We start from the raw sequence: 135,599 nt of genomic DNA, 5'->3' as shown, positions 1-135,599 counted from the left end.
TGTTTTTTTAATGTTTGGTCAGGACTACTCTTATAAGGTAACAGTTTGTAAATGGTTACTTATCATTTTAGTCCATTTTTAGTAAAAATGTGAACAACCCAAATCTGTGTAACAATTTAATATGTTCTTGTTATTCACACTCTACTAAGATTCAGCCGTTTAGTTTTTCTTGCTGGCACACAAACAATGGGTTATGAACACATACCTCCCTCAGTCGGAGTTCTCACCTTAGTGAAAGATAAACCCAACAAAGTGCTGTGATAACCCAGGATGTAGCATCTCTCCTCAAATGTAGCTCCCCATGACGCTGCAAGCAGACAAGTGTGTATGCATAATGGATGTTCAGATGGCTGGAAATCTCTCAATCTGTGTTCATTCAAACTCAACCTGCCTCGTACTCGAGATGAGTGCTGTTTAGTTTTAGTTCCCAGGATACTGAATAATAGACCCAACAGCCCAGTTTCTTAAGAGAAAGGGTCGCACCCAAATGGGTCACAGTTCAGCTGGCGACGGGTCCTTTTAGGGTGAGAATGGTGGTGTGTTTTAATGAGCCTGGATCTCACGCTGAGGGGATTACAGTCCTGTCTCCTGGCCTGGAAAAGTCCTTCATGCTCAACTTACAGATATCAGACCAAGTCAATTTTATTGCTATTAATTACTAATACTGCCATAGCGTTTGCCATCCTGTGCATAATCTCAACATTAAACCTTTACAATGTTACTGTAATAATTCTGTAAAGACTTTTTAATTGGATAAAACAAGTGTTTCAGATTAAAATTACACTCCAAAACAAAAGTTTGGTTTTGTTTTTCTTTGGGTTTGGTTTTCATTTTCAGAAAACTTGTTTACATAACTGGATGCTCTGGGGGTTTACCTTAGTTGAAACAATAAAAAAGAATGCCATAATCTGTGTTCCTGTGATTAAAAAAAGATTTTAAGAAAAAAAATACAAAAAAATGTTGAGTAGCAACAAGATAATGAAAACAAAAAACAAAAAAAAAACAAAAACATATAAGTAACTTTTCAGAGAAACTTTCACACAAAATTCCTTCAAACTGATAAACTCAGTATAACCTTTAGTCACTGTTTGTTGTGAAACAAGCAGCAAAGTGTTTAAATGCCTAACAAAAACATTTTTAACACCTTAAACTGTACCAATGGCTCTCTGTAAGCAGCATCTAGACAGAAAGGTTGAATTTAATGCAAGGTAGAGGACAGGAACCACCTGGGTGAGGATCAGGCAAACAGCATGGAGCAGGAAGAGATCGGGGATTAGGGCTGATTTAACTCCAGAAGCAGCTAAAACAACAAAAACACCATCACACATGTGGATGGACCAAAAGTTTCCATCTTCTTATTCCATTTCATTGTCCACAAATATACATTGAAAGCAAAACAGTGAAAAAAAACACAACTTCCCCCTTGGAGGAATGGAGGCCAGCCTCTTTTGTTTTCTCTTTATGCACCTTCCTTCCTCACTTTTGTATCCCACATGCGTTGGCATATTTCTTCTTGCTTAAACACGCTTTCGTTTCAGTTTTCCCGAGTTCAGATTGCATGTATCAATTTTTTTTTGGCTGCTAAACCAACTATAAAAAGAAGAATAAAAAGCCCCTATTACATTATCCACCTGTGCAGCCAAGATAAATGAGTCACTGTGTTTTCATAATGGACTAAATGATAAGTTAATGGAAGGAGGCTTACAACCCTGTGTGCTCGCCACATAAACCTCCGTCTGGGCTTTTTGTCTATGCAAAATATAAACACAATAATTGAGTGACACATCCATTTTTCTGTTTATGGGCAGATTGCATAAGAACACAGATGGTGAAAGGCCTGTTGTGAAAGACCAGAATTAGAAACGGAAAGGTGAATGCAGAGGAAGTATAAGCAGCAAGTCTAAAAGATTTAGAGGATTAAGATCCACTTTCAAAAATGTTAAGAGTAACAAAGAAGCCCTGCTGGTTTTTGTTGTAGTCACTGTCGTTTTTGAGAATTTCCTTCATTTAGCTTGAATATCATGACATTTTGAAAAAAACTCAACTAAGAGGAGCAACTGAGAGGAGCTAATAGCATCTCACGCGTCCGGTGGGGGTGGTGCAGGTACATTGATGTATTCCTGAGAGTGTTTCCTCTCTTGTCTTGACATCTAAAAGTTGCTTGGTATGAGCATTAAACCAGATCATTCACACACTTCATCGTTTGTGCATGTGGATGGGATCCATGTCCGAAGGCGTCTCTTCAAATGTTTACGGGAACTTTTCAGTTATTTGATATTTCTTTTCCAAAACATGTAACTTGATGCTGAGAACAGCTGCCATCTTTGCTTGGAGACACCTTAGAGTTTTTGTATGTGTGTGTACTTGTGTAGGTGCCCACATTCACAAGAAAGTAATGAAGTTGTGAGTCACTTTTCACACATACCTGCTTAGCTCATCGGTTGAAAGACAATACTGAATACGATACATGAGCAATCCAGAAGAATAGTTCCCTTATTCTAAAAAGGCTACTTACAATCTCCCCAACCACTGAATGTTAAATCTGTAGAATCTGCTGGGCAGCTTCCCTGTGGAGTAAGTTAGAAGAACATTTTTTTTAAAATATTGTCTGCAACACCTTCAGCAAGGGGAAAGACCTTGCTGTTGAGAAGCAGCACTATAGTTTGCTATCAAAATAGTTAACGTTGTTGCTAGTTGCTGCTTTGAAAACAAAACAGAGGGGTCTGCTGGCATTCTGGTGTCCAAATTGCAACGCTGGCAATTTGGAAACAGATTTTTTCCAGTGAAAGGGAATGAGTGGTTTTAATGTGTAAAAATCGTGAACTGCATTAATCTCTCTCTATTGTTTAATTTAAAAGCACCAAGTCTTCTTCAAAACTGTAACAAGCTATTTTAGTGGCCAAACGCCCCTGTTGACAGAACAAACACCATGATTAAGTCCCTTAAAAGCTGCTTTTCTTATCAGTTACGGTATGGCCAGTAAGAAAGCCAATTAGCCCTAATGCTAGCTGTGAGCAAGAATTTTACAGAAAACAATGTTTAGAGGCATCTGCCAGATCAGCACTCAGAATGATGAGTATGGCGGAAGAATAAATGGATGGGAGGAAATGTGAGAGAGGATGAGAGGAAACAACCTTACAATTATATTTTTTCAGGAGAATGACAAAGTTAAATGAATGGGAAAAGAAACTAAACAGTGGTATTTATTTGTACTTTATGTTCAACACTTTAATTCTCACTTGCATTTTCCTACAAACTGCACGAGGAAATGTCTTGACTTTCACGGGTCATGGATTCAGTTTTTGGAGTGACATAAACACACAGTTCAAAAAGCACATTCATGTACGCGAGGATCTTGAGCTCCCTCTTTTTTTCAATCAACTTTACCAGAAAAGTGAGGAAAAAGAACAGCAATTTATGGAAACATGTACCAACATTATTGGTAATGCAGTATGTAACCCTTTCATGCATAGTGGCCCAATAGTAGGCACCTATTTACAAGCTTTTCTCTTACATATTCATGAATGAGGATGGTATTTTTGCAAATAAACCACTTCAGTGGATGTTAGTGAGTGTCCAATATGTCTCCACTCACTGGAGAATAAATAAATATTTGATATATTTGAACATAATGTAATTATGTAAGTTTGCCTTTGCAATAAATAAGGAAAAATGATATAGCTATATTTTATAGAAGATTTACATAATATAATTATGATTATATATTATTTTATAAATATTTTATAGAATACATTAAAAGAAATAATAAACCCTAATAAATTCGAAATATCACTAATCAACAAAAAAAGTATCATTGCATATGTTCGTAGAAGTAAAATACTGTATTTAAAATTATGTTGCATAGTTTTTTTATTATTATTTTTCATACATAAAAGGGATAAGGCAAAATCAGAATTTTTTCAATTTTTTATTCTTTTTAAGCTCTTTTTCTTTAAATAACTTTAAATACCATTTATTAATAGTTTTGCAGGTTTCTTGAGGGACTTTGCAACACTCTTCTTCAGAGGTTGGCTGCCTTTTGCTCTGTTTCCTGTCAAGATGATCCTCCATTGCTCTAAGAGCGTGAGGTCTGTGGAGATTTAAAGATCTGTGGAAGAGCTCCTTTCTTAGGAACATCACATTCAGATTCTTCAGTTTGCCATTGATAGCTTATTTTGAATGACCTTGTTGGTGCAAAAATACTGTTTTATGTCTTTCAAACTGAGTTGGCATTTTTTTTTATTGATGCAACAAAAGGAAAGCTATGAAACTGCTTCTCTCTATGATGAGTTGTTAGTACCAAGGAGGCTAAAGATACAACTTAAAGTCATTTTTATGCTTTAATTTAATTCAAAACCAAACCCAATGATCAGGTACAATGACTGCAGTGAAAATGAGTAAAAAAAAACAAAAAAAAAACAAACAACTAAAGAAACTGTAAAAGATCTTCCGAAAGCCTGAAGAAATGTTTCTCAAGACCACCATTACAATATCATGAAAAAAGTTTGGTTGCCTGAAAGCATGTCAGCAAATGAAGGATATCTGTGACTTTAATAAAATTCTGTACATGTATGGGTACAGTAATGCACATGAATTGTGCACGAGTCACGCGTCCTGTTTTACAGTTCCTCCCTCCCTCTTCACACCACATTCACCAACAACACATGCAAACATGCACACAAACACACATGCTTACCAAAACACAATATCACACTTTTAACTAAAGATTGTTGTTTGCTCATTTCAACTTTTTCCACTCTGACAAAGGTCAGTCCCCAAACACAAAGGCTGCTGGCAGCTGGTGGCCTCACTCACAATCAAACCTTCTGACCCTGCAGCTCGTCACACAATTTAACTTCGTCAAAAGACTTCTAAGCAAAACATTGTCTGAGACGCTAAATCTGTTTGATTCACAAAAACAAAAGCTGAATCATGTCATTCACCATGCTGGACGTATTTTTAGCACAACAAACTACTCATACGTGAGATGAGTGATGCCAGCAGGACATGGCAGATTAACTCTGTGTTATGTTGTCACAACTTTGTGGTTGGTTATTTTTCATACATTTCTGTGTTCAATACTTGTCCTTAAGGACAGATGAGACTTGTTTGCGTGCAGACGTTACATGTCATAGGCTGCACCCAGAGCTAATAGCATACCTCTTTTGATGCAGTTTCTCTGGTTCTTTTCCCATGCAGCCTCTAACTGCATTATCTACGGTGATATAGTTTCTCAGCATTTGATCTACTGACCAAAACCGGTTTTCCTGATGAGGTGTGCGAATGTGAGAGCTTGTTTTTGTTTTTGAAGAAGAATAAAAAGGAAAGCAAAAAGAGTGTGCTGCAAAAATACGCGATTGAAGCCACCGGAGTGATTTTAATGCACACTGTTTAAACAGATACGCATTGCGGAACCCCATGGGATACTATCTAAGCCAAGAACCAATGTTTAAATTTAAACCACTACTGATACTGATTTAATAAATGCAGAAATAGAAAATGCACAACATTCCTGTAGAGTTTTTACATACATTTAACAAGCCAACATGACAACACACAAATCTGTAAACGTGAAAATGATGTAAAACTCCATTTCCCCCCCAATGCATTTCAATGATTCTCTTATCTGCAGCTTAACTTGCAGAGGTAAAACAAGACTGTCTTTTCCTTTTAAAAACGGACAGCCTGGGATGTTGGGGTGGAGCTGGGAGTCTAAGCAATTTAGGAAAGAGCCAGTTGTAAAGTTAAACTAATTAGGTGGCCATTATTGAGAATCATAAACAAAAACTGGGGTCAGAAGGTCGACCTGCAACCCAAATGTGAAGTGAGCTAGATTCAAATCTGCCATTGTTGGCTTTGGACATTTTAAGTTTGTAGATGATTGCATTTTACTCTTAAAAAAGGTCATTTACTGAAGAACTGCATGAATCACGTCATTGTTCAGTTTTTTTGTTACTTGTTCATCGCTCTGCGAAATGAGCACAAGTTTGTAGAAGACAACAGCCTATTTAAACAAAGCTGTGGCTCAATGCTGACATGTTGAGGAAATACTATCACCAGCTTTGTGTGTTGGCTACACTGACAATGCTGACCAAGATTTTATTAAGCCTCTGGTCATGAAGCTGTTTTAACGGAGCAGTGGCTTTTTAATGGGGTTGAAATGATCTCTGGTCATCTTTATTTGCTTGTTTCTATAACTGCAAGAGGCTGTATTTTTGCCCAAAGACATTTGTCAGTGTTTTATTTGGCAACTCAAAGTGACTAAATGTGATTGACTCTGGAAGGAACTAACAAAGAACAATCATAAACACAAACAGATCTTCCAGGGATGGCATGCTATATTTAAAAAGAGAGGATCTGGTTGTAACATTGAGCACCATCATGATGTGAGGAAAAAAATATGTGTTGGTCAGACTACAACCAGACTTCGAAATGCATGTAAATAAACATCACGCTCAAACATCTCACCATTTACTGAAATCAGTGCTGTATTTTTTTAAAAAGCCTGATTAGTCACCTTTACAATCAGATATAACATGTAAGGATTGTATTTCTGTAGAATGAACAAAACCTCAACTACAACCCTCATAAATGTGCCAAAATCCCCTGAAACTTTCTCCCGTTGGCATTCACTATTGTGTTGAGTTGCTTTGTGGATTGTGTTGATTATGCTCTCCCAGAGTCACAAGGAAAACAAACATTACTTTAAATTGTATTCATACTTGTAGGGGACGTCAGTGGGATGTAAATGATCCATAAGCAGCCAGAACAACCTTGCACCTCCTCCTCATGCTGGTCACCATTCTGACTACATCTCTGCAGTAAAATCTGGCTTCAGATTTACCATAATCTCCCACAGACCAGCACAGTGTCTTGATCATTACTTTTACAAAGCCTACAGTTTTACTGTGCCATTGTGACCTTAAATAATTGATTCCCAATTTATATATGCAATCCAGAGAGAAGTGGTGATCCAACTGAATGGTACTCAGTTGCCAGGTCAAGGGCCAACCGCAGCTTGAATCAACGTAACTTTACTGTTGTTAGAGAAGAGGTTGAAATCATTCAGTTGAAATCCTTCACCAATCTTTGGTGACTTTGTGGTTATTTTATGGTTTTAAATGTTGATTTCAAATGTCTGTGTATGGAGAGTATTTTTATATTCTATTAGGGTGTAGGTATCAGCAAAGGCCAGTGGAATAGTGGTCAGGACTATGACCTCACTGCAAAACGTCACTGGTTTGAGTCTCAGCTAGATTCTTTTTGTCCAGAATTTGTATGTTCTCCCGAGGGTTTTCTCCAGGTACTCTGGCTTCCTCCCACCATCCAAAGACGTGTATGTTAGGTTGACTGATCAATCTAAATTCTCCCCAGCAATAAATGGTTGTAAATGGAATGGTTGTTTGTCCCTCAGTGGTGGATTGGTGACCTGTCCAGGATGTACCCTGCCTCTTGCCTTACAACAGGCTCCATCCTCCCAACAACCCTTAATTAGACTAAGCTGTGTCAAAAATCAATGAATGGATTTCAGAAACTTGAAAAATTGTTAGTGGGTTACCTCTTTGTGATGCGAATATGTATCAGTAAAATGTTTATGCCAATGTGTGGACAAGTCATTATTTTTACTCTATTCTTGTCAATAACAAAACGTCCTGCTCTTATGTAATATGTGTGGTTCACCTTTGAAACACCTTGTGGAAAATATAATACATTTAGTTTTACTTGCTCTGCCTGCTTTTCTTTCTTTCTCCTCTCTATTGTCTACCTCTTTTGCTACAGGAATGAATCACTCCAACGAGTGGAGCCAGAGAGGCACTTCAGTAAAAACAGGCGAGCTCTACCCTCCCTTTGGCATTTACTGAAATGCAGTTTGCAGCCCAGATACAGGTCACAAATTCATTTTGATAGATGAAAACCTCATGTCCCCTGTTGTTCTAATATTTGTGTGACAATTATTAAATCCATCCAAAGGATTACAGGCTTATCTAGCAACTGACGCCATCTTCAGTCTTATGAAATCAAGTTGGATAAACTCGGAGACGCTTGGCCGTCTGCCTGGAATTAAAGCTGTTTGTTTGAATTGCTGAAAACTTGACAGCTCCGGGATGTAATGTTTCCACCTGATACATACGATAAGTTACTATTTTACAACAACACACTCGGTCAAACTGGAAACTTGCCTAACCCACGAATATGTCTTTTCATACTGTATCAGTTATATAAGTCAACTGCAAACACCAGCAAAGCGTACTTCAAATGATCTTAATGATACATGATCAGTGATATAACTCTCTAAACTAGCTCAGATATAGATGTAAACAGTGAGAATACCCCTCCCACTGTGTCCCAAAACACATTAGGAGTCCAAAAATAAGTGGTAGGAATAACTGGACAACATGCAAAAGCAGACAGTCAGGAATGTTTGCTGTGACTCGTTAGTGACGCACTATTTGTTGTGCCGCGCTGCAGTGCACTTATTGTGGGAGAGGGGCACTTCTTGGACTTGTAGGGGGGAGGGGGCAGAGGGAGTGGGTTTTGTTATGAGACAGAGAGGGTGTTCTCCTTTCGTTTCCGTCCTTCCCTGAAAAGGCAAGCAAACCCTCTCGGCCTCCTGCTCTGTCTGCTGCCCTCTCCTCCCCCCCAGCGCTTCGGCTGCTCCTAATGTCTTTCCTGTACAAGGGAAGGATCTGTTCCCAGTATAGGTCATCCCTCACTGGCGCGCACAGCAAAAAACACATCTTGCACATACACCCCTGATGGATACTTTATTTTGAAAATTAGAGTGATCATTATATGGTTTCTCTTTGTTTATAATTGAGAAAACATGTAAGTTTCATCTGATCTTAAAGGGTTAAAATGCACATTTCTTATACCATAAATGCTCCAATTTGAAGAGGTGTTGGGCTGTAGACACAAAAGAACATTTTAGATCATTGTGAAGGGAGGTTTTAGAGAAGCACACATGCTTTTGCATCCTGCTTTTTTTTACTTGAACGGGAATGGTTTTCCAAAGAACTGGTCAATGCCCCCAAACATCATGAAGATTTGTGAGGTCACAAATCAACTCAAAGGAGGGCAGGAGTCAGACACAGTACAGCCTACTTGACTTAAAAAGACTATTTATTAGGAAGGGATTTGTCTTGCCAATAGCTATTTGAATTTGAGAGCCAATTCCTGACTTCCAGAGGCATTTTGCCCAGAACTCCTTTTAATCACTGACCCAAATCTTTTTCAGATATGTCTGGATGAAGTTCAAAATATGACTGAGATATTTTTTTTTTAAAATGTAAAAATGACCGAGGTGAATATAGCAAGTTAATATTTTTCCACCTGTGTCTGTTATGTAAGCTCCTGAAAAAGCCTGAAAGAACAGCTTGCACAAGGACAAACCCTTCGTGTGCACCACTGAGCAAGAGGGAACACAGAGCTTGTTTCCTGTTTGTGTCACATTCAAACCCCTCCCCTTCATTTCCTTCCCTGGGGCTTGATTGTGCACCTGCACCTTCAGGCCAGCACAAACACTTTGAGCGGCTCACCACTCCAATCTGTGCTGAATTCATGAGCTGCACAACAACATGTGTGAAGAAACAATGCAAAATAAGTTTGTTGCTCAATGATTCTCAACAGTAGACCATAGAAAGTCCAGGATGCCCTCACATTCTTCTGCATTCTTCTCAGCTGATGTTGTCAGTTTACATTAAGTCATAAGAATGAATATAGATGTTATATTCATCTTATTTTGTAGAGGAATGTCAGGAATGTGAGCAGCTGCAGCTGTTCTTGACTTGAAAGTTTCTGGGTCAGACGGGTGGAGGTGGTTAAATACAAAAAAAAAAAAAAAGCATTCTGAAAATGCAAACCCAAAAAACTGCTTTTGTGAATATTTCAATACTTACCATGTGCAGTATGATGACAAGCCATCCAATCAAAACAACCATAACAAAAAAAATGGGGAAATGTGTGTTTGGTGGATTATTTATTTAATATAATAATAATTCCTGACAATAAATCTTATACTGTTGGAAATCCTGTTTACTTCTCTTTTAAATGGTGCTAAAATTGTAAGTGAAATGCATTTCTGAAATGAGTAGCAGTCAAGTCGGTGGAGTGCGCCCAAGAAAAACAAACGGCTCATTCTGCTATAGACTCTTGTGTGGTGTTGTTTATTGGATTGGATGACTGACGATATATTGGCAATTTAGCTACTTTGCAGAGAACATTTGCCAAATTTTCATGGGTGCACTCCACATACTAGACTAAATATACAACTCCACATACCACAAACACAAATTTCCTTTCTTCCTTTGGTAACTATGGCAATGTCACTTTTAAGTTCTGTTAAATTAGTAACATGTCAAGATCTGACTAAAAAACAGTTTTTGTTTTTTTTGTGGTTAAGTTTAGGAATTTGCTTTACTTATTGAGGGTTAGAAAACTGTCATGGTTAAAGCTAAAATACGTTTCAGTGAGGGAGAGGACAAGCATCAGAGGGCCATAGGTAAGTAAGGTCAGGAAATTGGGCTGGCTACCTCCGTCTCTCTACATGGATGGAGGACATTTTCACTAAAAGTGTTGCAAAACCTTTTTGATTTCATAATTCAATCTAACTGTGCATCATCTAATGATAATTTGATGCATTTAAAGAAGCACGGAGATGCCCAATTTGGCCTCAAGTTGATATATAACTTGCACATGGTTCATTTTCATGAACTACAAGGAGCCAAATTAATCTGAACAAATCAAATTAAACCACAAATACTTCAACAGGGCATTACAAGTGTGCTAATCTTTCTAAATAAGAAATTCACATGGCAGCTCTGAGACAGGGCACATTCCTGACTGTGGCAATCATCACAAGCATTACTCAGAACACAGTCGACAACAGAAGTGTGCAGATCATGTGCAGTAATTAGTTTGTGACAGGCTTAACAGGTCCTTTACATAAGCAGTAGTCCAGCTGCAAAGTGCAGGTGCACTTGTGATGTGAGTTTTTACTGCAGCTCCAAGGTCTTCAGCAGTTGCTGTACCCTGGGTTGTGTCCAAATGGGCCTCAGATTTGATGATGTTTTTCTCCTTTTTAAAATCTAAAGGGCAACAATGAGAGTAATTCTTCAACTTATGACCAAGTTGGGCTTTCTCCTTTCTCCTGAAGCTGAACAAATTAGTTCTCACTGAAATAGCTAGCATGGGTCTTTATATTAGTTGCATTGCCAAAGTAGCACCGAACACTTTCGCAAGGTTGATTATACACAGTACTGCGATGGACTGGCGAGCTATCCAGGGTGTACCCTGCCTTTCACCCAAAGCCTGCTGGGATAGGCTCCAGCTTCCCTGTGACACTGAACTGGATTAAGCGGTTAGGAAAATGAATGAATGAATGAATTAGACACAGTATGCATGTCTCATCTAGTTTGCAACTCATAGTAGGTTCATAACATTACAGTGAGCCTAAATGTTTCTTCTGTTGTTCAACACATCACAGTAAGTGGAGTATCCAGCATAGGTTGAATAAAGTCTACTGGAGTGGGTTTAGTTTCTTGAAAATGATTCATATCTTCATGCTTGTCCAGTAGAGTTTCTTCAGTTCTGATGGAGATAGTGGAAGATTTCATGAATGCAGTCTGTGAAACCATTAATGTTTACAGTCTATGACTCTCACTGAGAATAATGACGCTCCTAAGGTCTTTATAAGGTTATGGTAATGATTGTCTAGTTTCACTCACATTTTAGGTGGTTATTGGGACCAGGAATTTGGTTAAAAGTCACAACCCTAAATCAATGGAACCAACATCATGATCTGTTTTCGTCTTTGTAAAATTTGCACCATGAATTCATTTCTCTGGGTCAGACTCTGAATTTCACAACAGCTATTTAAATTGTCCGAGGGTGAACATTTGGTGCAAACATGTGCTGTCATGACAAAGCACACCCCCTCACAGCTCTATAAAAATACACTTTTCAGCCGTACCAACACAACTGTTGCCGACCACCTAGCATGCTCTGTGAATTGGCAGCTTGTAAACTCTTTATCCTCATTAAAATTAAATTCAAGATGAAAGGTCAATGTTTTGACACAGTGTACGTCACAAATGCACTCTTGCAAGGGGTCAGAAATGGACCGGTTCCTAGCAGAACGGGAGTGTTGGAAGGGCTGTGCTACACAAGGGGTCTGCTTCAAAGAGAATGGTGATAAATATGATCAAATATGGCTTTGTTTTTTTATGGGAGTCATTTCTGATTGCTGTTGAAATCACATCAAATACGTTGGTTTAATTCAGTCTTATTGAGCTTTTGTTTCCCATGTCTACATCTTTTTAAGATAACATGTTTGTGGTGACGGTGTCTGGCTGAATGGGTCTCTCAGAACTGGTTAAAAGATTTGCAGGTTAACATTGGTGTTTGTGTGTGTATGTGTGTGTGTGTGTGTGTGTGTGTGTGTGTGTGATTGTGGTGGGAAAGGGGCTTGACTCTACCAAAAGAAAAAACTAATGAACAAATTGTACAAATGCAAGTTTGAAACATAAGTGCTGACAAAAATCTTCAGAAGGAATCCATTTTAGTTTGGACATGTTGCAGCGCACACACACACACATGCATAAACACACACACACACCCTACACACACACATGCATAAACACACACACACACACCCTACACACACACAATCCCTCCCATTTGATCCAAAGCCACATCTGCAGACAGTGTAGGAGTGGTTTACAGTAAAAACCACCAGAGCTCCAGTGAAATTACAGAAGTAAATCAAAACACTCACCGACTGCTCACTCCCTGATGAATCTTTACTTTTTGTTTTTAGTAAGAGTGTGGGTGGCTCACATCCCACCTCAGACCTAGGTTGAGTTAATGTTTTATTTGTAGGACATGGAGGCAGCTGAGTGGGCAATTTATACAATTAATGTGCTGGGGGGGGGGGAAAAAAGCAAGGTTGCCTACGTTGTGTCTTTAAAAGAAAAGGTTGCGTAGATATTTACTGACTCTGTAAATATTTACACTCTATGGGTCATCAGCTTCAATTAGAGCCTAAATAGGGATGTAAGAGGAGATATAATTGAGACCAAGAAGGCTGAAATGAAAAAATGAGATGACTGGAGGATTTGATATTTATATAACCAGTGCATTGTGCAGCCACATCTCAGGAGACACATTTTATTTCACCAAACAAGTGGTTGCTACCATACAGCAGGGTTAAATTCTCTGTTCAGTGATTCACATGTTTTTCATTTGCTTAAAGCCAGGTTGGATTTTTTGGCAGAACCTTTAGGCTGATTCTGAGTTAAATCAATGCCCACCTGCTTTTCCTGGGATTTTTTGTGAGGAGTTATCAAATTTTACAGTCTTACTGAAATGAAAGTAAGTCCATAGCTGCCAAGCACTTAAATTCCACATAGAGTAAAAGAAGAAAGTCTGTATCGTCAAACATTTTATCTTTACATGCTCAAAAAAGTATGTCATTACTACATCCATGACTTAAAAAAAGTTTGGATGCTGTGTAAGATATTTTATTTAAATGGAAATGAAGGTGTTTGGAAATCTCATAGCAAATATGTTGTTCAAAATATAATAGAAAAATATAGATATGTTGAAGGTGAAACATTTTAATATTTCAGAAGAAATTTTTTTGCTCATTTTAATTCGACGGCAAGAAGGCACACAGTAGCAAAAAAAAGAAAAGGCTGGAAAATAAGTAGAAACAGCAGGAGAAACATGTTGCAAATAATTAGGTTACCTGTCAACAGGTGGGTAACATGACTGGGTGTAAAAGGAGCAATTAGAGAGGAAGATTCTCTCAGAAATAAATACAGGGATATATTTAGCAACCTAATATAACAACATCATCAAACTGAAATGCATGTTCAGAATATTCTTCCTTTGTGTGAAACTGCAAAGGCTTTAAACTGATATCATGCAAATAGAGGTGGAGGTGGGTGTAGGGAAAGTTCATCTGCGTGTATGTGTGCTGCTTATATGTGAAACAAACCATTTAATACATATATACACATATACATGATTTTTTTTTTAGAATGTAAAGCACTTTGTGTTGCTCTATACATAAAAAGCTAATTAAAAATAAGTTTTGATGTGATTGGATGTGACTTCCAAAATCTGGAGACATTTCTGGGCACAATTAACATGAATTCAAACAAAAAATGTAAGTAATAATGTAATAAAAATGACTAAAGGAGCTGAGTACTTTCATAAATCAGGGTCTGTGAACACATCTCACCATTCAGGTTAAAGCAGCATGTTTTCCAGTCCTAGTCCTCAAGTAGCACTGCCCTGCATGTTTGAGGGGTAACCCTGCTTTAACACCTGAATTACATCAATGGCTCATTAATAGACTTGCAAAGAACTTGATGAGGAAGTTCATTAATCAGAATCAGGTATATTTGGAGTAGGAACATGTCTAAGACATGTAGGGCAGTGAAACTTGAGGACCAGGACTGGGAAAGACTGGCTTTGTCCGAATGTCCACACTAGTCCCTAACCCCACATTTACTACATATTGCTACACGAAAAAACACACTTAGTGCTCTCATTCTTGACACAAAACTAGCTATTTTCTCTCTTCGTAGGCGGTCACATGACTGTAGGTTGTCACACAGCAACCACAATTTTATTCTTTCTTTGTTACATATCTATTTAATAAATGAGCATTACAAAATGAATAAGGTGTAGTTTGTTTGGTTTTTTTTAACCTGTGTTGATGTTCGTGTCCGTTGCACCACTTTGAGCTCCTGCCCACAATGCATTGTGGTCTCTATTGACCCGTCTAGTATCAGTGGTCACTTCTTTTCAAGATGCATTGTAGGTCATTTTGAGTGCACTACTGTTTTCTCTAGAAAATGGCGTGACTACTATTTAAGGCAGTATGTCGGGAATAATGTGGACACTCCGACACAGCTACTTCATAAAGAAGAAGCCATGTGTGGACATGCCATCCTCTTAAGACAAAGCAATAAAAAGAGCCAAAGTTGTGTGTTTGCCTCTTTTTTTTTTCCCCAAATTCTGTTTGGAAATAATAAATTTCCAAAAGGAAGATGGACTCCTCAGCTTGTTATCAGTGCTCAGTTTAAGTCTGAATCACTGATGTCATAGGGTTGAATTAGTGTTTATGAAATTGCAACAGCTACAATATTTTCAACTGAAAACATCTGTCGCATTAGAAAATATAGCAAAGAGGACCCAGCACTATTGATCACTTATCAAACCAGACAGGATAACATTCCTCCGTAAAGGTTCAGCATCTGATATGCTTCTCTTGTAAATAGCTTATTGCTTCAAGAAATTTACAGTCCATTGGATCCCGTGTTAATAACATTTTTAACAGTGCCCCAATTTTGTTGGAACTGATGTCACACAATCATGGACATAGAGTTTTCTTTCTTTGTTTATGTCTCGCCTATAAGAGGATGATAGGTGAGTGTGTTTATATGTGTGTGAATGTGGGACATGTATGTCAGATTGTGTGTACCTCTCATCCTCAAAGGATATCTGCATGTGTGACATGGAAGTTAAGGGCACGTGCAGGAAACAGGCTGTCTGTCTTACTACCATCCATCACAGGAATCCCACACAGAAAGACAGACAGGTTAGAACAGAAGGAAGGAGAGGATGAGGAGCTGGGAGTCCAGATATTTTTGGCTTCACTCAGAGAACAGGCAAATTCTATGGTTTTTTTTTTTTTTTTCATTCTTTGTTTTAAATAGTTCTTAACATCTATTTTAAAATAACTTGAATCACTTGGAAAATGGATTTTCAATAAGGAAGGCGTTGAACTGTGGTTTCCTCTTTTAGTCAGTTACATAACTAGGTAACAACAGTGGTCCTCTTTCTCAGTAATCCACATTTGAGCTCCGTAGGAGTGAGAAGTCAATCTATGCCAAACAATGAATTTAGGAAATAAAGGGACAACTGTCTTCATCTAAAATATGACGCTTCCTCTCTGTTGGTTCGATGCCTGCTCATGCATTTGTAATTGGGCTTGACAGCAGGAGATAGCACACACAGATGACAACTGACGTTTGAACCTTCATCATCAATCAATTATATAATCAAACACCTGCATTTTAGCCGCTTCTTTCACTAAATAAAGACCACAACATGGATTACACAGTGAAAAAGAAGCATGTCACATACTGTAAAAGTTATGTCTTCTTCATGACTCATAAAGGAGCCTCTGATCAGACGGTCCTTTAATCACATGGGTTTTGTTGCCATGGGTGAAAATGATACTCTTTCTGTCAACTTAGTGCCGTTTTAGTAGCGCGATATTGAAGAAAAAAAGGATCACTTCAAAGAAAGCTCACAGAAAGCATGAAACAATGAGCACATGAATGAGAGGGGGGAGAAATGTGGTAAAGTATTTCTCCTGCTTTTTCCATTTCGGAGGAATGATCGAGGTAAATCGAGGTATGGATATACTCAAAAGCTCAACACACACTTTCCACGTTTATCAAGCACCCACGCGCAACCTTAGAAAAAGCTATTTAACATTCATGTTTTGTCACTGCAATCTTTTCCAGAACTTTACGACCTTTTCTTCTGCAAAGTGAAAAACACAAATTGTTGCCCACATATTGTCTCCAGACGGGGTCAGGGGGCTTCCAGAAGCTGAGTCAGACCACTTACTGGAAGCCCTGCGTCACCCGTCTTCCTCTCCCCCATTTCTTCCCCACAACTCCTGTTTTTTAAACCTGTATTCTCCTCTTTCTGGTCTTTTGCCTCAGAACTTCAATGCATTTAAGTACATTATGTAAAACCCCAGGGAGCACCTGTGGTGACAGACCCTGATTATTTCTTTCCTCACTTAATTCCTAAATGTTGGATTTTTCCAACATGCATTCCTCACAGAAAAGAATTCCACAACACAAAAGCCTCCCACCCTTTTACCCCAGAAGACTCATTATACCCCACTCCACTCTCCCAACTTTTACCCCCCTTCCCCGAACTGTAATGATCTCACCCAGCTGTCACTGTGTAATCCCATCCACACTCAATGCAGCACGCAGGTCTGCTGCTGCTGGTGGCAACTGACATCACTTGTTTTGTTCTTGTTGCCATTTCCCTGAAATCCAAAACACACTGCCAGCCAGCAATTTTTTTTTTTTTTTCAACCAAACGTTAAAAGCATTTTGGTTTCATTCTCAGCTCTTTGTACATTCAACTTGAAATCATTTAAAGTTTATATTGTGGAGTAAACAGGATTGTGCTGTAGGAAGAAATCCTGCACACTCAAACATAAAGTGAGGCTCAAATAGTTCTCATGTCATCTGTGGCTGTTCATTATTTATTTTTAAACTTCTGAATGATAACAGGTTTCCCAGTATATCTGAATCAGAGTAGCCAGCCAAGGGCACAACTTTGTGAATATGAATGAGTGGTTGAAATGATTACTATGAAAATGAGACCAATCTGTTACAGCCAAGTCTGCAAATAAAGCTAGCTACTGTATGTGGGTCCAGGATTGTGGAATCTTTTTCTTTTTGTTTAGATTTTTTTTGCTTTCACTTTCTGCTTCTGTCATTTTGTATTTCTACAGAATTGTCATTGGGTTTTTTTTTTCCAGATGGTAAAGACCGAAGAGGAGAGAGAGAGCTCGTGGTAGCTACAGTTCAGAACTTTCACCCTGCGGACTAAAGTTCAGCTTCCATCTGGTGCCATGTTTTTCCAGTTATTTTCTAACTGAGCTTAATTTCACTTTTAAACTTTGTTTCGATTTCAGTCACTGTCTAGCTCAGTTTGCACTCTGGCACAGAGACCAGGTCACAACACATTTATGAATCAAATAGACTTGTAATGTTAACCCGTGTTGGGAAACAAAATGAATCTGTTTCCTATTTGCTCTGATGCCCATTAAGCTGCTCATTTTACTGTGACCATTCTATCACTGGTGCAGAGTTTTCCACAAATACTAAAGAGCTTTAGAAATTACTACAGATTTTTGGCAAAAAATTGTCAGAATTGCTCTCTCATGGCAGCTAAATCAGCATCCATCTTGCATCCTGTCTCTTTTCTGAGTTTATTCCAGTCAGTAAAAGTCAGGCTACTGTTTACTCTTGTCCTATCGAATACTCTGTACCTTTTTCTCTTTCTTGTCCTCTCTTTTTATGATAAATTTAATTCATGGTGAACATTAAATATGGCCAGTGTGCGCTGGCCATATGTGCAGGCGCTGGCATGTGACGCTGTGTGTAAAGCAAAACTCTGCTGGAACAGTGATGTAGATTTCCCCCAATAATAAGTGGTGCCATGTGGTTTCTCAGCCTCTAGATGGGGAACAACATCTCCAAGAATTTACATAATAAATGTCAACAAGTCAGAAACACAATTTTTTTTTTTTATCAGAAACTTACATAGTGCTAATTAAGTGCTAATTAAATTGAATTCTAAATATTGAATATTGCCGAACTCCAAACAAGTTTTATGTCTAACTCAGCTCTGACATGGCAGTTCACAGTGCCACCATGGACCCAAACCTACTTTTATGGGAGATTTTGAACAAGTTGCAATTATGCACAATCACTGCTTATTTATTTTTTCTGTATTTAGTTAAATAGTTTTTCTATTTTTTATCTCTTCCATGATCTCAAACTTACCACCAATGTCAAAGAGAAGGAGTCCAATGTCATGATCAACACCAGACAGATTAGATGTGATACTTTTTGGCCAACATTTTTATTTACTGTGACAATGAGTTCTTGAAAACATCCTGACCAACAGTTGAAGTTATAATTATTTCCTGTAACATGTTTGATTTCATATGTCTCCAACAGGAAATCTTCATCAGCAACACTTTAGATGACCAGGGGCATGAAATAACTGGTCAAAAAGCCTTTATAGAGCACAACAAACGTCATGCGCCGCAGAGAAAGATGCATCTTAACGCATGTGTATGCGTGCATGGGTGTACTTTTGTGTCAGTACATTTACGAGCTATGAATAGATGAGCATAACCGGAATCTGTGTGCTGTGTTGGCTGGTGTGGGAGTTGGGTTATTGAAATGAGAAGACCCTGCAGCCTGAACGACTCAGAAACCAGTTATTCTCGCCTGAGTAGTGTTGTGTCAGAATGTAAGAGGCGTCAGTGATCAAAAACCAACCGCCGCCCACAACCTTAGACTGTGCTTCAAGTCTAAAGCAGTGTTTATGTAATTTGATGTTTATGCAAGGAAAAGGATTGGGTGAGGTGGACAGCAGCAGTGATGTAGTAACTGATGGGGTGGGTGTGTAGGCCCCCACCTTGATGTAATTGCCATATTTCAGGGAAAATTAGATTGTAAGAGGGAGTATTGTACATATATTTATAATATATTTTAAACATTTTAGATTGCAATGGTAAAAGTAAAAAAAAAAAAAAAAAAGGACAGCATTTCTGAATCTTGCCTCTCATTAGTTTCCCCCAAAGAGTGCATACAGTTAGATGAAACTTCATTTTATGGTGTCTTCCCATTGTTTTATGTGAATCTAAATAAAGTCCCGCTCTGGTTTTTACTATGCATTTTGAGTTAAGTAATGTCTCTGAATTTGTGGCATTGTGAAATCTTAGCAAAACCTTATTGTGTGGGATTATATGTCTGAGAGTTAACAACTGTGTTTATTTAAACAAATCTGGTATAATTTAATGGCTTAGCCAAGCTTCAAGTTTGGCTCCTGTATTAATGCTTTTATGAGATATTTTATGAACAAACATTTTTGAGAGGGAGCTCTTTTCTTTTTCTTTCTTTCTTTCTTTACTTTGTTTTTTTAAACTATATTTATCACAAAATTATCATGAAACACTTCAGAAAGGACAAAGATCAACACTAAAATCTTTTGAATTTGGGTTCAGGACATGAATAGAGCAAAATTCTTCCAATTTAAACACCATTATGTCATGATGACTACACACTTTTGATTATAGACTGTGAATCTCAGCTTTACAGTAATCTTGATGTCATTTGCAGCTCAGTAAAAGGTGGGTCAGAAGCCTATAAATTCAACCTAATTTACCTTTAACTCTCACGCTAACCTAACATCAGCTCATCACGTACTGCTTTACACTCATTTTTCTGTGTAAACATATGCCAACATTTATTTGTGTGGCAGTGTGTGGTTGTAAGAATTTGTAGTCAATAGTCAGAATCAGTTATCAATGCTAAAATGTGTAAGCTGCAACCATGTATGTAGGAACCCAGACATGCTCTTTAAATTTCTTACCTTCACCATTTGTTGGTGAGAGTTCAGTAGAAAAATAAGGAACCATTAGCAAAGGGGGACTATAGACACTGGTGTCCATGAAGGAGCTCAAATTTGCAATTTCTTGCCTAGTATAAATGCTCTTCTTCCATCCCCTCCTTCCTCATTATAGGTATTTGTGACAAATAGCCAAATGAACACTAGAGATGAGGAAAGTGTGATTATGTAGGAACATGCATTGAAACCCTAACACTTAATGAATGGGAAATATGTGAAAAGAAAAAAATATTAAGGGGAATATTGGGAAAAATAAAATTCTGTGTTTTCTGTTAACAGTGACAAAACATCTAATACTTTTATGTAGTTTATATACTCCAGATCAGATACAAGTTCAAACATCTACAGCTCAAATTTGGGTAAATTCAATAATATTAGCCACAATCTCCAGCTTGATTTTCCAAGAAAATATCACCAAATCCACCAAATTGAAATTCATAACAAATGATCCGGTCCAATGTAATGTTTTTCTTTTTTTTTTTGTTGTTAACTTCATTTCTGGGGCTTGGATTGAAGTTTATACCTATATCAAATGTGTTTTCTTCTCAGATTCCACTCTGCTAATGAGAAGGCTTCATCTTAAACCACCTAACCATAGGTTTACTTTCTATGCCTGAAACTAAAACAAACTTTAAGTGACCCAGTGATACTTGCAAAGAGGTTACATAAATCACAACCATCTCCTTGAAGATAGTAAATAAAACATCAACAACTAAATATTATATTTAAAAAATGAAATAAATAAAAAGAAAAGAAAAAAAAAACACCTCATATGTAGCATCTGAAGCAAATGATGAAGAAAAAGCAGTGTAAGATTATACGGAGCCATACGGAGAAGTATTTACATCCTTTAACAACAAACTTTGATTAATTGCATTTTTTCTTCAGTATGATCAAACATAAATAGTTGATATAATATAATTTAGCAAATAAAACTTTCTGTGCACAGAATAAAACAACGTAAAGGTTTTTTAATCTTACAGAGTCGCTACTTTTAAGTCACTGAGACCAACATACAACCACACACACAAACACATTCCGGGAGGAAACCCTACACCTTCCATATTTCAGCGCTCCTGCAAAAACTGTTTTTTTTTTCCCCTCTGAAAGCGCTGAAAAGAGAGAACAAGACCGATGGCGAGGCAACCAATCAAAACCTCTAGTGATTTCGATTTTTTTACTTCTTCTCTGCGATTGGTCAATGACTCCCCAGGGGCTTCCGCCCGCTTCCAACGATTGGTCAATTTTCCCGGCTCCATGGAAGTCATTTGAATACGCTTCGCTTTGTGGCTCAGTCATTACAGCTCTGCTGGTTCAAATAATTGACTCAAATAGACGGCGAGGAGGCACACAATGCGTCACGGACACAGTGCTGAGAGACTTATCTGATTTCCACCTGATAGTGAAAAATACATTACAAGTATTTTAGATAGTTTTTTGCTTGTTCCTTCCATGTTTTAAACGCCTTTTTCCCGGACAGCTTATATTCGGACACAACGGCACCGCTAAGGAGGTAAGTTGTTTTAGGTGTTTTTTCTGAAGCAATTAATTCAAGTGTTACTATAGATTTGCTGGATGGACATTTACAGCCACTAACATTGATTTTACAAAGTCTAATTTCAACATAGTTTTGGTATAAAGCATCACCAAATCGGTTAAAACATCAACTTTTCTCAAAACGAGCCATCAATGCTATTAAAATAATCTAATCCTGTGACATCTGAATTCAGCTGCCAACTTCACGCTCTCCAAATATCCCATTTCTCCCCTGTGCATTCAGTACTTTTTGTTTTTGTTATTGTTTACCACCCACATGAGTTTATAATTGGACTGGCAGTCAGACACAAGCAAACATTAGTCACCAGCACCTGTGATGGGACTGTGGTTGCACAGCATGGCTTCTTCACAGTCAGCCTTTACTTTTACTGTGTTATGACTCAGTCAGAAACCCATAATGTAGAACAGGCATGTGGTCCGGTGTGTGTACCAGTGTGGGAGAGAGACTTAACAGATTGTTTACTTGTGCGTGTGTGAGTTGGCTTGCAGAGAAAACAAGAAAGTATGAGAGACTGTGTGTGACTGAGGCTCTTGAAGGTTTGGTCAAAGAGACTTGAAAAAGCTTTATTCCCTGGACACACATATCTTCAGAAACCTGCAGTCCTTCCACTTGCAGTAAAGCGTGCCAGTTCCTACCACTTTCCAAGTTTGGTGCCAGGGGGGCTAAAATAAAACTCAAATCAAATGTTTGCTCATTTCTAATTACCACAGAAGCAGTTTGAGAGGATTTAACACACATATCTAATCTGAAAACAGTCATTTTAGTTTGTTTTACCTCTTAAACTTACCAGCTTTATGTGGGTGACAGGTTTGTGATGTGTTTAGATTTTATAAACAAGAGGAAATGTGTGTGTATGCGTGAGAGCAGGCAAGACCCCCCTCCTTTGGCAAGCTTAAGTTTATTATATCCTAGCAGCAGAGGAGATAATGTGCTTTTATCCTTTCTGGCTCTAGGTTAATACTGTACTAGCCTACCAGATGATGCAGGAGGCAGGTGTGTTTGTGTATGTGTGTGTGCCTAAGTACAAACCTGTGATTGTGTAGCGGGAGCACACAAGGAAATGCATGCTTGAGTGCGGTGTCAGGTGAACTATGTTCCCCATATCTGTGAGGTTGATCTGAGTCTGGTGTCTGTATCCGGCTCTTGGCTTGACTTTCAGATTTAGGTGCAGCTTTGAAAGTGGTCGCAGGGTCATCACCAGCTTGTGGTGTTTTTAACAGGCGCTGCATGCTTCGTCTGACCCGCACGCTTCCTCAGGCATTTGTTTTGGGCTTTGCTGTGTTTCCTCCTACTTTAGTGGGGTGCTTTGCTTGAGACGTGGATGACGTGGGATTTCTGGTGGTGATGAATTGGCTGGGAGAGCTAGGAAAGCCATTTAAGCAAAGTGCATGAAAACAACCCCCTTAACACAATGACGAATGAGGGGGGGAGGATGCAGCTTCTAAATGCTGGGCAGTTGAAAAAACAGCTCTAGTGATGCTGATTTGTTCATGTTTGACACATGCATGAAGATAAGATAATAGATCATTCTTTCAATACAACTAAATTCAGCCTCTTTTAGACCCTAATACGTAAAGCATTTCAGCTTTTTTTTTTTTTTTTTTTAATTTATTGGTTTCTGACTGTTTACAGCTACAAGCATTTAGCAGAAAAAAAAATCAGAGGTTTTCCTGCATTGAAAGCTGGATATAGGTACTGCCTTAGTCTTTAGAAAAGAAGTTGGATCAGGATGATTTTTTTTTGCCTGTATGAATTTTAAATGAACATCAGCAGCTTGGTTTCACTCAAGTCTTTATTAGATGTTCTGCTACTGCCAAATGCAATTTGAACAGCAGACTAAATGCAGGGTGGGGCTTTCTGGTGGCGTGGTGAGATTCAGCAAAGTTCATGGTAATTAAAGGTGAACTGACAAGAAACAAAATGTGGTAATTTATGCCTGATGATATTTAAAGTGTACTTTAAGCAGTGTTTATGCACGTCATCATAAATCATGTGCTCATCTTACGTCTCCTGATGTTTTGATGTCATTTAAAGATTGAGAAGAAAATCCTCCCAGCCAGCTTTCTTTCCTTCTCCTTATTGAAAAACATTAGCAGCTCCAATTTACGGTCGACTCTTACATATGTTAAAATTGTCTAGTAAGCAGCATGGATGAAACCACAAGTAAGTGATGTGAGCACAGGCTGAACTTTGGCCTCGTTTATTGAGACAAATAAGCCTGGCTGTGAGGAGTTTCCCTCAGACTAACAAGCATGTTTTGCTCACGCCCTTTTACCTGCTGGAGCTTATTAGTGTCAAAGTACATTACGTGCAAAGTACAGCAAAGATAGCAGTACATTACACTGGCATCTTCTCCACGCTGGCAAATAGTTTCAGGTCTTCTTATCAAATACAGGCTGTATCTTCAGTCCTGACAACTTTTAATGTGTCCACATAGCGTCAACATACGGTACATGCTGACCTTCACCTTTGTCATGAACATAAGAGCCTCTCTAAAGCTAATTAAATTGTTCTTTGTTCTTTGGTGACAGAATGTCCCATTCGTGCCAAGACTTTGCTGAGCTTCATAGCTACTGTAGATAGTTTCACAGCAACATGGTGCTTGTTTTCTACTTAGTGTAAATTTGATTATTTGCTACAAAGAGCAGGAGTCTTTACAAGTAAATCCTCTTTAGCTTCTGCCTTATATATCATAAGGCATTTGGTGCAGACTGTTGTGTGGTCAGCAAGTCCAGAGATGCACGCTGTAGTTAGTGTGCTTTGAATAAACATGATTTGGAATGACTAAGTTAGCCACAGACAGTTTTGCATGACTGCACTGTTTTGTCATTGTCCAATTTGTGCTGTGTTTGCATAAATGCCATCCATCCATCCATCCATCTTCTGCCGCTTATCCGGGGTCGGGTCGCGGGGGCAGCAGCCTAAGCAGGGAAGCCCAGACTTCCCTCTCCCCAGCCACATTTGCCAACTCTGCGGGGGGGATCCCGAGGCGTTCCCAGGCCAGCCGAGAGATGTAATCCCTCCAGCGTGTCCTGGGTCTTCCCCGGGGTCTCCTCCCAGAGGGACGTGCCTGGAACACCTCACCAGGGAGGCGTCCAGGAGGCATCCTGACCAGATGCCCGAGCCACCTCAACTGGTTCCTCTCGATGGGAAGGAGCAGCGGCTCTACTCTGAGCCCCTCCCGGATGACCGAGCTCCTCACCCTATCTCTAAGGGAGAGCCCGGCCACCCTGCGGAGGAAACTCATTTCAGCCGCCTGTATACGAGATCTCGTTCTTTCGGTCACGACCCACAGCTCATGACCATAGGCCATAGGCATAAATGCAATACCTCAAAATATGTTCTGCCCAAAATCGGAGTTGTTGTCCTTAAAACGTGCAAAGCAAACATATATCTGCTTAAGTCAAGGAGTTATTGTGGATATTCTCCCTATTCTGTGGCCACATATATAGATTCCCTTCTGCTTATTGCAACTACACATAAAAAGATCTGATTTAACACTTGACCCCACAGTAAATAACTGAGCATTCATACCTTCCAGAAGAACCAGAAAGTCTGCTTGGCTGGTTTCACTGATGTTGCAATGATCCCAGTCTGGGCTGATGTAGACAGCAGCAACTAGAAAAGTGTGTGAAAGCTGCTGTGTGTGTCCAATCTGCTCTGATCTCTTCCTGGGGGGGCTTTTGTGTTGTTGCTAATGCCATGACAGGAGAGATAATACCTCTATTGTTGGAGAACCCCCCAATCAGCCTGCTGGGCTACATGATGCTAGGTGTAACTTTAAAAAACACATTAAATGATTAAAAAGAAGGAGAGAAAAGACAGACAGCTTCAAAGGTTCTTTTGGAATGGAAACAAACAAAAAAAAAAAAATCTCAGACATGCCCAACACAGAAAGTTTGAGCAAAAGGCAGTCTAGAAGCTCTTACATAAAGTCTCAAAAGCACAGGTTTCATTGGTTTAAATCCATTAGCTCATGGCATTTACTTGCAGCATCATCAGAAGTTTAGTTAATTTGGACCTTTTGACAAACTGCGTGAGGATATTATAAACCCTCAACAGTCCTTGTTGTTTGTCAACACAGGAGATGCTGTTCTGTGTCACACACAACCTGATTCCCTTTAGTAGAAAACTGTACCAAAAGCAGGCGATGCTGCTTTAGTTTTTTAGTAGAAGAGCAAAGGGAGGTTTAGTTGCTACAACGTTCTTACAGAACTATACATATCTGCCTTTTCCTGTATGTTTATGACCACATCAAGCTACATCCTAAGGCTGCAATCTTCAAAGTTTACAAACAAGGGAATGTAAACAATCCTTTTAATATGATATTATGTGGCCAATACCATCATTAAGCTATCCACAGGGAGCCCAACCTATGATTTAGAAAGAGTACAATTTCAGCACTGCAGCAGGCGAAGCCACAACTATCCAAAGGGTCAACTTTTCAGGAAGTGAGTCTGGAAAAAACCAAGGCTGGTTTTGAGTTTTGTGTGTTTTCCTCTGCTTTCAGTGCAAACAGAAAACTTGAAGGAAGGGGAAAGCAAGCAGGAAATATTGCTCACTGAATTCTTATCTCAACCTAACTAGCTTCACGTTAAGGAAGGTAGAGACACTGGGATCTTTTAACCGAGTTGGGACAACAGCAGGCTGAGAGCACAGAGTTCAGAGCTGGGCTGGCTTACACAGGAATGATGCCAGGAGCTGTGGCACACGTGTGTGTGTTTGCATGCTTCTAGGGTCGCTCTAGCCATTGTGTGTTTACGTGTGACAAGTTGGATTATATTGGCATGGGGGCCAGGCGCCATGGTGGACGTGGGTGTGTGCCTGTGTGTGTGTGTAAGATGTTGGCCGAGGCAGACACTCCTCTGTCGGCGCTGTGATGGACAAACAAAAGTGCTGAATTCCTGCAGGGTTTTCTGGCACTGTATGCATGCATGTGTACATGTCACTGTGTGTGCGTGCATATGGCGCTTAGACAGACAACAGTAGCAGGATAAAGATGGCTCCAGAGTTAAAGCACGCCACGGTGGTGATCTGGGATCAGCTTACAGACCTCTGATCCAATTATCTTAACCATTAAGACAGAAAATCATTGCTGACTTCATCCATCTGTCGGCCGCCCCCCCGCCGTGTTTTGCAACGTTGCCAACAAGTTCGCTTGCAGAATGTGACAAAAGATGCAGTGAAGCGAGAGCAGTGGAAAAAATACGTGCTTAAGAGCTGATTTGTAAAAAATTCTGCCAACAAATAGGCTGTTTAGAGGAAAATGTTTCACAAGGAGATCAATTTGAAGTGTTGACAGCACAACATCATAAGCAGAGGAGGGGTAAAATTATGTGATCAAGTGAGATTACTTCCTCAGACAGAAGCCTCTGCTTTGTGCGACAGAGTTGCTCAAGCAGATATTTTCACAATACTCTGTAATACACCTTAAAGATCAACCAGGTTCCCATGAAGTGAAGTGAAGCGTGGTGTGATAGCAGGAAATCTGTGACGCCACCAGAGACATTTACAGTCTTGACTCTCTGACTTTATGTTGACTGAAGGACTCTTTATAACAGCAATTTCCACAGATGAAGCTGGATTAGCAAATTATGTCATGACACTTCATTTCCACCACTTAGCATCATGCTGAATGTTTTCACAGTTTTCCCATTGTTGAAACCAAACCTGCATCTGAAAAAGAGAGTAATTCATAGCTTTGTTTTTGGGGTTTTGGATGCCTACAGGCTTTTAAAAAGGTAATACTTGTTGGTAATTTGTAGTAAGAGCAAATCCAGCAGGTTGTGAATCACCGCATGAGTAAGCAAGCTGCGTTGTTATTGTGTAAACTTTGCATCAGTAGGATGAAATATAGTTATGTGAGATTCTATAAATGTTCGGATAGATCTTGTGGCTGCAGTTATACTCTTCATTAAGTGTTATGCAATTTCATTTAAAAACAGGGACAGGCTAAAATGGTTATTCTGTTATATTAGCTCTAAATAAGCATTTCAGACTGAATAAATAAAATAATTTGATTGCCAATTTTACTTTAGATAGTTTTATTTATCTTTTATCTTTGTAAAAGTGTACATATTCCAGATTTCTTTATGGATAGTACCTATTCTATTTTATTATTATTATTTACTTTTTTTTTTTCTTACCTACTATTGCTGTTCTATTTCTTCCTCTATTGTTGTTCTGAGCTACTGTGACAACAGAATTTCCCTTGTGGATGAATAAAGTCTGTCTAAGTCTAAGTCTAAGAAAAGATGGACCTCAGATGAACCCTTAAGTCCTGCTTTTAGGGCATCTGTTGACTTTGTAATGATGTGCGAGGTCATTTCACTGTCATGGATTGGGAAAAGTAATCATAGATCAGCTTGTGATTGAACTTCTCTGATCGGAGTCTTTAAGGCATTGCTGAACGATGCTAAGCATGAAAATGGGGGGTTAATGATGTCATGCCTTGGCCTAAAACTTTACCCAGGGCACTAAATGTTTGGCTATCCTTTAATTTGTCCTCTCTCTGTGAATTCACTCACATTCTCCAGCTCTAATTTCCTTCTCTTGATGTCTCTTGCAGAAGTCATCATGCCACCCACAACCCCGTATGCCGGAAAGTTCAACTCCTACAACAACAACAACCACGCTCAGCCTCAGAGCCCGTACCGCAGCGGCACCGCCCCGAAACCTTCAAGGGAGAACATGTACAATGGCGCCTACTCCGCAGCAGAAAACCCTTACGATGTACCACAGCCTCATGCTGCGTATCGTAGCGCTTCCGTCTCCTCTGCGAACGCGAAGGAGCACCACTACGGCAGCACCTGCGCGGTCGCAGAGAACCCGTACTCCTCACCGCAGCCTCGCAGCCCTCGCCAACACAGCACTTCCTGTCCAGGACGAGCGTACCGTCACACAAGCAGCAGCAGTAGCAGTGAGCAGTCCTGCTGCAACAACGCAGCCGCCACAAAAGCTCGACTTCATGGACACGGCATCACCGCTAGCTATGGGGAAATGTGTTACCATGACAACAGCTTGGTTTCAGCATCTCTTGAGGCACTGATCCAGCACCTGGTTCCCACTGTAGACTACTATCCCGATGTGAGTACCGGTAAACATCATTTTTCCAAAGTGTTTGTCCATTCTGGGGAAAGAAAACATCATCTTTGCTCTCTTCTGGGCTGCCATCTTTAGAGGTCGTATGTGTTCACTTTCCTGCTGAGTTCACGCCTCTTCCTGCACCCGTATGAGCTCATGACCAGGGTTTGCCACTTATGTGTGGAGCAGCAGCGGTCAGGAGATGCTCTGCTGGATAAGGTGGGTGGATCGCACACAAATGCACACAACACACACAGACACATGCAGGTTTAATTATTTCTCTCTCTCCCAAACATGTTCCCACACATCACTCACACTGATTAATCCTCAGAGCCTTGACAGAATCAAAAACAGAAAGGAAAAGGAAGATAAAAGCATACCAAATGACACCAATCATCCGAGCGAATTATAAGAAAATAACCGTCAGACTCGGAAATAAAACTGCTGCTGCCTTTTGTCATTTAGTCCAAAAGCAGATTTCCTCTTAAGAGCTCTTTAACCATACATGCATAGTGGCCATATAGTGGGCACCTGTTTACAAGCTTTTTTTCTTGTATATTCATGAATGAGGATGGTATTTTTGTAAATAAACCACTTCAGTGGATGTTAGTGAGTCATCTAATATGTTCCCACTCACTGGAGAATAAATAAATATATGATAAAATTGAACGTAATGTAATTACGCAAGTTTGCCTTTGCGATAAACAGGAAAAGGAAATGATACAGCCCTGTTTTATAGAAGATTATTTTATAAATATTTTATAGTATACATTAGAATAAATAATAAATCATGATAAATTCTCAATATCATTAATAAACAAATAAAAAGTATCATTGCAGATGTCTGTAGAGGTAAAATACTGTATTTAAAAAATGTTGGACTGTTTTTTTATTAATTCGTGCATGAAATGGTGGAAGGAACAACGTGATGTTAACATCCCTTAACGCTTCAGATCCGTTTCCGTGAGGTGGCGCCTAAACTGGTCCAGCTGCTTACTGAGTGGACGGAGACGTTTCCATACGACTTCAGGGACGAGAGAATGATGCGCTGCCTCAAAGACATGACGCACCATGTGGCCCGAGGGGATGAGGTTAGTCTGAAAGCTTTTAAAAATGGTAAAGAATAGTGAAACAACTAAATATGGCACCATCAGACCAGATATAGCCAGGTGAAGAAGAATGCGAAACCTTTTTGACCCAGTTTGAGCCAAGCTTTAGGGTTAGTTTAGGATACAGAGAAGCTCATGGTTGACCCAGTGAGTCCTGTACATGCAAAACAAGCCCAAATACTGTTCACACCTCCAGAATGCCTTTCCATTGCTTAGGATTTGTAGCAGTATATGTTTGTGTGTTTTGCGTGCAGTACTCTTGGCGAGCCATGCAACAGATGACCCAGCGTCTTATCAAGCGCCTGTCTGCGCTCGGCCAATACGAGGAGGCCGTGGCTGCCCTCAACGCCGTGGCGCAGGAGCGTCCTGCCTCGCTGAAAAACAAGCAGGCTTCAGCTCAGCGAAGCGACATCCTGAACATTTGCGACGACCCGTTCATCCTCGCCCAGCAGCTAACACACATCGAACTGGTAAAGAAAGTAGATGCCATACAGGTGTTTCTTTCTGAGGTTTGAAGCAGATTGGGCTCTTACTCTTTTTCCCTTCCCATCTCGTGCCGACAGGACAGATTGAGCTTCATCGGTCCTGAGGAGTTCATCCAGACATTCGCCATGAAGGATCCTCTGGAGAACCATAAGGTAAAATGAAGTTAGAGTGAGCGCATGGGATTCATTAGCTTTGCTTTTGTTTCTCACAGTATCTCGGTGAGGCATGTTCTGAATCTAATCCGGTCAGACTTTCACACATTACACAAGTTCACTTTGACTGTTAAAAGCTCATCCAGCAGCATATTGTTTGTCTATAAAAAGACATCAAAGGAACAAAGCAACATGACCTGTTTGTAATTATCAGCATCAAAGTGCTGACGAAGGAAAAACCATACTGTTTTGTTATTTTTAAGTCATTTGATATTATTTTGAATCGGAGTCTGCCTCGTGTCGTTTGTGGTCGGCTTCAGTTCAAGTGAATTTGCTTTGGAAACCACATGAAACAGTCTTATGGCATACAGGAGAAAAACTTGTTCAGCTTCATAAAATGTCTCAGAGATGGCGAAGAAGAACTTTGCTGTGTGTATCTGAGTGTGTCCACCCTGAGTGCTCCTGCAAGTCTGCCGAAAGGTCGGTCTCAGTCAGTGCTGCTGAGAACAAGCTTCACCTGTGTAAATGACTGGGCTCTCACCAGAGCCGCTGCAGTTATATAAGACCCACTTTGTGTAAAAGAGCGGTTGAGTCAGTGAAAAGGGGTCCTGAAGTGTAGAGGAGAAGTTTGGAGTGGAGTGGGCTGACGGTGTTGTGTAAGCTTTTAATAGAGCTACGAAACGCAGAGATTGCATCATCACCGTCGCAAAGCTGAGTTTATTTATACGGAGCTTCTATAATGTTTATTTATATAAAAAGGGCTCTGCAAACAAGTTCGCCACATGGAAACCACATGTCTTAGAGAAAAACGAAGGTCCTGAAAGCAGATGGAAGTGAGGAGAAAATAACAACAGACACATCAGAGGATCCAGTGTGCAGGCCAGAGGTTGTGTGGGTGTGAAGGCTGTCAAGATCCATTAGCAAAGGAAATTACAGAGTAGCAGCAGTCTGTTTCCTTAGATTATTATTGTTTTTTTTACATTAAGTGTTAGATAACCAGCAGAGATGTAGAAGATGTTGCATTTTATTTCACCTATAGATCCAGAAAAAGTCCACTTCCCTGTATGATCTCATGCAAGCTTGGTAAATGTATTGATGGGAACTCAGTAAACTCAGTTGCTGTGTTTGAAACAGTTGTTTGGATGAAGAATTTCTATACTTTGACATAAAGGTCTTAACAGACATTTTCATCCCATCCAGTGGCTGCATGGAAGGTGCTTTGTAAAATTTGTAAATTGTGGGATGTGTGAAACACAACTGTCTCACCACAAACATCTTAGCTTCCTCAGCATCGCAGCTCCGGCTCCCTGCAGGCATTTACACTTTAAAAGCATCTTTTTGCAGCCAACTTTTTAAAGTAGTAATGCCTTTTTTCCCCCGATGTTTTACTGACTGACCTCTGGAATAGATTTCTTAATTATAAAGGCCAGCACTAGAGTACCAAGGCAACTAGATAAGGTTTGAATTGGTTTGTAAAGTTAGTGTAAACTACAAAACATATTTTTTATTGTTTTTTTCTCTCTCTTTTTTGCTTTAGGGTTTCTTCCGTAAGCGTAAAACCAGCAACCTGGAGGCCTATGTCAACTGGTTCAACAGGCTGAGCTATCTGGTTGCCACTGAGATCTGTATGGTATGTAGTATTGAAATAAGAATTGTATCCTGAGCTTAATATTTTATAAACATATCGTCGCTGTCCAATGAAAAGCGTTTATATATTTGTTTTTTACATGAGCATGAAAAAGATTGTTTCTCACAAACTAACCAACAAAGGAAACCCATGTTTGTGTAAACAGATATTTTTAGGACACAGAATAAAACCCTGTTTGCAAATGTGTTAGTGACATGTTTAAATACTTTTAAAATGGACTAATGTGCTTTGTGACCAATAGTGGATGTACGTGTTTTATATGTGAGTCTGCATTCTCTTTTTAGGTCACACTAATAATAGTGGCTATTGAACAGAAAACTTTTAAGTAAAACACATTACAAAAATCTAAGGTTTTTCTCTTGTCATTTTATATTGAAATCAATGTAACTCCTACTTTTAATACTTTTCTACAGTCATTTAGCAGACTTTTCCAAAGCGACTTGCATACACACTCATTTCACGATAGGCACATCGGGGGCAACTTAGGGTTTAGTGGACACGTCGGCATATGGTCAGGGGAAGCCTGGAATTGAACTCCTAACTTTCCAGTTACAAGCCGACTGCTCTTCCCCCCCTGAGCTACTGACATGCCCACATGTTTGACTTAGTTATTTCATTGTTTTTTTTACAGTTTAGTCAGGAGGTAGCGGGGTGACTTGGTTATGATAAATCATGTAAGATCACTTTAACTGCTTGATGTAAAGTGTACTTCCTTTTTAGTGGCGTATAGCTGGGGAGGCTTTTCCCGACACTGGTCAATAAAGTGTCAGTTGAGAGGGAAGAATGTGAACATGCCCTATATTATAGGACGTCAAAAGTGGACATATGTGGTTTTCATTGGACTGCGACGATTTGCAGACATGCTCATGTTGGTCAACTGTGCGTTGCAGAGTCAGCTGCATTCTGATCTGATTCTGGTCTAAAACTACACACATTCAAACCCTAAATGACCAAATTAACTTGACAAAAACGGAATAAAATGGGATCGAAATATTCATGTAAACTGCTCAAACTGATTGTTTAGCATAAAATATAACAACTTCATCATGTATTTGCAAAAAAATGTTACAAATTTAATTCTTTTTTTTTGTTTTTATTGTTTTCCCTTGTAAAGCCAACAAAGAAAAAGCACCGAGCGCGGATGATCGAGTTCTTCATCGACGTGGCTCAGGAGTGTTTCAACATTGGCAACTTTAACTCCCTCATGGCCATCATCAGTGAGTATTTCTGGAAAACATAGAAAATCAGCTCACTTTAAAAAAAACAATCGCGAGAAAATCAGTGACAGAAAAGTCACTGCCTCCACACTGAAGGATTGTGTTATCTAGGACACGTTTTCGCACACATGAAATAGGAAGCCTTGCCTCATCTCATCGAGATGACATTCTAGACATAGTGTTTATTTCACACACATTGCTTGCTGTAAACAAGAAGACGCTAAACTAAAACTACAGTTCCCACCACTTCTCTTTAGTAGAGCCTCTAAACTGACTCGAGCTATTAAATGCAGTGCCAGCTGGAGTTTAGGCTAACGCTAATCAGTTTAGGGAAGTACAAACTGAGTTAGGGGAGGCCTGGAGCAGGCCAGTCTGTTCTTTGTCTTGGATCTGTCCCTGTGAACACTCTGTGCACTCATGCCTCCTCTGTCTTACAGCTGGGATGAACATGAGTCCTGTTGCCAGACTGAAGAAAACCTGGAACAAAGTCAACACTGACAAGTTTGAAATTCTTGAGGTAAGAAACATTCGTATGTAGACTTATAGATGTTAGTATTTTGTTCAAAGTCACTTTGGTTACAGGTAATGATTTCTCCTTTCTGTGATTTATTTCAGCACCAGATGGACCCATCCAGTAACTTTAGTAACTACCGCACAGCTCTCCGTGGCGCCACCCAGAGGTCTGAAACGGCGCACAGCAGCCAGGAGAAGGTGAGGAAGCGAGCAATCTTCGAGAAATCTGACTGCTCTCATGTGTAAAATGTGCTGACTAATTAGTTGTTGTCTCTTTGGTTCAGATTGTGATCCCTTTCTTCAGTCTCCTCATTAAAGACATATACTTTCTAAATGAGGGCTGTGCAAGCCGTCTGCCCAATGGGCACATCAACTTTGAGGTCAGTTTTGTGATGTAATGCCTCCCCCTTGTGGTTAAAAAGAGTAATGCAGTTAACCATATCTTCATTGTGCATCTCGTGCTTTTGACATTTTCATAAGCTTTCTAAGTCTTAGTCAGCCAGATTCGTTGTGTGATTTATTTTTCCTCTTCTGTCACTGCTTCCTAACAGAAACTCTGGGAGCTCGCAAAGCAGGTGAGCGAGTTCCTGGTTTGGCGTCAGGTCATTTGTCCGTTTGACAGAGACCGCCGCATCCTTCAGTATCTCGTCACCACACCTGTTTTCACTGAAGATGGTGAGTTTCAGTTTTGTCTGTTATCCTATAGTTCACTCCACTGTTTGGTGCCAAGAGGAGAAAGCTAACTTAGTTTATATTTTATATTTTGCAGAGCTGCACCTGGCCTCGTACGAGAGTGAAGGACCTGAAAACAACATGGAGAAAGACAGTCGTAGGTCTCTGAGGTGGGTGCAGACACGTCGCAACATCATTAAACACACAAAACGACTAAAGCAGAGCAAGAAACCTAATTGTTTGTTTTGCTTTCCAGATCTTCTCTTCTCCACCGAGAGAATCGATCATAGGAGAGACTGTAAATCCCAGTCAGCGCAGCGGCCACGTAAAACACAAAGATGTTTGTAAAAACCCATGATATTTGCTTCTGAATATTTGGTGATGTGTGAAACAGAGTTGTGTAAGTGACAGCATCATCATGCAAACTAATCAAAATGCACTTGAGTGTCTTCTTTTATTGTGTAATATAGTATTCGGTGCATTTGTATGAGTTTTGTATTCTGTGACGTTTTGATGTGTATGTTTTTTTTTTTTTAATCACCATAAGTCTTAGTATGAGCTTGTTGCTAATTGGCTCGCTCCATGACCGTAAGCTTTTACACCAGTTCATGTATTACAAGAAGTATTTCTGGTCAGAATGAAGCACAAACTGATCTATGTGTGTGTTTGTGTGTGTATATGCGTGTGTGTAAGTTAGCTTGTATAAAAACAAAGACCCCCATCCTCCTCTTTACCCTGTCTATATTCATGTAGGTGTGATCCTTTGATATCTAGCTTTGAGTGAAAGTGAAGCTACATTTGTTTTTGTTTTTTTAAAACCGTTCTTTTTATGCATATTTTTTTCTTATTTTGTCATATTTTGTGTTTTTCTTTAAGCTTCCAGTCAGGGTACTTGTTCCGGGAATATTTGTGAAAAGAGACTTTTTTTTTTCTTCTTCTTCCTTTTTTCTTCCAAATAAACAGAATAACAGGAAATGTTTATTGAATTGACACTTAATGATTGTCTGTCTCCACATGATCTGATCTTTATTTACAAGACAATTAATTTCAAATGCTCGTGTCTCGGAGTACGTGGTTGTCATCTTTGGTCACAAACTGGAAGAGATTAAAAGCTGATCCGGATCTTGCATCATCAGCGAGTCTGAACTCTGGTGAAGTTGATGCAGCGACCCTGGAGACACCAGAGGAGAGAAATCAGAAAGTGGTCAGGAAGACTATCACCAAGAATTAAGAGACATGACAAAATAAAGTGTTCAAAGTTAAGTCTTTTGGCAAAATGTGCTATAAAACAAAAGAAAGACAAGAAATTAATTGTGTTTTTGTGGATTCCTGCTGAGTGGAGCCACATTGCTCCATTACCAGTCATGATGTCATCATGAACTAATCAGACACATTAATAGAGGCGAAATTATATATCGACTTTCTCAACATGAGCTGTTGAACCACGGCAAAGAACCATATTACCGACCACCCTCTCCATAAAATTGACAAAGCAGGATAGGGCTACTCAATTCAGTGCTAAGAGGGCCACGGTCCTGTAGAATTCCAATCTTTCCCTGCTCCAACACACCTAACTCAAATTGATCCAACAGCCTTTAATGACACATTTTCTGCACAGAATCATTCATTTACCCTCTCGTCACACTTGTAAACTTTGACACACAACACGCTGTGGAAAACTGTTTGATGCATTTTATACTTTTAATATTACAGCAAATACGTTAAGAATTTATACATGTGACAGTTTATTGTTAATGACCTTTGGAGTGACAACCATACAGCTATGTTAGGCATCCCAATAAGCGTTGAAGGGGAATAAAAAATGAATGCACCAGAAGAGGTAAAGTGTAAAGGAGCCCCTCGACACAATCCACAAGACTCAAAGGATCCAATGCCATTTTCCCAGTGTCAAACAGCATAGGACATCCAGAGGTTCAATGTTAAGTGTTATTAAAGGTCAGAGCGGTTTGACACAAAATCAAATCAGGTGATTTGATTTTGTAACTTATTAGTTTAATTTGACTCCTTCCAACTTGTTAAATAAGATTTATCTCAGCTAAATCGGCTTTAAAAATCGACATAGTTTTGAAATCAGGAAATCCTGCAACATAGAAAGCTAACAGCCTGCATGCCTATGCACAGCCTGTTGTAGCCGTACATAACTACAGGTGTTAACCGATCTTCTCCACACGCGAATTCTTGCAGAAAGTTTTTATTTAACTCCTGGGCAGATAACCGGAGGATGAGACCCACTGACAATTTCTTGTCTTTTAGTAGATTAACGGGAAATCAGTAAGGTTGAATCTATCTTTAACTAAAAACAATCTTCAAACAGGTAAGTATAGGTGCACTAAACGGGTAAGCAACAGTATGTTATCATCATCAAACTTGGCAATTGTTGTCATAGTGAAGAAGTATAGGGAGAAGTTTCCCACCTTGTCCTGAGGTGTCGGACGCATGATCGCCACTCTGTCATACTGCTGCCTTAGTAACGCTAACAGCGCATCAATACGCCCCTGAACAGAAAACAAAAGCTGATTTGAAGAGACAGCTCAGTATAAACTTACTGTCAATATAAAGTGCCTTTGATGCAGACCCTGAAGTTCAGTTAAGTTTTTCTCTCACCTTTATGGGAGAGTACCATTTGGACTGGGATGGGGGGTTATAGACAGGAGGAAGTCTTGGTGGGGGTTTAGGAAGGATTGGTTCCTCCACTTCCTCCGGCATAGTGACTACTGCGTTTTTGGCCTTTTCCAGCCGAGATCCCTCCTCCGTGGATCCCTTCTGCCCCCATCGCACCTGCAGAAGTGAAAACAATAGTCTCACATCGCACAACATCTGAACAACAAAGAACAATGCACGGCTTGTCAAACAACCTGAAGGACTGGAAATAAATTGTGAGCACATTTTATGTTCTGATAAATAAGAAGACATTTTTCCTTCACCTCCATGCGTTTGATTCCTCCAGCACCCCTGCCGCCATAGTATGAAGCATCCACTGTAGGCCACTTGTGTTTAGGCAAAGGATCCTCCTCTGGCTCCTTTAGCAATAAAAACATTTTTTCTATGTTTATCACACTTTTAAAGCAAGAAAATTTTCAATACTCAGGTGCACTTGTAGATTTGGAATACCATGTTCAAATAACCTTAAAGGTAAAGTATGTAAGATTTTCAATATTTTCAACATAAATTAACTAAAAAAATAACTACAATCATAACTAGATAGTTTTTTTAAACATGTAGGTTCCAGTCTGTCCATATTTGATGCGTTATCAAATTACAAGTTTAATTAATGACAAAGACCCTTCTTGAATGTTGTCTGACCAGTAAAAAAAAATGTACTTTTTTTTCCACCAGTAGGGGGAGTATAAACCCATTTATTGCAGAGCGGCTCTGAGCTACAGCTCACAGGCGATCCCGCCCTCATTGGAGCTGGCAAGGAGGAGGGGTGAGGGGTGAGTTTTGCTCATTACTGCCAACCTGTGGTCGTTTGTGGAGGTAGCAGTTTTGTGGCTTTGCTCATGACCTGGTGTTTGCCACCTAGTGGTGGAAAGAATCGTCATGAAATCTTACATACTCTGCCTTCAAATGCTGCACAAGTTCAGTGCTAAAAACTCTGTCTCCTTCCCAAACTTTGCCAAAAGTTGAACTTTTTCTCAGCCACTACTGCCAACATGAGGTAAAGTTCAGCCTTTAAACATGCAGTACCTCAATAAAGATTGCTGTAAACAATCTGGGTTTTACTTACAATGATAGGAAGAGGAGGAGGGGGTCGAGAAGGGGGTGGGTCCCTGATGACCTAAGATGGGAAACAACATTCAACTGAGTCTGTAATTCTGAAAAGGCCAGAGACAAACATTACTCATGAAATACTTCTGCAAAACTTAGAGGTGTGGTTGCGCAGCTCATGTTTTAGGGTTGGGCATAGCTGAAATCAGGAAAACAATGACATAAAAGCAGACACATTCATCGGTTCCAAACTCACCACAGTGCAGCAGAGCGGCCAGAACCACCAGAGTAAAATCAGAGCAAGTAACAGCAACAGAGCCAACAGCAGCCACAGCACCCAGGCTCCATCTGACTGCACCAGACACACTCATCAGCTACATGATCAACCTGTAGATGTGCTCATGTATCCTGAGCTACTCTCATCAACACAACTACAAAATAAAACTCTTCTCCAGTTTCCATGTAATTATCTATCATAAGACTTTATAATATGACACACACGGCAGGATTACCTGCTCAAAAAAAATCCCTTTCCTCCACAAACTGAGAGCTTTCTTTGGTGCTGATACTCACACATGTTGTGGCATATATGGTTACAGGACCAGATATGAAGGATTGTCCATTGTTCATGCTAACCCGCACTTCCAATGATCTGAAATCATTAGTGACAGAAAACTGGATCAGAAAAGACGCAGTAACCGCGTGGTGTTTTCCACAGTGCCTAAAAAAAATAGTCAATGAGAAAGTCAAGTTAAGCAAGAAGATGCTTTATAGTCATTTAAATAACTAAAGAGTAAAGTATTTACAAATTGAGGTAGATAGTGTAAATAGGCTCTTTTTAAGCATCAATCATAGTTTTGTTTCTTCATGAAAAGAAATTATTTAAAAACAAAGTATTAGCATCGGTTTTTTTCCTTGTTTTTTTTTTTTTTCCAGCATCACTTGTACCAAGAAGTCACTGAGGAAGTCACTGCTAAAGTCACTATTATTTGTTATCGTACGTTTTGGCCACATTTCCTTTTTTTTTCCTACTTTAGTTCACATCACAGTGTTGATACTGTAACTATAGGGACAGAGCGAGCAAGAGAGACCAGGACACACATGAAATTGGAGTGCTGTTTGAAATGAGTCAGGTTAAATCAGCTTTGGTTTGCTCATTAAAAACCACACTGAGAGCCAGACATAGTCTGGTCAGACTCACCTCGGTTCATCCAACACCTTTAAGACATCGCCGCTGCAAACATTGTCCCTGTTTTTCTCTCTCTTACACACTATGAACAAGTTCTCTTCCTTAAGAGGAAGAAAATTCATTCTGACTTTGTTGTTACTTTGTTGAATTTAATGTTTTATATAAATTACATTTCACCTTTCAATCTCAAGGCACGATGAAATATAAATATGAGGTTAAAGCATCAAACATATGAGTTATCGTGCATTATTGCAGGGTTAAACTGGTTAGTATTGACTTAAGTTGTGCCATGTGCACTATTGCTCTTGCAGGAAAAATCTGTAATTAAATAAATGCACTCACTTATTTTCTTGCTTCTTAATCATTATTCTTAATTACAATCATTTAAATGGAAAAAGAAAGTAAATCCTGCTCACTAGACATGTTTTGGTACATGAACTCAGGTGTTGTTTCTCAGCAGTAGATTCAAAGATTCCTGGATACCAGATTTCTAAAGGCTACGTTTAGCTTGATGTTGCTTTCATGGGGAAGACGAACAAGAATTTTGTTTTCACACTACATCACAAACATGGATTAATATTAAGAGAGAATTAGCCCGTATCAGGCATATTAAACACTGATTTTACGCTTAGGTTTTGCATTATACCGTTTTACTAAGTAGTTGTGTATGTTTTACTTGCATGTGTGTTGACTTACTGTCCAACCTCATGTAGAAGAGGAGCTGGGCACAGCAGATAGCCATCTTTAACCACTGTCGGCTTCTCATCTTACAAGAAACAGAGAAAAACACAAAGTAAGCCGCACACAGTTCACTATTAAATGTAAGAACATGCTTCATAAGTTTGAGTCTTCGTCCGTTCTGGTTGATCATCAGTGTGTTGACCTGTTGTTGGCGTGACAATTTATATTACAAAGTACTAATTAGTTAAGATACAGTTAAAAAAAAATTTTTAGTCAGGGGTAATAACCTCCTCCACCAGCAAAACAAGTGTCACGTGTTTTCGGCGCATGTTCCCGAAGTGACATCGATCTGTTAATATACCAGAGGGAGAGAACATCTCTGCTTGGTCTCATAATGGCTCCTCTGTTCTCTGGTTAAAGTCGATAAAAGGCAGACACTGTTTCTTCCTGAACGTCATGACTCTGACTTTCCTTTTTGACTCAGAGAACTACACACTGCATCACATTTCACTTCATAGATAACTTCATCCCGCTGAGGGATTACCATACAACGCGGGTGCACACCAAAGCGTCAGTATGAAGTGAACCATAAGGTTCTTCTAGTCCTACAGAGGGTGAATTATTAGTGTTATCTTCCACAACTCTACTGTAGTTTATCAGAATTGTGTGTAAGCTGTATAGATGTGTTGTCATGAATACACTTAGTGTGTCATTTACCGTATGTCGCTTGATTGACAGTGAGTGAACACAGGATGTTGTCTATCCTCTTGGATCCGCTAAAGCCAGAGCCCCTCAATATCACACTAAAGGATTCTGGGAAATATTAGAGAAAAAACAGTCAGGAAGTTTTTGTTCTTGCAGAAACATGCAAAATTTGTTAAACTATGCTTTTATACAATGAGAGGATTTATGAGCATTTAAGTTGACGACTTTAATTTGATGAGCAGATAAGCACTGTGGAGGCAAATATCTTGAGAAGATGATGGGGCTACTATCTGTCCAAAATTACATAATTACAGTTAAATTAAAGAGTACAAAGAACTTTTTAAATATAAAATTATGATATTCTACTCTCACATGTTATTTTAATCTTATCTTTTCAATATTCTTTAGATAAAATTATCACCCCCTCTGCCAGAAACTACAAAGCAGAGCCACAGCATGATAAAACCTCCGCCATGTTGAACTGTGGGTGGGGCGTTCTTTTTCTTAATGACTTTGTTTACTTGTATATAAACAAACTGGAGCACTGCACCCCCCTTCCCCCTACCCAAGAGCAGTACTTTGGTTTCCTCTGTATATATAAAGTTATCATATAAAGAGTCTTATCTATGAAAGTTGTCGTAAACACTAGACTCTCTTTTCTGTGTCTTTTCTTGTTCTTCCCTGTGGAGCATGCAAGGCAGACTGAAACCACCAGTCCAGATTGCTTCAGTGCAGTATGAACATCTATGGATGTTGTGTTGTTTCCTTTTTTTCTTTTATTCTATAACCCTCAATAAACTTTTACAGACTTTTTTTGTGACGTTTTGTATTATTGCCACGTCCTGGTAGTGTACATTTTATTGCAGGTCTGCCAGACTTCTTGATGTCATTACAAACTACTAAACATAAATCCTCTCTGATGATTGTCTTGATGCCTTTGAGAGTTTAAATAATTTCTTTTATTCAACAATGTGGAAACAATATGCAAATCTGGACAAAACTGCTAAACTCACTTCTTTTATCATCAACATTTTCTAACTTAGTCGAAAGTGGCATCACCATCCACAATAATCCTTTTTCTTTTCCTCATCAAAAAGAAAAAAAAAAAAAAAAAAAGATGGCAACTCACCATTCACACAAACACTTGACGGCTCAATTGTGAATACGTCACTGCAGGATTGTTTGAGGACCTGCAAAGCAGAGAAACAGATCCAGGATTCAGATCAAGTGATCACTTTGATCGCACATCAGATGGACATTTTTTTTAACATTATTGTACATGTGGTGACCTCACCGTGTTGACGATGTCCTTAAGTGCATGAAAGCCCGACAGAACTGGGAAGACTTGCTCCGTGCCATCTGCTATTTCGGCAAGCTGTGATTCAAATGAAAAAAAAGTCATTTTGCCGTTTATTTCATACATCAAAACTATGAGTTTTCAAGTGCTGTGGCCTCTTAAGCAGGTTTTTAGCTCATGACAATGTTTTCAGCAGCACGTCGAGAGGAAGGTTCGTTGCTAGGAGATGAAAGCTTTGGGCAGCTGTCTTACGCTTTCATCTCCTGCTTTAATGACGGCAGAGCAGGAAGTTTGTCGGGCATTATTTGATTAGAGAGTAATGTAAGTACTTCCTCTTTGGACCACAGAGGGCTGCTGCACAGCGATCGGGCTGAGGACGGCTTCCACTGACAAAAGGAAAACTCTAAGGGTTGAAAGAGGTTGCAAAACCAAACAACACAGAAACACATCACACAGAGGTTGTCTTCGAGTGGATGCCACTTTTAATTAAATATTGCACCCTCATCACTCTCAGCTATAATTCTTTGAGGTGCACATTTAATGAGTTAATGATGGTTGAAGAGAGCACATGCCACAGTAGATTGATGAGTCTCAATCACTGCGATGTTTTATAGGATTGTGGCTTTTTTTTTTCGCTTTTATATTTCAACAACTTTGAGAGTGTATAAGGTTTCAGCCCTCTTTGTTCTGGGTTGAGTGCTTTCTTTACAAATACAATGCTCTCTTGTGACAGGCAGAAGTTGAATTCTCTCCTGGGAAACAGGCATTGTAAACATATTCCCTAACGACACTTCTTTTTTTTTTTTTAAATAAATGTAAACCAAAAGCAACATGAAGCACAAGCTACAAGCTGCCTGCCAGCTGCTTGCTTTCCAGTTCCCTGCAGGTTTAAGTTCAGCTCAAATAGACTAAGCAATGCGGTCAGGTGTTTCAATCTGGGAGAGAAACAACAGCCTATTGAAATTCTGACCACAGCCTAAGACACACTGACACACACACACACACACAGAAAGACAAATAAACCCTCAGTGTTCAAACAAACTGCAGTATCAGTGACACAGTTGCGTTTTATAGGAATGATAAAAGAGGAAGGGTACAAAAATGAGCTCCTCCCACCTGTTTGTGGTCAAAGTCCATGACCCCAACACAGTAGACTCTGGCTCCAAACCCTCTGGCTTTGTCAGCCTGGAAATGACACGAGGAGAGGAATAGTCAAGTGTGATCCAGTGATTTGAGAAATTTGTGGATGTGTATCCCCAAACAGTCATGATGGAAGAGCTGGCAGCGGGAAACATCTGTAACCATGAAACCAGGGGTGTCCAAAGTCGGTCCTCGAGGGCTGCTGTCCCTTGGGATTTATTCTATATCTCTTTCCCAACTCACCTGATTGACGTTGAATAGATCCAGCAGCCTATGAAGTTCTGCACAATGACTGATTAATCTGAGTCAGGTGTGTTGGAGCAGGGATATATGGAAAACCTGCAGGATTGTGGCCCTCAAGGACCGGAACTGGACACCCCTGCCATAACCTCTGCTCCAACAAGAAACCAACACACTAAATTAAATGTAGAAAATACTTTAATACTAAAATGATCTTCTGCTTGGTATGTGTGTGTGCGTGTTACCTCCTTTACACTCAGTTCAAAGGGGTAGATGTCTAGCTTGCCATCAGTCAGAACAATGATGATACTGGATGAAAGGGAGGCTTGTGTTTTTATTTGATCCGACACCTGATCAATGAAAACCAACACAAATCCAATTTGTTTTTCCTTTTTGTTCATTCAATCACAACATCATATTAAAATTTTTTTAAAAAAAACCCAAAATGTACAAACACTCCAACAGTAATTAACTGAGACCATGAGTGCACTCACCTCCATTAAGCCTGTGTGCATGTATGTTTCACCAGAAGGGGTGATTTGGCTCAGCTTCTTCAGACCTTCATCAACTTTAGATCTGTGCAGCCAGATCACAAAGCATTCGTTTAATAAAAGCCAAATAAAAAGGTTGCTGTTGTTTTCCCATGAGGACGAGGGAGATTTTTTTTTATAAACAGAGCAGGAGGAAGAGAGGCGGGGAGAGGAAATGCATACCTATCTCCAGTTAAAGGAAGTACCACAGTTGCTTGACCTGAGAAGACAACGTACGAGACCCTCATCCTGGGACTGAAACAAACACACACACACACACACACACACACACACACACACACACACACACACACACACACAAACAACAGTTGATAGATGTACAAATACACAGAACAAGAAAAAAAAAAAAAAAGCATTTGCCAGTACGCACATTATACGCTGTGCCAGATCTGCCTCTGTTTTGGCTAAACAGATTTGTTATTAGTGCAAAGAAAGTTTGAACAATACATGGGATTATATGAAATTCCATTCGTAAAAATAATGTCATCAAATATCCAACAAATCTGCAACAGATGGTTTTCCGGTCTCTAATCCTGCTGATGTTGCTGCTTTGCTCGGCTGAGAAAGGGGGACTTGAGTGCCTGTTGTGGTCAGCGCCACCTTCAACATCTGGCTGCATGTTTAGCTCTTATATTTAGCAGCCTACTATTAAACCTAAAGATATCACACACCCTTTGCACCATTACCCAGATGGGGTTTTGGAACAGTTGTTGGCCTTGTGTGATGTCTGCATCCCTAAATAGACGTGCCCGACGTCTCTCTCACAATTACTTGTTGGACTATAATGTGAGACTCTCTGTTGCATAGCTTCTATTTCCTTTTTTTTTTCTTCTTAATATTAAGTTTTTTTTTTCTTTTTTGTTGCAATAGAATGAGGTCAAACAGGGGGGAAAGCTATGTCTAAACTGAACAATATATATAGGTATTATCACTGACCTGATGAACCTACTGGTGAGCTGCTCCACAAATTCATAAATCTCCTTCCAGTGTCCCCACACACTACCTGACCTGCAAAAAGAGCCAAGGTAAGAGTGGAAAACTGAAATGAACTGAAACCCTCAAGGCTGGATAATCATACACAAGATATAAACAAACATGTGAAAAACAAAACACATATATTTGAGACTAACTAAGCCCAGACCAGAGATATCTGATATAGTGTAGGTATAACATTAAAATAAATATTCCACGATAAAACATCATCCCCCTTTTAAAATAATGGCCAATGCATTTTTTAAAAATGATTTTGATCAGGTTTTGCACAAAATACAAGTATCTGAACTAAATCTTTTAAAGATGTGCTTTGAATAAATCTAGATGAAGATGGCTATGACAAAAAAAAAAAACCCAAAAAAAACAAAAAACAAAACTATTCTTAAACACAATAAAGTTTAATCTTAGTATAATATTTCATCAGTAAAATTATCAGTTGAGCAGGTTTTGCAAAACCTGGTAAAGTTTGAACAGAAAACAAAAAATATGCGCATGCATGCTGGGAGGAAAGAGGTTTTAAAAAAAAAAAAAAAAAAAAAAAAAAAAATCACACAAGACTTCTAAATAATGTAATTATTGGAAAGATTGTTTGGGGTTTTATTTTTTCATAACATCCCAGAAGTGAGGGAAAACTTCCACAAACTTTCTCCTGTACAGAGAGGATTAAAATAAACTGCTGCGTTATCAGAAGTGGGACCTGGGAAACCAAACAGAGCCATACATGGAAAGGACCGTCTCTGTACTGAGGTAACAAGCCTCCCATCAATTAAAGATGTAGAAGAAACAGGCAATGTCTGTCCTTACTTACTTGTCTAAAACAAAATAAATATCAAACGCTCCATCGCAAGACGCGTCGTCCCCCTCGTTCAGAGACGAACTCGCGCAAACGCTTAAAGCAAGCAGCAGCGTCTGGCAACATATCCACATCCGACCCATAATCCATGCGTTACATGTCAGCAGCGGCTTGGGTTGTAAAGATTTATTTTTTAAAAAGCCACTACAGTTTTGCCTATAGAGAGTTCCTCATCTCCTCCGACTCTACCCGGATGCTCACATGTTGGATCACTGGTGCGCGCACATCCACAGACATCAGTGTGGTGTGTTTTCTCAGCAGATTGACACTGAAATAAACGGGGCAGGACGCGCAGCTGCTGCAGTCACCACAGTCAAAACACCGGCAATACAATCAGACGAGGACTTCCTTCCTGGATTCTACAAATTAAATAACTTTACCACCAAATGTCCCAAAAATGTCCCACTAGCACAATAACTAATAAAACATCACAAATAGATCGCATTAATAACGTTTCTGTGTTGTCTGCGTGCGTTTATTTCTTTTAAACTAATTTCTATGGAATAGTAATGTGAGTTCAGACTTTGTTATAAATGGAGTAAACACAATTTGAAGATGGCATAACCTCCTACCAGTGTTCCTTGTGGGATTTCAAACATCTCTTAGGCAGCTGAATGAATAAATGTGACAACACCAAAACAGCACAACCTGAAAAACCAAGGGCTCTGATCACTAAAATAAAAATGCTCTAGCATTAAAAATCAGTTATGTTCATTCTCTGCGTGATCAATCCAGGCTTGATTTATCAAGCTGATTGTTTCTCTGACTGAAAAATCACTCTCCCTTTCATGAAAATATCTCAAACAAATACATCCCAACACTGCAAATCTGTTTCAGATGAAAGCAGAATTGATTAAGTTAACACAACGCCCTTGGTGCATCAGGGGGATCTACATTGTGACTTCCCAAATGCTGAAATCACTGTATCACCCCCACTACTTTTGTTCCAAGTCATGCACCAAGTCAAACCAGGCTTCCAACAGTGTGGTCAACTGATTTGTTTGTTGTTGAAACAGAAACTTATTGAACTCTTTAATGCAGCGTGACACAAATAGCTATATCTCCTTTCTCCAAGATGAGCACTATATTGACTTCATTCCTGTGGTTCTTTTGCGCTGCAGTGTTCTGTAATTATACATTTTATTGTGCTGCTTGCAGGGATGCAATGTGGAATTCAAGTTGGCTCAACATCAACAAACCATTTGGATTACATTATGGTAATAAACTCATAATAACATACCAAACTTACTGTGTCAGGAAAAGGAACCCCATCCCTGATGTGAATTATATGATCTTTGCTGTGTTAGTGGGTGTGGTTGATCCATGTCCTATCTTCTTTGGGACTTGATAAATCAAATCAAAGATACTTTATTCATCCCAGAGGGGAAATTCAAGGTTCAAGCCAGCTCATCCAAGGTTTGACTATGTTTTCAAACATTTCAAGGTTATATTCAACTGTTGGTTGGTGAATACCTGTGTACTAAATAAAGGTCTTGAGGTTTCTCACCCAAAGGCTGACATTGCTTGGCTGATTCAGAAAAAAGAAGAACATGATTGCAAAAGCTGATGTTTACTCACAGTATGCTGCCTAAGTTTATATTGTGTGTAACCACAGGCAATCCTTCCATTAAAAGCTACAACAAATTAACTTTTCTGGAGTGTGGTTGTAAGTCTATCTAATTAAAGTTAATGTTAAATAATATAATACAGTTAGTAAACTATGTTATAATTACACTGTTGCCTGAAGCATAAGTGTGGTTATATGTTGGTTTTCTAGGAGATATCCAGCAGGGAAATGTTACAGCCACTTAAATGGAAGATATTTCAGAATATGATGTTGTTGCAAAACAGAGTAGAGACGATTCTAACCCTTTAAATAATTAAATTAGGGTTACAAAGCTAGTTTGCAGTAAAAAAGCACACTTATTTTGAAGTTTATTGGTTGCAGATGCAATACTTCTCTTTTACCAGTAGGCGGTAGTAACGTGCCGTTTTCCCGTTCAAGCAATGTTCAAAACATTAAAAGGAGGATAACAGGTTTGCTGGTGAGAGGCAGTACTCTGCCGACTAGCTATTTGACACATGTCAGTTGACTAAAATGTGAGTTTTTAATGTCGTGTTGGAAAAATAGCCATTTCAAAATGGCTGGATTGTTTGTGCTAAGATATCAGCAGTTGGAGTGTGACTAATGGTGAGCCTCCTAACCCATTTTTACACAATTTAGCTGCCTGTCACGATTAGCATTGAGGCTAGCTAGCTAGCCTGCTAGCATGGCCAAACAATAACAAACCTGTTTGACAAACAGGTTAAGCATGTTTGTTTCCTTCGTTGTTTGTTTTTTTGTCGTTTCTTTTAAGAAAACCTTAAGATAATTGCCCTTCCGCTTTATATTGTTGTCATATTGATTTAATATAACCAGCTTTTTCAGTTTTGTGGTACTTGTAGAGTTAGTTTTGTCAGAGTGCATTTAGAAGATTTAGCAAAATGTTACTTGAACAGTTTTTTTCTTTTCCTCATATGCAGCCTTAACACCTCCCAGTTTGCCTTGGTGGATCATTGGGGCCCAGATCAAGATGCTGCTGAAGATGCCCCAGAAACTGCTGAAGACTGCCCACTACATTGAGCTGGGGAGTTACCAGCACTGGCCTGTACTGATACCACAGAGGATACGACTGTACACCTATGAACAAATACCCATTTTCCTGAAAGAAAACCCCTACATCACAGACGGCTACAGGGCTCACCTGCCCTCCAAACTATGTCTGAAGAGGTGAGGAACACGTTAGAGATATAAGCTAATATGTTATATTCATGTTTATTGATACTATTAGAAATTCCTCATATGTCATTATTCTTTCTGTTCCAGTATTTTTATTTTGTCTAATGAGACAGTGAATATCTGGAGCCACCTTCTGGGTTTCCTCCTTTTCTTCTCTCTTGGGGTCAATGACCTCACCTCAGTACTGCCAGCCTCTGGAGCGAACAGAGAGGACTACGTAATCTATGCTATAGGACTGTTCTGCTTCCAGGTAAAATGAATCTGTGTGTATCAGGTTGCTGACTGATTTGTTTAAGTTGACAATAAAACCATGTTAGCTAGAAGGTTTATTCTTATGCAATTGATAACTGATTTATGCAAGTATACATTTACTGCTGCAGGTGTGATCAGCCCTGTCTACTCAGGTGTGTAAAGCTGTATGTAGCTTTGGCAGTGGAGCATCAGGATGTAGTGTATTTCATCATTAGAAAACTGAAACTGGAATAGTTCAGATTGTGATTTGCATATTAACTGTGTATACAGTACTTTGTGTTGTTAATTGTGTAGTAGTAACTATGCATAGTTATTGCAGTTCTATCCCAAGTTTTACTTCTTCTTGTGTCCCCTTATGTGAATGTTGTTGTTATTTGTAATGTATGTTGAGGCAAGTTTGCATGTTATGGATCCATAAAGTGTGTTAAAACTTGTAAATGCAAAGTTAAACTTGTTCATTTAATAAATACAATAATGAAACCAATTTAAATGCTATAAAAATGTTGGATGTTTTGAAAACTTTTGAAAGTAAATATTCACAACATCATGTTCCAGAATCTAAATGGGCTGTGTTTTCATCCCAGGTATGCATGTTATGTTCAGTGGGATATCATCTGTTCTCCTGCCACCGATCAGAGAAGACCTGCCGTCGCTGGCTGGCACTGGACTATGCAGGCATTTCTGTTGGCATCCTGGGCTGTTACGTACCCGGGATCTTCTATGCTTTCTACTGTAACGCAGTGAGTGCAAATGTTTGATATCAGCTTGTAGTTTTCAGTCAGATGCTAATGATGTATGTCTAAAACTATCCAGGTCTATATCTGTGTATGCAGGAGGAGAAATTATCTGAAAATTCTGTTTTAATATTTTCTACACAACATCAGAAACTTGCAAGTATTGAAAACGATGCCCCTGCTCTGGTCATGTGTTTTTTTAATTTTTTTAAAATTTTTTTTTAATATATATATATCTTTCTCATCTTGCAGTTTTGGCGACAGCTCTACCTGCTGACAGTATTGTCCCTGATCCTGGCCGTCTTCTGTGCTCAGGTCCATCCTCGTTATCTTAGTAACGACTGGAAATTCATAAGGATGACAATCTTCTGTTGTGTGGCAGGCATCAGTGTGATTCCTGCTTGCCACTGGGTCTGGCAGAATGGAGGATTCACATCTGATGTTGTGCAGGTCAGAAAAGACAAAACATCTATATTTGGTATTTTGCAAATTTCGTGAAGAGCACTAATCTAATAAGTTTTTTATTTCATTTTTTTCTTTTGCAGCTGTTTTTCCCACGTGTGATAATAATGTACCTGATTGCTGGATCTGCCTTCATGTTCTATGTCACCAAAATCCCTGAGCGTTATTTCCCAGGTGAGCTGCTTTCTTTCTGTTTGGTGGAATTTCACCACCAGAGGTCGCTGTAGTCGAAGTTTCACATCAGCATTCTGTCTGCTGCTCGGTTAAGTCAAAATCTTAGATTGGCAACACCTTCCAATAACTATTCAGAGAATTTGAACTATTTATTATCTGACAGTAGGAATAAGCTTATCCGTTAACAAATGCAGTGCTGCAATAATATCTAGTGAAACATCTCCAATATTATAAACTCACCAGAAAATAATCATAAACCACTTTCCGGTAAATTGTTTGTGTGAGTTACTGTTTTTAATGGATAATGCAGTGAGGAAACAGGGGCGTTTCTAAAGAAGCGAGAACCTTTTTGCTTTTCTGAGAAGATTATAGAAATGAAAACTGAACATTAAAAGATGTCTAATTAGAAGTGAATGATGAGTCTCTTGACTTTCAAATCTACAATCGATTACTAGTTTCTTTGTTGCAGTTTAATAAGTAAACTCACAGCTCTGCAAACCTTTTCTTTTTCTCAGTTTTGACTTGTTGCAGTTGGAAAAGCTCAGATGTTTCTTATATTACTGTTGGTTTCTGGTAAAAAAATCATGACATAAATGCCACTTCTGAGTTATTGATTTTTAAAAAAAAAAAAACATTTAAGCTTGAAATGCCAGGAATTTAAATGCCATCACTCATAAATGAAATATTGCTTAGATGTTCTTTTGAATAATTTTTGAGTGTATTTTGACAAATAAGTCATTTGTAGATCAAAGTTAGTTTTTGTGTTTGTTTTTTTAAAAGATAATTTGATGCATGTTTATGGTAATATTTAACGTATTTTATTAATAGTCAGCGTTGTTGGGTTTCTAATATAATTAATTTTTGCTCTACAGTGAGGTAATTTGATAAAGATCATAGCTAGATCAAATTTTTATTTCTTTCTCTCTCTTCTTGTCCAGGCCAGCTGAACTACCTTGGTGCCAGCCACCAGGTGTGGCACGTACTGGTAGTGGTGATGTTTTACTGGTGGCATCAGACTGCCGTGCACATCATGCACTTCAGACACAGTCGACCCTGTTTCACCAGGACGAGCAGCAGCATATAAGTAAATCTCATCACTCATTGTTAAGTAATGGTTACAAGCTGTTGGCTAATACTCAACGAAAGCTCCACATGAAAATCAACAACTTTTCGTTGTTGCTTTTATTTTGTTAACCACTAACTGCATGATCCCTCTGACTTCTAGCTGATGAAATGTCAACTTACGGAGGGACATTAATAGGTTTTTCTAACTCTCACTGGGTCTGTTGTCTGTTAAACAGAAGCATGGTTTACAGTACTGTTCTTGGTGATGTCTTTCTTAAATGTGCACTGATGTCTAGATAGAAACCATCAGTCCACGTCTGCTAGTGCACATATAAAAAAATTCGACCATCAATGCATAAAGCAGGAATTAACATTGTTTTGTAGAAAAAAATCAAGCTCACATGTTTTTTAGAGACATTTTCTGGCTGTGTGGGATTGTCTTCAATAACTAAGATTTATTTCTAATTGAAAATTACAGCCTTCATGAACTTAATTTTTGCCTGCAGTTTTGTTTTATTTCTTTGTGTGAAGTTGTATGACATGTTTTGATAAAAAGGTTAGAAAGTCAGAAAAATGGAGGAATCTGGTCTGTGTTCAGCAATTTACCTGTTTCCAGTAGAAACTATCTCCCAAGGCCTCAAGTATGTGAAGCTATCGAAGAAATAATCAAAGACGCAGCTGCAATATTTTCCATGCAAAAAGAGAACAAAAAATGAAGATCCTGTGCTGTTCTTTGTGACATGTTATTTTTCTGTGATGTTTTGGTTTAGTAATACACTATAGTGATGGCATTAATTCATTAATAGAGACCAAACGCATTGCTTTAGTGCTGCACCAGATCAGAAATCTCTAAATCACTCCAGTCGTATCAGCTCAAAGTCTGAACAGTCTGTTAGCTGTAGCTTGGTCTTTCTCCTAATACGAAACTGCGTGATAAGGGTTCATATCTTGTATCACCAATGTGTCAGTTTGCTTCATATAAATCAAGATATTTAACTTTTCATTGAAGCACAGACCCCTCAATCATACTAATTATTTACTTAAGTTTGACTGGAACAGCTTTGGCCAGTATCTAATGCGACTCAGGTCTCCAAGAGGGCATAATAATAACGCGGGACTGACTACAACAAAGCATGTTGTCTCAGTAACTTCTGGCATATAACATTATCTAGAATAGATCTAAACAAAGTTCTAACTACTTTGTAGATTTTCAAAAGTCAGCAATCAAAATTCTCAAGAATATTTCTGTGTCAACAAGGTACGTCATGCTTTGTTGTATTACTTTAAATAAAACGACTCTTTTAACAATAGTTTGAAACTAATTATAAAGACTATGGAATCATTACTTTGTAATTTATAGTACAGTGAGTCGGCAAAAATTCCAGTATTTCTGTATCTCAGCCTTTGTTTAGATCTTTTAGGGTCTAATTTATTTATTGTAAAACGTTGTTTACCTGATCTCTTGCAATTGCAAAATAGTGGAAACCTGTCAGGCAGTTCCTCTAATGGAAGTTAAACTTCTATTTCTAAAGTATGTTCATATAAATGACTTGTTTCTGTGTAATTCTGTGATGTTTCTGTAGACATTCAATGTCAAGCAGAGACGCATCCTTTTGTTTTCAAAGAGTAGAACCTTTCTGCACAAAACTTCAAAAGTATGTCCACGAAAGTAATTCCATCTTTGAAACGGCAATTAGTGAATTTCTGCCATTTTAAAAAGCTTAATGTTGGTTGTTTACTTTCCCCAAATACAACTAGAAGTAAAGGGACAATATGAAGTGTCAGTTCAGCTTTACATCAAGTTCATAAAATAGTTTGGTGGGTTTACTTTAGTTGTACATAAACTTAAACACACAATCGTATCTGTATCAAACTACATCTCCAGAATAAACACATGTTAAATGAAGAAGCACCCATAGCCTTACACATGTAGGATAAGTCATTCGAAACATGCATGGAGTACAATGTTTGTGATTTGTTAAGTAAGTACCTTATTAGATGTAGAAACCAGGTCATGCTAAGCATATTTCTGTATTTGCATTTGCTTTCAAAACCTTTTTAGCCCATGAATGGTAAAACAAGCAGTTTTTACAGTCATGCATTTTTGCCATGGTATTACATTGGAGCCATGTTGCTGTTGCAAGTCCATCCCTCAGCGCTGGACCAGCTCTAAGAACATCTGCCTTTGTTGACAAATTTAGACAGTAAAAGATGGTAAAATGAGAGCAGGTTAAAAAAAAAAGCTATCACCGATGTTTCGGGACTCTTGTAGGGGTTATCAGTCACCAGCTGATTTATCTTGAAGCCTGTCACAAAGACTGTAGTTTTTTTTACCTCTGTAACTGGTTTTTTCATCTTTAACATGGTGGGAAAATTGATTTTGCTCTTTATTTTTGTACTTTGTTATTTCTGTTTTAAATCCTGTTGGGATTTCATTTGCCTTATGTTTTCAATATATTACATTATTTTTGATTCAAACTTGCTGTTTCTCTGTTGGTTGAGGCATTAACTAAAAACCAGAACAAATTTTTATCTGTATTTAACCTTTAGAAAAGAATCCAGTCTGAAAGCACTTATTGCTGCTGACTGCAGCGCGACAAAATGCACTGTACAGTTGCCAAAAGAAGCGACTATTTCCTATAAATTGTTGAACTTTGATTGATTGCATGATTGTGTCATTCTGTTTGTTGGTGTTTTCCTTGAATATCATTTGTATGACATTACAGTAGCACTGAATCGTGAGATGTAGATTTATTATTTCAGTGCCTATGTGAAAAAATATTTTTAAAAATATTTTGAATGAATAAAGAATGCTGGACTAAAAAGTTTCAGAATTTTACTTTTCTTAGTTTAAACAGCAGGACCTTCTTGGATGGTTGTGGAAAAAAATCCTACAGAAGACACAGAGATATCATGGTGAAAAATGCTGAAGGTATTTTACAAAGTACTAACAATGTAAGCATTATTGCGAAATTTCTCCAGACAACTCTGCTAATTTGCCATCATATCACAGACTCAGTGAGAGTAAGAGAAGTGAAATTTCACTTTTACTGCTTTCAGAAGACTTAAGATTGCGTTTAAATGTTTTTAATTGACTGACCTTAAGCAAGCTGCAGAGTTCAGGGAAATGATTGTTCACAAGCAGAAAATATTAACCCTTTAACTGTTTGGTACAGAATACTTTCAATGACAACAATGTATCTTACAGAAACTGTTTGTTATTCAGGTTTTTATCTTTTACTAACATTTCCTGTTGACTTATTAATATCGTCCATGAATATGAAAGGAGACAAAGAATTCACTGCTTTTTTTTCTCAGTGCAAATATAAAAAAGTTTAAGATGTTTGCTCATCTCTCTAGGAGTGGACACTAGCAAATTCACCTCAAGGCCAAAATAATACCAACGGAAAAATTACTTCAAAGAAAAAAACAACCACAGCAAAGAGACAAACAGGAGAGTAAGGAAATGACATGCCTCAGTGAGCATAATTAAGTTTCACAGTTAGAAAAAAAAAGACTTATAGCTTGTTTTGCAAAGTTTACTGAAATATCACTTCTAAAACAAACAAACAGTAAAACCGACAACATAGCAGCATGGTATAGGTTTGTAAAATTTCATCTAAACAAACCATAATTATGGAGTCGTGTCTGTTGGACAGAATAATCGAAAAGGTTAGACCATAATGCAAACATACTTTATCTTCTATACCTGTTTCATCCTTATCATGCTTGCTGGAACATAACCAGGCTGCCAAAAAGTTAGTGTAGATGTGAATTGTTGATTGCTGCCATGGTTACCAACTAGCTTTTGAGCTAGCACAACAATGTAGAACAATCAGGCTATTTGACATGAATTTTTTTTTACAGGTGTCCTACAAAACTTTTCAACACAGACCCTACAGCCAATCAGAATTGAGTATTCACTCAGCCCATGGTATAAATTCTGTTAGTTAAAACTCAGTTTGAATAACTCACAGTAGGGAATGAGGGCCTAAAAAATGATGGAGGGATGTGAGCCCTCAAGTCTGGTACATCTGATTGAAACACTGGGAGGGTGCTAGGTACGGGAGGCTATGCACACAGTGGCCCATTCAAAGGGAGGATGGAGCCTGCACAGGGAGTGTGGTAGGAATGGACTGGTACTGAAAAAAATATGTTTAGCAGAAGTGAAGGAAGTGGGTCATTGAGTTAGGGAGACAGAGACTTATAGAGAAGACAGAAAGAATCATCTCACACTGTTTACACATCACTCCTTCCACTGTCTTTCCAGATATTAATATTTAATTCAATTATTAATAAGAAGCATTGCCCACACAGAACCACTGTAGAACTGGAGAAACTGGAGGAAATGATACTTTAATATCTGCGTCTGTCTCTGTACGTGTCAGTCTTGTACAGAAATAACATCAGAGCAGATAATGCAAGCTATGAATCTATCATAGTTATCAGTTATCACAATACACATTCACAATAATCACACAATTTTGCCTTTAAAAATATAACAATACATTTCTTGAGGTAATGACTATCAATCTATCATAGCTTAGTTTAATTCTACCAGACAACATACAAACGCTAGTAACTACCATTGGATAAAACTTGGTCTGTGGAATGAACCAGTGTCTGTGTCTTTCACCACTTTGATTAGCTGTACATTAAAAGTATCTTTTCAGCCTTGCATCGCAGCAGCATGCAGTTCACTCACTCCGATACAAAGTAATGAGAGGAGATATTTCAGCATCACAAGCAGCAACAATACACCTTTTATGTGTGTGTAAAGACCACAAAGGTCTTTAAATTTCAGGGAATTATTCATAATACAGAAGCAAAGTGGATGAGGGTATGCTGATGTGACCTAAAGAGAAAAGGGGGGAGGGCAGGTGCTGCAACAGCAGAGATGGATGTTACTTGGAGTCCTGACTGTGCAGGCAGGTAAGGTTCAGGAGCTATCAGAGGGAAAAAATGGGGAGCTTCTGGAGATGTGTAGCAATGTCACTGGTTTTGGGGGAGGTCATTTACATCTGTCTGTTTCTGCTCAAAGTTTTTTGCTCATGTTTAACAAGAATTCCCTGCAGTCCAAAAACTATAAATAAAAATAACTGAAAAATGTGTAATAGATAAGTTGGAGTATAATGTCAATAAGTCTAATTTGCTTTAACTGAATAATTGTAAATGTAGAGAGAAATAGATGCTGAGGTGTGTGTTCCTGTGTGTGTTTTTTTTTTTTAAACAAATTGTGTTTAGCTAGCTAGCCTGCTAGCATGGCCAAACAATAACAAACCTGTTTGACAAATTGGTTAAGCATGTTTGTTTTTTTGTCGTTTCTTTTAAGAAAACCTTAAGATAATTGCCCTTCCGCTTTATATTGTTGTCATATTGATTTAATAAAACCAGCTTTGTCAGTTTTGTGGTACTTGTAGAGTTAGTTTTGTCAGAGTGCATTTAGAAGATTTAGCAAAATGTTACTTGAATAGTTTTTTTCTTTTCCTCATATGCAGCCTTAACACCTCCCAGTTTGCCTTGGTGGATCATTGGGGCCCAGATCAAGATGCTGCTGAAGATGCCCCAGAAACTGCTGAAGACTGCCCACTACATTGAGCTGGGGAGTTACCAGCACTGGCCTGTACTGATACCACAGAGGATACGACTGTACACCTATGAACAAATACCCATTTTCCTGAAAGAAAACCCCTACATCACAGACGGCTACAGGGCTCACCTGCCCTCCAAACTATGTCTGAAGAGGTGAGGAACACGTTAGAGATATAAGCTAATATGTTATATTCATGTTTATTGATACTATTAGAAATTCCTCATATGTCATTATTCTTTCTGTTCCAGTATTTTTATTTTGTCTAATGAGACAGTGAATATCTGGAGCCACCTTCTGGGTTTCCTCCTTTTCTTCTCTCTTGGGGTCAATGACCTCACCTCAGTACTGCCAGCCTCTGGAGCGAACAGAGAGGACTACGTAATCTATGCTATAGGACTGTTCTGCTTCCAGGTAAAATGAATCTGTGTGTATCAGGTTGCTGGCTGATTTGTTTAAGTTGACAATAAAACCATGTTAGCTAGAAGGTTTATTCTTATGCAATTGATAACTGATTTATGCAAGTATACATTTACTGCTGCAGGTGTGATCAGCCCTGTCTACTCAGGTGTGTAAAGCTGTATGTAGCTTTGGCAGTGGAGCATCAGGATGTAGTGTATTTCATCATTAGAAAACTGAAACTGGAATAGTTCAGATTGTGATTTGCATATTAACTGTGTATACAGTACTTTGTGTTGTTAATTGTGTAGTAGTAACTATGCATAGTTATTGCAGTTCTATCCCAAGTTTTACTTCTTCTTGTGTCCCCTTATGTGAATGTTGTTGTTATTTGTAATGTATGTTGAGGCAAGTTTGCATGTTATGGATCCATAAAGTGTGTTAAAACTTGTAAATGCAAAGTTAAACTTGTTCATTTAATAAATACAATAATGAAACCAATTTAAATGCTATAAAAATGTTGGATGTTTTGAAAACTTTTGAAAGTAAATATTCACAACATCATGTTCCAGAATCTAAATGGGCTGTGTTTTCATCCCAGGTATGCATGTTATGTTCAGTGGGATATCATCTGTTCTCCTGCCACCGATCAGAGAAGACCTGCCGTCGCTGGCTGGCACTGGACTATGCAGGCATTTCTGTTGGCATCCTGGGCTGTTACGTACCCGGGATCTTCTATGCTTTCTACTGTAACGCAGTGAGTGCAAATGTTTGATATCAGCTTGTAGTTTTCAGTCAGATGCTAATGATGTATGTCTAAAACTATCCAGGTCTATATCTGTGTATGCAGGAGGAGAAATTATCTGAAAATTCTGTTTTAATATTTTCTACACAACATCAGAAACTTGCAAGTATTGAAAACGATGCCCCTGCTCTGGTCATGTGTTTTTTTAATTTTTTTAAAATTTTTTTTTAATATATATATATCTTTCTCATCTTGCAGTTTTGGCGACAGCTCTACCTGCTGACAGTATTGTCCCTGATCCTGGCCGTCTTCTGTGCTCAGGTCCATCCTCGTTATCTTAGTAACGACTGGAAATTCATAAGGATGACAATCTTCTGTTGTGTGGCAGGCATCAGTGTGATTCCTGCTTGCCACTGGGTCTGGCAGAATGGAGGATTCACATCTGATGTTGTGCAGGTCAGAAAAGACAAAACATCTATATTTGGTATTTTGCAAATTTCGTGAAGAGCACTAATCTAATAAGTTTTTTATTTCATTTTTTTCTTTTGCAGCTGTTTTTCCCACGTGTGATAATAATGTACCTGATTGCTGGATCTGCCTTCATGTTCTATGTCACCAAAATCCCTGAGCGTTATTTCCCAGGTGAGCTGCTTTCTTTCTGTTTGGTGGAATTTCACCACCAGAGGTCGCTGTAGTCGAAGTTTCACATCAGCATTCTGTCTGCTGCTCGGTTAAGTCAAAATCTTAGATTGGCAACACCTTCCAATAACTATTCAGAGAATTTGAACTATTTATTATCTGACAGTAGGAATAAGCTTATCCGTTAACAAATGCAGTGCTGCAATAATATCTAGTGAAACATCTCCAATATTATAAACTCACCAGAAAATAATCATAAACCACTTTCCGGTAAATTGTTTGTGTGAGTTACTGTTTTTAATGGATAATGCAGTGAGGAAACAGGGGCGTTTCTAAAGAAGCGAGAACCTTTTTGCTTTTCTGAGAAGATTATAGAAATGAAAACTGAACATTAAAAGATGTCTAATTAGAAGTGAATGATGAGTCTCTTGACTTTCAAATCTACAATCGATTACTAGTTTCTTTGTTGCAGTTTAATAAGTAAACTCACAGCTCTGCAAACCTTTTCTTTTTCTCAGTTTTGACTTGTTGCAGTTGGAAAAGCTCAGATGTTTCTTATATTACTGTTGGTTTCTGGTAAAAAAATCATGACATAAATGCCACTTCTGAGTTATTGATTTTTAAAAAAAAAAAACATTTAAGCTTGAAATGCCAGGAATTTAAATGCCATCACTCATAAATGAAATATTGCTTAGATGTTCTTTTGAATAATTTTTGAGTGTATTTTGACAAATAAGTCATTTGTAGATCAAAGTTAGTTTTTGTGTTTGTTTTTTTAAAAGATAATTTGATGCATGTTTATGGTAATATTTAACGTATTTTATTAATAGTCAGCGTTGTTGGGTTTCTAATATAATTAATTTTTGCTCTACAGTGAGGTAATTTGATAAAGATCATAGCTAGATCAAATTTTTATTTCTTTCTCTCTCTTCTTGTCCAGGCCAGCTGAACTACCTTGGTGCCAGCCACCAGGTGTGGCACGTACTGGTAGTGGTGATGTTTTACTGGTGGCATCAGACTGCCGTGCACATCATGCACTTCAGACACAGTCGACCCTGTTTCACCAGGACGAGCAGCAGCATATAAGTAAATCTCATCACTCATTGTTAAGTAATGGTTACAAGCTGTTGGCTAATACTCAACGAAAGCTCCACATGAAAATCAACAACTTTTCGTTGTTGCTTTTATTTTGTTAACCACTAACTGCATGATCCCTCTGACTTCTAGCTGATGAAATGTCAACTTACGGAGGGACATTAATAGGTTTTTCTAACTCTCACTGGGTCTGTTGTCTGTTAAACAGAAGCATGGTTTACAGTACTGTTCTTGGGGATGTCTTTCTTAAATGTGCACTGATGTCTAGATAGAAACCATCAGTCCACGTCTGCTAGTGCACATATAAAAAAATTCGACCATCAATGCATAAAGCAGGAATTAACATTGTTTTGTAGAAAAAAATCAAGCTCACATGTTTTTTAGAGACATTTTCTGGCTGTGTGGGATTGTCTTCAATAACTAAGATTTATTTCTAATTGAAAATTACAGCCTTCATGAACTTAATTTTTGCCTGCAGTTTTGTTTTATTTCTTTGTGTGAAGTTGTATGACATGTTTTGATAAAAAGGTTAGAAAGTCAGAAAAATGGAGGAATCTGGTCTGTGTTCAGCAATTTACCTGTTTCCAGTAGAAACTATCTCCCAAGGCCTCAAGTATGTGAAGCTATCGAAGAAATAATCAAAGACGCAGCTGCAATATTTTCCATGCAAAAAGAGAACAAAAAATGAAGATCCTGTGCTGTTCTTTGTGACATGTTATTTTTCTGTGATGTTTTGGTTTAGTAATACACTATAGTGATGGCATTAATTCATTAATAGAGACCAAACGCATTGCTTTAGTGCTGCACCAGATCAGAAATCTCTAAATCACTCCAGTCGTATCAGCTCAAAGTCTGAACAGTCTGTTAGCTGTAGCTTGGTCTTTCTCCTAATACGAAACTGCGTGATAAGGGTTCATATCTTGTATCACCAATGTGTCAGTTTGCTTCATATAAATCAAGATATTTAACTTTTCATTGAAGCACAGACCCCTCAATCATACTAATTATTTACTTAAGTTTGACTGGAACAGCTTTGGCCAGTATCTAATGCGACTCAGGTCTCCAAGAGGGCATAATAATAACGCGGGACTGACTACAACAAAGCATGTTGTCTCAGTAACTTCTGGCATATAACATTATCTAGAATAGATCTAAACAAAGTTCTAACTACTTTGTAGATTTTCAAAAGTCAGCAATCAAAATTCTCAAGAATATTTCTGTGTCAACAAGGTACGTCATGCTTTGTTGTATTACTTTAAATAAAACGACTCTTTTAACAATAGTTTGAAACTAATTATAAAGACTATGGAATCATTACTTTGTAATTTATAGTACAGTGAGTCGGCAAAAATTCCAGTATTTCTGTATCTCAGCCTTTGTTTAGATCTTTTAGGGTCTAATTTATTTATTGTAAAACGTTGTTTACCTGATCTCTTGCAATTGCAAAATAGTGGAAACCTGTCAGGCAGTTCCTCTAATGGAAGTTAAACTTCTATTTCTAAAGTATGTTCATATAAATGACTTGTTTCTGTGTAATTCTGTGATGTTTCTGTAGACATTCAATGTCAAGCAGAGACGCATCCTTTTGTTTTCAAAGAGTAGAACCTTTCTGCACAAAACTTCAAAAGTATGTCCACGAAAGTAATTCCATCTTTGAAACGGCAATTAGTGAATTTCTGCCATTTTAAAAAGCTTAATGTTGGTTGTTTACTTTCCCCAAATACAACTAGAAGTAAAGGGACAATATGAAGTGTCAGTTCAGCTTTACATCAAGTTCATAAAATAGTTTGGTGGGTTTACTTTAGTTGTACATAAACTTAAACACACAATCGTATCTGTATCAAACTACATCTCCAGAATAAACACATGTTAAATGAAGAAGCACCCATAGCCTTACACATGTAGGATAAGTCATTCGAAACATGCATGGAGTACAATGTTTGTGATTTGTTAAGTAAGTACCTTATTAGATGTAGAAACCAGGTCATGCTAAGCATATTTCTGTATTTGCATTTGCTTTCAAAACCTTTTTAGCCCATGAATGGTAAAACAAGCAGTTTTTACAGTCATGCATTTTTGCCATGGTATTACATTGGAGCCATGTTGCTGTTGCAAGTCCATCCCTCAGCGCTGGACCAGCTCTAAGAACATCTGCCTTTGTTGACAAATTTAGACAGTAAAAGATGGTAAAATGAGAGCAGGTTAAAAAAAAAAGCTATCACCGATGTTTCGGGACTCTTGTAGGGGTTATCAGTCACCAGCTGATTTATCTTGAAGCCTGTCACAAAGACTGTAGTTTTTTTTTACCTCTGTAACTGGTTTTTTCATCTTTAACATGGTGGGAAAATTGATTTTGCTCTTTATTTTTGTACTTTGTTATTTCTGTTTTAAATCCTGTTGGGATTTCATTTGCCTTATGTTTTCAATATATTACATTATTTTTGATTCAAACTTGCTGTTTCTCTGTTGGTTGAGGCATTAACTAAAAACCAGAACAAATTTTTATCTGTATTTAACCTTTAGAAAAGAATCCAGTCTGAAAGCACTTATTGCTGCTGACTGCAGCGCGACAAAATGCACTGTACAGTTGCCAAAAGAAGCGACTATTTCCTATAAATTGTTGAACTTTGATTGATTGCATGATTGTGTCATTCTGTTTGTTGGTGTTTTCCTTGAATATCATTTGTATGACATTACAGTAGCACTGAATCGTGAGATGTAGATTTATTATTTCAGTGCCTATGTGAAAAAATATTTTTAAAAATATTTTGAATGAATAAAGAATGCTGGACTAAAAAGTTTCAGAGTTTTACTTTTCTTAGTTTAAACAGCAGGACCTTCTTGGATGGTTGTGGAAAAAAATCCTACAGAAGACACAGAGATATCATGGTGAAAAATGCTGAAGGTATTTTACAAAGTACTAACAATGTAAGCATTATTGCGAAATTTCTCCAGACAACTCTGCTAATTTGCCATCATATCACAGACTCAGTGAGAGTAAGAGAAGTGAAATTTCACTTTTACTGCTTTCAGAAAAGTTAAGATTGCGTTTAAATGTTTTTAATTGACTGACCTTAAGCAAGCTGCAGAGTTCAGGGAAATGATTGTTCACAAGCAGAAAATATTAACCCTTTAACTGTTTGGTACAGAATACTTTCAATGACAACAATGTATCTTACAGAAACTGTTTGTTATTCAGGTTTTTATCTTTTACTAACATTTCCTGTTGACTTATTAATATCGTCCATGAATATGAAAGGAGACAAAGAATTCACTGCTTTTTTTTCTCAGTGCAAATATAAAAAAGTTTAAGATGTTTGCTCATCTCTCTAGGAGTGGACACTAGCAAATTCACCTCAAGGCCAAAATAATACCAACGGAAAAATTACTTCAAAGAAAACAACAACCACAGCAAAGAGACAAACAGGAGAGTAAGGAAATGACATGCCTCAGTGAGCATAATTAAGTTTCACAGTTAGAAAAAAAAAGACTTATAGCTTGTTTTGCAAAGTTTACTGAAATATCACTTCTAAAACAAACAAACAGTAAAACCGACAACATAGCAGCATGGTATAGGTTTGTAAAATTTCATCTAAACAAACCATAATTATGGAGTCGTGTCTGTTGGACAGAATAATCGAAAAGGTTAGACCATAATGCAAACATACTTTATCTTCTATACCTGTTTCATCCTTATCATGCTTGCTGGAACATAACCAGGCTGCCAAAAAGTTAGTGTAGATGTGAATTGTTGATTGTTGCCATGGTTACCAACTAGCTTTTGAGCCAGCACAACAATGTAGAACAATCAGGCTATTTGACATGAATTTTTTTTTACAGGTGTCCTACAAAACTTTTCAACACAGACCCTACAGCCAATCAGAATTGAGTATTCACTCAGCCCATGGTATAAATTCTGTTAGTTAAAACTCAGTTTGAATAACTCACAGTAGGGAATGAGGGCCTAAAAAATGATGGAGGGATGTGAGCCCTCAAGTCTGGTACATCTGATTGAAACACTGGGAGGGTGCTAGGTACGGGAGGCTATGCACACAGTGGCCCATTCAAAGGGAGGATGGAGCCTGCACAGGGAGTGTGGTAGGAATGGACTGGTACTGAAAAAAATATGTTTAGCAGAAGTGAAGGAAGTGGGTCATTGAGTTAGGGAGACAGAGACTTATAGAGAAGACAGAAAGAATCATCTCACACTGTTTACACACCACTCCTTCCACTGTCTTTCCAGATATTAATATTTAATTCAATTATTAATAAGAAGCATTGCCCACACAGAACCACTGTAGAACTGGAGAAACTGGAGGAAATGATACTTTAATATCTGCGTCTGTCTCTGTACGTGTCAGTCTTGTACAGAAATAACATCAGAGCAGATAATGCAAGCTATGAATCTATCATAGTTATCAGTTATCACAATACACATTCACAATAATCACACAATTTTGCCTTTAAAAATATAACAATACATTTCTTGAGGTAATGACTATCAATCTATCATAGCTTAGTTTAATTCTACCAGACAACATACAAACGCTAGTAACTACCATTGGATAAAACTTGGTCTGTGGAATGAACCAGTGTCTGTGTCTTTCACCACTTTGATTAGCTGTACATTAAAAGTATCTTTTCAGCCTTGCATCGCAGCAGCATGCAGTTCACTCACTCCGATACAAAGTAATGAGAGGAGATATTTCAGCATCACAAGCAGCAACAATACACCTTTTATGTGTGTGTAAAGACCACAAAGGTCTTTAAATTTCAGGGAATTATTCATAATACAGAAGCAAAGTGGATGAGGGTATGCTGATGTGACCTAAAGAGAAAAGGGGGGAGGGCAGGTGCTGCAACAGCAGAGATGGATGTTACTTGGAGTCCTGACTGTGCAGGCAGGTAAGGTTCAGGAGCTATCAGAGGGAAAAAATGGGGAGCTTCTGGAGATGTGTAGCAATGTCACTGGTTTTGGGGGAGGTCATTTACATCTGTCTGTTTCTGCTCAAAGTTTTTTGCTCATGTTTAACAAGAATTCCCTGCAGTCCAAAAACTATAAATAAAAATAACTGAAAAATGTGTAATAGATAAGTTGGAGTATAATGTCAATAAGTCTAATTTGCTTTAACTGAATAATTGTAAATGTAGAGAGAAATAGATGCTGAGGTGTGTGTTCCTGTGTGTGTGTTTTTTTTAAACAAATTGTGTTTAGTTACTCCAGAGGTATTTTTAGGCTCCATTTAACATTAAAGAAAGCAGCAGAATTACAGTCTCACTATGGCTGATGTGGGTTTTACTGAACAAATGTCTTTTTTTTTTTAATTTGTGTGCTTGATGTAAAACATTTTAATGGGTCAAGTAATCTTAAATTAACTCAGACATAAAGACAAGCTAAGGAAGGTTTACAAAATTTTACAAAACCACAAATATATTTGATGCCCTCTAGCAGAAGAGACGTGAGGAGACAGAGAGCACAGATAGGAGAAAAAGAGAGTAGATGGAGGACAGAGACAAGAGTACACGAGAAGGATGTTTTATGTGTAACATAATTTTCTCATATTTTAAGATACATTTTTGTCTTCATTTTGGTCCCTTGAGATGTGCGTGATAACTCTTCATTGCTCTGTGTGCTTAGCTCATGTGTTGGAGGTCCATGTAGGTATGAAAGCATGAAGACTTAAAATGTTCCACTAATCTACTTCACTCCAAATCAGAAAAAGGCATGCTGGGGACCTTATATATAAAACTCCTGTGCTGAAAATCAGTTCCACTCCAGCCCTGGTATATAAACCCAGAGGACAGCACATGGACTGTATCAGCATGCAGAATATGAGGAATTCTATGCCCTGAAAACACATTTTTCTCCTTGGCTTTTAGATTAGTATGATGCTGGCGTTTGCTATTACTATTTTCTTTTTATTACCAACTTTATTTGATTTTAACATGGAGTTCTTATGTATTAAGAAAGCACTTTGGTCAGATATGCTGTTTTTTTTAATTTGCTGTATAAAGAGTGGATTTGGCTACAAACTGCAGAAGATAAAATATTACCATTTGATTCATGAATAGAACTAAAATATAATGTTCAACTAATGTTTGTGTTGTAAAAATGGAGCATGAATTAAACTGTGGTGTTAATTAATGTTAAAGTGAATGAAGAAAACCTTTCTGAACTTGACTAAACATGATGGGCTGTGTGTGAGGTAGGAGTAGATTAAAAGGATACTGTTTAGCTTTTGACCCAAACACTGGCCTAATGTGAGTAGTAATGGATGCTTTCTGGGGTCAGCACAGTGGTTGATGCTTGTCGGTGCTCTGAGGGGACTGCCCTCTTCAGAAACCAGACATTGTAACTTTGCAGGAGCAGGTCCATCGGGATCATGCGAGCTGGAGCACTTTGCTTTATGGCTCCCCCTCTATAAACACAGACGACTGCTTTTTCCATCTCATTGATCAAAAGTGTGTCATGGTTGAAGAAATTAAGAAGGTAAAAACGATGTCTGAGGCCAGAAAATGAAAGCAGGAAAGGAATCACAATATGTAAAAAAAAAAAAAAAACTCTTGTGAGTTGTCCTGACTGCAAAAATACTTGTCTACTATTTATAAACGTGCGCTGAAAGGTTACTGTAAATTCTAATAATGTGGAGTGTGTATTACTTAAATTGTAAAATCAATACGCATGTACAATGGAAGCTAAACTTGGTAAGGAATCTTAATGAATACGCACAGAACAAAAACAAAAAGATGGATAAAAAAAACCAAAAAAAAACCAAACAAACAAAAAAAGTAAAACATCGCATCTTTCCCTCAAGCCATTCCCCACTCTCTGCTCTCGTTTCTCTTCTATCTGTTCTGCCTTCTCTGTGTGTCTGAACTTCTGGGCGATCCTGCAGAGCGGCATGGTTTCCCGTCTGCAGCCAGTGGGAACAGATTTTCTGCTGCCCTTGCAGAAAACCAGAGCAGCTTGGATTTCAATTTGCATATCAGCGTTTGGCTTAAAGTTACAAAATATTTCTGTTTTTTTTATTCCCTTGTCTTGGAATATTACTGACATATTTGTGGATGCATTTGTAAATTGTACATTGTTGAAAGTATTAGTAGTGACGCACATGTAGAAACATTGATCATTTATTCAAATAGGATGAAATACAATAAACAACACAGATAAGTGATTATAAAACAATGCTATAAAGTTTAATAAAAAAGTAGAAATGCTCTAAAAAACAATCAACTACACTGATTAAACATTGTGTGTTTCTTGTTGATTCCAGCTGTCTGTGCTTCCTACATACAGTATATATATATATATATATATATATATATATATATATATATATATATATATATATATATATATACATATATATATGTATACATATATATATACATATATATGTACTATTGAAAATAGCATATCGTTTTGACATCATTTGACATAAGAAACACATAAGAAACATTGTTTGGACATTATTTCATATAAAATAAGATTCCATGAACTTAAAAGTGTAACTGCAAAGTGAAATGTTAGTCTTTTCATATATCTAGTCTAAATCTTCATGTCTCATCAGGTGACTCCAATGTAAATTTAGGAAAAAATTAAGTAATTTTTAATCTAATATTTATTTATTTTCTTAGACTTTCATAAGTCACATCTAAAGAAAGGTCTGATTAAAGAGATTAACATTAGTTCACTTCATTAGCTCATTTCAGTGTTTTTAATGTGAAATGCCAGTTAAAGAGACCAGTTTTACAGGAAACTAGAACAAAGAATGCAGAGGGGTCTGCAAAAATCTGAAAAGTAGACTTCAAGATGGTTTGGAAGGGGGCCTCAGAGTACCCCGTGTAGCTTAGTTATCCCCACCATTTTCAAAGGGTTTGTTAATTCTTTAGGTGAGAAGCTGCAGTTTTGGTCTTAGTTGATCAGATTGTGAATGACTCTGCTGGCAAATATGCGAGTAGGGAATATTTCTCAGAGGTATTTTTGAAGTTTCCTCAAACACCCCATGTTGAAATCAGTAGTTTAGCGTCAGAGAGAAGTGCTCTCTTTCAGGGAGAGGCAACTCTGGTCATCTGCTCACAATCCAACTGGGACATTTGTTGATCAGTAACATTTTAAAGCGTTGCTGTTGTGTCTTTTCTTTTTCTTGGCCATTTTCCCACCAGAATAATGCTACACTATACATGAAACTTTTATCAAAGTTGTAAAATTCATAGTCATTCAGTATCCATATTAAATAATTAGTAAAAAAAAATGTGCCCATCGCAACAAAGTGCAGCTCTCTAGGTATTACAAAATGGCTTCAAATAAAGCTTTTTGTAGAAATTTTATGGGCATTTAAGGGAACAAATCTTTAATAAAAAATATTTATATCTGCATTCATCCGTAGTCTTTAATTAGACAATCCTGGTACCTCTGTGTTCTTTTTGGACAAAGTTGCCGAATTTTAGGAAACTTTGTGATAATGTGATAATGCCCTTTAAAGGTTGAGTATGTAAGATTTTTAATATTTTCAAAATAAATGAACTAAAAAAATAACTACAATCATAATTAGATAATTTAAAAAAAATGTAGGTTCCAGTCTGTCCATATTTGATGCGTTATTAAATTACAAGTTTAATTAATGACAAAGACCCTTCTTGAATGTTTTCTGACCAGTAAAAAAAAAAAGTACTGTTTTTCCACCAGTAGGGGGAGTATAAGCCCATTTATTGCAGAGCGGCTCTGAGCTACAGCTCACAAGCAATTCCTGCCCTCATTGGAGCTGGCAAGGAGGAGGGGTGAGGGTGAGTTTTGCTCATTACTGCCAACCTGTGGTCGTTTGTGGAGGTAGCAGTGTTGTGGTTTTGCTCACAACCTGGTGGTGGAAAGAATCACCTTGAAATCTTACATACTCTGCCTTTCAGGCATTATCACAGAGCTGCTTGATTAAAAGACAGAAAAGGAAATACAATAGATTCCCCTACGAAATCTTCTTATTTCTCCTCTTCAACTGGTTAATCTACATGATGGACTCCTCTGACTTGATCTCTTCTTCAGTAACTTTGTTTGCATGGAGAACAGCAGCATGAACTGTATGAAACAGAATGCTGCTCATGTCTTTGTCATCCTTCCCAAAGAACTGTCCCTTCTGTAGGGCATCAATGACAGAGGTGTTGCAGCTGGCAAGGACCACACTCACACCAATCTCCTTATATTCTTTGACTAGACTTTTGAAAGTGCCCAAGCCAGTGGAGTCAATGAAAGAGATGGCTGAGCAATCCAAAATTATTGTATGGAACTCCAGGAGTCTTTGGGGCAGCTCTCCACTTGCCTTGGCCTGCTTTGCGGACATCTCTTTGGCCTTCTTTTCTGCCTTTCTCCGCTTAGTCAGCTCCAAGAAAGGTTCCACTCCAACAGCTTTGTAGAGGGATTTTAGGAAAGATTCCTTATTGGCGTAGTACAAAGGAGCATGGAAACGGAAAATCTGAGCCTGATTGGGGGGCATGAGGTTCTTGTACTCTTCCAAGTCTTCATAAAGACCAGTTCCATCGACCTGGCCCAGAAGAGAGACCTAAAATTGAACATATCAAATTAGTAAGACATTGCTGATATATTTATAAAGCTGATTGATATCTTTCGAAAAGCTTAATCTGCCTCAGGTCGCTCAATCACCTTCGGATTCTGAGTCTTGAAGATGATGCAGCTCATGGAAAAGACAATGCCGACAAGCAGGCCCAGCTCCACACTTATCAGAGCTGTGGCTGACATGGTAACCAGCCAAACAATGGCATCATTCCGGCTTGCACGCCACTTTGCTGGGACATCCTTGTACTTCCTCAGTGCCCCCCTAAGGCTAACTATGATGATGCAAGCAAGGACACATTTCTGGAGTGCGTAGAAGAAAGGAGCAAAGAAGAGGAGGACAAGAAGGACTACCAGGGCAGTGATCAGACTTGATACCTGGGAGAGGAGGATGAAAATGAAGAATTTTGCTTAACCCTCAGTCTTATTTTTTAGGTTTTACTAAATGCTTTCACTGGCCAATTCATCATATGTATCAAAGATGAGAAAGATACTGTGAAAACAAACAAAAATCAAGAAATGGTGTCATCTATCTTCAATGAGTAAGATTATTTTCAACCAGCCGAATTTCACCTGAGTCTGGCATCCTGTTGAATCCTTCACCATGGTCTTTGCCAGTGCTGCACTCGTGGTGAAACAGTGGAAGAAGGAAGGGATGACGTTACAGAGGCCAATGGCCAGCATCTCCTGGTTGGGACGAACGGAGTAGCCGTTTTTCTTGGCAAACATCTCAGACAGTGACACAGTGAAGGCAAAACTACAAAATATTTGGGTAAAAAGAAGAGGGTGTAAATTGATCTTTAGCATCATGATCATCTGAAGACATTTTATGTTTGAGTTTGGTCGCAATAGGGTAACCTGAAATCCAACAATTATACTCAACATGCAACAGTTAAATGCACCAATCTAAAGAAAAAGAAGCTTTAAATAAACTAATTTAAAAAAGAAATTATGTTGTTTTTTTTTAAATCTCAGCCAGATGATGATCCAGTCACTAAAATGTATCTTTCACAAAGAAAGGAGAAACATGATCCTATTAAATTGGTTGCAAATTACCTGATGACTGCCAAAGGAATGGCATCCAGCGCTACACGGGGCATCAAACTGAAGCCAGGCACCTGAGGAGGGATGAAACCTGTGGGAATGTGGCCAGAAATACTGGAGCCATAATGAGTGTTAAGGTCTCCAAAGTGGCTGGCCAGCGTAGCGCCTGCCACCACGACCAGCTCTGTTGGTAAAGGGATCTTTAGGCGATCTTTGTAGCGTTCCTGGATTTCTTTCCCTGTCACTGTAAATTAAAAACAAGTGTTATTTCATATTTTTTAAGAAAGATATTAAAAGAAAACCTTGGTTAAGATAATAACATTGAAAACTGAAGTAAGTACACTTGAGAAAGTAAAAGATAGACCTAATATTAAGATACAGATGGCACTAGAGATGAGGTCACAGATGTTGGTCTTGTGAATGTTGGCAAATATGTTGATCCAGGTTACAACCACTGTGCCATAGCCCTGGTGGCGGGGAATCTTCAGGCCCAGCAGGTATTTAGCCTGCACAGTCAGAATGGTGAAAGAGGCTCCCGTGGCAAAGCCATCAAGCATGGGAGCGGAAAGGTACACAGAGACAAATCCTAGCCGAAACACTGCCATCATGATCTGTAGAAGGGATCGGAATAGGGAAGGGAAGACAGAAACCACAAAATTGAAGCGGATGAAAACAGTCACTGAAAACACAGAGTACTAGACATTGTCTCTTATCTTCAGTAGCTACAAGTATTATTCCTGTTTTAACAGGTTTGTGAAAAGGTTTCCTTTACCTGCGATGTCAATAAAATGTCGAAACAGAAGTGATGAAAACCAGTTTGTATTTCAGACTGAAAAATTAATGGGAGCATTTGTGGCTTTGCAGACATTTCTCCTAAATCTGAAATATTCAACCATCTCTTACTGACAATTTGTATGACTAAACTTAGAAAAAGTAAAGAAGTTTGTGTTTGGGGGAATTACTTCTCTGTTGTAATGATGCTTCATTGCAATAAATGCTGAACTGTTGGGAAGCATGTTTATTTTACTTTTAAATTGTGTCAAATTTGACATCTAAACTTTAATTGTAATTAAAAATGAGTGGTCATCTTGAAACATACTGCATGTAGAGTGACATGTTTGAAGGTTTCCTTAGATACGACCCTTCTGTTTGTGGAAAACCTTTTTAGCTGCCATGGAAAATGGAAGTTTGCCTCATGTAAAAACATCTAAACTGCCTCAAGACAGTAGAGAAAAGCTTTGATTAGTATTAAAACCTTTGGGTGAAGCTGTTTCAGGCTAAGGTTCCATCAGTCCAATATATTTTTACATAGCTCATGGCCGCTGTTTGCTCTGTTAATGTTCACCATCTTGCACATTAAAACTTCAAAGCAGAAGGAAATCATGTCTTCAGCTTTTAAATAACTTAGATGAGATTAGAGAGGAGATTTTGTAGATTGAATAATTAAGAGAAACTTTAACCTTTCTGTGGTAGTTTTGCACAAATATAACAAGTTTAATAAGGATGTATTGGAAGCAGACACAGAAAATAAGAGAAAACAAGCTTTTTTATTTTTGTTATTTCCACATAACTTGCAGACTTTTAGGAATTAAAGTCAGAATACATCTGTTTCATTACCTGATAGACCCCAGCCAGGAATGTAACAGCTGCAGCAATGCTGATAGCGTAACACGCCTTTCCACATTGCATACCCATCAGCTCCACTGTATGGATGGCAGCATGAGTGATGTTGGTGCCTAGCGTACTATTAAGAATATCGGGAGATGATTGGGAGTCCTCATTTAGGTTAAAGCCAGCTAGAAACACCTCCCTGTCCACCACCTGATCACAAGAACACAAGGTCAACAACATAAACTCAAGGATTTACTTTTACACAAAAAGAACCAATAATAATAACCCCCTGGTACCTGTCCAACCATGAGGCTCATGAGGCTGAAGATCCCTACAGACACATGTCTAGACGTCCCCATGAGGAAGTAAATTATATTTGCGTAGAATGAGGTGTACAAGCCGTAGATTGGGTCCACTCCTGCTAGTAAGCAGTAGGCAATGGCCTGTGGTACAAGGATGATGCCTACAATCATCCCAGACATGACATCACCCCAGATATACTCTCTGAGCCTGTATTTTGGCAGCCAGCGCACCACAGGGAAGAATGCCGTCAGGGTGGATCGGAGTCTTGGCACAGAGCACGTCACATTCTGCTTCAGCTTGGATTTTAGAGATACAATTGTCGGCTGTCGCTGGCGAACACGCCGTTCCAAGATAGGTGGCGGTGCAGGTGGGGTTCCTATGACCTTAGAGGATTCCTCCATGTTCTCGGGGAGGAAGAGGAGGTAGCACAGTGAGAGGAAGGGTGCGGTGTAGATGATGAAATGGTCAGCTGTGTGCCTAGAAGGGACATAGAAGATCAACAACCAGATTTTTATCACAGTGTTTGTATGGAATATAAAGATATCTTTTTTTTTTCTCACTCTTTCTCCACTTCTGTGGTCTTCTCATGTGAGACCCTAACTGAAAACGTTGCTCAAAAGCACTTTATCAAACTATAAACGAACAACAGTGACCAAAGTAGAATGACTCCAGTAAATCCTTTTGTTCTTTCATTTTTATTGAACATTTTTACAGCCTGGAAACGAGCGAACTAACTACAAGCTGTTCTTTTATGGGTGCTTACATCTTACAAGGAGCAAAGAGCGCTGACTGTAACTGCAGTTACATTGGTTATAATGTAATTTTATTTGCAGAGTTTCTCTCTGGACATCAACCATTAAACTTATGAATAAACCCTCCGTTTGAATATTCACTCAGGATTACAGATAAACAACAAAATTACGTTCTTGGTAAAAGTACGACCTTACAGTTAACTAAGAGTTAATTAACTCCTATTCCCACTGCACCAGTCAGTTGAGAACAAGATTTGTCGTTGACATTCAATTCAATTCAACTTTATTTATATAGCGTCAAATCACGGCAATGCCATCTCAAGACACTTTACAGACAGAGGGGAAAACATAATGAAGGCCAATTCATAACAGCCTATATAAGGAAACCAACAGATTGAGTTGAGTCCAACTCAATCTCCCATCCTGAGCAAGCACACTGGCAACAGTGGGAAGGAAAAAACTCCCTTTTAACAGGAAGGAAACCTCCGGCAGAACCCGGCTCAGGACAGGCAGCCAGCTGCCTCTGCTGTGTGGGGGGAAGAGGACAGAAAGACAACAGACAACAGGAACTGCTACTCCAGGCCAGGGAGACCAGCTGAGACAGGAGACATACATGTTAATGATGCAACACTGTTATGGGGGGGGGGGTAAAAGAAAGAGATAAAGAGAAAAAGAAAGAAGCTCAGTGTATCAGGAAATGTCCCTCAGCAGTCTAAACCTATAGCAGCATAACTAAGGGATGCTAACCATCCCTAGCTATAGGACTTATCAAAAAGATAAGTCTTCAGCCTAGTCTTAAAGGTGGGGAGGGTGTCTGCTTCCCTAACACTAACTGGGAGCTTATTCCATAAGAGAGGGGCCTGATAACCAAAGGCTCTGCCTCCTGCTCGGCTCTTTGAGACTCTAGGAACCACAAGTAAGCCTGCAGTCTGCGAACGAAGTACTCTGCTTGGTATATAAGGAACAATGAGGTCTTTGATATATAGTGGTGCCTGGTTGTGGAGGGCTTTATATGTAAGGAGAAGGATTTTAAATTCTATTCTAGATTCAACAGGCAGCCAATGAAGAGAGGCTAAAACTGGAGAAATATGATCTCTCATGCTGGTTCTGTTCAGGACTCTGGCTGCAGAATTCTGGATCAGCTGAAGGCTTTTCATGGCATATTTAGGACAGCCCAGTAATAGAGAGTTACAGTAATCTAGTCTCGAAGTAACAAAAGCGTGAACCAGTTTTTCTGCATCACTCCGAGACAGAATGTCCCTAATTTTGGCTATATTACGTAAATGAAAGAAGGCTGTTTTAGTAACCTGCTTAATATGTGGGCCAAAGGACAGGTCAGGGTCAAATATTACTCCAAGGTTTCTCACTGTAGCACTGGAAGCTAAAGTAATGCCATCCAGGTTCATTTCAAAACCGGAAAATTTAGCTCTGAGTTTTTCAGATCCAACGAGAATTACTTCAGTCTTATCTGAGTTTAAGAGGAGAAAATTTCTAGACATCCAAGTCATTATGTCTATGAGACAATTTTGTAGCCTATTGGGCTGATTTATTTCATCTGGTTTAAAGGATAAGTATAGTTGAGTATCATCTGCATAACAATGAAAGTTTATTCCATGCTGTCTAATAATTTTGCCTAAAGGGAGCATATATAGCGTGAAGAGTATTGGTCCAAGTACAGAACCTTGAGGAACTCCATGACTTACTGTAGTTTGGGAGGAGGACTTGTCATTTACATGAACAAACTGAAGTCTATCAGATAAATATGATTTAAACCAGCTTAACGCTGTACCTGTAATTCCAATCACCTGTTCTAGTCTTTGTAACAGAATGTTATGATCGACTGTATCAAATGCTGCACTAAGATCAAGCAAGATAAGTACGGACACAAGTCCTTTGTCTGAGGCCATAAGAAGGTCATTAGTAACTTTCACCAATGCTGTCTCAGTACTATGATGAGCTCTAAATCCTGACTGAAACTCCTCGCATAAATTATTTCTGCTCAGGTGGGCATGTAGCTGAGCTGAAACTATTTTCTCCAGAATTTTGGACATAAACGGGAGGTTAGATATAGGTCTATAATTTGCTATCACCTCTGGATCCAGAGATTGCTTTTTAAGTAAAGGCTTGATTACAGCAGTTTTAAATGATTGTGGTACATATCCTGTCACTAAAGACATATTGATAAGATTTAGTAGTGATGTATTAATTAAAGGGAAAATGTCCTTAAAGAGGCTCGTTGGGAGACGGTCTAAGATACAGGTGGATGGTTTAGATGAAGCTATTATTTTAGTTAATTCAGAGGGTTGGACAGGACAGAAACTATTTAGACACAAGTCAGGTCCTGGTTCTAAGGATGCTTCGGAGACCACAACAGGCTCAACATTATAGGTAGAAGGAAGAGTATTGTGAATTTGATCTCTAATAGTGTCAATTTTATTCCTGAAAAAATACATGAAATCATCACAGCTAAGTGAGAAAGGAATACATGGCTCCACAGCGCTCCGGCTCCTAGTAAGCCTAGCTACAGTGCTGAAAAGAAACCGAGGGTTGTTTTTGTTTTCCTCTATCAATGATGAATAATAAGCTGTTCTTGCCGTACGTAAGGCTTTTTTGTATACGATTAAACTTTCTTTCCAGGTTAAGTGAGACTCCTCTAGTCCTGATGAACGCCATCTGTTTTCCAAACGCCTTGATGCCTGTTTTAGAGCTCGAAGCTGGGAATTAAACCAGGGAGCCTTCATAATCTTACCTAATTTCTTCTTCTTTAGGGGAGCAACATTATCCAAGGTTGTACGCATTGAAGCTGTTATAGTATCAGCATGTTGATCAATCTGAGCAGGAGTAAGGCTTAAAGGGGGACTCTCAGTCATGCTAACACATGGTAGATGTGAAAAAATTGATTCAATTGATTGTTTAAATTTTGTAATATTATTGTCTGATAAACATCTACTATAGTAGAATTTATTTTTGGTCAGTGAGTAATCAAAGTGAATTCAAAGGTTAACAAGAAGTGATCGGACAAGACAGGGTTTTGAGGAAATACTTTGAGCTTATCAGTCTCAATACCATATGTTAGAACAAGATCAAGAGTGTGACCATGAGAGTGAGTGGCTCCATTGACATTTTGTGAAAACCCAATTGAGTTTAGAATAGAGCTAAAGGAAATGTTTAAACTATCATTTTCAACGTCAACATGAATATTAAAATCACCTAGTACAATGACCTTATCAGTAGTCAGCACTAACTCAGACAAGAGATCAGAGAATTCGGTCAGAAACTCGGAGTAAGGTCCAGGTGGGCGATACACTAATGCTAAAAGGAGCGGTTTCTCTGAATTCCATTTTGGATGAGATAAATTTAATGTCAGGAATTCCAAGGATTTATAGTTAGTTTTGTGCTTAGGATTAATTAAAAATTCTGACTTAAAAATAGCTGCAACACCTCCTCCTCTGCATGTAGTTCTAGGAATGTGAAAGTTTAAATTGTTAGCTGGCGTAGCTTCATTAATACTAACATAATCCTCTTGCTGTAACCAGGTTTCCGTAAGACAGAATAAATCAATGTGGTGATCACCTATCAAGTCATTGACTAATAAAGACTTATTTGGGAGGGATCTAATATTCAGTAGGCCACACTTTATTGTATTATTTTCAGATTTTATTAGATCCATTGTTTTTATTTTTATGAGGTTTTCACGATTAACCCCAGAAGTGTTTTTGTGTTGTTTAATTCTTACTGCTGGGAAGTTGTATAAGGTCGGAATGGGGTTTTGGGTGGGCGGCGGCAGGTGGGAAGCTGCAGAAAAGTGTGTAGGACTACAATTCTGCCTCCTGGTCCCAACCCTGAGTTGTCAATTTAGCTGACTAATAAAAGAGTCCATATTGCTAGATAAGAGAGCGGCTCCACCCAACGTGGGATGGATGCCATCTCTCCTAATAAGACCAGGCTTTCCCCAAAAAGCGCTCCAATTATCTATAAAACCCACGTTGTTATCGGGACACCACCTAGACAACCAGCGGTTGAAGGATGACATGCGGCTAAACATGTCATCGCTGATTAAATTTGGCAAGGGACCAGAGAAAACTACGGAGTCCGACATGCTCTTGGCAAAGTTACACACCGAAGCAACATTAATTTTAGTGACCTCCGATTGGCGTAACTGGGTGTCGTTACCGCCGACGTGAATTACAATCTTACGGTATTTACGTTTAGCCTTAGCCAGCAGTTTCAAATAAGATTCGACGTCGCCCGCTCTGGCCCCAGGAATGCATTTGACTATGGTCCCCGGTGTCTCTAGAGCCACGTTTCTGACTATGGAACTACCTATAATCAGGGTTTCTGCCTCAGCGGGTGTGTCACCGAGCGGGGAAAATCTGTTAGAAACGTGAACAGGTCGGTGGTGGCCAGTGGGTTTTGGTTTGGGGCTACGCTTCTGCCTGACCGTCGTCCAGCCCGCCTCGGCGGGAACTGCTGAGGGACGGCTCGGGATGGCTGCCCTGGCTGGTAGCTCCGCACTGGCTAATGGGGGCTTGAATAAATATTCACTCGCTGTCTGTGAGGTTAAATTTAGGGCTTTTCACATCAAATGTGGAATACACTGCTATGAAATTTTGTGCAGGTAACCTTGACATTCAAAAGAAAAAAGCTTAAAAAGTTTAGTCAGCTTGGCACCAATAGCAGACTAAAATTTATACTTAGTTCTTTGACTAAAGTCTGTCATCATCAAATTGATCAAGAATTCTAAAAAATGGACTGCAGCTGGATTTGAACAAATGTTTACTGTATTTCTTCCTAAAAATGACATCAGGGACTTTTGTAATGTTGCATCAACATTCTTATTTGACAAATAGTGCATAAGAATAGAGTTCCTACAGCCTTTACACATGTGCAGTTGTAAATGGAAATTAAATCAGCATGGAAAGAATCTAAACTCTGGGCTCGTTAGCCTAAGTCAAAAGTTGAAGCATAAGTATGCTGGCATTTGTTATTTTCCATCTATTTAAACACGAAACAATAAAAAAAAACACTGTGCCAAACTAGTCAGACTTGATAGAAAATTTGAATTTTAGCAAAGGAAGAGCTTGTCAAATTTTGGTGTAGATGGGTGTCTTTTTTCAGTTAAAATTGCTAAATGTAACATTAAGTTTGGTGGGAGATGCACAGGCTGAAGAACAAATTCTCTCTGTTGGTCAATAATTTTTTCATATAAGTAAATTTTAAAATCTTTAATTTGCATGTGTAATATTGTAGCTTTTTATTCAAGATTCTGCAGACTTCCATAGAAATACATGGTTTAAAAGGAGGTTAATGAGCCTTAACAAGCGGATCAGCACGTTTGACAGTCACAAAAAAGCCCATGATGTCTAGCTTGTTGGAGGTTTGTTTCACAAGGTTAAATGTTTTTAGTAGCAGCAGTGTCGGAGTAAAGATTGCCTGCGTCAGAAACCATAAAACACTAATTAATGGCTTATGTACCTCTACCATCACAACGCTGGGATGTGTTGTGATTAGGACTACCTCTGACAGCATGAACTCATGGAAAAAGGACAAGTGGTTCTTCACATTACAGTTTACATAGACAAGACTAGGTTTTTACCATTTCTGATTACTCAACAGATTTCTTAGTTTTTGATCCAACTGCTGATAATTTTTCACTCCCTGTCTTGTGGATTGTTGGACTTTGAGCTGAATAAATGTTCACTTTCCATAAAAACAGAGCTGGTCTGTGCTCAGATGGGTCCGATAAATCTCACCTCACCCTCTTCCGACTGAGAACTAGAAAGGCATAATGCCCCTTTCTGATGTGGTGAAAACAAAAATCACCTTACTCTTTGGGGAGTATTTCACTCTCACTAACAGCTAAAAACTGCTGGACATGACAGGAGTTGAAGAGAGAGCCATCTGGAGCCAAAGAAATGCAATTTATTTGAGCGTCAACCCCGAATGGAAACTGAAAGCAAGTGATTGAGGCTGTTGCTGACAACCGTTTCAAATCACTTTTATCCATGACACAAAAGCACTCCTACTGCTGCTAAGAAATGACCTCACATGAGGGGACCTACCTATAGTCATGAGATGTTTTCTGTTTAGTCATATAAGTCTTTAATGTTGGGGTGATGACATCCAAGTTAAATACAACATGGTGAAAGAAAGTTGACTCATCAGGTTAAAGTAATGCTTAGCTTGGATTTTTTAGCACGTAAAGTTATGCATGCTTGTTGTCTGCCTTACAACAACTTTTTTTTTTTTTTTTTGCATTGGCCTGGAAGGAATAATCTTGATCTTTGGCCTTGAATTTGACCCTGACTGTAATGTTTATCATGTGAAAAGACAGATTAACTGAAAATTAATAAGATTATATTATTGCAAGCATGTGCAAATTTTCAGCAAGTCATCATTGCAGCAGGAAAAAGCCTGAAGATATAGTCAGTCACTTAAAATAGTGAGATATAAGTAGCATGACACAATGATAAATGTGTTGGCTACCCTTATGATTATTTAAATGCAAATGAAACTAATGAAAACATGAGATGATGCAATCATACCAACTGATTGTTTCACAGCTTAACAATTAAAGGACAAGTTGTTTCTTCAGGTTGCATCCTTTGGAGGATACTTCTATGACCACACTCAGAGAGTATAAAAGTTCCTTTGAAAGCATCAGTAGTTTCACACACAAAAATTTTTTCAAAATCTCTGTAAGAATTGCTGCATCAGCAGTATGATGTACTCACCTGCAAAGCTACTGCTTCATGGACAAAAACAAGTTTTGATGTGTTGTAATTAAGTCAGAGATGTGTTGACTGCATCAGTCTCTTCCCATATGATACTTCTCTGTCTTTCAGCTCTTTGTCTCAGTTTCTGCTCAGATGTCATATGAGAAGTAGATGTCAGTGTGATCCCTGCTCAACATATATATAGTATAATAAGAACAGCCCTTTCCTCACTCTCACGCTGCTTCCTATTGGCCTGATACTGGGAGTGGGTTGGGCCTTACACTTGTATGTGTGTGTGGGCAAGAGCTTAAATCAAGTCAATTTTTTACTTGATCAAAGTGTTTAACACCCCTGATGGATGTTTGGTCCTGAAACAGTGATTCCAAAGAGAAAATGGACACAGACTAATGTGTCAACACAACTAACTGTTTAAACACAGATTAGTTTACACGGCAAACAGAAGATAAGGTATACCCGAGCTGCAACAAGCAGAGAGATGCTGCTGTGATTTGTGTGAACTGAGCAGGAAAAAATAAAATCAATGCTGTGTTTCCTTATCAAGAGATGAAATGATCATTTGTTTATATAATGTTAGACTAAAGCTAACACACAAACTATGCAGTTATGATGACGTATAAAGCGCTATATCTTTAATTGTTTATCATTAGAAGGTTTAATCTGTGCCTCTCAAATAAAAACAATAATGTCAGGCATCAAATAATAAGTTCAAGATAAGTTTGAATCAAAGTATCAGCAAATAGCTCTGCATTATGGATTGTTTTATATTTTTTTTCTGTTTTTTGGGAAAGGTTTTATTTATTGGTAATTAAAGAGATAACCTTTAACCCACAATTGATAAAAGTGGGTGAATGTGTGCTGTAATCATTGTCAGGCAATGCAGCTACAAGGGTCATTTTGAAGTCTATAAATAATCCTTAAATACCATCCAAGAATGGCACAACAGTGACAAATATACGGGCAAAAATATGGTGTTTACTGATGGATTAGAGCCTGTCAGTGTGTGAAGTAGTCAGAGAATCAGACTACTTCAGCAATCTAAAATGGATGAAGCAGTGTCAAATAATCCAGCAACTGCTGTGAGAAAGGAAAAATGTGCATTTCCAGAGCATTTGTGTTATAAATGGAATATGGGACACAAGCTTTGCCCAAACAGCTCGCAAAGTGGCAGCACTGAATTAATAATCTTATCAGCTGTTTTAGCCTTTTTTGGGGGTAAAGGGGCTTCCCTGACTTTAAACTGATGGAGCTATTTCTAGGTCAGACATGTTTACTTCCTGGTTAAAAACTTACTGAAACACAAGCTCATTTCCACAAAGCTGTGTATACTGACACAAGCTCAACCATCAACTGATGACTTGAATGTTAGTTACGCTGGAACAGCTGTGTCTAGTGTTGCACAGAAGTAAGTGAGGCAGTGGCTTAACTTGAAATTGCAACCTAAAATCATGTTATGTCACTTCCATCTAGTGGCAAGTGAAGGCAAACAAATCCAAAGCTAAGATCTTCAGATGTGTTGGATGAAAAATTCAGTGTAAAAAAGTTGATCTGTAAAATATAAAATTAAGCCAAATTTTATTTAGAAATCACTTTTCTTCCAAGTAGCACAAAGTACCTTATATGACATCACCGATAACATTAAAAAAAACATAATAATAATGAACTCAACCTTTAGAGGATAACAACTAACTAAAAATGTATGAAAATAAATGACAAGCTAACAGTGTGAACTTTTTTATGCCAATAAAGCTGGGTAGGTAATGTTGGGGCGCTAGCAAGATTTGAAAGTGGCACCCTGTCTTGGCTCCTCCCTCTCTGGTTTTGCTCCACCAACGAGTTTCTCTTTCTGTTTAGGAGGCAAATAAACCGAGCCGTGTCAGAGAAATCCTTCCTGCATTTTCTCAGCCATGTTTGCCTTCCAAGTTTCTTCTTCACTACTTTCATCCTAATACGCTATTTATATGAAGAGTGTAGATACAGGTATGCGCTATGGGAGGGGGAAGAGGGGAGCCGGGAGAAGAATCGAATAAAATAGAAGCAATCAACAACTTCAGTTTGGTCAAAACGTTTGGATTGGTCTGGGTTTTTGCAGATACAAAGTAAACTGAGAGGTCTACTTATATTTGTCATTGTTCATTTATTCATTCATTTTCTGAAACTGCTTAATTCAATTAAGAGTCGCAGAGGAGCTGGAGCCTATCCCGGCAGCTTTTTGGCAAGAGGCAGGGTACACCCTGGACAGGTCACCAGTCCATCCATCGCAGGGCCAACACAAACAGACAAACAACCATTCACACTTATTCCTATGGGATTAACCAATGCATGTCTTTGGAAAGTGGGAGGAGTACCCACAGAGAACCCATACACATGGGAGAACATGCAAACTCCACACAGAACGACCACCAATCAAGCCTCCCCCAGCTAAGGATCAAACCAGTGACTTTCTTGCCATGAGGCCACCTTGCTGACCACTACGTCACCATGCAGTCCTTCTTATTATTTTTTTGTTTTTATTCATTTCCTCTTTGCTCTCCTGCAACTTCTTTTCAGCTCTATAATGTCTTTGCTTCTACATGATGTTTTAAATTTAGTTCTTCATGTTTTTGTTTTTAATTGGAGCTGTGAGTCAGTGCCTGAGAAGGGGGTTTTACTGGGGGAAATGTGTTCTGGATGGACCATCAGTCAGAGAAAGCTTTGCAGGAGTGAAGGGTGATTTCAGTGTTTGTGGCGAGAAGATGAGAACCTGTATGATTGGGGTGTAAACTATTTGAAAAGATGTTGAAGCTGAAGGGTGGTGATGAGAGAGTTGGTGGTGGAGTTACTGTCTATGACTACTGCACCTGAGTGGTGAGATGTGTGGCATCTGTTCACATGGACATGTTGGACAATGGAATCTCCCACGATGAGCATGTAAGGGCCAGTTCCAGCCGGTGAGAGTATCTGGGTTGGACGGATTGTAGTGCCAGAGGGTTTTGTGGAGGGCTCTGCAGGGGTGGCTGCGAGAAAAAAAACAAGTGATAGTGTGATGAAGCTCACACGAATGTCTTTGTGGCCAATTGCTTTCCCAAAAGTTTCATTACATAAAGCCCCCCTTTAACAGCTCTTTTGGGAGTACTGGTTACTTTGTTTTCTGGGATATAACGTGCTACAAATGATAGTTCTAACATCTTTTGCATGTGTTACATCGGAATGCTCCCAAAATGACGATCTGCTTACCTTTGTTCACTTGTATTTGTCATTCAACAAGAATATCATTCACCAGTGATGGAGCATCCCACCAGTTCCCAATTTCTTATGTTTTATCAGAAGTCCATTCCTCTATATCATATAAAATACAGCTACAACACTTTTCCTGTTAAGAAAGTCTGAACTTTCTTAACTTCATGCTGTGGACACAATACTGGGCCTATTGTATTTTTTCCCATGTTATAGCCACTACCCAAGCATCCCCTCTTTAAAAGACACATTCTGGAATCTTTTGACCTTAAAACTCCAAATCCCAGACTTGTTTGATGACACTGTGACATCTATCATATGCATTTCTAGAGCAGCTGCGACCCAGCAGCATCTCGAAGCTGAGGAACCGCATTACACAACTTTTACATGCGGGACGCGACATAGCGTTTCACTTCACGGTATAATAAGAAAATGGCTGTTTTGAACACGCAACCTCAGTGATTCAGCAAAGAAACGCAAGAAGATTAAAAGATAGAAAGGGACAAAACAAGAGTCATCATAAGATTGCCTTTTGCTGACTGGAGAGAGCTAACAGCTCAAGACGCAAGATGGATGCTGAGTCAGCTGTGGATGGAGGCGCGTGACGCGGAAAATGGCAAAAGTTCTGTAATGTCTTTAAGTATAACAAATCAACCATTTAGGCAGTTGACCAATAAATCCCTGGAGTCCTATGGTCTTTTCCCAGTTTATGTACAACAGCTTCCTTTCAACTTTTTGGCATTGTTCCACCATCCCAGACTTTGTTATAGAGTTCTATTAAAATCGTTTTGGATAACTGTCTCAGGTTACTTGTCAACTTGGTGAATCTGATCATTTCCTTTTGCCGTAAACTTTTTTCTTTTTTACGTTTCACATTTTGACAAACTATCACGTTATAATGTCAAAAGGCCCAAATTTTTTTTATTCGGATGACAGCTCTATGCTTCCGTAAGATACATAGCTCAAACAATCCTGCTAAAAAGGCAATAAGAAAGAGAAGTAGCCTTCTTGGGGCATGGTGAGGTACTAACAAGGAGAAGATTATGACTACATTATAATTGTATAACCAGACGTATAACCACTTGAACGCTGGAGGGATTATATCTCTCGGCTGGCCTAGGAACGCTTTCGAATCTCCCCCACAGAGTTACAAAAAGTGGCTGGGGAGAGGTAAGTCTTGGCTTCCCTGCTTAGCCTGCTGCCCCCGTGACCCGACCCCGGATAAGCGGTAGAAGAGGGATTGATGGATGGCACTTGAATGCAGCTAAGATGATATAATTTGTATTCATAGCAATTCTCGTGCTGCTCAAGTTTCAATCAGAAATTATGCCACGTCATGGGGATCGGACCCAGGCTCATTGTTCTTTCTGTACAGACCTGTACAACCTTTTAAAACTGTCCTTAAGCTACGCATATTTATTATTATAATGTCATCCAAAGTGTTCCAAAGCCGCAAAATTTCACAATGTCTCAACCCAAGTATGAAGAAAAACTCTATCAAGTCCTGTAAATGAGCCATTTGTGATCTCCTATCCACCCCGCACACAATTTCCTCATCTTAAGTTGAAAATGACCAAATTCATGTTTTCAGATACGTGATATGTTTCATGTTTTTACAATAAATTATCATGTTATAATGTGATACGTTTCATGTTTTTACAATAAATTATCAGGTTACAAATCCTCCTAAACATTTCATCCCAGACCTCCTCTCCACTGAGAAATGCAAAGAATTTGCTCACTTCTTTAGAGAAAAACTTAAAACAATTCGACAAAATATTAATGTCACATATTCAAACAAGAAAGCTAGTTTGTGTCCAAAACTTAGAAATAACTCTGATGTTATGTCAGAATTTAATATGATTGATTTAAAAGTTCTACAAGAAACAGTTTCGCATCTGAAATCAACAACATGCTATTTGGACATGATACCATCTTAAAAGTAGACTTCTTAAAAGTAGTTTTTATCTGTGTAGAAAGCGATCTCCTGCTAATTGTCAACAGCTCACTGGCATCAGGTATTTTTCCCAAGTCTCTAGAGACAGTTGCTATTAAGCCACTCCTAAAAAGACGACTCTAAATTCCTCTGTATTGAACAACTAAAGACCCGTCTCTAACCTCTCTTATATATCCAAGATAATTGAGAAAGTTGTGTTCAATCAGCTTAATGACTTCCTCAATGAAAGAGGAAATCTTGATAAATTTCAGTTAGGCTTTCGACATCATCACAGCACTGAAACGGCTCTGGTCAAAGTCTTAAATGATATTAGGTTAAATATGGATTCTGGTCAAGTGTCAGTTCTGGTTCTGCTGGATCTCAGTGCTGAATTTGACACTGTAGATCACAGAATTCTGTTGGACAAGCTGGAAAACTGGGTTGGACTTTCTGGAGTGGTCCTTAACTGGTTCAGGTCCTATTTAGAAGGCCAGAGTTATTTTGTTACAATTGATAACTATGAATCTTAGCGAGTGGCCGTGAGTTGTGGAGTACCTCAGGGGTCAGTCCTTGGACCTCTTCTGTTCAATTTGTATATGCTCCCTTTGGGTCAAATAATACAGAAATTTAACATCAATTATCACAGCTATGCAGATGATATGTAGCTTTATGTGTCTTTGTCACCAGATGACCACAGTCCAATAGACTCACTGTGCCAGTGTTTGGAGCAAGTAAACACCTGGATGAGAGAGAGTTTTCTTCAATTAAATGAAGACAAAACTGAGATTATTCTGTTTGGTAGCAAGAAGAAGAGAGTCAGCGTTGGTAAACACCTGGAGACTCTCAAAACTACCAATCAAGTCTGCAATCTTGGAGTGTTGATAGACTCAGATCTGATTTCAGCAGCCACATAAAAGCAGTCACTAAGACAGCTTTTTACCAACTGAGAAACATCAACAGGACTTCCTAAAAAGAGCATTAAACATCTGCAGCTCATCCAGAATGCTGCTGCTAGAGCTTTAACTAGAACTAATAGGTCTGAACACATCACACTATTTTTAAAATCTTCACACTGGCTTCCAGTCAATCACAGGACAGATTTAAAAACCCTGCTGATTGTTTACAAATCCCAGAATGGTTTAGGACCTGAATACATCTGTGATTTGTTCAGAGAATATTGTCATGATCCCTGTTTGTTCAGTGTTTTATGGTTTATGTCTTGTGCTTTCTGTGGTTTTTCTTTGATCACTTACCCCTGTCATTGTTTCAGGTCTGCTTGCACCGCCCAGTCTTGTCTGTGTCTGCCCTTCCTTCCCTGATTATTGACACCTGATTGTGTTTTCACCTCATTAGTACCTGCATATATTCTCCTGTCTTGTTGCCAGTTCGTCGTTTGTGTTGGAACGCATTCAAGCCATAGTTTTGGATCGCTACTGTAACTAGTTATATAAACCATGTTTTGTTACTCACTGGATCTGTTTCGTGCATTTGAGTCCCAGCCCTGTCACGTCATTGACAAATACAAACAAAGCAGAGCTCTTCGATCCAAAGACTCTGCTCAAATTGTGTAGACCAGAGTCCAGACTAAAAATTGAAAAGAGGCATTTAGCTGTTGCACGGCAAACAAGTGGAAAAAACTGCTAGTGGAGATTGAACTTTCACCAAATCTAGAAACTTGTGTGCCAGTCTCATGTGCCTGTACATGACATCTGCACAGTAACTTTTAATTAATTCTGCTTTTAAGTTTAATATTTATGGGCCCTTTGATGGACTGGCGACCTGTCCAGAGGGTGTAATCTGCCTCTCGCCCAATGATAAGCGGTTAGGGAAAATTAATATAACTTATGATTTTATTGTGATTTTGTTTTCTTATGCTTTTTTTTTTCCTGTGATGCTTTTAATGTTTCATGTGAAACCCTTTGAATTGTCTTGTACATGAAAGGTGCTATACAAATAAACTTGCCTTGCCTTTTAGTGTTTTGGTTTTGTGTGTTTTTTAATAGAAAGATCATACTAAAACTTAATACTTAAAAATAATAAAAGAAATAGAGTGCTTAGCTGCTTCTAGAAAAAAAATACAAAAAGACATTCAAGTCAACCTTCATTTCTTTGTCGCTAGTTTATCTAAGTTTTCCACCCTCAGCCCTGCTGAAGGACCATTTAGGGAGCCCATCTGTGTCTTCTGCATCTCCCCTCAGCCCAACTTCCATCATGGGAAAATGATAATTTCCTGTGGTTTCTATTTTTATAAACTTCAACTAACATACCCCTGCTGATGAGTCTGACCTCAGTGCAAGGGTTGCTGTCTCATGCATTGGTTCTGACATTTAGTCTCATCCTATCACTATCATTAAGGAACACTAGATTTTTTTATTTCCATTATTTTTTCTGTATCTTGTCCACTTTCTTCATTACTGTTATCTTTACATATCACTGTTGACATCGAAGTCACCACAATATCTTACCTTATCATCCAGCCATGAAAGCACTTCAGTGTTTCGAATGATATTCCTTCACAAAGGTTGTAGAAATGAACCTCCTTGAATTTCCCATTCCCTATTCATGCCTCAATTACTTTAAACTTTAGCTCTGGTTGTTTCCTCAAAATCTATGCATTACTGATCTAAAAAAAAAAAAAAAACATCATCCGCCATTACCCTGCTTCCTATCTCTACGGATACTGCCACACTTCCTTGGAACAAAGTCTAATGTTGGTTTTAGTAATGTTTCTTCAATACAGATAATATCGGGCCTCATTGAAATTTTTTTTATGAACCCTTTGAGTTCTTGACCATTTGCAATTAGGCTTCTGGCATTCCATTGCAGTGAAATAACTTGACTTTATCTCCGGGCCTTCCTGTTTGCTGTCTGCTAAGAGTTTTTGCTTACCAATCCCACAACTCATTTTCAGCCCAAAGCTTCTCAGGTCCTTTCTCAATGACCCTAATTTTGTGCAATTTATTACATATTTCACAAAGAGACCCAGGTCACAAACCACAACTTATAATTTGTGCTGCTTCTGGTCTCCTGCTTTGGTTTGTCTGAGATACTTTCTTTAGGTCTTGTACCTTCTTTACTGCCTCCGCATAGCTCAAGTTATTCATTGTTTTCACCTGCTGAACTTCAACAGCTCACTTCCTGACCTCACACCCACTGTCACCCTGTGTTGCCCTCCACAGTTACAACACTTTTCCTGTACATTGTCCCGCAGTCTGTTATCTTATTATCCACTCCACATTTTCTTTCCTTTACAAACTGCTGCTAAGTTACTAAATCTTTGACACTTGTGGCATTGAAGTGAGGGAAGGACAAAATGTTTCACAGTAAAACTTATGCATCCAATCTTGATTCCCTCAGGTTGCAAAGATGCCAAAAATGATGAAAGAACTGTCAAACTATCAGCGCTTTCTCGATTGAGAGTTCTTTGCAGTCTCTTAACTCTACATAACTTGACCCTGTGGCTGCTTTGTTGGATTTTTTTTTAAGTCCTCATCTAAAGGAATCCTATTAATTGCATCCAGTGTGACCATGGTTTTCCCTGAAACCCTTCAGTGATCCACAGTTTTCCTGCAAATGCTTTCAATGGGTTGAGCTTTGTTTTTCTGTTCCTCTTGTTCACACCATCAACAAACATTTATCTGTCAGAGTTTTAGCATTTCCACCCTCCCAAGTTTCTTTTTCATATCAGTTGACAAGGCTATTGGGCTAATTGTAGTATTTTCATCCTTTCTAAATGCAAATATTATTTTAGTTTCCTCCCCTCCCATCTTCTGAGATCCAATAGGATTCATTTCATCTTAGCTGATTTCTTCCAGGTACTGTTATTAATTTGACACCATAAACCTCCCTCTTCCTGAATATCATGCCCCTTTCCCATGTTCTCTACAACTACATACCGGTGTCCAGCATCTAGATCCACATCGTTATCATTACCCACTGCCATCGGCTGCCATCCGATCCAGCCACAAACCAGTTTATTGCTTCAATTCCAGTTCAAAAATCTTAAGAAGTGTTCTTTCCCATGGTACTTTCCAGCCGAACAACACGATCCCCCCCAGCAACGGTCTCAGTTGTTTCTATAACAAAAATGTTGCAGATGCTACTAATCACATCTTTGGTTGTTTGACATTTAGCTCCACTGGGTGGCCTGAGTAAATATGACAAAAGTAGGCCCAGAACACTTCCTATATTTCTTACAGCATTTTCAGCAACTAAGTGATTCAAAGAGGCAAGTGTGTGTTTTCAGAGAAACAGCTTTTTTTTTTTTTTTTTGCAGGAGAAGTAGCAGAGGCTCCAGCTCGAATGGAAGCATATTTGTGACCAGGACCGTGGTGAGTCCCCTCACTGCGGCAGCCAGGAACATCACCTCACTAAATACGAACTCTGGAATGACTGTCGGGATTTGGCCAATTTGGTCTGAGCAGGACTTGTGGCCAGTATAGTGTGGTTCGCTAAGCTCCATTGCAAGGTAGATGAGCCTGTTAGCGAAAACACCTGTTCCAAATGCACAGGTAGATCTAAAAACATGGCAGGACTTCTACTTTACTTTTACTTCTACTTCTACTTTATACACCTATGCACTTCAGTCATAACAAATCCCAACTATTTGTTTTAATTATCACTTTGACATTATCCCAAAGTTGTCTATAAATGAAGGACTGACATGTAGTCAGTCACCCTGGCAATTATCTTTATGATCACCATTTTGTTTGTCAGAGAGATGTGATACCTTCTTGCTTAGGCCCATGTGGTATGTGTGACAGGTAGTAAAGTATTGAATCTATATATTTATTTATTTGTTTAGGAAAAATTTGTAAAACAGTTTTTCCACATTTTTTTGACTTTTTCTATTAGTGTTTGAAGCCTTTGTCTTGTAGGCGGTTGTTTTGTAAGCAGTTGTTTTGTGAACAGTTGTCTGCACACCACCAGGATCTGTTTTGGTTTGGTTGTCCAGAGGCTGTGCAAGGAACCCACATCAGTGTGAATGACTTGTGGGGACTTTGTCCCAGGCATTTCAACAACATGTTTGAGAAAGAGTGGTTCTTTTCCTTCTATTTCCTCTTGTACACCAAAAATGCGCAAATTTGTTCTTCTTCCCCAGTATACCAGGTCATCTGGTTTGCACCAAGAAGAACAATTAGTTTCATAGCTGAATCCAGGCTGTTTTGATGCTGTCCAAGTTTGTTTTAAAGTCCGGCCTGGGACATTTCAGCGCACTCAGCACTTCAGCTGTATTAGTCATGTTATTGTTTGTGTCACTCAGTGGGGTCACTGAAGTTCTTTTAGCACCCATTTTGCATCTGTGAAGGACTAATTCACATTGTATTATCGTCAAAGCTTTTGTCATATCAGTGCCATGGCTTTTAAATGGTGTTAACAGCGTATGTAAGGGTTTAGGTAAAAAAAAATCCTGAAACATGGTGTTGGGCGTGTCCCTACTTTGCTGCCATCTTGGAGGTTGGTAATGGGACATTTCCTCCAGTGATCTGCTTGTTTGTCAGTTTAATGCTTTTATCCAGATGTGCTGAAGCAACCATTTCTGGTTTTCAGACACAGATTTCATCTACTGTTGTGAATAGCACCAGTGAAAAAACAGTATTAAATCAGATGATGATTGTGTATGATTTGATTTGATGTAGTTGGTCCTTGGGTTGTTAAATTGATCAATCTTTCACTGGAATCTGGCTCAGTCCCCAGCTACTTCAAACATGCAGTGGTAAATCCCATCCTTAAAAAAACAAATCTAGATCCTGCGGAACCAAGAAATTATAGGCCCATATCAAAACTTCCTTTCCTTTCTAAGATCTTAGAGAAAGTAGTGGCTGAACAGCTAACTACATTTTTGGAAGAAAATGATTTTTACGACAAATTTCAGTCAGGTTTCCGCAAAAAGCACTCCACTGAAACTGCCTTATTGAGAGTTTCAAATGATGTGATGATGGCCGCTGACTCTGGTCGCTACACAGTTTTGGTTTTACTAGATTTAACGTCTGCCTTTGACACAGTGGACCATGACTTATTGATTGATCGACTTAAATCAGAGATGGGTTTTTCTGGGACTGTTCTTCAGTGGTTCTCCTCATACATAAAAGGTAGAACCTTTAATGTTGCGGTAAACAATATAATGTCTCATGTGTCTAAACTGTCGTGTGGAGTGGCCCAAGGTTCTGTCCTGGGACCTGTTTTGTTTCTTTTGTACTTATTGCCTCTTGGCCGACTTATTTGTGGTTTTGAAAATGTATCTTATCACTTTTACGCTGATGATATTCAGTTGTACTGTTCCTTCAATGATTCAGAGTTTTATTTTTTATCTATGTTGTTAGAATGTGTGTCCTGCATTAAAAACTGGCTCTCCTCAAATTACCTTCAGATAAATTCTAACAAAACAGAAACTCTGATCATTGCCCCTGATAAAAAGATACCTATGATCAAAAACTATCTTGGTGCTCTGGGACCGTCTGTGAAAACCAGTCTCAGAAACCTTGGGGTTGTGTTTGATCAGGCCATGTCTTTGGAGAGTCACACCCGACAACTGACCAAAAACAGTTTCTATCATCTAAGAAACATCTCTAAAGTAAGGAGGTTGTTGTCAAAATCAGATCTTGAAATGATCATCCATGCTTTCATCTCGAGTCGCATTGATTACTGTAACTCTGTTTTCACTTACATAAATAAGACAACTCTAAATAAGCTTCAAATTGTGCAGAACTCTGCTGCCAGACTTTTGACAGGTGCAGCCAGAACAGCCCACATCACCCCTGTTTTGACACGTCTTCATTGGCTTCCTGTTAAATTTCGCATAGATTTTAAAATTTTAGTATTGACCTTTCAGGCGTTACATGGTCAGGCCCCTCAGTACATCACCGACTTACTATGTCCATACTCTTCTGGACGCTCTCTTTGGTCTTCTGGCCAGAACCTCCTGAAGGTTCCAAAAACTCGTTTTAAAACTCGTGGTGACCTGTCTTTCCAGTCTGTTGCTCCCAGACTCTGGAATGAGCTGCCTCTGTCCCTTCGTGTGCTTGACTCTGTGGACTCTTTTAAAATGCAGCTAAAGACTCTACTGTTTAGAAGAGCTTTTGGTTGATTCTTGGATGATTTTAATTTTTGCTGATTGTTGCTGATTGTGTTATTGTACCCATTTTTATGTACAGCACTTTGTGATTTTTATCTGTGAAAAGCGCTTTATAAATAAACTTTACTTACTTACTTACTATCTTTATCCTTTTTGTTAGAAAAATGTATGCAAATTAACACAATGAAAAAAATACTCTTAGGTTAAACATAAATACTAAGAAAACTTGCAAAAGGAGGTCATTTATTCCGGGGGCATAGGTTTTTCCGTCTGTCAGCAACATAACTCAAAAAGTTTTGGATGAAATTTGAGCAAATTTTCAGGATTGACTGTATTCCATAAACTAAGAAAGTTTAATGGTGATTTGTGTAAGTACTTTGTCTACACTCCCCAAATATGCAATCCATTAATTTAATTAACAGAACAGCAAAATAAAATGCAACAAAAGTTCAAATCTGTTTTACTGGGTCAACAACTCAATACAGTTAGGGAAAAAATATTTTACTGACTGGTTCACTGACTAATCATTTTTATTAATTTGAGATGGAAGACAGAACAGCTAATGGATATATGATATGATCTTCTCTTAAAGAGGCACATTGAACTGCATTAGATTTTAACTCTTTAATCCCCTCTTGCAAAGACTAATTCAGCATCTTATTTCTTGTATCTTCTCGGAGCTTTCGGCAACAGGTAACAGTTTGATGCTGGCTCTTGTCTTATCTCTTGCACTGTCACTTTGTCTCATTTTCCTTTTTTCTGTTCTTACTTCCTCTGATAATGTTCTACTGCATTACTTTGCCGAATGAGCCATGGTGCGTGTTCAAAGCAGCCATTGCATTGATGACCAGTTACTGCCGTGTAATGCTGTACTGCAAAGCGAAATGGAGCTGTCACATGATGGCCTGGGCTAAACAAATAGGTATGATGTATGGCTTCTCAGATACTGAAGAGTAATGACGGTACAAAGAATATGAATAACGAATGTCAGTGTGCCGAGTTTTAAGGTCAGGAATGTATATAATTTTACTTTTAGGACAACAAATACACTATTAGGTTGCTTGTACTTAGGGGTCAAGGTGTGCCGCAAAGATTAAAAAAATATGAACTAGTTATAGATAGTTTGTAAAACCTTCATGGTTTTTCCAGAAAATATGATTTAAGAGAGTTTTTGTTATTTTAACATTTATTATTTCATAGATTTTTTTTGTCATATTCTCATCATTGGTATATAAAGTTATCTGAGAACCTGAAGATGTTTTATGTTATATTTATGTTCAAGGGTTCACACATTTAAAGGCTCCTGTATTTTTTTCTAGAGGAGGGTTTATCATAGACACTGGCTGTCTGTGTGTGTAAGTGTGTGGGTGCATCCATGGGGCATTATATACTGGACTGACTACCATCATTGTTATTGTAGAAATGTGGCTCATTTCTTTACTACTAAAGCGCTCAGTCACAGCCAAGATGACTGTCCTCTTTACACCACATCAAACACACATCAGCTTTGAGGCCGTCATGTCACTTCCTCCTTTGGAAAAAGCAGACAAAACAGAACGGTGAAAAGATGTGAGATTTTTTTTCCAACTGCCTTGTCAGGTTTTTTTTTTGTGCATCTTTGCCTGTGGACCAGAACACCTCCTTTATCCTTCTCCATCCGAACGGATTACTGCACTGCCCCTTTAAATCCACCGGCAGCATCCATCTGGCTGCATGTTTTCTCCACCATCTGTATGAAGCAATGTGTGTTAAAGAAGCACAACTCACCCAGACAGAAGGACCCGTTTGAGTCTGTCCTAGAGGCAACCGTGGCCATGCCCCCCTAAGCGGCATCTCTTCATTCACCATCAGTCTGGTCTCCTCTGCGTGGCTGTCGGCTTTGGTGCTTCCTCAGTGAGTGGCTCTGCCTTCTTCCTGTTTCATACAGCAAAGCATGATGGGAGCAGCAAGCCCTGTCTCATTGACGTCTCCTGATTGGAGGCTTGTAGTAGGGGGGAGGAGGAGAGAAGAGAAGAGATGCGGGGAGGGAGAAGGAGGGGACTGTGGGCTGTGGATGAGGATTCCCATGGAGACTCAAGCTCTGCTGGTGTACTTTTGTTTGTACAGATGAAACATTCTCAGTGTGGCATATAAAGACAGAAACCGCATTCTTTCCATTCATAGAAACATGGACTAAACTGAACCTAAACAATGTATATTTTTCCAGCCAAACTTATAGTACTGAAAGTACTTTGCAGTGAATATACCACTATTCTGAGAGTTATTCATCACTTGAACAGAGAAAGACAGACTAAACTAGCCTTCTGAATTACATTTGTTGGTCTATGCAGCGCCTAATAGAAGTATAAGCATTTTCTTGATTAGACAAGTTTTTAAAAAAATTTTTTTTTATCATAATTTAGTGTATGGCAATCAAAATTTCAAGTCAATTTATCCATCTTCCCAGAATAACTCACTCAAAGTACTCAGAGAGCGCAAACCTCTGCCAAGGTCTTTAAAAAGTTCCTGGATCCAAACAGAGATCCGGATCACCACCAAAATTAAATCCGTTCTTCCTTTTCATATTTCCAACAACTCTTAAAAAATTTCATGAAAATCTGTCCTTAACTTTTTGAGTTATCTTGAACACAAACAGACAAGCATAAACAGACAAACAGATAAATATAAACTCTTTCACATAAAACATAACACAGCAAGGTTTAATTAAGATGTAACATGAAATTTGTTTGCTTTAAGCACAATTGCTTTATGTTTTCACCTAACAGCTTTACAAAACAAAAGTTTGCATTCTGTGATGCGTAAAGTTTGTGTTTGAGATAAATTTGGAAGTTTTACTGTTCATCACTAAAATATGCTCCATCACAGACCTGTACATAAAATGAAGACAAAAAAAGATAAAGTTGTACCATGTGCTTTGAAACATTTGCCTTTAAAAGAAAGAAAATGTCCACAATGGTGCAAAGTTTAATGTTTATTAAGTCCTAACAGGTTCAGATGTAGCTAAAGATTATTAAAACCAGCATCAGAAAATCACACCACCAGACTGCAATATGAGAGGATAAAATCTAAATTAATTAACAGAGATACTTTATGATTTACAATGCCATCAAACATTGAAACATTGAAGTGGTCCTGTTGATAAATCCGGTTAGGACTTTACTATTCAGATGGCTGAATGATGTGCAACTTTAGCTGCTCCATTTATTATTGTTAAGATTAATCATGAGCCTGATTTTTTTTTGTCCCCTTTCTAACTCTGTGCCCTACCACAGTGCCTGATCCTCATGTTGGGAGCAGCGATATTGTATTTCTAAAGTCTGGAAAAGTAAATTTAAGCTATCACATAGAGTATTATTGAGCACTCCATTGCAATGGCATTATAACCTGAAAAATACTTTGAATTTAACCTGGTAACAGGATTGAACCTGCTTTCTGACCCCTTAAAAAGATGCCATCTAGTCACAGGAATGCTGTTCTCTGATTCAAGCAGACTCGCCTTCTCCAACCATTGGCTTTGTTTTACATTCATCTGCGATGGCTTCACAGATTAAGTCATTTTTAAATTTTATGCCTGAAAACTGTTGGCAGTTTAGCCTGCACACTAGTTGTAGTTCTATGTTAACAGACTTGTTAACACATGTTGTGTGTTGTGACCAGGTGTTGGATACAGTAAGAGGGTGTGAGTAGGAATGGACATTGCAAAAATGTTTGCTTTTGATACCATGCTATTAGTTTATGGTATTTTTTCACTGACATTGATAGCAATACCAATATCAACATTAATATTGACTCCACCAAAGCTGCCCATTATTACCAATTTTGTTCATAATTTTTATTGATAGAATTTCTAGGTGCAGCCAAGGTGCTGAGGGGATTCGGTTTGCTGACTTCAGAATTGGGTCCCTGCTCTTTGCAGATAGTCGGTTGGCTTCATTGGGTCCTTTTCTCCAGGTCTCACTGAAGCGATTTGCAGCCAAGAGTGAAGCGGCTTGAATGAGATTCAGCACCCTCCAATCTGAGACCATGGTCTTCAGCTGGAATAGGGTGGATTGTCCTCTCCAGGTTGGGAGTGAGGTCCTGTCCCAAGTGGAGTAGTTTAAATATCTCAGGGTTTTGTTCACAAATAAAGGAAGGATGGAGCGTGAGATTGATAGGCATATCGGTGCGGTATCTGGAGTAATGTGGACTCTGCACGGTCTGTCATAGTGAAAAAGGAGCTGAGCCAGAAAGCAAAGCCCTCAATTTACTAGTTGATTTATGTTCCTGCCCTCACCTATGGTCATGAGCTGTGTAGTGACCAAACGAACAAGATCACAAATACAGGCTGCTAAATGAGTTTCCTCCACAAGGTGACCAGGCTTTCCCCTTAAAGATAGAGTGAGAAGCTTGCTCATCTGGGAGAGACTCAGAGAGCCGCTGCTCCTCCTCATGAAGAGGAGACATCTGGTTAGGATGCCTCCTGGATTCCTCCCGGTGAGGTGTTCAGGGCACATACCTGAAAAAGGAATATCCAGGGAAGACCCAGGACATGCTGGAGGCATTATATCTCTATATGAATCATTTTCAAATGTTAAAATATTTCAACTACAGATTAATATAAGTTTATTCACATTTATTAAGTCAGAAATAAACACGTACAATAATGGAAAAGTAAAATGTAATACTTTTTTTTTTTCTGGCTTGTTATAACCTTTAAATCTCTGGTACTATATATGTAGCTATTTTTTTTACTTGAAGTATGGCTTCATCAAGGTTAAAGTAATTAAAAAAACTGTGTATGTGATTGCATACTTTGATTACAGACTTTATAGAATTTGAAAGTGCTATAAATGATTACTTATTGCATTGTGTTGTTAAAGTAATTGAAACTGCAGTTCATCTATTATATTGATCCAGTTTTATTAATTAAAAAAGTTTAACATGTAAATCCAAAATGGGAGAGATATATGTATATATAACAGGGTACTTATTTCTAACATTAATTTAAATATTACTTGAAACAAAGTGAAGAAAGTTGACTGCTTTACTTGGGGTTTCCAAAAAGACTAAAATGAAACTCTAGCACATTTTACAAACAAAGATAGAATAGAAGAGGGTTGCTATTTAAATTGACTTGAGTGTGTTTGTTAAAAAGGATTTACTATGAAGTTAAGAATTTTTCTAAGATTACAAAGACTTTCTATGGGAAAAAAAGTTGACCAGCTTTTGCTACGCAAATGACACTTTTTTTTCAGTGTACTTGTTAACCACCTGAGTTGAGAATTAACCATCTGCCCATTGGAAATGTAAATGTTTAAGGAAGATACACAACAACAAAACATCTTAAGCCAGGTTCGGCCGACTATCATGCAAGACTTGGTTAATTTCTATAAGTGTTGGAAAAATATTTTACAGACTAAGCTGGAAAAAGTCATGTCCTTCTAAGTGGCCTGATTTCAGGAGAGTGCATCATTGTCCATGCAGCCTGATCCACGAGGATGCACCGCGTAGTTAAAAAATAACTTGTAGTAGCTGTTTGCTGATCTGGCACATATAAACTTTTGTTTCACAAGCAAAAGGGTGATTCCAGGTTGGTTTATTTCATTTTAATGACCCCTAAGTTTATAAAAAAAATAACAACATTTAGTTTATAAGTTTATAAATAGCTTTCATAAATAGCTTTCATGGACCTTCAGAACAAAAAGTTCATAAATAGCAACATGCGATGGACGGGTGAGCTGTCAGGCTCCAACTTCCCCGTGATCCTTGATTGGACTAAGCGGTTAGGATAATGAATGAATGAATGAATGAATGAATGAATGAATGAATGAAATAACAACATGACAAATATTTGTGCTTTACCCAGCGATTTCCTCAGATTTTAGTCTTGTAGCGGGTACTTTGGGGTTAGGGGTGTCAGGAGGGACAGCTGGTTGTCCACTGGCCTGAAGGTCCATGGTTTGAGTCCCCACAATGCATCCCGAGGGGGACACAAGTCCTGGGTAAATGCAGGGGTTGTGTATACAAGGGCATCCAGCATAAAACATGTGCCAATGATAATGTGTAAGCACTGCTTCCTTACCGAAACAGTAGAAGCAGGTGATTCACTGTGGTGTCCCCCCCGCCCCCTCCTCGTCTTGAGAAAAGGAAAAAGCTGAAAAGGAAGGAGGAGAAGTTGGTATTTTGGGTCTAGACCTGCAGAATTATGAAATCTCATCGGCAGTACTGAATGCTACTGTTAATGAAGTGATTGCAGCAGGTGTGGGCATTGTGTTTTTTAGTGTAAAATCGTCAACTAATTGAAAATGACCTTATAAACCTTCTCAGATTGATGCGCAGCTACAAAAGCTTCTATAAGATCATTGCTGATAGGTCTGGGTTGATAAAATATAAAGGAGAAAATCTGATTGGTCCTGGTCATTTAACTCCCCAAACCTCAGCAGTTTTAGAGGTACTCATACTTTGAGGTAATTGACTGAAGAAGTGCATTTTAGCAGCATCTGGCTGGTACTTACTTTCTTATTTCCTATGGAAGCAGTAAGGATGAAAGTCTTTACCTTTTGTTTCATTCTCTGTCAAAGCTGACAAATATGGTGCTTTGATTATGTTGATGTCAGGTCTCTGGAGGATTATTCATGCCATTAGACATGTTGCTTCTGATTTTCAATCCATTTCTTGTGTAATTTGGCATAATTTAGCCTTTTCTGTTTCCCTTCTTTAAGAATTGTTTTACTCTAGACCATGTTTGATGAAGTGGTTTTTCTGTGTGGAGTTTGCATGTTCTCTCCTTGCATGCATCGGTTCTCTCCGGATACTCTAGCTCTACCCACTGTCCAAAGACATGCATGTTAGGTTAATTAGTTATTTTAAATTGTCCCTAGGAGTGAGTGTACATGGTTGTTTGTCTCTCTGTGTTGGCCCTGTGTGATGGACTGGCGACCTGTCCAAGGTGTACCCTGCCTCTCGCCCAATGATTGCTGGAAAAGGCTCCAGCTTCCAGCGACCCTGGAATTGGACTAAGTGGTTAAGAAAATGGATGGACGAATGATTCAAAGGTCAGTGTGGTCAGCCTAACAGTTCTCTAAAAATAGGCAGGTACAAAAGCTCCAAAACGAGAGAAAACACAGTAAAAGAATACCTTTCTGAAAAGGCCTGAGAAACTATTTCCTAATCTAAACTAATTTAAAAACACCTCTTTTTACCTCAGCCAGGGAGGTTATGTTTTTTTTACCTGCGTTTATCTGTTTGTTTTTCTGTTTGTTTATCTGTGTTCAAGATAACTCAAAATGTTATGGACAAATTTCCAGGAGTTGTTAGAAATGTGAAAAGGAAGAACTGATTTAACTTAGGTGGTGATCTGGATCACCGTTTGGACAATAAGGGGAGAACTGTGGCCTTTGTCAGAAGTTTGCACTCTTTGAGAGCTTTTTGAGTCCATTCAGACATTGCTTTGTTTGTTAGTTTTTCTTGCCTTTTTGTCACTCTCACACTTTTCCTCCTGCTGTTATTTGCTGCAGCAGTATCTCAGAAATAAATTTATCAACTTGAGCTAAAAGAGATCAGGAGCAGAAACGGAGTCCATGTCTGGTGTTGCAGCTACATCTAGTGACAGTAAGTGGAAATGCAGAATCTGATGTAAGAGCTGAAAGCTGGACATCTGCTTTTTTTTCGGTGCTATGAAAACTATGCATGCATTTATTAGTACAACTTCCTGAATAAACTCCCTCTGCTGGATAATAAATCATCTCCTATCCCATCAGACCGGCGCCCTACAGCCCAGAAAACACATCCTGTTTCACCAACACCATAGCTGCACTGATGGGTTAACTATCATTTACTCCTCTTTTAAAATGGTCTTTTTGTTGCTGTTTGTGGTTACTACAGCACCCAGACTCATTCAGTTTCAGATGTGGGCAGCTCTAGTCCTCGAGGGACGCAGTCCCACAGGTCTTAGGAGTTTCCCTGTTGCAACACACGTGATTCAAATCAATTGAATTGAATACAATATGTTTATAGATGAATCAGTCGACTCAGTTCACAGTAAACTGCTGAGATCTCAGCAGCCAAAAGGTCCAACTCAAAATGTCCTGCACTTCAAGTGGCGATCATGCCTCTTTCACTGCAAAGTCGTCCTCATAGTGGTCCAAGAGAGTCCTGAGACTCCTGCTCGTTGGCAAGTATCGTGCGGCCATTGTCGCTGTAGCTCCTGTTTGGCAGGAAGGACAATCTGAAATAACAAAATAATAAAGAGGAGTTCAGAGTGACCTTAATAATAGAAGCCATGTGACACACTCAAATTAATTTCACCCACAAGATAAATGAGACTTTTTCAAATGTAGCCATTCTCATGGTACTTCTTTGAAGTTTAACCTGACCTCTTACTTCAATGTGGTTGGAGATAAGTAAGAAATCCTTTGGAAGGCTGCATTCCAAAAAAAAAAAAAAATCACACTGCAAATCCTTGCACGATTTGTTTTTTCAGTGGACCTATATTTTGGAAAAGCAGACCACAAGGAGAAGAAGAAAAAAATGTTGTGACCTACATGACTGGTTTCTTTGGGCCCATAGAAGGACAACGTACTGGATCTGTGTCTTAAACTGCGGGGGGGGGGGGGGGGGGGGGGGGGGGGGGGGGGGGTTATAAATACACTCTTGTTTGCTTCAGATTAGAGCCAAACCCAAGTCCACCTTTGGCAGGATGGTGTATGAGGCAAAGCCTCAAGATTTTCATGCTCTGCACAGGAAATAATTCCAGAGGGAGATTGTACCACAGTCAGTTTTGAAAATGATTACCATGTAATGAATTCCTCCTTCCTTGATTGGTTAATGGCCAGCAGACTCAGGGTCAGTGCCAATCACCTGCAGACATTCTGACAAACGCCTCGTGTGTAATTACCATTCCGAGTTGCCAACAATAACAAAGGGTTCTTAAGAAGTTTTCATGCTCATATCTAATAAAATCAACCTGTACTTGATGCTTAAGTTGTCTTACAGAACTCATATCTTCCATATCTTCCATAATGGGGCAGCTGTAGCTCAGGAGGAAGAGCAGTTGTCCTTCAACTGCATAAGTTGGGGGATCAATTCCAGGCTTCCCCTGAAATGCCAAAGTGTCCTAGGGCAAGACACTGAACCCCAAACTGCCCCCCGATGTGCCTATCGGGGTATGAGTGTGTTGAGTGAGTGTGTGTGCGAATGGGTGAATGTGACAAGTAGTGTAAAGCACTTTGAGTGGTCTGTATGACTAGAAAAGTGCTATAGAAGTACAAGTCCATTTACCATAATAACCCCACAATCACTCAGAATCCTATCAGCACCACATAAAGTGGAAATATATTTTCTTTTTTTATAAATGCTAATACCCCTCTGCGTCCATTTATTGCTCATAGAAACGAATCTTTGCTTTTAAATTTTTCAACTCAAACTAACCTTTCAAGCTCTTCTCGCTATATTTCAAATGTCAAATTTAAATCTTAGAGTTGGATGTTTTGCCTAAAAAGAAAATATAGATTGGATAACTATGAGGAAAACCGTTTCTGGGGAAAGCGTAATGGAAAAATGACAAACAATTGAAGATGACCAGAGTTTTGTTTTTAGAATCTTATCTTATTCTGATAAGATATTATTTTTACTTTCCTTTTATGATAAACACTAGACATTTCATAGGAACAAGATTTTAGGCCAAGAATATATGACATGTTCTTTTATACTTCATGTTCCCATCTGCAAAGGTGTAATTGTTTACTTGTCTATGCATGTCACCAGCAGATGCCATTAGAGGGTGATTAGAGAACTCTGACTGCACAGATTTGTCACATTTGTAAACTGTAAACTAAATGCTCAACAGGGCATCAATAGAAGGGGTTAGCATGTGGTTATTATGAAGATAACGACAGAAAAAAAGGACAGCAGTGGGAAGTGGTACATAAAGCCTTTAAAACAAGCACGATATTACAACGACAATGTCAACTTCTAATGTATTACTGATGTATCATCAGCTTTTGACATGAGCCTATTTGTTACTGTGCTGAAGTTATAACAAACACATTGTAAAGATATGTATAATTTGGAAGTAGCTTTCCAATGAGCTTGTCCTTGGAAACTTCTGTCGTCTTACTTACTGGCGTTGACCCTGTTCTTTACATCCAGTATAAGTTGTCTTCACACTGCCCCTACTGGTTACTCACAGCAAGCAATCATCCATCCATTAAATACCTGTCCCTACTTATTCCAACATAGGGTCACAGAGGGTCGGAGCTTATCCTTGCAGCTATTTGGCAGGAAGCACAGATGACCAAAGGCCTCCATTTGCAGCTGTCAATGGTCATCTCTTTATCTGTGTCATTGTGTTTTCTTTGTCGCTGTAAGTTTATTTTCTACCTTGTGCATATGCAGTTGCAGATCTCTGCACAGTGTTATCTAAAATACTTTGAAATACTGCTTCTGTATCAACATTTTTGTTAATTCATTTGTGGATAACCACTTGTTGCTTAAAAAGGTCTCTTTTCAATCGTTTAGAAATCTTTATTTCTTTTACATACAGCAAAGTCATTTTTATTTATGGCAAACTTTTAGGCGGCAGAGTTTTTAAAGTTTTTAAGGAATAATGAAAATGACAAAAATGGTTTTATGTTTCATATATATGTATACATATATACACTTTTAAAAAGACTATATATAAAAAACTTTATTATATTATGAAAGCCTATGACTTTAAATTTATCAAATTTAGTCTGACATCTAGTGATGGAAAGTGGTGACAGGCTTAAGCACTCTTTCTCAATATACGACCTGGTGTTCATCACAATTTTGCAACTATGGCATGTAAATAGTTAAAATCACAAAAAATGTTCAGGTTTTTTTTTGTTTGTTTTTCCCCTTGAGCATTTATCACCAGTGTATATCTGAAATGTTTAAAACATGAAAATTTCTTTTAAATAAAGTTAATCTTTCCTTGTATCAGTGTGGGATCTTAGAGGATTATAATGATTACATCTACTGTGGTTTAATGCTAAAGCTTTTTTTTTTCAAGGTAAATGTGAGCTATTCCAGTGTTGTTTCCTTTTCTCCCCAGTTAATCATGTAAAATGTCAAAACGAGTACTTTGCTCAAGTGAAACTTCCCATTGTTTGGCTGCACAGACAAAACAAGTAAGATTGCAGGAACATCAGAAGCGGGGAAACCAACAGTTCTTTGTCCAGTCTGAGAAAAGCAGCACATACTTGTGAACTTTGCAGGAAAAAAAAGGATTTCCATGACAACAGCAGTGGATTATTGCTCTGTACTTTTCATGCACCATCCCCCTATATTCTGAAATATTATCCTCTGGGTCTCTGTACAGATTAAGCTAAGAAAAAACTGTAACAGACAAATGGGAGGAAATGAAAAATATGTATGGAAAATATGTATGGCTCAGAGCAACTCATGATGAAGTGCAATGACAGGAGCATGCATGGCTTCATTGTCACAGATTCAGCACTGTTTATTAATAATTATATGGAGATGACATAGGAACCAAAACATCCTGTAAAATAACAGCTTTTGAATGAGTCATTCACCTGCCCTCGACCACCTGCACCTACTTTTACGTGCTGAAGAAAAACTGAAGGCTGATGATGCCACTCAGTTCAAGACAGTCACATAAACAACCTTAGAATTTAAGCCACCTTTCATTATGCTTTACATATCATTAACCTACTTGGGTGAACAGCAAAAAAGGCAAAAATTACATTAGTGTTCGACCAGTAAGCCTGCAGAGAAGTTATGGAAGTGTTGACATACACTTTTTGCAGCTGTCAGTGTCTGGAGTTTTGCTCAAAACTATTTCAAAAAGTGCATGTAATAAATGAGGGCCAGATCTTCTGAAACTCCATCCTGCAGTTTCACAGTGCTGCCTTTGTAGAAAACAGCTGATGCTGATAAAAAAAATACAAGTAAATACACAACTATACAATAACTGAAACTTTAATCTAATAACACCAGACATCTGTGTCACCAGATGGTTCTCAGCTCTGTTGTAACTTTATGTTGTAAGTTTAAGTCAGGATGAAATATTAGAGGTGAAATACAGAGGATGTGTTGCATTTTGTTGGCAGCTTGGCATGTTTGCAGGGAGTAGTCACATCTTCTGACCTCAATGTTGGAACAATGAACACAGCGCTCAGAATAAGAGCCGACTTTGCAAATACATTGATTGAATTGAAATGGTTCTGTAATATAAATACTGAAGAACACATGTTCTGTCTCTGTATGCTTCATTGTGCTCATATATAGTTCAAACAAATCAACAACAGTGCAGCGCACCTTTACATATCCTTGGGCAGCAACAACATATGCATCAGACGATGATGACGAGGGATTGAATACAATATGTTTATAGATGAATCAGTCGACTCAGTTCACAGTAAACTGCTGAGATCTCAGCGGCCAAAAGGTCCAACTCAAAATGTCCTGCACTTCAAGTGGCGATCATGCCTCTTTCACTGCAAAGTCGTCCTCATAGTGGTCCAAGAGAGTCCTGAGACTCCTGCTCGTTGGCAAGTATCGTGCGGCCATTGTCGCTGTAGCTCCTGTTTGGCAGGAAGGACAATCTGAAAGAGACAAATAACCATTTGTGTCGTTAAGTCCTAGAAAAAGAAAGCCAAAAAGTACATGTTTGCATCTCTAGAATGGAGAATTATTTGTTATGTATATAACTGATTGTCTTGGAAACAGGCAGAGTTAAGAATGCAACTCCTAGGAGCACCAGTGTGTTGTATTAGTAACTCTAACTAATAACTGTACAGTGGATCTCTAAAATTACAAATATTAAATTTAAAACAACTAATAAATAGTAATGAAAAAGGTCTGCATTAAGTAAAAACCATTTAAAATTCCAGGAGAAACTTTGGAGAAGCCACTCCACACAGTGGGAAAGGATGCATGGAAAGCCAGAACAAAGTGACTGGAAATCATCGACAGTATTTTTAAACGGGTAACTCAGACGAATGAAGAGACAGGAGAAAGAATACAGGGGAATTTTAGCATTTGTTTTTGCAGTGACAAGTTTATTTAAAGAACAAATGAAATAATGAAACTGCCTGTCATTGCAAAAGTGAACATTTTCTAATGTGAACTGAATGTTTTTGCTGCTCTGTTTATGGCGAATGAGAATGAAAAACAAATAATTTTCTTTTTTTAAACACAAATGGATCGAAATGTTCTGGTAGTTTTGGCAATCATAACCTTTTTGCTGTTTCTGAGTGCAGACAAGCTCAAAGCTGACATCACAAATGCATCAGGTCTTTTAGAAGAGACACTGGCCCCCAGAGTGAAAAGCTTTCTGATTTTTAGGTTGCTCAGCTTCTGATCCTTTCTATCATTTTCCCAGCAAAAATTGACTTCCTCAAAAATGATTGAAATATTATGTAACATAATTAAAATACTATTCAAAGATCCTATTTAGATATTTCCTGTTCTAGTTATTACGTTATGAGAAACTGCAAACCTGTGGTTTAGTGTTATGGATGTGCAGTTAAGCTTCAGAGTTTTAAATAATGAAATTACCGTATGCCCCCTGTCCCATTCTAGTTCCATACTGGACTATAGCTATGCACATATTAACCTGTTGAGGGTCACATGGAGCTGGATTCGATACCAGAGTTCATCTTTAACAGGTTTCTTGCCGATCAGAGGACTAACAAAGAGGCTTCCAGGAGCCAGTTTTGGATCACAGTTTTATTAAACAGTAAATGTTACTGACAGTTTTGGAACAGTGGTGAGAACCACATGGAGAACCTGCAACAGGCTGTAAAGTGACACTTAATCCCATTCAAAATCCCAAACTACCGCAGTGGCAGAAAGCCTCTTTCATGAAGTCCTCTCTGTGTGAAGCCTGGAGCACCAGCTACTGACCATAGAGGGTTTACATTATTAGCTGATTCTTATCAGATCATTATTACAATGTCCCAACACACATACACACGCATGCTCGCATACAGTCCCATGTGGAGGCATGTACCGGGTTAGGAGGTGACGCGGGAAAGATAAACAGAAATGTTCTCTAACTTTGGCTCCTCTGTTGTTGTGTGTTGTCTGTAAAGCTAGTTTGTTTACTTTCCAAACACAACTCAGTCTCTGTCCGTCTGTCTGTCACACAGAGAGCGTATCAGATTCTTCTCTGCAGTGTGGAAGGGATCACAATCACTATCTGAGAAAACCATCCTGAAATACTTCACAAACTTGGGAGGAAAGACTTTAGACAGGAAAACCAATGCAAAAAAGATCTAACCGTGTTCTCTACTATTCATCTTATTTCCATTCTTTATATTGAGGCAAACATACGACAGCAACCTTTTTATCCAGAATAGCTTTCATGTTGAAAGTTTCGAGAGCAACATACACACTTATCAGTGTGAAACTCATATAAAGCTTGTTTGACAACCAAGACTGACTCATTTTATAATCCACCATCAAATCTAGCATCTGGAATACATTTGGATTTGACCTCTCCCTCTACTTATAGTCACTGTTTCTATCCAGAGAGACTTCTAGGTGATAAAAGTTCAGCTGATTTAATACCGACTTTATAAGGAGGGAATAATCACCAATATACACCAATATTCCATCACAATTTAGTCACAACTCTGCAAAGTGAAGGGTATCAGCACCTATTGCCTAATGTATGTGCAATAAAACACTCACTGGCCACTTCATTAGGTACAAATATTCAATTACCTGTTAACATCCAATCACAGCCAATCATATGGCAGAAATATCATTTGTTTAGCCACAGAGACATGGTCAAGATGACACGCTGAAGTTTAAACAGAACCTCGGAATGAGGAAAAACTGGGATTTAAGGGGCTTTGTATGTGGTAAGGTTTGTTGGTGCCAGATGGACTGGTCTGAGATCTGCAAGGATTTTCACACACAACCATCTCTGGGGTTTACAGAGAATGGTCTGAAAATAGGAAACATCCAATGAGCTGCAGTTGCTTGAATGAAGATGCCTTGTTGATGTTGGAAGGGAATGGGCAGAATGGTTTGTGATGATATAAAGGCTACTTTACCTACAACAACACCTGGTTACAAACCACATCTGCAGAATACCATCTCTGAGTGCACAACATGTCAAGCCTTGAAGCAGATGGGCTACGGCAGCAGAAGACCACTCTGGTTGGCACTCCTGTCAGATAAGAACAGGAGACTGAGGCTAGGATTCATACATAAAGGCAAAGCAAGCAAGTCTATTTGTACACACATTTTATGTACAAGAAAATACAGAGTGCCTTACATAAAACGCTAAAAGCATTACAGAGAGGTGCAAGATGTTTTAAAACGTACATCAATAAATAACTTTAAAAGGAAATAAGTAAAGAGAAAAAAAGCTAAACTAGAATAAGATATAACGTAAGAAATATAAGTTCCAGTTTGGAATTCCAGTAGAAATAACTGAGAATGGTTTAAAAAATGAGTATTATGATTGGTTAATATTGCTCGGTCTGGATTTCAGATACAATATTCAGATGGGTCTGAATTTAGTGTAACCAACATGAATCCATCCTGGATTGTTTCAACAGTTCAGGTTGGTGGTGGTGTCAAGATGTGAGAGATGTTTTCTTCACCCACTTTAGACCCCCCTAGTACCAATTGAGCAACTTTTGATGACACAGCCTACCTAAGTACCATTGCTGACCATGTCCATCTATTTATGACCAAAGTGTAGCATCTTCTCATGGCTACTTCCAGCAGGTTAACACACTATGTCACACAGCTCAAACCATCTCCAGCTGGTTTATTTACCATAAAAATGAGCTGCTGTACAGACCAGATCTCAAGCCATTAGAGCACCTTTAGGATGTAGTACAACAGGAGATTCTCGTCATGTGAAAATAAACTTTTTAAAAATCTTTCTCAATCTGTACTATGAAGGCCTGAGGCAATACCAACGGTGTGCAGTCAGCATAGGCAGGTTAGGCAGTGTCTACCCAAGGTACAAAGAAATAAATGGAATCATTCCATTTTAATAATCAGTTTATATATTTTATTCAGTTTTTTTTTTTTTTACAATATTATTTTTTTTAACCATCTTTGAGATGATAAATTACAACAGACTGTAGTACTTATCGATTTGAGAGTGATGGCATTTTGTACTTTTCATTGGTCAATAAAAATGACTCATTAGCACCTCCTCCTGGTCAGACAGAGAAGCTGCAGAACTCATCCATACGATCGAGGCCACATCCTCTACTGAAACAGTGCTGCTCTGCCTTTTCCTCACATATAATCGCAACGTTGCGTGCTTGTTCACGTGCAGTCGCTTCCTCAATATAAATTTATTTACGTGAAAAGGCAGATTGCTACGCTGTCTTTTTATGTTACTGTAATATACCAATGGCTTACGTATGTTCACACTGAATTAGTGAACTGGTGCTTCGTTCTCAAAGTTGGTTGACATGCTCACCAGAGGGGTGACTGTGCTAGAGAGGCTTAAACAATTTTTACATCTTTCTTTAGAGGAAAAACGCCAACATGCTCTACTGGTTGTGATGACATACAAACTTGAATAGCCTGAGGACTGCTATTGAATCATTAAGCTGCCTTTGCAAGTCTTTTAATGGCATCTTACGATCTTGGTTGTGTTAGTATTAAGCAGTCACTTACCTGCCTACACATTTAAATGATAATTTGCGTGTCCAGTACAATTTGCAACTGCCTGCCTACTTAACCCCAGCACTCACCGCACATGCCTGGACAGTACTGAAGACAAAGACGGGGTACAACCCCTGTTACAAGCAAAGAATATAAATAAAGTGGCCACTGAATGTAAATATGGTTTATATTTAATGATTGTTTGTTTTAAAATAAATATATAATAACGTTATTAGAATTTTTTTTTTCTCATTTATTATAGATAATGAATATTTGATTAAAAAAAATGTAAAAATTGTATTTACTTGCAATGATTCGAACCAAACAGTCCTGTTAAAAAAGGCATCATGTGTTCAGACAGATAAGCAGCGCAAAAACCTCATTAATACACAAGTAAATATTGGGATCATTCAATCATTTATATTTATAAAACGATCCAACTGCTTGTTTATGCTTTGTTATTGTGGAATATTGTGATAGAATGGGGGCTTTTGAGACAGGACAGTCCACATCAATAAACATAATTCCAAATAGGACAAAGTCTGTTTTTTTCTTCTCTGCTCGCCCTATGACATGAATGAAAATTTGAGTAGTTCCAAGAATAGCTTTATGCAGAAGCAGAGACTTTAGATATCGCTATACCACAAAATAACATACTCTGCAGAGTCCTTGCACACTTTAACTTCTGTTGATTTGTTGGCAGCACCATGTGACCTGACTGCCTGAAGAGATCAAACATTTATAAAATTAATTTTTTATTTATTTGTTACACACATATCTTGAACAGGTCCCCCTGTAGAGGGATTTAATTAGTTGCTCTTTATGAGATAAAATGAAAGCTGCTTATCTATTAGCCTGGGACCTGTTTCATGTAACTACTGCGTAGGATAACAGACAACAGAGCAAAAATCAAAACCTCATGAATGCATTCACAGACTTAATATTAAAGATGTAGCATCATTAATTACTTTTTTGACTTGTGCAGAGGCTTTGGAGTCATTCTTGAATTAGCTTAAAATGAAAATTTACTTCTCTAGTTCCCCTAAAGGACCACAAGTCAATTGATAGAGAGAAAAAAAACATTTTATGACCATTACAAGTAACAGTTCATTTCGCTGGGCAATGGCATGGTGCATTTGCGAAATATGCACATGCCGGCCTTAAATCATAGATGTAAGACCGAGGCAAATATTTTTCCACATATATCAGTTAATATATGACATCTTACGTTGATTTATATTGGTCTGTTTGTGGTGCCTGTGTTGTAGTTTGTCAGTGCTGGACGTATGGTTTCAATTTAGGAAGTTTTATCTCCAGCATTAAAAAAAGAAAAAAAAAAAATCTTTTCAAATGAAATAAATAAATCAAAAAGCAAATGAAGGGCGTGATGGTACTTTCCCATAATTTAAAAACAAATTCCATAAATTCAGTTTCATGAAAATAGAGAGAGCGAGAGCGAGAGGAAATTCACTGGTAGACGCCCATCATGTCTGTCCTTCCTGCTTCTCTCCTAACTTGCCTCACTTTTGACATTTTTTTAATGCTAACTCATGAAAAGAAGAAGCAAAAGGTGGCAAAGGAAATATTCTTTTGTTGTACCTGCGATTTATAGTGGTAGTCCATCATTTTCACTAGAATGAAAGGAGCAAAGAATTTATGAGGATGCGCCAGCTGTTTATTATGATTCAACCTTGTAAATAACAAGCAAGGCTCCTGCCTCTGGACAGAGAGGACAACAGCCTCGCTCTGTGGTATTCTATTAATGTGACTCATGGGAAAAAGTCTGTTTCTATTTTAACTATAGGCAGCAAGTCACTCCAAAGGACATAGAGCAGGGCTTATAGAGATTTTAAACTGTTTGCATGTTTGATGACATGAAACCCAATTTTTGACTGTGTTTTTGTGTGCAGATATTGCCATCTCACAAAGTAGTAATGTCTGTTTACTTTTAGGCAAATTTGACCATTTCATCAGTCAATTTAAGCTGCATTCAAATGTAAATGTAGATGGAAAAGGTTGGGAAATGTACAAAAGAATTTCTACTAAAGATTGCAGAAGAGCTTTTATCATTGCTTGATTTTTCTTCTAAAAAAATCTCCCTTTGTTCTGTGTTGGGGACAGGTTAAGACTGCATGCATATAAGTTCAGTATCCTAACCTCTTCCTTCTAAACAGTGTCTATGTAATGTTTGTGAAAAGTAGTTTCGTACTGTATTGTTGAAAAATGAATGGACATCCATGGAAAAGCTGCCAGTGCAGGCTCTGGTTTGTTGCTGATAGCAGCCTGGACGGTTTTTCTAATATTTACTAGCAGTCTCCGTCTCTAGCAGAAAAAACACTGCTTGGTTTGATACCACTACAAGTTTCCATAGTGTGATGGTCCATCCTAGACGACTCGGAGCCCAGAGAAGTTGTTGCTGCCTCCAAATAAGATTACCGGTAACCCTTTAGGTTTTTGCAGTTTTTAAGGTTTTCAAGGCATACTGTAAATAAGACAAAATGTTAAACTAGAGTTTATGATGGCAGTAAAATTACTCATCTAATTTTATATTGTGGCATCACAGACTGCCAGCTGCTTTAGATTCCATAACGTCAACCGCAGCTAGTTGCTGATTCATGTCTGTTATCTAAAAAGTTCTCGTTCTAGTGACGCTTGTCACAATTTTGTGACTTTGAAGCTTAGATAATTTCCATAGTTTTCTTTTTTGCACACCAAAGTTTTTAGTCATATTTGCTTTGCAACATCCGTGATGCTTTTAATGTCTTATATAAAGCACTTCGAACTGTCTTGTACATGAAATGTGCTGTACAGTTAAACCCTGCAGGTGTGAGTCCCCATCAACATCTTTGAGTTGCATTGGGTTCATACAGTCTGCAATCAAATAAAAGTAAATATGAGTGTCACTGGATGAAATTAATTTCAGAAAAATATCTTTGAGCCACAAACAACATCTCATCACTTGCCTAATTACATCTTGATTCATTATTCTCACTAGGCTGGATCAGTCTTTTATTATTTCCCACTGCAGATATTTCATATTGGACGTCACCAAAAGGGGAAACAGACAGAGAGTTTTAACATGTTTCCATCAGAACTTGACAAGACACACTGGCTATGATGTCTGATCGGTTTTGAATGTGGCATTCATTTCTTCTACTTCGGATTGGTGATGTTTCTGAGGGGAAATTGTCCTCTTTAAATTCCCTGTGGCACTCTAACATTGAGCTCTGCAATGGACTGGCGAGCTGTCCAGGGTGTACCCTGCCTTTCGCCCAAAGACTGCTGGGATAGGCTCCAGCTTCCCCCCGACCCTGAATTGGATTAAGTGGTTTGGAAAATAAATGAATGAATGAATGAATGACTCTAACATTGATAACATATAACACATCATTTTAAAAGTATATTCTTCAGCGCAGTCTATTCCTTACCACTGATATTCAACTATAATGTTTATACACCCCTCCCCCCTCCAGAAAAAAAAACAGAAAAAGAAAAATGACACATGTGTTGCAGCTTAATCAAATTATGTTTTGTGGAATTTTGGGTGTTGTTAAGCAAAGTCATGCCAGAATCATACTCAATCATTCAGTAGAAAGGAATCTATGTTTTCTACTAAGTCAACACATTCAGCTGCAATAAAGTTTTACTCCTTCTCAACCACAAAACATCTGCATCGATGTCCCACTACAGCAGATACCAAGGCATTAGCGTACAAAACATCATCTGATCTGTTATGTGACCCAGTAGAGGTTCAAATCCGATAGAAGAGGGGTTTGTGTTCCTTTAATTTTGTCCCAATATCTTTCAGGGACATAAAATAATCAAATTTCACTCTTATCTCCTAACTCTCAGAGCTGAGGCAGTAAGGAAGCTGTGATGAAGCTAAGGCGTCGAGAAAGGAAGGGGGGGACACACTTTTCCACAACATTGTCAAGAAACACAGCATAAAGTGGGCATTTCAGACTAAACATTACAAGTTCGTGTGTGGCCAGCAGCCCTCCCCCCTCCTTAACTTATTGGAGCCTAATAACTTATACATTTTATTTCTTGTAGCCATTTGCCCAAGACTTTAGGTCAACTTCATAGATATTACAATAACTGCAATGTAAGAAATAGAAAGAAAGAAAATCTTCTTTCTCCATTATTACAACTATAACACAGTTTAAATTGCAATCAATAAACGGTAAAACCTGAAGTGCAGTTTTGAAAGCTTTCGGGTTTTAGGGACATGTACTGGCTGAAAAGCAGTACAAATTCCCTCTGATGCCCCAGAATCATGGCCAATAATACCTCAGTTGTTCCATAAACTAAAAGACTGGACAGCTCCTTTGGGACAATGACCTGAAATGTCTGCATGGGTTCTGCTGCTGGATAGGTACATGTGGTGGGATGTATTCAGAAAAGTTCATCACAAAATTAGAACAGTTATAATTACATTTTCTTCACCATATCTTTGATTGCAATTCTCAACTTTCCCACTAGATGTCACTAAGTCCCAAACACTGCCATTTTAATTGGTAAACGTTTAGGATTAGCTGGATTCATAGCAACATATTATCCTTTAAACAAAGACCCACCCGATGAAAAACATCTGTTCCAAGGCAGTCTAACAATGTGATATTTTAACTCATATCTCTTCCATGTCCAGTTTTAGCTTAACTTTGTTGAGTTGTCATATGTGTTATTATAGAATCAACATAATACATCATTTTTAGCTTTAAATCAGATACCTTTCATCTGCTGCTATAAGCAATGTCAATTGTTGTTGTTTTTTTTTTTTCTTTTTTGTTTTTTTTTTCTTGGTTAAAAAAATGTATTTTGTCCCAGAATTAATTTGGATGCAGGATATAAAGTATGTGCAGTGTTCATGTTGGATGAACCAGTTACACACAGACAGGAAACAGCATACGGTCTGCATCCAAGTCAACTGTGTACAAAATGAAATAAAAATATTCTCATCATATGAAGTTGGGAATGTGATAAGAATATGTAGAAATGTACAACAGAATCTGTTCACTTTGGAGCTATTGCTACAGGAGATAAAGCCATTTTACCGAAAGGTAATTTAGACCTAAACATGTCAACAGCAGTACAAGTGCACCTTGGAAAACTAACTTTGACAATGGGCAGCTAAGCAATAAAACGACACACTTTATCATGAGTCCACAGTGATTTTCTGGGTTTCTAGGACAGAAAAATCTCTGGATAGATCATTACTGCCTCTTTGGTGCGTGTGTGTGTTTCATATGTGACTTTCTGGTATTTTATTAACTCAAGCTGAGAGCACAAGTCAATCTGTGAAACATCATTTAGCAAATCCTATAATGTTCACAGCCATGACTGTAAATTGTAACATCCTTTTCATATGCACAATATTTTAACGTGTTTTTGACTTAAATATTGGATTTGTCCTTTAGAAACATATAAGCTTGCCGTAATATCATAGTATGCTGAAATAATACTTCCATGACAGCAGAACCTACTGAACTTGCAGAGTAAACAATCAATTATTAATAGAGAATTGATTTTTACAGCTTCATATTTCACGAGGATGACTTCATCCTCAATATTTATTATACTTGTTGATATCATGTAATTTCTTATGGAATAGATGATATGTTATTTGCCACATCATTAAGCTCCACTGCTGTCCCAGAGTGCCTGTGGAGCTTCCTGTCACATACCAAGCGGCGGCTTTAGGAGAGTAAAGAAAACTCCACTTAGTTCTTCAAACAAAGCTTGTTTTCTCAGAGAAGACCGAAAACATTTTCTTCAGTCTGAATTTGGGCTTGATCCTCTCCTGTTCTACTGAAGCTAAATCTACTCACTTCCTGGTCAAAGATGGACCTGATAACAAGTCTGGCAGGATTTTAGACTTTGTGCATGAGTTTGTGTTTATAAGGGCATCATACTGAAGGAAATTTTTATTTGTCTTTCATATGCATTTTTCTCACCATTCTCTTCTTCATTTAGCTGAGTGCAATCATACATTGGCTAACGCTGCTCTGCAAATAAATAATATTTCATACATTATATCACACATAAATCTGACAGGGCTTTTGTTAGAAGCAGAATATCAAATTGGACTAATTGCATTAAAATCAATACACAGTGTAAAGTTGTCAAATTGTAAATCAATGTAAAATTCTAGGATTTTTGTAGGAATTAGTCATCAATAAAGGCCAATAGCAGATACAGTAAATCTGTTTTCTAATAATTAAAAATTCTGCCAAACAACCTGTTTAACATTTGTTAAAACCCCCAAAAATCAAATCACAAATGTAACTTTTTCTGAAGCTTTAAAATGAAAGATGTTATTGAAAATAGTATCGGAACTTGATAAAAGATTAAGGAAGTACCTAACTTAGTTCTACTCAATGGATAACATTATTTTCAAATAACTAGGGAACATATTAAGAAATACTCTAATGCCAAGATAGTTGGGGTTTTTTTTGGCTCCAATAAAAGAGTCTGTCAATCAGACACACACAGTGGCAGTCACATGCATAGATACCAATCAGTCTGTGCAATATAGACATGAAATACAAGCCTGCTCAGATAAAATCTTTTTTTGGCAAAAGCTGAAACAGAAGCCGTCTGCTGCTTAAATCCGTCTTCAAAAAAGGAGCTAAAAAGAATTTGACAGATTAAGTCGGTCGGACGGCTACGAGGTGCTTGTCAACGTCTGTTTTCATGTCAAGGTGCATCCACACACTCTATAGAAGAGTTGCCAAAGGCTGATTTCTGATAGCTGATCAGATCTGTTCGAGTTTGTATAGTTTAAAAAGCTGTCAGATGCTAATCCGACCAAACTGTCAGACCTAATTCTACTTTTCAACAAACTATCCGTTATCATTATCACTCTATGGGCCATTTTGATGACTGATCAACAGCTTAGGGTCGGTAAAGAAAAAAGGTTGTTTTTTTTCAATTTAATGTGTCTTAAGTGTTTATTGGAAGAAGAAAGTGGACCAAACACTGCATTTTTATGAAGTGTATTGCCACAAAGGAGAGCCGTACAGCTGCCTATTTGCAGACCTGAAGCTAAACTTGGTGAAAAACAGACTGTTTCAAAGACACACAATATTGAACAAACTTCATCGCACAGACAAAAAGAGAGAAAGAGAGAAAGAAGAAAGAGGATCTGCTGATACTGAGCTAGTGTAATGAAGAAAGTATGACACATGATAATGAGATTTGTGAACCCACTTTGGACCCAGCTGCAGCTGAACTATTTCAAGTCCTTCACATATATTTGTCAAGATGAAAGTTGTATTTAATTCTCAGACTAAATCAAATTACAATAAAAATTCAAAGCAATATGCATTTTCCATACCTGCTTTATCCTGGTCAGCATCATTGGGAAGCGGGAAGCTGTCCCAGATGTTATCAGACAAGTGATCCAGTACACACACCCTGACAGACAAATAAAATAAACAGCCATCCATGCAAACATTCACACCTAGGTCAAATTCACAATTAACATTTCACCTAAAATAAAAGTTTTTCAGATGGTGAAACATGTCACTTGCAGCTGAGTTTTGAGGGCAGAACGTTCTTGCTTTAAAGTGACTGCACTGATACACTACACCACTGTGCCGCCGTAAGCCAAACTATACAATAACAGGGTAACTATACATAGAACAGGGTTTACAGTTATGTATAAATTAAATTTTTTTACATAAATTCATGCACTGGCAGTGTGGTATTATGGAGATAAACAGTGTCATTTTGTTGCTAAATTGTTCTTAGTTTGATTAGTTTTGATTCTGTTGGATCTGTTGACTGGTGGCTGATCCAAAGTGTACTCTGCCTCTCACGTGATAAAAACCGGGACTGATTCCATCTCCCCCACAACTCTGGACAGGATTAAGAGATGGATGGATGGATGATAGATGGACAGATAATCCATTTAAACCTCCCTTTCCATTGTTTCTGGATGGTGATTTGAAATATTTAATCTCCAATTAGGTTGTGTTCAGTCCTTTCTTTACATATAATAAAAATCATCTGACCTATTTTTTTCTGGCCTGATCCCACCTGTCACTGTATTATTAATGATGTAGCAAAGGATTAAAGCACTAAACTACCTGTTAAACTGAGGTATTTCTCTAACCATCCCTGTACACCTCATATTATCAACATTATCAGTATACTGCTCACTGCTCAGTATAACATAGCCCACTTTATAGCGTATTACACTAAATATGTATATCACTATAATGTAATATAATATAATGTAATATAATATAATATAATATAATATAATATAATATAATATAATATAATATAATATAATATAATATAATAAATATAATATAATATAATATAATATAATATAATATAATATAATATAATATAATATAATATAATATAATATAATATAATATATTTGTTTAGGCATTTCTATACTTACTGTTGTTTTATTTTTGTCTGTGTTTTGCTTCCACATATTGTAAAACTTGATAAATCGGTGTGATAAAATTTGCCCAATACGAGACAAATAAAAGTGTTTTGACCTGAATCTAATATATATGTATCTGTTTGAAGTGGCTGTAATCAGTTCTATTCTTACAACTGTAAAGCAAAATCACTCCTGAAGAGTGTATTATACCATGGAGAAGTTATACCAGGAGATAGTCAACTAATACATAATATCTATGACTAATAGCAAAGACAGGAGGTGTACATGTAAACAGTAACTTAAGGCAAGATATAAGCCTCTTTTCTAGGCATCCGCTCTTCCTGTCTACAAACATCACCATTTAGCTGTCACTTTCCAGACTTTATAGAGGATACTGTATGGCTGAGAAACAGAACAGAACCGATTCAGTAAAACAGAACCCAACAGGAAAATCTGGTTACAGTCAAACAACAGTCGGCAAACAATAAAAAGAAGGTAAAGGTCGGACTTTACTTCTAAAACCTGAACATTTTTGCATTTCCTCATTATAATATACTGGAATGAAATGAAATTAAATGAATCATGGTCATTTGGGATTTTGGAAAACTTTTTTGTGACCTAAAGTGTGATCATTGTCAGGCTATTGTCATCGTCAGATCACAGTTACAAGATGATCCAGCTCACCTGGTTTTAAACCGCTTGTGACAAAAAATTCAGACTAATTTACACCTTACACAAGCAGCCACAGGTCAGTTCTTACATGTATGTGTGATGACAGTCCACAATGCCAACTTGTTATCTAGCTATTTACCCAGACGTTCACTCATCATAGACATTCATAGACAAAATGCCTCATTCCCTCATCTGATTAAGACACTTTCAAAGGGCTTAGCCATTTCTAAATAGTTAAAATGTTGGTCTTCCTGTACAAAAACAACTGTCACGTTAATTTGATCCAATAATGTTGCAATCAAAGCGCTGTAATCTGGCAAAAGTTTTAAAAGCATAAAAAAATAGGATTTTTTTTTTTCATCCATTTCATCTATTCGACAAGTACAAACCTTTGCAACCTACAAACAAATATGCACTGTAGATCAGGTCGGCCCTCTCTCTGGGAAACCAGATCTCAGGTATCAGACTATTATATTTTCATCTTGTTTGCACCAAATACTGAAGTTCCAGTCCATGTAACTGTCAAACATTTTTAAGACTAATCCCATTTATGTTTATTTATCTATTTTTTTTTTTTTTGTTTATTTGTTTTTGTTTTAACACTGCAATGCTTTTTGACACCTAATTTCTTGGCGCCTTTATGAAAGAACATTTTCTTTGTGTTTTACAGCCTATAAAACACAGCACAGGCCTACTGCAAATCATCTACCTACATGCAAACAGAAGATTGACAGAAAGGCATTTTATGGTTTATCAAATAACAAGGGGCAGTAAAATCATATTTAGTTTGGCTTGCAGGGACAGACATCTCAAGTCCTGAAGAACTGAGAACAAACCAACCAATTTCCTTAAAAACAATTTACCTGAACTGAACTGAATTGCAGTGAATTAAAGAATGTCTTCTTTACTCCTTGGGGGAACTTTTTTTCTGCAGATCAAGTTGAGTAAAAACACACAATCTAAGCAATAAAAGTATGAAATGAATGAACAAATCCAATGAATACCTGATCCTTAACCCCAAATTAAATTTCAGTTGTGCAGGATGCACAGGCTCACGGCCTGTGTTCAAGTCAGATTTAAACTGAGCCTTTCTCTTGTCTGCATCAGACGTGTACTCGTTGTTTTTTTACTCTTTTAGGCAGACGAAGAAATGTAAAATATGTGCTTCACCTGAAGCTAGAATGAGATCAGTAGTTGAAGACTGATTCAAGAGCTCTGAGAACACCACAGAAACCCAGTTGTGAGAAGTATAAAGGCAGACAAGCCCTTTGGTGGTATCTGTTTTTGTGCAATGCTTTGTCCTAAAATGAGATTTTATCCTCAAATTAGCTGCAGTTAAAAGCAAGCACAGACAGTACAAGCCAATAAGACAACAAGGATCCATATTTTAGTGAATTTGCGGAACATATTAATTCTTAAGAGTTGGTAGAAGTGCAACTTGCAGGTTGTTGCTCACAAAGTATGCAGTGTATTTTGTGGGTATATTATAAAAATAATAGTTAAATGTAACTTAATTCATGAGACAAAATTGTGGGAATCCAAAAAAGTCAGCTGTCTAAGCAGTTCCCCTACAAACACTTTGTCGTGTTATATAACATTTTCTATACTCTCTGCTTCAGAGACTAGCATAAACTCTAGCTCGTATAGTTTTTATGGTTGCTGCTAAGCTAGTTGTCAGTCTGCATTACTGTGAATTATCGTGCTCGTGCAGTTCCACAAACTCCAGCTTCTCAGGTCAATCTCCTGAGCTACCAAGCTAGCTTTCCTGCCTGTGCGCATTTTGGGCTGGCGTGAAAGAAAACTTGAGATTGTCTGTTATGCAGATTTTAGGTAGAAAGATTTGATGGAGTTCCAGATGGGACAAAATCAGAAACTTTGCTCTAATGTGGTGGAAATGAAGGTTGGCCTGACCAATAGAGTAGTAAGTTTGCTTTTTGTCATGACAAATATGAGCAACGATGTTGCACGTTTCAACTCAAAAAGTAGCAGATTTAAGTTTTCAAAAGATTAATCATGAGTTGGGCAAAGTTAATTTAAAGTTTTAATAAGTGGAAATCAGGTCATGTTTTACTTTTCTGTTTATTCTTGGTTTTTAGTTGTGTCTCTGTCAGACCTAAAAACAACTGAAGTGAAATCCAGCAAGAGGTTTGGTCGAGCATAAGGGGAAAATCATCAAAATGAAAGTCGTATCTCATGACATGAAACATTTTCCTGTTTATGTCTTCATCAGCTCTAATGCTATCCCCCACCTTCTATTCATCCATGGCAATCAGACCAGACCAGATGGCTGAAAAATAAAGACCAATACTTTAGATTACAGGGTTTTTATTCTCATTTTCCAAAAAAACTTATCAGCAGGAAAATGAGACAGAATATTTCATCAATAACTTTTAGAATAACAATAATTTAAAACTAAAATATACATATTTCTGTAATGATACTAAAGTGAATAGTTATCTTTATATATTGGGTGATATTTCCTGTGCTTGTTTTTGAGACTTTGATTAGTATTTCTTGAAAATCATTAAAAATGAGCTCTGACTAATACCATTATAGCAGTGTTTGATGAAACAAAACAGCAATAAGACAACATACATCTAAGTAGTCTTAAATCAAGATATTTTGCTTAATACAACATTCATAAAATTTACTTGGATAAGAACAACTGAATTTGTTTGAAGAAATCACTTTGCTTGATCCTTTGGGAGTCTGTTTTCTATTGTTTTTAAGTAGTCGGGTCATATTTCTCAGTTCGATTATCTTTTTTGAATGAAGTGAATTGATTTTTATTTACATATCTGTTTTTGTGTCAGTGTTGCTAAATAACTCAAGCTTTTCTATATTATGGACACTTGTTTTGATGATAAACTTTTAGGGGTACCGTTTTATTCACACATTCATTGTACATCATGCAACAGAAAGTTGTAAATGGACCTAGTGCATATCTTCAGTGTCCCAGTTGTTTTAGTCCAAGAAGTTTGGAGTGTGAGTCAAAGAAGTCGGGACTACTCTACACTTTCCTCAGCTGCTTTTGTATTTAGCTAGTTTTCAGCTCAGTAACTATAACCTGTTTTTCAATTAACCGGAATATAAAAAACAAACTCAAGTCTGTACATTTTTATTTTTTTATAATTCTTTTCCAAATTCAGTGTAATTTCTTAGTAATTAGGAAAATATAGAGACAAAGTAGCTAAGCTGCCAACACTGTGGCTGACCCAATTGAAACACTGACGTTTTGCACTTACTGGTTTACGTACTGGTATTTCACCATGATCTTCTACCTTACTCTGCTGGATATAATGCTCAACTTATGACAGTTGTCATTATTTACAACTTGATTGTAACCATGTAAATTTTGCTACTCTGTGCTTTTATTCACAACAGCCAGATGACTTAAGATGAGTTAATTAACTCTAAACTGGTTTCTGCTTTTTTATCTATTTAGACCCAGCTACTGGAAAACAGCCGGTTTATCACCCTGACTCTTTGCTCACCTGCATCTTCTTTCCTGAACAATTCACTGTGTATTTATTTTTTTTTAAATTTTTTTTTTACCATGGATCATTTGCCAAACTGACACTTTGAGCTTCTTGCCATCACATTCCAGGATCCTTCCGTCTGTCGGTATTCTGCCTGGTATTGATCCTGGCCTGAGGTCATGGACTCTGCTTGTGACAGTACAATCTGCCTTGTTTGCAGCTCTGGTTTCTGCAAGCAAGTAAATAAAGCTTTGCAAAACCAAATGATTTCTATGTTGATTTAAATTAAATTTCAGCTTTAATACTGTTTTTTTTTTCTTAACTACATCTAATCATTTCCGTTATATGTTATACTTCTGTATTTTCTAAAAAAAAAAGAGAGAGAGGTCAAATTGTTGCTGTTTCTCTTAGTTACAGTCAGGGAAAAAAATTATTAGACCACACTTATTTTCCAAACTAACGTACATTCAGTTGTACCAGGCAATAAAAATGAACTTGACATTTTGTATAAAAAAATAAATAAAAAAGTCCTAATAATTGTTTCACAACTGTATTCATCTGATTTTACCAAATAGTTTTTTCAGTCAACAAACTTGTGGCCAAATGTCTTCATTTACAACAAGATTTTAATTTAAAACTACTTCAATCTTTGTTTGTTGACTTACTAAAGATAGAGGCAATTTTTAAGGCTCAAAGCCATCAGTGTCCAAAATTACATTTAAAGAAATAACACAATGCATGCCTCTGTGTGCCGCAGCAACCAAATTGCCTGCATGAGCTTTCAAAGGCCTGATTAGCCCAGATAGGTTGATTCTCCAGTCCACTCTCTTATCAGGTCAACTGAATTTTTAGAACACGAGCAGATGAGCTTGAAAAGCAGCTGATGTCCTAAACATAAATTGAAACATGGAGTAATCAAGAAAACAGTTTGTGTTTTGTTTCCCCTTTCATTCAATTGGAACTTTATTCTCAAGCTCCACTGGTAATGGTGGGAAAAACCCCATAGAAATGGGTTAGTGTAAATGTGATTAACTGACTAAATTGGATGAGGATTGTGTTGAGTTCTCAGGTAATCAATTTTATACCAATCATGGGATGAATTTTAATGTCATCTTACAGGTTTTTTTTGTGAGTAAATTCTGTTTCTTCTGTGAAATCCCAACTGAAACATTGTTAAGGAGTTGGAGCAACCCCATGACCCGAAGTGCTATGTTGTCAGAGGGGTTAAACCCCGGTATATCTACCAAAGGAATCTGAATCCAAAGGAAGGCTCCAACTAGAAGTGAGTCAAAGACCTCAATTGAGCAACACCACAGTTATGTTGCCTATAAAAGGGAAACTGAGACACCCCACCAGTGGAGGAGCTTACCAGTGAGCGCCTGGCTGCCAAACCTTGCCTATTGGGACTCGGTTGAGCTCAGTCAGAAAAATCTACAGGATACCACATGCACACAGGCTGACTCATTTCAGGGACAAAGTTAAAAGTTGGTGCAGTAAGAGCTGGGAGGCATAGGTGAGGGACTGCTGATGGTGTAAACAGAAGACCCAGTACATCCAGTTCAAAGAGGGAAGGATTGTACAGGTATATTTATATACCTGTAGATGGATGGATGGATTGGATGGTCTTGTTTTTTTTGCTGCTTAAAGCATACAGATTTTTTATAATGTCCTTTACCCAGCTTCTACAAGCAAAAGGTAAAAATTATAAGGGGAACAGAATAAAAAAAAGCCAGTCACTGGTAGTTACTTTATCTTTATCCACTTGAGTTATATTCTTCTTCATTCATAACTTGAGGTAAAGAGAAAAGAAGTTAATCCAAAAAAAAAAAAAAAAAAAAAGAAATCCTGCTGCTTTGCTTTTCAAATAGTTGCACGTTTTCTGAAAAAGCAGGCTTCTTTAGATTTTTCTTATGTTTGTCTACAGACGCAAGGTGGCATCAAAATCAACTTTGCAAGGAGAGAGGGAAGGACGGCAGATTGCAGATGATGGACAGGGGAACGTTGCTAATAGAAATAAGACAAACATTTCACACCATGTTCGTAGAAAACAAAGGAAAAGGATTGAGATAGAATTACAGCAGGATGCAGAGAGTAACAGCTGGAGTATCTGAAGTTTCTATCAAACAGTAATAAATCATAGACTTCTAATAAATTGTAGACTGGAGTGTTTACGCTTCCCTGACCTGTCTGTCTAAACCAAATGTCTGTGGTTGGCTAAAACATGCGCTCAGTGGCCTACACTGACAGTAGAGTTACACACCTGCATAAAGTGTTACAGCATGTGCAACCACAACTTGAGGAGGAGGATGTGGGGATAACACCAGAGACATGCTTTGTTTTTCATACTACTTGCTATTATGACAGTAAAACCATCTGAAAGATGATTATCATCCAGAAATCATACAGTAAGAAGCCAAGGACTGGCCTGGAGGATCATATAGTAAGAAGCCAAGGACTGGCCTGGAGGCAATTTGATTCCATCTAACAGTGTAAAAATATACTAGTAAGAGGAAAAAGACAGGCTGTGTGAGTCAAAGACTCATGTGACTTGTTTTCCAGAAAACAAACAACAAAAAAAAAGCAACGATTGAGCAATGAGTCCCAGCTCTTTCAACCACCTAATCAGTAGTGGATAAATGCATACCATGATCAGCTTTGTTTGTGGAATTTAACAGTACTTGTGACACTCACAAGGTCTGAATTTGATAGTGTAAGTTAGCGCGACTGTGCACCCAGTCTTCCTCAAAAAATAAAGTTTCTGACTTTTTTTTAATAAAGGAAAGGGCTACACCAGGAAAAGATGAGCAACTAATTTGCTATTTTGGGCCAGTTTTTTGCAAAAAAAAAAAAAAAAATCCTTCATGTCACTCTCATACTTTGTATCACTGAGCAAAAGATAAACAAGAAAGAACTCAGTCAAGGAATTTAGTCTTTCTGTTGATGTTCCACATGTATAAAAGTGAGCTTTTTTTTTTGCTTTACTGACCCAAATATGCTTCTTACTGACACTCTTTAACAAAAAAGCTATATTATACTTGTTTGTGGGAATTAGATATGGGAAAGCGTTAAGGAAAATCATTGTAGCTAACTAATTTTCAATTCAGCTTTATTTGTACAGTCCTGCTTCCCAACAATGTCATCTCAGGGCACTTTACAGACACATAGACTTAACCCTTTATCAGGCGACAGACTATTTTTGATCACTATGTTCTCTTTCATTTTCAGCATAAAACTTTTTTCATTTAAATGTAACAACAGAATGGAGGTCTTGGTACATACCAGAAGGACAATTTTAGGTTAAAATTTCTCATTTCAAGGTATTTCATTGAGTGCCCTATAAAGGGTTAAGTGAACTATTTCCTGCTTTTATCAACTAATGATTAGTTAAAAGGTCAACTATGGCATATTATGTAAAAGTTTCAGTATATAAGACACAGAAAGGATATGGAAAAAAATAGGTAGAGTTGAGAGAAAAAAAAGATGCTGTAGAGTATCTGAAATAAGCTGAAGCAACACCAGGCTGTAATAGAGAGCGCAACTGTGTTTACTCAACAGCTTCAACATATTTCAGATGCTCTACATAACTTCTGTATTTCCTCCACTAGTGGACAAAACAAAATGATCCTTGTTTTGAATAATCATAAAAAGTGTGTACTGTGCTTTGCAAGAGGTGCATATGTAAGTACACCATATGTATAATGTTTGAGCTCCTGGAAAGCAAAACTGGGAATTCATTAACAATGAAATGAAAACACACTGTCAGCAGAGCAGATTTTTTTTTCTTAAATCCAAAGGTATCGCACTGCTCATCGGGTTGTGTTTAGGAACATGTTTAAAGCGGGTGAATATTATTTCTTGCTGATCATTGGAAACAACTGAAAACCTCAAAGGAAAACAAGACTATTTAAGCCAAGTAAGGAATTTCATCAACCCAGTTTGTGTTTTTGGAAATGTCAGAAAACGAAGCTGCTATGTTGCAAAAATGACCTACTGCATCACCAGTCCATGTGTTTAATTTACTATAAGTTGGATCATCGTCACAAACAGAGAAAGATTTTCTTCACATCTCACGGTAATGTTTAATATCACACATACAATTCTAAAACGTTAATTTCTAAAAGTTAATTTTACCATGAGAAATGACATGGTACTGCACTAAAAATGATGTAGATGCTTAATAAAAGCATACCAAGGAACCCAAACTCTGTCTGCCTGTCTTCATCTGTTCCTGTCTTCTCTGCTTCCTTCTTTCTGGCATTTCTCCTCTTGTTCTTGCTCAATTCTGCACCTATTCTCACATCTTCATCTCTGCACTCTTTTCCCTCTCACTCCATTTCTCAGCTGTTTTCCATCTTCAACATTGCCTTTCTTACGAAAGCTGGACAAAGCTTTGTATGTTTCTCTTTGCCTTTAGTTTACACACCACATTATTCAGAGTTATACATACATTCCCTAACATCGCCTTCAGAAGCTCAAACAGACAAAAAAAAAAACATAAGGAAGACTGACATCTTGCAATGAGTTCTTATGGCTACAAAAAAAAAAGAAAAAGGAGAAAGTCCTAAATACAGAGAAATAACAGAGGAATATCTGTTTTTAACAAACAAGGAAAAAGCCACAGAAAAGCACCCATCCCCCGTGAAGTCCACCTACAGGCATAGATCTGCCTCACTAAGCAATATGACAGGATTCCGCCAGTAATTTGAGTTTCCAGTATCCTGTCGGCTATAATCTGATTGAGTCTGTTTTCTGTCAGAGACAGATTTTAAGAGAGGACATCAGATTGGAGTTAACACTGTTTGCCTTTCTGTTTCCTACACACACAGACAGAAAGTCCAAAAAACGTGCACAGACACACGAGGAGACAGCACACACATGAAACAAATTACAATTAAACCCACTAAGACTGGAGGTGATATGCTTGGGCCATGTGTTTCATGTTTCTCTTCTTCACCTCATGGACACACACACAGATATGGGTACCAGCATAAACATAAAGAATAATAGAACAATGACAGAGGAACCAGCTGCTTAGTAGATACCACATATTTTCTATGAATTTGCCATCTGTGAGTGTTACTGTGTGTTTGCCTTTGTTTCTCTCCAGCAGTGAACCACTTGTATTAAAGTTAAACAGTGCAGACGTGAGAAGGCCACCTCCTTCATCATCCTCCCAACTGGAAGGAGCTGCAATCACAAACACAGCCTTCATCTAAATCACCAGCATCAACAGAGATCCTGCTGCAGAAAAACCCAAACTGCTGCACAATATTTGGCATATTACACATTTTAAATGTATAATACTATAATCTGGGGAAAAGGACAGATTAAGATAGATATATTTTGTATCTGGGTAATAAGTTTTTTATAATTTCATGGTACAATGATTTACATGAGGACTGCTTTTAAACTTCATTTTTACTTGTAGTCGGACACTACACAGAAATGAAATAACATAAAATCTAAAAGACATGTGGTCAGGGATGATGACATTAAAACAAAGAAATAAAGAATAAATGAAAATGATGGCACCGCCAAACTGCTTACCGAAGTCTTTCAGCCAACTTGTGCATTTTGCTGTTGCCGGTTTGTCACTCCTATGTGCTACATGTTGCTGTTACTGCCACTCTTTGCTTATCTCTTCATTGACCTCCTGAGATCTTACAATACTTCCATTCCCTATTTACCCAGCATGTTTATAAGTGAAAGAAGTTTAAAAACTAGGATTAAGACCTGTACGTATGAAACCATGACTCGAGGGAAATTTAACTTTAAACATCCATTTACGGATATGAGGAAAGAAAAGAAATTCAGGCTATGTGTTCACAGTCTGAAGGACATGAAGTGACTGTTTACTGTAACCTCACGATTATCTTCTTGAGGGAAAATTGAAAGACTAAAGGCAACAAGACTTTGCAGTACTCTGCTGGCACACAGCTGGTGTGGTCAGGACGGCAGTGCAGACCTGTCTTCGTTTGAAAAAATGGACAAACAAACCCTGATTTCTACCTGTGGCTTTGATTTGCTTTAACAGATTACTAAAAGACACACACATGCTGATGCTCACTCTAAGAAACCCATTCACACCAACACTCCCCCACTGCTCACACTGAGAAATTATTGTTCCTCACGGCGCAGTTAATGTTCAGTGTTATTTGTCGTCAAGCCAGAGCTAAATGACACAGACATATGAAGTTTTCTGAGCTTTTTATTGACAGAAGTGATGTGTGTTTACCTCAATGCCATAGAAGTGCCGTTGACCGATGCTGCTGAGCACGCTCTGTGGGTGTGTCCGCGGGAGCAGCTCCCCTGCCGTGCGTACCGCTCATCCCCACAGCAGAGAATCATCAGAAACGCCCTCCGAAAAGCCCGGTTCAGGAAGGCGTACAGGAAAGGGTTCAGCCCTGAGTTAATATAACCGAGCCACAGCCAGGCTGTCCACAGCTGCCAGGGTACTGAGTAGTGGATGAAAGGATCCACCACATTAGTGATGAAGAATGGTGCCCAGCAGAGGCAGAAACAGCCCATTATAACCGCCAAGGTCTTTGCCGCCTTCGTCTCAATGCGCATGCGGCTGTTTGCCACAGGAACATGATCTGAGGAGGTGGAGGAGCCCACTGTTGTCCTGAGGCGGTAGTGCTCCAGTGGATCTGAAGACGTGGACGATCTCACCGTGACAACCGGATCTGATCCGGTGACAGGAGCAGAGCCGGCGCGCTGAAGCGTCTCTATCTGCCGAACGTGGGTCATGGCAGTGACGTAGATACGCTGATAGGCCAACACCATGAGGGCCAACGGGATGTAGAAGGCCACCGCCGAGCATATCAGGGCGTAAGGCCGGTTGACCAGAAACACACAGTTTGTGTCATTGGAGCCTCCGGTCAAGGCTCGCCTGTCTTCAATCTGAAAAGAAACACAATGCAGACATAAAAACAACAAACATGTGATATGCCACGTTGGGGATCCCATGTATGGAGAGGATTAACTCAGCTTAGAATAAACATGTTAACTCTTTCCCCTCTGCTTCCCGTCTTTACACTAAGACAACCTAAAGAGAGGATATATGCCAAATAATAATAAAGTGCTTTGTAACATCTTTTCCTTCTAAAAGAGGTTTAGTCTGTCTGGCCAGCTGCCTAAAACTCTGCCCTGAATTAATACAGAGAGTGGGTCAAAGTAAATTAAAAATTGCAGGTGGAGTGTCCCCTGAAGCTAAAAGAGAAGCTTTATCTCGTCCACTCGTGTAGTAATTAGGTTTGCAAGCAGTAGGGTAACAAAGTGGTGGTTTGGGGGGGCAAGACAATCTAAATTAAAGATGTATTAAGCAGTGGTTAAAAAAGCAAAGTGCTGGTTCTAATACTGACTCGCTCTATTTTGGGAACTACAGATTAAACAGTTCAAATCAGAAATACTGTGCAGAAATATCTAATTGCTCACAACTATTGAATCGGTTCTTATGTCAAGTATTCAGAATGTTACAGTCATGTGATTTTTCTAAATGTCCGAATGAGAGACAAACAACAATGAACAAACGTAATGACAAACTAAAAACCAAAAAAATCCAAAGCCAAAAGCTGGTGGGTGACATAAAGCCTGATATACATAAAAAAAAAGAAAACAGGCCGCTGTTTGTTTGGATGCTGCTGGACTGTGAGACAGAGTCAACAGCTGTGTGTTTCATTAGATCTGGATAGATGAGTTCCTCTGTCCAAGCCTGCCTCTGGGAACCCTGCTGAACAGCGCACGGTAGCTCAGAGATTAGCTCAAGCCAAAACACATCCACACCAGAAGAAAATGCTTGTTGAAGAGCTGTCTTTGCAGGCAGCCTGAAAGCTTCCACAGGGATTGGATTTGCTGTTCACCGCATTACGGTTTCATTCTTCAAGGGATTGGAGACGTTATTAGAAAAAGAGAAAATTAGACCCGGAGAGATTGATACTGGTTTTTGTGCCTCTTGGAATGAGTGGATAGAACATACCTGTCTTTAGGCATTTAATGTTGAACTCTTCAGAGTCTTTGAGAATACATATGTAGTGATTAGCTTGTTACAGAGCTGCAATAAAATCCTTTACAGCAATGACTGCAATTACTTCACCTACAGTTTAGTCACCCGTTGCTCTTCCACAGTTTCTGATCTTAAGTACTGAAGACTCACAATTTTCTCGATCCCGATGGCATTCCAGCTTTGCATGATGGGGAGGAAGGAGATAAACGTAGGAATGATCCAACAACCACTAAGCATGACAGCTACTCTCACTGGGGTCATCTTGTGTCTGTAGACCAGCGGCTGGCAGCAGATAGCATAATACCTAAAAGAACACACACAGAGACTTACATATAACCTGCACATTGCATCAAAATCTACCAGGTCAATATTCAAGATTTTATTATTTAATTTAATTAAGTCTGCAGTAAGATTATATTGTGTGTGTTTGCATTTTTTTATCTTGTCACAAACCTGTCCAGCGCAATGCAGCACAGATGCAGGATGGATGCTGTGGTCAATAAGACGTCCAGAGATGTTCGCACCAAGCAGAAGATTTCCCCATAGTGCCAGTGACCTGTGGTCAGCTCAATCGCAGCAAAAGGCATCACAAGCAGCGCAACCAGCAAGTCAGCAAACGCCAGCGACACGATGAAGTAGTTGGTTTTTTTCTTTCTGAGAGGAGAGGAGACAACATGACATCTCACAGTCGCTTTAAACGTGTGGCTTTTAGCAGATTTAGCAAAACTGAAAGACTGGCGAGTTAAAGCTTTCTCTTTAAGTCCAGACCTTTTCTTTTTTCGGGGGGGGGGGTCATAAAAAACGAGAAAGAAAATACTATTCTTTGTGCTCGACCAGGTCAGGCTATTTGTAATTTAAGGGATGTGACCTTAAAGGGGTTTGTCCTGTGTAAAGTTCCTGTGTAAAGTTCCTGTACGTCCACCTTCTCAAAAACAGAAATCAGTGTTTTGGAAATGAAAGAACTGGTTTTATTTGACAGCAGAAAAACAAAACTCTGACACTTAATATCCCCATTTTCCAGAACATTGTATCTGCTACTTCAGTTTTATCATGTTACAGATCTAGCCTTTTTTCCCCCCCCCACTGTGGCATGCTGCGTCTGACCTGGCCTAAATGTAGCATTCCAGCATGTGCGGGTGGTCTTCTGTCCCGATTTGTCTTGCTTACAGACCGTGCTTATTTACTTGTGAATTTTTACTTCTGATTGGATCACCACTCCAAACGTCCGAGGGGAAAAACACAGCAGACTCACCTCAGGTGCCTGTCCTTGCAGAGTGCAACCATAACCAACAGGTTGCCAAAAACGGTCATTATAATGATGATGGAGAGGAAGATGGTGAGAACGACCGTCTCCAGTGAGTTCAAGAACTCCTGCTGCTCCTGTTGTTGTTGTTGTGCAGTATTTATTATATCATCCAACAAACTGTAAGACAAAAAATAAGCGGTGCAGTCAAAAATGAAAAAAAATGCAACTTTATCAGCCAAAATGAACATAGTGTCTTTAAAAGGTGATGGTTAGATCGGATGATGTAACATTTTTCTGTCTGATCACGGTGGAAGTGCTGATGGAGGTCAGCATTTTACAGAATACATTACTCTGGGTGGGCCAGCGTTTAACAAAGTCAGTGCTGTAAAGGTGGTCAGCTAATTATTACAAAGTGTGATTAGTTTTCTGCCAAAATATAGAAGCTATAATTGAAATTTGCTTTTGTCCACTAACAAAGTGTAACACATTATGTGAAATCAACAAATCTGAGATTATCTGTAAGGACCAAGTGATTTTTCTATTATGCCCATATATGTAAAAACCAGAGCTGGTTCTTATTTTACACGTAGCTTTACATGTCACAACCACCATCTTTCAGAGTTATTTCAAAACATAAAAATCATGTCAAACAACAATAAGACTCTTCAAGTTTTTATAGATTAGCCCTAAGTTGACAAGCTAAGGTTTAACACAAATGAAGCAGCTCTCGTGTCAAATTAAAAGCTTGCTGATTGACAAAGAGCTCAGCGTTTTTCTGTCCCATGTGAGGTCAATGAACTATAATTCCACCAAAGACTCACATGTTAAAAGCATTCTAAAAGAATATTAAGTTAATACATTTTCCAGATAAATCATTCCAGTATCATTAGTTAACTTCTTTCTCATGGTTATTATGGCGATCCTAATTAAAATAATTACTTTATTTCATAGACATTCATTGTCAAAGACAGGAAACTTTTTTCTAATCAGCCTTTAACATACAGTAAACATACAGTATCCCTCTCCACTTTGACTATAGTAACTTCTGGCTCCAGGAAGACCAACATGATGATGAATGAATGCCAAAGTCAAGGTTTAAAAACAGCACTTAAAAAAACATAATGGGTAATGTCAAGCTGACTGAGACAGTTACACCGCCATAAAAATCTCAAATTGTGAGTTATCAGATCATTTTCATAAATGGATCTGATATGTTTATAAGCACTGTACAAATGCAGTTATTAAGAAAAAAAACATGGTTTGTATTTTTCTTACAGAGCATCTGTGCACATAGTGGCCAGTAGGACTCAAACTTGCTGCAATTTCACAGGCATGCAAAATAGATTACATGCTGCTCTTGTCTTTCATTCATAGTCCACTTATTCATTTTACACATGCACAGATGGAAAGGAATCAAATAAATCAGATTTACAAGTGTACATGCAAGCAGATGGTAAATCAGCTGTGTTAATCTGATTTATCATAAACAGATAACTGCCGTAATATGATAAAGCACATCACATTATGCAGCTAACATTTGACGAAATCTGATAACTCCAGACACGGTATGAGGAGCAGATTTTCAGTGTGCATGTAAGTGGGCTCACTGATTGACAGCCTGCAGTACAGATGTGCGCTGAGCTAGATGCTTGCGCTACAGTTAAATACGTGAAAACATGTTTTACCAAAACTGCTCATTTTTTCCAATGAGTAATGTGAAACTGATTAGAAGATATACGTAATTCACAATTAGCAAGGTCATTTAGATAAGATCAGTCACAAGGTGGGATTTGTTAGGACTGAAGTTCAGTTCAGACCAACAGTGCAGAAATATCAGACATACAAGGCAGCTTGGTCTTTGTTTCTAGACTTACTGTTGAGGTGATGCTGTGGCCATCCCTAGTCATCTGCACTGAGGTCAGCAGAGGAGAGTCCTCATCACCCCATGCTATGGCCCTGTTGATACATACACACACACACACACACACACACAAAACACACACATAGTCATGATTAACTCCTGCAATAAGTCAGAGTTTTCCTGAAAATAGCCAGCATGTATCTGTTAACTGCCTGGATTTCTTGTTCTACTTCGTCCATCATGTGGCAGCATCGAGGTGCCAAAAATGTGATACAGATATTGTTTTTACCTAAAATAAGTAACTGGATCAGAGCTAGAAAATGTGTGATATTTTCAGGACAAATAGTCTGTGACAGGCAGCAGCTGTGTCTGCCAAGTGAAATCAGCCTGTTAGTTTGTCTTTATAATGAAATAATAATACTACGCTTTAGTGGATAGCACAAGGGGAATTCTCTTTTCTTATTCCAGCGCTGAGGTCAAACAGCAGATACCAGCTACTGGCCGGCAGGTTCTAGGATGGCAAACGCCACTTTTGAAAGACAATAAAATGCAGCTTATTGAAAACAGAACATAACAATAAATAAAAGTACACTTGAAATGTAAGAACTGTTCTATTTATGTAATGTTATCTACAGCAGTTGCTCCTTTTTAAAGCAGGTAATGTGCAGATACATCACATGGTGATGCAGAAAAGGCCTAAACTGACAACATTTAACAATTATACCTTTATATCAGACTACTCTTCTTTTGCCCATACAGGAACATTTATCTATGCATGTAGCTGCTGCAAGGGTAGATGGTAAAGTACAAACTTGCACTTTGTTTTATCTAATTTATGCCAGAACAATTTAGCTTAAATTAAATAAATTAAATAAGTATGCAATGCTGTACGCTTTGCTTTGCTTTTTATAAATGAGATACATTCAAACACTTATGGTAATTCTTTGCTGAACCACCTTAAAATAATCTTTGAAGTGCCTTCATAACACTGCAGACCTTTAACATGCATGGAAGGTTTTCTAACAAAATGAATCAAGGAAAATCTCAAAAGGTTTAAGATGTTGTCTAAGAAAAAAAAATAGCTGGATTCATGTTACATTAAGCATCTGCTCATGAAAAACATAAGTGAGCCTACCTTGGTTCAGTCACAGGAGCCTTATCAGCTTTAAGCACCAATTACAACATCCCCGTCTCTCCCTTTTTATGACTGCCGTCTGGTTTTATCGCACTTAAGAGTCAGTATCAACACCTGTCAGACTGACAGCAGGCTATCCTGTCAACAACATTTACTTCCTGCAGACACATCACCATCTACAGTTTGTGACATTTATGTATCATTTAACTCTCAGCTCTCTGGACTTGTGACTGCTGTGTTGGCTGTAGGGTTCTTCACCTCACTAATCTTGTCTGTCTTTGTGTTTAAGCATCATTTGCCATGAAGAAATGTTGTAAATATGGTTACTTTACATGCATATGATTAGTATATGAACCTGCAATACTGTTTGTTTAGTTACTCCATTGCTACAAAAAAAGTCCATACTTTCATGCGTGTTATATATAGAATTCTGGGAAAAAAAGAGCTCTTTTCTGATTAAAAGTTTACTTGCCTTGACAAGAGAAGAGGAACTACTTGACCCAGGTAGATCACATCACAACCTCCCTATATTTGGCCTCAGAACACACAGCGAGTGTACATACCATCTGTACTTACAAGAGGCAGTTAGACAGTTTTCTGAACACATGAAGACCATGTGAGGATTACAAAATGCTTGGCCATAGATATGCTGAAGCTTTCAAGCACCACCATTTTTGGTGGTTGAGTTTCCACACTCATATTCCATAATTTATTAACCCTGCAATGCCTCACGACCTAATCACCCAAACCAGAAAACTCATTAGGTTTGTTTTCCATCAGAGCTAATGAAAAAGATCCTAATCCACATAAAAAGTTCAAGCTCTTCCTTTGCCTGTTCTACAACTCTCTAAGAAACCTTTATGAAATTCTGAAAAAGGCTGTTTTTTGTGTAATATTACAGAAAATTAAAAGAAAAAACTAAACACACAACTTCACCTCTGCTCTCTCTCTCTGGCAGATGAAAAATGAAGAACAAACTGGGGCCACTTGACATTTAGGAAGGCTTAAAGGACCAAAACACATGAAGTAAATCCCATGTGACTAATATAAGGTATTTGATAACACAAATCAGTCTGTAAGTAGCCATTGGACAGAAATAATAGTGCAGCTGATGTGTCTGTGATGGCTAACATTTCAAAGATTAATCCACAATGACTGCACCCTCCTCTGCGTGCTTAATTAAATCTTATCACAGACATAATTTTTTTCAGATACAAAAGAAATTCAAGGGAAGAGGAGCTATTTGGAGAAATGTCCATGCAGTATTTATATGAGAGTAATGGTGATGCATTCAGTGGAAAGTGCAAACTGGAGGACGCAATTTTTACTAATTATATGATAAGTGCTCAGATTGTTAGGTTCTGACCCATGAGACATCTGTTTATACTCACTAGGCCTGTGTTAAAATCATGTAATAGTCAAGAAACAGAATTTCTTTTCTTTTTTTTAAAAAATAAAAACACTAAAAATAAATTGATATCATGTTTTCTTAGGAATCATTCAGGTCAACAATGCTGCGCAGTTTGGAGGTTCAGCTCTGTGTTCGCAACACTCATCCCTTACAATAGGACACTTAAACTGACTGATTACTGTCTCAAATTGTTGTCAAAGGAAACCCTAATCAGCATCATCTGCAGCACAAAAATCAGTCGCTCACTCGCACAAAGCAACACGTCAAGGAAGAGAAAAAAATGACCACTGCAAAATAATGGGAAAAGAAAATCGATATTAATGTAGAGAGAGAGCGAGAAAAGGCAACGGGCATATTTTTGACTGGTTGCTGGGATTTCACTTTGTGAAGTGTATCCAAGAAGGCGTGTTTTCACAACTCACCGTGTCCATTTCACATCTGACTGACACAGCACTGAGCAGAACAAAATGAACTTTAGAGAGCAGAGGGCAGGAAGAGGTTAGGTTGATTTTGTAGATTGATCCGCCTGCTTTGTAGTT

At 38.3% G+C, this 135,599-nt stretch overlaps 6 protein-coding genes across 8 annotated transcripts; 3 read left to right on the top strand and 3 right to left on the bottom strand.

Moving 5' to 3' along the window:
• The first annotated feature begins 21,597 nt into the window (after nucleotides 1-21,597).
• Nucleotides 21,598-35,582, top strand: LOC306768417 (ras-GEF domain-containing family member 1B-B-like). Its single transcript, XM_079256772.1, has 14 exons — nucleotides 21,598-21,763; nucleotides 28,377-28,894; nucleotides 28,988-29,110; nucleotides 29,845-29,982; nucleotides 30,255-30,470; nucleotides 30,564-30,638; nucleotides 32,176-32,268; nucleotides 33,401-33,503; nucleotides 33,941-34,020; nucleotides 34,119-34,214; nucleotides 34,301-34,396; nucleotides 34,568-34,691; nucleotides 34,786-34,858; nucleotides 34,945-35,582. The coding sequence occupies exons 2-14, from the start codon at nucleotides 28,385-28,387 to the stop codon at nucleotides 34,976-34,978; spliced, it is 1,761 nt and encodes a 586-aa protein (XP_079112898.1). The 5' UTR covers nucleotides 21,598-21,763; nucleotides 28,377-28,384; the 3' UTR covers nucleotides 34,979-35,582.
• A 155-nt stretch (nucleotides 35,583-35,737) lies between these two features.
• LOC306767893 (anthrax toxin receptor 1-like) lies at nucleotides 35,738-46,290 on the bottom strand. The gene is made up of 17 exons (XM_079256051.1): nucleotides 46,022-46,290; nucleotides 45,157-45,228; nucleotides 44,383-44,454; nucleotides 44,164-44,245; nucleotides 43,915-44,019; nucleotides 43,406-43,474; nucleotides 42,287-42,367; nucleotides 42,122-42,182; nucleotides 41,005-41,100; nucleotides 40,303-40,372; nucleotides 38,991-39,069; nucleotides 38,674-38,769; nucleotides 38,437-38,487; nucleotides 37,634-37,729; nucleotides 37,314-37,487; nucleotides 37,124-37,204; nucleotides 35,738-35,859 (listed from the first exon to the last, which is right to left on the bottom strand). Exons 1-17 carry the CDS (start codon nucleotides 46,147-46,149, stop codon nucleotides 35,821-35,823), a joined length of 1,452 nt encoding a protein of 483 aa, XP_079112177.1. The 5' UTR covers nucleotides 46,150-46,290; the 3' UTR covers nucleotides 35,738-35,820.
• Nucleotides 46,291-48,100: 1,810 nt separating this feature from the next.
• LOC306768764 (progestin and adipoQ receptor family member 3-like) lies at nucleotides 48,101-54,257 on the top strand. 2 transcript variants are annotated; one of them, XM_079257193.1, is made up of 7 exons: nucleotides 48,101-48,257; nucleotides 48,590-48,836; nucleotides 48,933-49,095; nucleotides 49,682-49,837; nucleotides 50,084-50,281; nucleotides 50,377-50,467; nucleotides 51,406-54,257. In XM_079257193.1, the coding sequence occupies exons 2-7, from the start codon at nucleotides 48,640-48,642 to the stop codon at nucleotides 51,549-51,551; spliced, it is 951 nt and encodes a 316-aa protein (XP_079113319.1). In that variant the 5' UTR covers nucleotides 48,101-48,257; nucleotides 48,590-48,639; the 3' UTR covers nucleotides 51,552-54,257. The 2 variants fall into 2 exon arrangements, with proteins under 2 accessions (XP_079113319.1, XP_079113320.1); XM_079257194.1 differs by having other exon boundaries at nucleotides 48,104-48,111.
• A 2,823-nt stretch (nucleotides 54,258-57,080) lies between these two features.
• Nucleotides 57,081-60,177, top strand: LOC306768067 (progestin and adipoQ receptor family member 3-like; the record flags this gene model as incomplete). Its single annotated transcript, XM_079256280.1, has 6 exons — nucleotides 57,081-57,277; nucleotides 57,374-57,536; nucleotides 58,123-58,278; nucleotides 58,525-58,722; nucleotides 58,818-58,908; nucleotides 59,846-60,177. The coding sequence occupies 6 exons, from the start codon at nucleotides 57,081-57,083 to the stop codon at nucleotides 59,989-59,991; spliced, it is 951 nt and encodes a 316-aa protein (XP_079112406.1). The 3' UTR covers nucleotides 59,992-60,177.
• Nucleotides 60,178-69,002: 8,825 nt separating this feature from the next.
• Nucleotides 69,003-80,097, bottom strand: slc26a1 (solute carrier family 26 member 1; the record flags this gene model as incomplete). Its single annotated transcript, XM_079256363.1, has 8 exons — nucleotides 80,010-80,097; nucleotides 72,517-73,000; nucleotides 72,227-72,430; nucleotides 70,974-71,220; nucleotides 70,622-70,853; nucleotides 70,139-70,322; nucleotides 69,656-69,943; nucleotides 69,003-69,554 (listed from the first exon to the last, which is right to left on the bottom strand). The coding sequence occupies exons 2-8, from the start codon at nucleotides 72,922-72,924 to the stop codon at nucleotides 69,003-69,005; spliced, it is 2,115 nt and encodes a 704-aa protein (XP_079112489.1). The 5' UTR covers nucleotides 72,925-73,000; nucleotides 80,010-80,097.
• A 20,251-nt stretch (nucleotides 80,098-100,348) lies between these two features.
• LOC306768060 (5-hydroxytryptamine receptor 4) lies at nucleotides 100,349-132,550 on the bottom strand (the record flags this gene model as incomplete). 2 transcript variants are annotated; one of them, XM_079256273.1, is made up of 6 exons in its annotated part: nucleotides 100,349-100,442; nucleotides 127,638-128,305; nucleotides 129,558-129,711; nucleotides 129,861-130,061; nucleotides 130,660-130,830; nucleotides 132,528-132,550. In XM_079256273.1, 6 exons carry the CDS (start codon nucleotides 132,548-132,550, stop codon nucleotides 100,349-100,351), a joined length of 1,311 nt encoding a protein of 436 aa, XP_079112399.1. The 2 variants fall into 2 exon arrangements, with proteins under 2 accessions (XP_079112399.1, XP_079112398.1); XM_079256272.1 differs by lacking the exon at nucleotides 100,349-100,442 and adding an exon at nucleotides 104,712-104,805.
• Nucleotides 132,551-135,599: the final 3,049 nt, after the last annotated feature.

This window comes from Telmatherina bonti, assembly GCF_933228915.1.
Source record: "Telmatherina bonti genome assembly, chromosome: 17".
NCBI lineage: Eukaryota > Metazoa > Chordata > Actinopteri > Atheriniformes > Telmatherinidae > Telmatherina > Telmatherina bonti.
Note: the sequence above shows the minus strand (reverse complement) of the source record. Positions and strands in the feature narration are given on the sequence as shown.

What these genes read in the sequence shown, in the direction of transcription:
- LOC306768417 (XM_079256772.1), top strand. Translation starts at nt 28,385, where the DNA reads ATGCCACCCACAACCCCGTATGCCGGAAAGTTCAACTCCTACAACAAC. An exon ending in ATCCTCTGGAGAACCATAAG is followed by an intron (nt 30,639 to 32,175) that starts GTAAAATGAAGT and finishes TTTTTGCTTTAG; the next exon opens with GGTTTCTTCCGTAAGCGTAA. An exon ending in ATGGGCACATCAACTTTGAG is followed by an intron (nt 34,397 to 34,567) that starts GTCAGTTTTGTG and finishes GCTTCCTAACAG; the next exon opens with AAACTCTGGGAGCTCGCAAA.
- LOC306767893 (XM_079256051.1), bottom strand. Translation starts at nt 46,149, where the DNA reads ATGGGTCGGATGTGGATATGTTGCCAGACGCTGCTGCTTGCTTTAAGC. An exon ending in TGTCAATCAAGCGACATACG is followed by an intron (nt 40,373 to 41,004) that starts GTAAATGACACA and finishes GTTTCTTGTAAG; the next exon opens with ATGAGAAGCCGACAGTGGTT. An exon ending in GTCCGACACCTCAGGACAAG is followed by an intron (nt 35,860 to 37,123) that starts GTGGGAAACTTC and finishes TGGTGTCTCCAG; the next exon opens with GGTCGCTGCATCAACTTCAC.
- LOC306768764 (XM_079257193.1), top strand. Translation starts at nt 48,640, where the DNA reads ATGCTGCTGAAGATGCCCCAGAAACTGCTGAAGACTGCCCACTACATT. An exon ending in TAGGACTGTTCTGCTTCCAG is followed by an intron (nt 49,096 to 49,681) that starts GTAAAATGAATC and finishes TTTTCATCCCAG; the next exon opens with GTATGCATGTTATGTTCAGT. An exon ending in TCACATCTGATGTTGTGCAG is followed by an intron (nt 50,282 to 50,376) that starts GTCAGAAAAGAC and finishes TTTCTTTTGCAG; the next exon opens with CTGTTTTTCCCACGTGTGAT.